The sequence below is a fragment of the Anastrepha obliqua genome, chromosome 1 (genome assembly GCF_027943255.1).
Source record: "Anastrepha obliqua isolate idAnaObli1 chromosome 1, idAnaObli1_1.0, whole genome shotgun sequence".
Taxonomy (NCBI): Eukaryota; Metazoa; Arthropoda; class Insecta; order Diptera; family Tephritidae; genus Anastrepha; species Anastrepha obliqua.
In genome coordinates this window covers 147,200,877-147,345,055 of record NC_072892.1, presented here as the reverse complement: position 1 = coordinate 147,345,055, position 144,179 = coordinate 147,200,877, and the positions used below count along the sequence as shown (strand labels likewise).

Here is a 144,179-nt window from a genome sequence, read left to right as displayed (position 1 = left end):
AATTTGCTATTTTCGTTTCTTTCATTTTATTTTATACATTTATGCCCTTAAAATCAATTATTATTGCAAATAAAGTTTTCAGCAAATTCCTATTCGTTTCCGGTCCGCTCTTTGTGCCTTCTTTTATGGAAATAATTATATAGTATTAACCAGTTGCTACTTATTGCCTTTAGACCATCACTTCACTGATTCACACCAGCTGCGGGGCTTAAAATTCTATACCCAATTATCGATCAAGCAATACCTTCCGCTACATATGTACCTCCTCTCTAGCTTTTTCCATTCTACGTTGACTCTCCACAAGACTTTTTGCGGTATTTAGTACTCGTACGCAATTTGGTTTCTTAGCCGCAGGCAAAATTATTTACACTGCTCTGAATAGGATTTGTTGATTCCTTTTAGCGCCGCAAAAGTGCTCGCATTGAACGCCGCCGCTACCAGATCAGCTGTAACCATTCATTGTTGGCCTCGTTAGAAAAACATATTTATTTACATTTGAATGACTCTCAATAATACTTGAGTAATTAGCAATAAATGACACAACAACCCTGCCGCTATTCCAACTGGTCGACTGGTCACAAATGATTGCGCTATTATTGATGCCATGTTGTTCGTACAAGGTACACGTGTACGTGTGTATGTGCACTTGTATGTGTGGTCGTAAAAAGTTGAATGTGTCAGGGGTGCTGAGGTGTTACATATGTACATGCGAATAAACCACAACAATGGCCTGCCACGTGACCAAATAAAGTCTCAGCATGCGAAAGACTTTTTCCCTTTCAGAAGCATTGAATTACATGGCGTGCGATTATTTTAATAACTTTTGTACCTATTTGGGTATTTTTTGTTTAAGTGTTGAGATTAGAAATCGAAGCTTGGGACGAAATGGACCTTGCCCTAAACAGCGATGTGCTCATATGTACATATGTATATGCATTTTATGTGGGCTTATTGCGTTATTCAATATCTCTTCATGTCCTTTAAAATACTATCAAGATATGATGAATCGCTTATTTCAATTAAAATATTGGATGCAAGGCGACTATACTTGTATGTATACTTATATGTAAATGTGTTCGATTTTTACAAACTAATGCCCGTCTAGGAAATAAGAAGCCGGAAAGTGTTGATTTTTTTTATGCGGTCGCCATCGTAACCAAATGAAAGTTCTGGTAATGAAATGAAAGAGATTTTTTTTCTAGATTTCAGTTTTCACACTGGCAATCCTCTGATTGAACTACTGGAATGAAGAAATGTTTAACAAAAGAAATTTGGCGTTTAGAGAACAAAAAAATTGTTGGGTACCATATTTGTGTGACAATATTTAGAATATTATTCGTTTGCCCCAAGACTACCATATTAAAAAAATTCTTTTAAATATCAAACCTAATAAAAGTATCTTACTAGCCGAAAATGTGATGAAGGCCTTATAAAGTGTTGGTTTTGTGAGACGAGAGAGAACTTTACTATTCAACTGCTTACTTAGTCCAAAGTAATACTTAATAAGAGAGATTCACCGTTCGATTTCAAGGCTGACATTGTTATCGGTGTTAATGCTGGTTCTTAGATAAATGAGGTCTATTACAGTCTCGAAATCATAACGGTCAACAGTGACGTGGGTGCCGATACGCGAGTGCGCCAACTGTTTGTTTGATGGCAGGAGGTACTTCGTTTTGCACCCATTCACCACCCGGCCCATTCGCTTTGCCTCTTTATCCAGTTTGGAAAAGGCAGAATTGACAGCGCGGTTGTTAAGACATACGCGGACACTTGTACGCTTTTATAAAAAACTGTGCCTGAGCGATTAGATTGTGCGGCTTGCACCATCTTTTCCAGTATCAGGTTAAAGAAGTCACACGACAGCGAATCACCCTGTCTGAAACCTCGTTTGGTATCAAATGGCTCGGAGAGGTCCTTCCCAATTCTGACGGCGCTGCTGGTATTGGGCAACGTCATCTTGCATAGCCGTATTCGTTTTGCGGGGATACCAAATTCAGACATCGCGGCAGATACTTGTAGGAAACTCCTATTCACCTACCTAACGTCTGCGGTAGTCTAGCGTAAATGCACTAGCCTGCCATCCTAAAAGTTGTGGGTTTTGGTAAATTTTCCAAATTTCTTCCTGTTTCTACAAAAAAAGAAAAAAATCCTCCAATTCCATTCCTCAACTCCAACAACCTTATCCTTCCAATCCTTATATACCTTCTACTCAAATATGACCGAGACGGTAGCAATAAAACGGTCCGCGGATGACATATGGCAAAAATAAATTTTTTATTTTTTGGTAGGACTGTTATAAGCTTACATGGCAAATTTCAGCGTGATATGTTACATAGTTTGTTTTCTATGCTACTGTAAACAAGTCAAGCTCGAGTGTGTTCTTCAAATTTAACGATGGAAATTCAAAGAATTTGTTTGAAATTTTGTTATTCCAACAAAATTTCGGCTTCAGACGTCTTAAAAATGTTGCAGACAACCTATGGGGACTCTGCTCTATCGCGTGCACGTGGTTTCCAGTGGTACAAATCGTTCAAAAAGGGCCGTACATCGGTTGAAAACTTGCCTCATGAACGTCGTCCAGCAACATCAGTAAACGATGAAAACATCGGAAAAGTAAAGGAAATTGTGCTTGAAAATCGCACAAATTGCAAAATCGGTTAACGCTGAATATTATTTAGACGTTTTAAAGCGTTTGCGCGAGAACATTCGTCTTAAAAGGAAGGAATTGTGGGACAACAAGTCATGGTTCTTGCATCACGATAATGCACCAGCTCACACATCACGTCTTGTTCGCGATTATTTGAACAAAAATAATGTTAATATCGTTCCGCAAGCACCGTATTCGCCTGATATGGCACCATGTGACTTTTTCCTGTTTCCCAAGCTCAAGTTGCCGCTCCGTGGAAAACATTTTGAGACAATTGAAGTCATAAAAGAGAATTCGAAGAACACACTCGAGCTTGGCTTGTTTACAGTAGCACAGAAAACAAATTATGTGACATATCACGCTGAAATTTGCCATGTAGGCTTATAACAGTCCTACCAAAAAATAAAAAATTTATTTTTGCCATATGTCATCCGCGGTTCGTTTTATTGATACCGTCTCGTTCATATTTGACTAGAAGGTACAAATCCTTATAGCAAATCTGAATAGAAATAAGATTAAGAATAGAAAGAAGGCGAAGGATTCCGTCCAGAGGAAATGTGGAATTTATAAAACGGTATTCCACAAATGTTATTATTAATTTCCTAATCATATAAATTTTTAGATATAATAGAAGTCAAAAATAGAGTGCCAGAATGGGCAGATCAAATATAAGTTTCGTTAAATTTCCGAAAAGTTGAGGGTTGATCCAGATATATGTAGCTAAAAATGTAGCCTTTGCAATCAAATAACTCTTGCAGAAACCAGATACACCCCAGAAACGAGATCAAATTCAGGAAACGTAATGTGGATACTCGGCCAAAATCGCGTAAGCGGTTATCCCGCCAATCAAGAAGAAGAAAAATGTGCATACAAAGTTTGGTAGGGTTACTCGGAATTTTTAAATAAGCCTATGTATGCCTTTCTTCATCTCAAACACCATCTCCAACATTGATCTCTGACGAAGTATAATATGATGAAGTAGGTTCCTGTACATCGCGAAATTCGGCAACGGAAACTCTCTGCTCTCGATTGAGATTATACTCGTAAGCACAGATCAGCTGATTTATGAATGTATCCTGAAGTGAGGTGGTGTATTAATCGCTAATTAGTATTATTGTATTTCAAGTACAACATTTCACATCAATTATCGGCTTTCACTTAGTCTAAAAATATTAAAAGTCTTTTGAAACTTATTTTTCAGTGATTTTTTTTTTAACAACAAAACCCTCCATCTGGTATCGCTAGGGACCAAAAGGTCTATGCGTGGCTTATTGCCAACCAGGCTAACCTACCCTAACAACAAAACCACATTTTTTTTTTTGTAAAATTCTTAAGTCAAAAAAATCCTTTGATAAAATATATTCATTAGTTTATTTACGCTATTTTCCCCCAGCATTAAAAATAAATTCAGCTTTTTTCTTTTTAGTATTTTACTAATTAAAGTCGCCTTTTGTGGTCAATGACTACGGGCCGATACGTTTACAATTATTTATGTTTTTCCTGCAGGGATCCAGAGTATTTGCCTGGCGTCACAAGAAACTTAAGCAAGCAGCGGCTTTAGTGGTGGTGGCAACGGTGTTTATTTTAGTAATACCTATGTATGTATGTATGTATGTATGGGTGCATTCGAATTTTACCACTTGTTTCTTGGGTGGCTATTAAGTTCACTTTAATAGTTAATCAAAGAGCACTTCAGCTAATATTTGCCAAAACATTCAATTCCAAGTGATTTTAGTATTTATCATTATTCATTTGAAATTCGATATCATCACTTAAAAAGCTTCCGGAAAGCAGCAAAGGCGGCACAATGAACAGCAACCGCTGACCAGCTGCAAATATGCAAGTAAAATAAGTCGTAAGTATTCTATATACCATATATGTATGTATATGTATGTATGTATGTATGTATGTATGTACATCCAAGGCGACGTAACTCAGAATCAAAACTATTATAATTCTTTTTATTATTTCAAATATAATATAAACAAATACAAAGCATGGCGACGTAAGGGGGGCAAGCACATATTTGAGTAAGTTTGGCTATTAATTAAATCTTTTTTATTTGTTTTTATTTTATTGTGTGATATAATGCAAGCATACATACATGAACTACTTGTGATAGAGCTGAAATAAAAACAAGTAAAGAAGAGACTAAGTTTGCTCGAAGTAGGAGTTCATATACCTGGCGTACGTTTGTTTTGACTTCAAATAAACAGTAATTATCATATTACAACATTTTTCCAAATTCTGTAACTTTCCTATCCATTTTTTGTGTTAAAATTGGTGACTTATAATACATTTTACCACTTTTTCTTAGTTACAGTTATGTACAGTAGCCCCAAGCGAAACTCGTACAGTTCAAAAAAAAAATTATTTATTTTCATACATCAAAAGTAAAACAAACGGTTCAAAAAAGTTATTGCATATTTTATTACTACAGTGGTATCAATCAAGAGCAAAATAATTAAACTCAAATTTTTAGTTCAATTACGTTTTAAGTGAGGTGAAAAAATAAAATTTATGTAATTCAATGCCCAAGTGAATCTCGTACTAATGTTCAGCACAAATAACTTTTTTATTTTTTGACATATTCATTTCAGAGTGGCAGTGGCAGAGTGTTGCAGATGATCCATATGTCTCAACTCGTCATTGCGTAGAATTTTAAAGTTGGATCTTGAGATGTACCCATACAAAATTCAAATTGTGCAAGCACTGCTACCGCAAGACCACCAACAACGACTACAATACGCTATTCGTTTTACACAATTAGCCACACAAATTGATTTTTTAAATAATGTTTTGAGACGGATGAAGCGCATTTCCCTTTAAATGGTTATGTCAACAAACAAAACGGTAGATTGTGGGGCTCTGAAAATCCAAGGGCAACTCACCAACATCAGTTGCACCCATCTAAATGTACTGTTTGGTGCGGTGTTATGACCACTAGAGTTATCGGTCCATATTTCTTGGAAAATGAGGATGAAACGCCGGAATCGATTTCAGGAGCTTCTTACAGAACATTGATTGAAAACTTTTTGCGGCCAATGGCGGAGCAGTATCCTAATTTGTGGTTTTAGCAAGATGGAGCAACTGCGAATACTGCTAGGGCAACTATGGGACCTGCTGCGTGAAATTTTTGCCGAACGTCTGATTTCCAAAAATTCAGATTTCCCTTGGTTACCTTCTTCGCCAGATTTGACAGCGCCCGACTTCTTTTTATGGGGATATTTATTATATTATATTTAAAAGACAAAGTGTATCTTAATAAATCAGAGACTATTAGACAGCTGAAGCAAAATGTTCGAGACGAAATACTGAGCCTTCAACCAGAAACATTATGTGGTGTAATGGAAAACGCGTTAAAAGGAGCCAATCTTTGTATCGAGAAAAATTGTGGACATTTGTCTGATGTAATATTTCATACGTAATTTCCATAAAATATGTTCAATGTATAAAATCAATTAACCAAAATAAATGATTATTGCAAAAGTTATTTGTGTTTAACATTAGTAGGTCTTATTTGGCCCACCCTGTATTAGGTGCACTCCTAAGTTCCCGCTGTTTGTCAATAAATGCCGCCAGCAGTGTGTGCTAGTGGATTCTAACATAACCTAAACGACATAAACCAGGCTTAGCCATTTGGCAAACAAACTGCTTCGACATATTAGTGTTTTTGTTTTGGTATAATATACTTTTGGTTTTGTGAAAATGTCTGATTTTGTGCCGAATAATCGTCATTTGCGGGTAGTGCTGATTTTCCTCTTTCATTCGCAAAAAAACGGACGTGAAGGAAGGCCAAAAACCTTAGAAGACGCTGAATTGGAGGCATTGCTCAATAAGGATCCGTGTCAAACGCAAGAAGAGCTTGCTTCAGTATTAGGAGTTGCCAGCCAATCCATTTCCAAGCGATTGGAAGCTTTGGGAATGATTCATAAACAAGAGACTTGGGTCCTTATGAGTTACAACCAGGGGATGTTGAACGTCGTTTTTTTAACCTGTGAACAACTGCTCCAACGGCAAAAAAGGAAGGGTTTTCTTCATCGCATCGTGACGGGTGATGAAAAATAGATTCATTACAAAGAAAAGAAAATCATGCGGACTGCCCGGTCGTGCTTCTACGTCGTCGCCTCGGCCGAACATTCACGCTGCGAAGGCTATGCTATGTATTTGTGGGCACAAGTTGGTGTTATTTATTATGCACCGTTAAAACCAAGCGAAACCATCACTGGGGATCGGTATCGACTTCAATTGATGCGATTGAGCCGAGCACTGCGCGAGAAGTGGCCGTAATACGCGGAGAGGCATGAAAAGTGATTCTCCAGCATGACAACCCGTTAAAACCTGACAACACTGAAATGGGAAATCCTACCCCACCCGCCATATTCTCCATATATTGCGCCGTCCGTTTATCACCTGTTCCAATTGATGCCACATGGTCTAGCTGACCAGCAGTTCCATTCATATGAAGACATCAAAAAATGGCTTGATCCGTGGATAGCTTCAAAAGATGAACAGTTTTACCGCGACGGTATACGAGATCTACCAGAAAGATAGGAAAAAGTAGTAGCCAGCGATGGGCAATACCTTCAATGATTCACTTGTGACCATTTTTTTTTTTTAGAATAAAGTTGTATTTTCATCAAAAAAAAAAACAGCGAGAACTTAGTTGGCTCCTCATCTATACTAATATTATAAAGAGGAAAACTTTGTTTGTTTGTTTGTTTGTTTGTTTGTTTGTTTGTTTGTACCGAATAGGCTCAAAAACTACTGGACCGATTTTAAAAATTCTTTCACCATTCGAAAACTACATTATCCAAGAGTAACATGGATTACATTTTATTTTGGAAAAAAAATAGGGTTCCGTTAGATATTTGGATTTTTCGGACACAAACTGAAAAAAATCTTATATATAAAATAAAGTCAACTTTTTGTGTGTGTTCGCTAACCGGCCGTGTCTGCACCGAATTAAACCAAACTTACACACATTGCTAAGAAGGTATTGAAGATAGTTTCCGTATAGTTTGGATACCTATTGGTGGATAGGGCTCGAGATATAGGTCAAAACGTGGACCCGGGTAACCTTTGGTTGTGTATGTACAATATGGATATCAAATGAAAGCTGTTGATAAGTGCTTTAATACGGGGTAATTTTCATACCTATTGATGACTAGGGTCTCGAAATATATGCCAAAACGTGGACCCGCCGTGTCTTTGAAGATGGTTTCCGTATAGTTTGGATACCTATTGGCAGATAGGGTCTCGAGATATAGGTCAAAACGTGGACTCGGGTAACCTTCGGATGTATATGTACAATATGGGTATCAAATGGAAGCTGTTGGTGAATGCTTTAGTTCAGAGTATTTTTCATGCCGCTCCGTGGCTAGGGTCTCGAGATAGAGACCAAAACATGGAGCCTAGAATGTGCTTGTACAATATGGATATCAAAATGAAGCTGTTGGTGAATGCCTTAGTACAGAGTATTTTTCATGCCGCTACGTGACTGGGGTCTCGAGATATAGGTCAAAACGTGGACCCGGGTAACCTTTGGTTGTGTATGTACAATATGAGTATCAAATGAAAGCTGTTGATAAGTGCTTTAATACGGGGTAATTTTCATACCTATTGATGACTAGGGTCTCGAAATATATGCCAAAACGTGGACCCGCCGTGTCTTTGCACCGAATTAAACCAAACTTATGCACATTGTTAAGTAAGTATTGAAAATGGGTTTCGTAAAGTTTGGTTGTAATTCGGAGCAGTGGCAACGGGTACAGCGTTCTTTTGAGCCAGCCATAATGTCGCTTACTTTTTTAACGCTTGGGGCGGAACTGAACTGTCAAATTGACAGTGTGAGTTACAATGTGTCAATATTTCTTTCTGATTTGGATGCCATAAGGAAAAAACGTAAGTGCAACATGTAAAAATTGTTTGTGAATTTTTTTGGAGTGGATTTTGGAACAGTGAATAATTTCTTACGAAATTTGAGAATTTAATGTGAAATCCGAATGAAATTATGTGTTCGTGGAAAAAACAATTTTTTTTTTTTTTTTTTTTTTGAAAAATATAAATGGATAATGGTTAAAAAAGCTCCAATGCTTAATAAAACATATAAATTGAAACGAAAAATTCATGGATGATCAGGAAAAAAGACGATTGTTTATTCATATGCGTTGATTTGAAATTTAAAAACAATCTTCTTTTTTCCTGATTTTCAATTTATATTTTATATTTACTCAAAAACAAATAGAAAAACAAAAAATATTGTTTATGCCAAAGCGCTTGAATAAAGAATAAAGAAATAAATAATATGAAAACCGTATATTTTCTGTTCTAAACCATATCTATTCTATTTTAGTGTGCCCAGCGAAGGGGGCCGGGTTTGCTAGTATAAAAATAAAGTTAATGTAAATATTAATATGTCGTATGCATGCCTTTGTTTCTGATGACCATTTGTAATCTATTTGGCATACTTTTTACAAGTTTTTCACAAACGCTGGGTTCATTTTTTTACCATTTGTCCTGACCCTCTTCATGTCATCCTGAGAACTTATGATATGCTGCCTAACTCTCCCATGGAGGTAGCTCCACAGTTCTCAATGGGGTTTAAATCTGAACTCTGGGCTGGTATATCTATGACATGTGCGCTATTATATAGAAGCCACGATCGCACATTATACGCTTTATGCTTTGCGCCATTGTCCTGATAAAAATGCAAATCTTCCCCTAGACCAAGTTTTTCTTTACAAAGAGGCAATTTTTCTTTTAAAATGTTAAGGTACACAGCCTGATTAATAATACCCTCAATAAAATACAATTCTCCCGGCCCAGATGTAGAAAATGAACGCCACACCATTACTGGCCCACGACCGTGCTTTAGTGTAGGCTTCATATTTTGGCAAGCAACGCTTCATTTGATCTTCTCCATACATAGGGTCTGCCATCTGGACCAAAAAGGTTGGACTTGCTTTCATCAGTGAATAGCACGTTCCGCCAAAATGAGAAATCTTTTGATTGATGCTTCTTGGCAAATCACAGCCTTGCTTTACGATTACGTTCGTTGATATGGGGTTTAAGCTTTACTCTTTTGCCGTTGATATCAGCCTGATTGAGTATCTATTCTAATTGTCTGTGGGCAACATAGACAACCGAGGAAATATAATTTTAATTGTGTGTGGTTTTTGGGAACTAAACGGTGATTTTTTAAGAGTTATAGAGTTATCTTATTTAAATCGATAGTACAGTCCATATAATTTAGTGTTTGAAGATTATTTCATGCAAATGTTGACCGCGACTGCGCTTCAAATGGTCCATCCGCTTAGTCCAATTGTGGCATACTCTTTCCAATGTTTCGGCCGGTATCTCACATATAAATGCTTTAATGTTGTCTTCCAATGCGTTAATTGAAGCAGGCTTGTCTGAAAAGACATGAGCTTTAATATAGCCCCACAAAAAATAATTTAAAGGCACCAAATTGAGACCTTTTCTGGATACATTGGTAGCTCTTGCCATTCTTCTGGCTGATATTCACTCCAAAATCGACATTTCTGCTTATTTACGTACCCATTGGTCCAAAAATGAGCTTCGTCGCTGAACACAATTTTTCGATAAAAAAGTGGATCTTCGGCCAACTTTCCAAGAGCCCATTCAGCAAAAATTCTGCGTTGCGGTAGGTCGTTCGGCTTCAATTCTTGCACCAGCTGTATTTTGAAAGGCTTCACCCCCAAATCCTTTCGCAAAATTTTCCACGTTGTTGAGTAACAGAGACCCAATTGCTGCGAGCGGCGACGAATCGATAATTGATGGTCATCATTAACACTGGCCAATACAGCTGCGATATTTTCTTCAGTTCGCACTCTACGTAAGCCTGTTGGTGGTTTGATGTACAATAATCTAAATTTGGTTCTAAATTTAGTCACAATAGCTCAAGTAGCCGCTTCAGTGGGTCGATTAAACTGACCATAAAATGAAATAAGCGCACGATAAACTTTCTTAACAGAACTCGCATTTTTATAATAAAATGCAATAATTTGCAAGCGTTGTTCGTTTGTAAGACGATTCATGGTTAAATTATAGACCAAACTGAAGATGTTTGACAGTGAAACAAAACACGAAACGTGCGTCAGCTGTTTAAACCAACTGTTTAAAAAGATAATGGCTAAAAAAAGCATCCTTTATTTCTCGTCAAAATCATGCTTAAAAAGGTAAAATCCAAAGTGGATACAAAGCTTAATAGAGTTTGCTAAAGAAGCTTCATAAAGACACATACATACATACAATCTTTTATGTCGGTGTGTAAACGCTGAATAACTTTCACATTTACCAATCGATCGGCCTCAACATATGTAAAGCGTTTTTCAGTAAGAGCGCTTCAACTTTTGAACTTTTTTGAATAAAATACAATCGGTTTGACTTTTTTAACTAATTTTTTTTTATTATCGAGTTTGAACATATACATTTAAGTATGAAATTCGATTTCTTTTGCATGACCACCGCGTGCACGTTTTACGAAGTCCAATCGTTGAACCCAATTTTCGACCACTCTTTTGCATAAATCGGCCGAAATTTCAGCAATTTCGCGTTCAATATTGGCTCTGAGCTCACAAATCGTCGCCGGCTTGTTACTGTAGACCAATGACTTCACATAACCCCAAAACGGGACGGCTTGTTAAATGGACCGTAAAATGGCCGTAATGCTCTTAAAGTAGCAGCAACAGAACGATTATTTTCATAAAAAATTTGCACGATTTGCAATCGTTGCTCAAGTGTGTAGCGTTCCATGATGAAATGTATACTAATGAAGTTTACAAATGACAAGCGAAAAATAAAAAATATTGCGTCGTTCGCCCTCCCTATCGGAAAAAAGTTGAAGCGGACCTATTGAACAACCCTATACATGTTTTCGATACGCCAATACAGTACAATTTCAAGCATGGATCGCTTTACACCAAAATCGAAGCTATAAAACCCAAAATGCTAGACAAGGTGATGACAAGCGCAGAAAAAAGATAATAGAAGGAAATAGTTTTAATAAATTGTTAATAACCAAACCAAATAAAAATGCCTCACTTATACAAATCATTTTTTTCTTCTAAGTTATTCAATGTTTTTATACCAACATAAAAAATGTCGCACCCTGTATGTACTTGAAAGTAGCAATGTCACGCCCATTTTTCAGAATGTTGAAATGAGCGCATATCTTTCTCTGATTTCATCTTCTACATAAAATTGGAAAATGTTTGTCCTTGATGGAATTATATTATTATCTACCAGGGTCGTTTGAAAAGTCCGTGCAAAAATAAAAAGTACTTAATTTTTTGGGAATAAACCTTTTATTTTTCGACATACTCTCCTTTTAGACTCTGTTTTTGGCACCTAAAAACGACCTGATACCCACAAACTGTGGGAAGAAAGAAGTTGGAAAGAAATTTGCTATCAAAGCCATGTCACCAATGGAGCAATCCAGAATGCATTCAAGGCGGTTTGACGGATATTTTCTTTCCCGATGGGTCCAAGAATGAAATAGGGTTTGAAGCCGGATGGTACTTAAACGATAGTAATAAGTACCGCTATGCTATGGGGAAATGGCAACTGTTTTCCAAACGGAAACTTTTGTCATCCTGAAAGTAGCCGAATGGATAATCGAGAGGAGATGGAGGGAGAAACAGATTGGAGCTTTCAGTGACACTTAGGCTGCACTGAAGACCCTGGAGAACGCGAAGCAAACATCGAAGTTTGTTCAAGAATGTAAAAAGAAGCTTAATTCTGTCGCAAGACAGAACAGGCTTGTACTTATATGGGCTCCAGGACACTCTGGTTTTCAAGGAAACGAAATTGCCGAGGAATTAGATCAGAGATTATGTATGCAATTTACATAAAGAGCGATGGTCCGGTCCGAACAGAAATGTGTCAAACTTTCTACTAAAACTTGGAAGGAAAGACGTTCGGTTGATGGTCGGTATTATTACAGGACACAACCCATGGGGTCAGCATATGACCACCATTGGAATCATTGAGGACCCGATGTGCCTGTCTTGCTTGGAGGAGACGGATAGCCATATGAGTTTTGGGTTTCGAAGTCGGGAGAATGAGTAATATTCGTTCTCTAAAACTGGAGGATATTTACAGATTTGTCAAAGAATCTGGAAAATTCTCACAGGACGAATCACCTTTTGTCTGTGTCTCTATTCTTTTCTATATCTTTCTCTCCTTGGCTCGACCTATTCAAATTTCAATTTCAATTTCTCCTTTTACACTTATACACTTTGTGCAAGTTCTAGTTTGTTGATCCCTTTCGAATAATAGGTTTTCTAGCCGTCTGAAAAATAGCCATTTCCGCAATCACCTCCTCATTTGAATAAAATATTTTTCCCGCTAGCAATTTCTTCGAATTGGGGAACAAATAGAAATCGAGGGACCCTATGGAGCCAAGCCTGGAGAATAAGGGGATGTGAAACGAGTTAGGACTTTATTTCCATTAATTTTGCGACCACAGCTGCTAAGGCGGGAGCCGGTGCGTTGTCGTTATGGAAAAGGAAAATCACACGACTCCCTCGTTTCAAACGAATGACAAGCACAAAGAAATAAACCAATCTGACTGAAACTTGGTGTGTGTTCTTCCACGAAATGTCACTAACTAAACTTGACCTCGATACGCGCCAGAAGTGCCATCTCTTTGACTTTGCACGAACTTTTCAAACAATCTTCGTATTACTAGATATTAGTCGCTATTTTTAGCTCTCAAATTTTTTTCGCTTCTCAAATCATAAAGTGCTATAAAGATATTAGTAGCGAAGTTAAAACTACATAAATTCCAAAGAGAAAAGATCTCACTGGACCAGAAGCCCCTCAAAAGTGACGAAAATATCAAGCCAGTAGTCGATTTTAGTGAAACCCCACATGGCTAGAAGGCAGTCTTTGTTCGACTCAAGGAAGCAGCGTTTGCAGCTAAACGTATTTAGGTTGTATTACTTCAAACATTTATTCATATAATTGAAAAAAAAGTATTAAAAAAATTAGGAGAAGTTAAATAAAAATTGGGAATCAAAAAGGATACCGAAAATCTGCTCTTACCGCGTCAAGGCAACCATTTCATTGATTTTAGTCTTAATCATATTTATAATAAAAAATGAGCTCAATACTGTTTTTGTGCTTTTTCGCAATCCCCGTATTCTTTCCACATCAGATTTTTCCACAGAAGTAGAAGGGGTTCCAACGCAGAGCCTGCCTAGCAACATTGTCATCACTTTTTCTTTAAATGTCCTATCCCCTGCCACTTCTTTTTTCGAATTTCAATCGCCACGTCAATACAAGAATATCAAATTAATCGAACAATTTTGTTCTTATTTGGTGAAATTTGTAATAAGCGAACGGCAGAATTACTCGTAACAAGACATGCTAAACTGGCTTCAGTTTTAAAAAGTTGCATAAATTCCTTTTAGTGTACACTCTTGGTTAATAGAGATTAATCTCTTTAATCTACCAGCAGTTAAAGATCTTATCAATTTACTTGAAACTTTATTTAAACATTCTGTCAAAAAAGGATCGGGAATTGTTCAATAAAAAGCAAAATAATTGTTTAATCATCAAAATAGGCACCATTCGAAGCAAAACTCATATGCCAACGATTAGTCTAGTCATCAAAGCACCTTTTCTTCCAGCAAGCACCTTAACTTCCAAATAATATTCTCTATTTACCGTAGAACCTTTTGGACCGAATTCCGAGTGCACAACACCCTGATAATCAAAGAAAACGAGTAGCATGACTTTTACTTTTGACCGACTTTGACGTGGTTTTTTAGGTTTCGGCTCATGTGTATAGCGCCATTCAGGCGCCTATTGACTAGTTGGCATGTCAAACTCATATACCCACGTCTCAGCAACTGTTATGATGCGCTGGATAAACGTTGGGTCCGAATTCATTTGCTCAAGCCTGTCTTCAGCCATCATCTCCGATATATTTTTTTAAAGAAATTCAACTCTCTTGGAACGTGTCGAGTAGCCATGCGTCTCATGCCCAATTGATGGTGTAAAATGTTGCGAATTGATTCGTGAGACAAGCTAATGTCACGAGCTACCTTCCTCAAACTTAAGTGTTGGTTTTCTAGCACCATTTCCTTGACTTTGTCGACGTTTTCATTTATTGAAGATGCTCATGGGCCACCAGATCGGGGCAAATCTTCCACGACTTCTCGGCCTTCTGCAAAAGCCTTATACCACTCGCAGGCCCGTGTTTTTTGTGTTTTTGATAAAGCACACTCGCCATAGACTTTCTGCACATTTTCAACGATTCGGCACACGAAATCTCGTTCAAAACAGAAAATTTAAGACAAATTCTTTGTTCGAAATTTGTATCCATAGTGCAAATCGCTGAGCACACCTGACTGATATAATTAAATACCAAAAACAAGCTAATTGACAGATCACGCTCAAACTCTGCGACACTATAGATGACAGTTGTTCCAACGTTCCAGCAAAAAAAATTTGACATATGTGTAACGCACGCTTTTTAAATAAATGATTCCCTATATTCCCGATTTCAACAGAATGTATATAATAACCTTCATTCATGGTATATAATAAGACTATGTAATGAGACTCTGAACTTCACTTATGAAAATTTTCGCCAATTAAGGTATTGGCAAGACCGTGCCTGAACCGGTCGATTGTTGACTGTAAAGATTGTACCTTTAAATAAAAAAAATAGAAATTTCAAACGTTAGAGGACCCACCCTGTATATGAGTTAATATTTTTTAATTAGGTTACTTACTGTGAGGCACTCTGTGTTCGGTTTGGGTGCGCCATCTACCGCTCAGTAGTTCATCCAAAGAAAACAGTCGTGTGTGACTTCGCTAAATGCAATGAAGTAGCGGTATTCACCATTTATTCAGAAATTAACAAAACGAGTTAATGTACAATTAAAAAAATTAATTTTTATCGAATACCGGAATTATTCATTTTCAACCGAATTCAAAAGAATTTTGTACGTAAATATAATATTAAACTAATGATTTTTCCGAAAGATTAGAACAATATTAAATCAAATTTGTGCGTTCTAATTCTGCTGTGGGACACCAAAATAATAGTAAAGTATTTTTTCTAATAGCGGTCGTCCCTCGGCAGGCTATGGCAAATTTAAAAGTGAATTTCTGCTAAAAATCCATCCTCATAAAAATCCATCTGTCATTCGGAGGCGGCATAAAACATTATGTCCCTCCATTTGTCGATAAACATCAACACCACAATTTGGAGGAGTAGCTCGGCCAAATACACAAAAAAGGATGTCAGCGCCCATATTAGGGCAAGTCACAATTCATTTCGAGTGTATGTACATACATACATACATATGGATAGTGCCAATGCCATGATCGGGTTGCTTGTACTTAATTGTTAATTGCATGAAAAATATTGTACAAATTTTTGCTTCCTTAAAGCGCACAAGCAAAAAGAAAACAAAAAAGGGAAAATGCGTTCCATAAACCTTAATTCAAGGTGAAGTCCAAAATAAAAATGTTTTTGGTGGCGCCATTTTTTTAATGAGTTAGTGCGTTGGAAGTTACATCCCTAGCTGACTTCCAGTGAAAGCTTGGTGACATTCGGTTCAGTGGAAGCGAAGTTATTGCGTCTAAAGTGTCAGTATGTTTCTGTCATCGGTACAAAAATGCGTTTCGAACAAAGAGCTAATATCAATTTTTGCTTTAAAATCGGTAAAACGTAAAACACGTAAAACAGTGCATCGAGGCCAGAGGGGACTATTTTGAATAAATAAACTCAAAGTTATCAGAACAAAGCTTCTGCCCTTTCTATTTTACCTCAGTCTTGTTTATTTTGGACTTCACCTTGTAGATATATCAAAATATTAGAAAATTACCCAAAAGTTCTAACCCTTTTCATTCAAACTCATTATGCCCTTTATTTTGCATACATATAATAAACTTTTTTATTAAATTGAGCCATGTAAAAAGTATCATTATTTCATAAGAAAGAAGTTAGACTCCAATATTTTCAGGTTCAAATTCACGTGAAAGTGTATGAAAGTGTACTGAAGAGTTTTTAAGCTCACTATTACTCACCTACAGATCTCTCACGATAAAACTGATATGGAAAAATTAAATAAAAAATAAAATTTACTTGACATGGATCATTCCTATTGGCGAGGGCTTACGTTATTGTTTGGTTGCGTAGTCACATCTATGAAGTAGCGAATAATTTGGCTTAACATAGAAAAAATGGACGTGGTTTTTGTCCGATCTCAATAACACTTATTTCGGATCTAACTGAGGCTGTGTGCAATACGTACCAATTTTGGGCGAGTTTTATTAGAATGGCGTGCCATAGCCCTTTTTTCGGGTCTACAATCTGTACCAAGTTTTAGTAATTTTGCTATATTTATTTAATCAACATATCACAATAGTTTCTTTAAAAGTTAAAAATTACCGTTAAATGCGAGGTGGGCATGGTTATTATTACCAACCCACGCTGGACAAAGGGCAAGTTTCATTGAAATAAAGGCTTAAAAAGCTAATATACTTCAGGCGATGAAAAACGTTGACGTTGCATTTGATTTTTGATGTTCGGGAACAAAAAGAAATCATTCGTTAGGTGTCAAATCAGTACTGTGAGATGGATGAACCATTAATTCGATCTTTTGAGCGCTCAAAAACTCTCTTGTGTGAGCCGACACGTGAGAGTTTGCAGTGGCTTGGCGAACGATGATTCGTCTTAGGCGGTTGGTTTTCCTTGATTCTCAGAAAACTTTTGGCAAAGGAATAGTTGTGTACCCCGCAGAATTTACTGTTAAGTTTCTTTGGTGAAACAATTGCGACATGACCAAATTTTCCGAAAAAAAAGGGCTATTTGCTTCTTCTATGAGTAACTTTTGTGGAATTAAACTCGTCTTGGAACACCTTTACTGTGTTTTACTGTTTCGTTTCCTACTCAGACGCATAGCTCAAGGTTTCGTCACCTGCTACGATGCCATAGACGTACTTAGAACCATCGAGGTTGAATTTCTTCAAAATTTCTGTACACCAATCGATACAAGTCCGTTTTTGAGCGATTGTGAAATTATGCGGTATCCAACGAGAAGAAATCTTATTGACTTTGGTCACACTAATACCCAAGGATGCCTGTATCTCGCAATATGTCACATGACGATCTTGCGTTATCAACTGACTCAATCCATCGATTGTTTCTGGCACAACAACCGTTTTTAGACCATTTTCGTAAAACTCAACTTCGATGGCCACGTTGGAACTCGTTGTACCAGGGCTTCACAGTAGCTAAGTGTGGCGCTTCTGCGCCAAAAGTCGAAGTAAGTTGATCAATGCACTCCTGTCTCAATAATCTACGTCGAAAATTGTAATAAATAATCGCACGAAAATTTTTACGAGTTAATTCCATCTTTTGGGCGAGATGAATTTTTCAACTCACTGAAAAAAGAACGAATACAACTCGTGCGTGAAAGCGCTGTATGTAAGATTATACTAAAAAATATCAAATTTTTCGATAAAAATATCGAATTATAGCTCATCTTACATAGTGTTGCGAAGGTGAAAAATATAAAAGCAAATCCTCGTATAGCTTTCTTCATAATTCAACAGAATGTGCAGAATGACGGGAGAAATCGGTTTAGCCAGGTCGAAAATTCCTGAAATTTTTTTTTTTTAATAAAAAAAATAAAAAACGATATTTAATTTTTTAGACTTTTTATTTAACTTCTTTTACATACAAAAATGGAATTTTTTTTTAATTTTAATAATTTTAAAAACGGCGCTGAAGTTGAACCTCGCGAAAAATTGGACCTGGGTGGTGTGGTCCATTTTGGCTCTTCTATTTATTGGAAACTCAAAAACCAAAAAAAATATTTATCAGTATGGATGTAGCTATGTCTCGTACTAGAATAAAAAAAAAACTTTGGCAAAATGGCGCGGTTTTGAATTTGCCACTCTAAAACTCGGGTTTTTTTCCGTTTTTTAATAAAAAGAAAACGAAATAATTGAAATAATAATATGATTCTTGTACGGGCGATAGCCATTCAAGTTGTGAACAACAACAAAATTTCAGACGATTCGGTTGAATAGTTTTTGTTTTTTTCTGACAACACCAGGCTGAAAAAAATAGTTTTGAGATAAATGAGTTTAAAGTTTTGAAAGTGGATAATGCGACCATTGATGCCGCCACGTGACGAATCTGACTCTATCTACTAAAACAGCCGTAGAATCTAAAATACTGGGAATATTCTTCCTAAAACTTAAAAATTTATTCCTAAAAGCCTATACATACTTTCGAAACATCAAAAAAAAAGAAATCGATTTTTTGAAAATTCTAGACGACCGGAACCCCTTGATTAAATATAGTGGAAATCTAAATATCTGTATGAAATACATATATGAATATCTATTTTGCGCTTGGCCCAAAATGTGTTGATATTGAAAATGAACGAAATTAGATACTGACCACATCGGCCTTAAACACAACAATAATCTGCAAAATTTTCAATAAATAGTAAAGCAAGCTTGCATATGCGAGAGATATCAGAGAATGAAATACACAAGATTGATAGGAACAAAGATTGAGCCCATCAAAGGGTGCACTACACTTGCCTAGTTGTGTAGTGTTGGCGACTCTTTGCGCTTAGCAATAAATTTAGTGATTTCCTCAAGGAAGCAAAACCAGCGGTCGGCCAAAGAACACCTAGAAAAGATTGACCCTGCATGCTGACCCGATAGCCTCTAACGGCGTACGTTGAAGAATCCTTATAGAGGCCTGCGCAAAGAAGTATGCAAGAGAAAAAAAATAACTGCTCATATGCTGAACATCCTTCTTACTACATGTGTACTGTATGCGAAAAACCAATATGCTTTGATTGCAACACGAAAATTTGCGGAGATTGCCGTTAAACTTTAAGGGAGGGGTCTAGGGTTTGAGCATTTTTTTTAATGAATTTTTGAGACTTTGCTTTAGAGATATGAATAGTGAAAATGTATTTAAACTTTTTGTACATTATAAAGCATCATTTCAACAATATTGTACTAAATTTTTGTAAGAAAATATCGGGAAATAAGCCGGTGAGGTAACTTTTCCGAAAACGCCTTTTCCAAAAGGTGATTTGCGGTGACTATCGTATCTAGTTGTAGAATCACCTGAAATAAAAAAAACAGAATTATTTGGTTAAATTATCACCAAAACCTCCCCCCACTGGCTCCGATTTTTTTTTTCATTTTTACGTTGCCAGCGCGTTTTTGAAGCAAAAAGTGCGATTTTCACTGATTTTTTCGCTGTATAAGTGGAAACCGCCCTTAATGTAAAACAAAAAAGTGAAAAATCTCCCAGTGGGGGGGAGGTATTTTATATATAGAAGTTGTATACCAAATTTGAAAAGGATCGGTTAAATATTGTTGAAGTTCTAATAGTCACGGACTTTGAAAAAGTGGTTTCGAGAAAAACGCGTAACGCTCCGCTCCAAACGCTCGCAGCTATCGCAGAGGAGTGGGGACAAAAACGTCTATAACTCCAAAAGTTTTGCTCCGATTGAGCTGAAATTTTGGGACAATATTTTTGAGATGATTTACTATAAGAAAAAGCTATTTCCAAAAATCGATTTTTTGAAAGTCAAACCCTAGACCCCTCCCTTAAATGAATGAAATAAAAAACTGATATTTGCACTCTATTTACATTTAATTACATGAATTACATAATTTATTTTATGAATTTATTGAATTTGTTTTTGGTTTGCGCAATTCTGTTTGGAAAGCAGTAAATAATCTACCAAAAGACTAGTATGAGTAACTAAAATTCCAATAAATAAAAGCCAAATGATGCCTTGTGATTTTGTGATTTTTACGAATTCGCAATGTAAAAAGTTTGTGTTACTATATATATGTATATATTATATTAGGCCGGGTCGATTTGTGGGGAGCCAAAAAAATCGCCCATTGCTCTGTGAAAATCATATTCTAGGGATCAAAATAAGAAACTTTGCCGAAGGAACCATACTTCTAAAACGAATTCTAATGTCCCCCAATTTGGGTCGAACTTTTTAGTTTCTTTTCTCATGTAAAGGCCAAAAATGGTGATATTTTGAAATGATTGTATGGGGAACCCCCCAGGGGAGTTCCAGGGGGTGTGCCACTGGCACGGGTGGATCGGCCGTCCAAAGTTAGTGGGGGTCGGTCATACATTTGGACTCGATTGGAGCACTCTATATGGGTCAAAGTGGGATTTTTCGTTCGACGAGATTCGAACCAACGTTCTCTCTGTGAATCCATGTTAGCTATAAGCAAAAAGAGTTTTAGTTAATGCACAGAATTTCAAATATAACTAGGAGTAAAAGAAACAAATATACAAGGTAAAGTCCAAAGAAAACAAGACTGAGTTAAAATAGAAACGAGTTTATTTATTAAAAATAGTCATAGCGATGTAAAAGCTTTTCGAAATAGTGTTTCAGGTCATTGACCGGAATCCGGAATGCCCTCCAGGATGTCGCCACAAGCCTTTTTAATGGCCTCTACGGACGCAAAATGTTTTCCCTTTATGGCCAAATGCAATTTCCCGAATAGGTAGAAGTCACAGGAAGCCATATCGGGCGAATACGGTTAGTGATTGATGGTTAAAATGCGATTTTTAGTCAAAAGGTTAGTCACAAGAGTGCATCGATGAGATGGTGCATTACCATGCAATAAGCGCCAACCTCCTCTTTCACGGTACTCAGGGAGTAGCCGACGAATGCGATGCACCAAACGCTTCAAAACGCCAAGCTAGAAAATTGCATTGACGGTTTGGCCCGTAGGCACGAACTCCTTGCGGCAATTCTCTAGGAATCGTAAAAACAAATGAGCATCGACTTGATTTTTGACTTCTCCTAATGCGATTATTTGGGTGGTGGCTCGCCGGCCTTCAATTCGGCACTTTAAGACTTAGTTGCAGGTTCATGTTGGAAACACCGCGTTTCATCACCTGTTACAATATTGTAAAGGAAATTCTCGTCTTTTCTCGCCCCTTTAATGAGGCCTTTCGAATGTTGAATTCTGAGCAATTTTTGGTCCTCAGTTAACTTGTGCGAAATGAAACGTGCACCGATCTTTCGTAAGCCCAAATAATCGATGTTTTGGAGATATTCAACTCCGACTCCATGAATTTCAACGATGATTTCGGTTCATTTTTGATAAATTTACGAACAATTTCGATGTAGTTTTCGGTAATTACTGATTTTGGGTGATTACTGTTCATTGCCATTTATGTCCTCACAACCATCTCTGAAAAGTGTAAACCACTCATGAACTCTGGCACGAAATAGACAATCATCGCCATAAACTTTTTACATCAATTCAAATGTTTCAGTTAACTTTTTACCGATTTTTAAACAAAATTTGATATTAGCTCTTTGTTCGAAAGGTATTTTTGTACCGATGACACAAACATACCGACACTTTAGACGCAATAACTTCGCTTCCACTGAACCGAATGCCAGCAAGCTTTCACTGGAAGTGAGCTAGGGATGCAACTTCCAACGCACTAACTCATTAAAAAGATGATGCCATGAAAACATTTTTATTACGCCAGATTTGCTTATTTTGGACTTTACCTTGTGTATCCTGAATCATATTAATGAAACTTTAAATTCTTTATTTTATATTTAAAGAACATACATATATAAAAAATTTAATTATTTAGCTTGGTCCCAGGAACCAAAGTCTCCATTAATGTAACTTTTCGGAGAAATCTCACTTAAGGGTCATATCGGTTCATTATATCGCCGTTTATAATTTTTTGTTTATGGTACCTATATTTTTACCTCTCCAGTAAGCAGAGTAAGCAGTAATTTTATTCAATTTATTTTATTCACGATGTGTATAAAAATAATATTATATAACTCCTTTTCCAGCCCCCATTGAAATGCCTCTTGATCCCTTAAACCCTTTGGGCGTCTCCGTTGATTGCTAATTAATTTGACTTTAATTGTCATCGAGTTACCACTTGAAATTCTTTAGAATCAACAAAATGTTATAGAAATAAAAATACACAAACAAACTGTCACAGATTCCCACATTAAATTGTAATAAAACTCGAATGCATATTCTTACGTCCTACAATGCAAATGTTTAAGTTCACTTGTGTATGTATGTAATATATGCGTGCGTGCGTGCGTGCTTGTGTGGGTATATGAGTGTTTCACTTATAAATTGTTTGCTTTGTTTTTATGTTTGTGGGACGTTTGAGGCGGAAACATGAGTAAAATCCACTTGACATCTTCCGATCACAAATTGGGCAACAATTTGATCTTGACGCCAGCATGTCAAACCACGCATGGAGATCCCCAAACATACATACATACACACATGTATGCATATAAGTTCAAAACCTAAAAAGCCACATTCGAAATCGAAAGCGATTTACTTATAAAAACGAACACTCGGCTTTACTCTTTTACAAGTAAAGTAAAAAAATATATAAAATTGTTTACATTTATTGTGCACTATGTGGTTGTACATGCAATCATACAAACATTTGTACTTTATACACATTCACGACACACAAATAAACGCTACTTATATTCATACATACATACATGTATATAAAGGCATATGAGCAAAAGCAATTTTCAATGAAATTGTTTGGTAATCGCTGCCTTTGACTCCTACATTAAAAGAAGCCGATTAATAAATCTTAATTTCTTATAACAAAACTTCCAATTCCATTTCCATTTGCATAAGACATTTATTATCCTTCATCGAAAGGATAATAGCGTGGGCGGAATGTTAAATGGCAATTCAACGTCGGCAATCGCAGTCTTTGATCCTTTGTCGCAGTATTTAAACTGCATCGGCAGACTGTTTCGTTCGCTTAGAAACGTCATTACATGAGCCATTAAAAGGACGCTCCTCCCCCACTCTCCGCGACTATTTGCTGACGCCACCTAACAAACATGCATATGCTATCTATGTGTGTATGTGCGTGTGTGTGTGTGACACTTGTTATCACGTCGCGTCGGCGCATAATTGAAAAATGCTTTCTCCTTGCCGATCGGGCTGATGCTGCCGATAGTGAGTTATGTTAATGACAAATTTCACCACTTGAAATATTCCTTAATGTAGTTCTTTAGATATGTACGTATGTATAATTTTTTTAAATTTATTTTAGCTGAAAATAATTGAGCATCATTTTCTGTTTACCAAAGTGAAAGCAGAAAAGATTTCATTTTTGGTGTTACGCAAACGCAACTACGTAAAATGGCAAGGCCAAAGAAGGACTACTGCTTCCAGATATGTACTAGCGCACATAAAAAAAGGAGTATACATATAAACTCTCTGCGGGAAGGCCTCGACAGCCTTACATACAGTTGCAGTCAAAATAATAGTAGTAGTGTGCCTAGAGGAAAATAAAAAAGCTGCAATATAAAAAGGCCGATTTTCTTTCGGATTTTTTTTTTAATGGTAATATAATAAAAAACTTATGATTTGAAAAGAATTTTTAGATTTCAGTCGTCTGAAAGTAAGTTAGGTAGTGCTGGTTGATCTGTAAAAAGATCCCACATAGACCCTTTGAATCCATTGTGTTGCCAGTGCTATGTATCTGGAGTCAAAGATATAATTTTATATAATTCATAATGCAAAATATGTTGATCCTAGGCACCACTTAAAACGGTACACCAATGGACATCTCGCGCAGGGCTAGGGATTAACGCGGAAAAAACGGACATGGTACTTTTTACCAGGAAGTAAAAGGTTCCAGCGTGGAACCTTCCGCAGCTAGGCAAGAACGAACAACTTCTCAAAGATCATGCGAGGTACCTCAGAGTAATACTAGACAGTAAATTGCTGTGTAAGCACAATGTTGAGGAAAGGATGAAAAAGGCCAGTAATGCGTTGTACGCATGTAAAAGAATGCTCTCTGATGCATTGGTGCTACACGGCAGTAGTTAGACCGATATTGCTGTATGGGCCCCTAGTATGGTGGACTGCGACAAGAAAACTGGCATACTTAATTCCACTAGAAAGGATTCAGCGACTCGCTACTCTGTGCATAACAGGAGCGATGAAAACCACTCCAACGGCGGCGCCGGAAATGATACTCAGCAAACCACCTATTGATCTTATGGCGGAAAACCTGGCAGCGAAATCCGCGAGGAGATTAGTGGCTGCTGAAGTATTCACCTGTGGAACCTTCGGACACAGCACAATAGGAAAGTGGAGTTCAGGTTGCATAGACTACATGACTCCATACTTTGAATTGGGAAAGAACGTTTCGTACTACAACATGAAGCCTGGCCATAGAACTTTTCACATCTATACAGACGGCTCTAAAACTTCAAATGGAGTGGAAGCGGGCATTTACTGCTCAAAACTAGGGATAAGGCAGCCTATCAAGCTGCCAGACCACAGCAGTATCTTCCAAGTGGAAGTTTTTGCTGTGGGGAAAGCGGCTGAGCTAGCCTACACACGAACAGGAAAGAACTCAACAATGAAGGCTGATTTTTTAAGAGCTATAGGAAAGTTTTTCAAAAAAACACACGTAAAATTCAGAAAAATTCAAGAAATTTTTATTTAAATCGATAGTGCAATCCATACAATTTAATGTTTGAAGATTATTTCATGCGAATGTTGACCGCGACTGCACTTCAAATGGTCCATCCGCTTAGTCCAATTTTGGCATACTCTTTCCAATGTTGGATTTTGGGTAAAAATTTTGGGCAAAAAAAAGTTGGATATCATTTCACGGTAGCGCTCACCATTCACAGTTACGGTACGATTCGCAGCATCTTTGAAGAAGTACGGCCCAATGATACCTCCAGCCCATAAACCGCACCAAACTGTGACCTTTTCTGGATACATTGGTAGCTCTTACAATTCTTCTGGCAAATCTTCACTCCAAAATCGACAATTCTGCTTATTTACGTACCTATTGGTCCAAAAATGAGCTTCGTCGCTGAACACAATTTTTCGATACAAAAGTGGATCTTCGGCCAACTTTCCAAGAGCCCATTCACCAAAAATTCTGCGTAGGTCGTTCGGCTTCAATTCTTGCACCAGCTGTATTTTGAAAGGCTTCACCCAAATCCTTTCGCAAAATTTTCCACGTTGTTGAGTAACAGAGGCCCAATTGCTGCGAACGGCGACGAATCGATAATTGATGGTCACTGGCCAATACAGCTGCGATATTTTCTTCAGTTCGCACTCTACGTAAGCGTGTTGGTGGTTTGATGTCCAATAATCTAAATTTGGTTTTAAATTTAGTCAGCCGCTTCAGTGGGTCGATTAAACTGACCATAAAATGGAATAAGCGCGCGATAAATTTCTTAACAGAACACGCATTTTTATAATAAAATTCAAGGATTTGCAAGCGTTGTTCGTTTATAGGACGATTCATGGTTAAATTATAGACCAAACTGAAAATGTTTGACAGTGAAACAAAACATGAAATGTGCGTCAGCTGTTTAAACCAACTGTTAAAAAAGATAATAGCTAAAAAATCAGACAGTCAAGCAGCAGTAAAAGCAATAACCTCATGTTGCATTAACTCCAAAAATGTTCAACGGAGCAGAGAGGTCATAGAAAGGCTAGCCGGAAACAGTAGGCTGCATATCTATTGGGTACCTGGTCACAAAGGCATTATTGGGAACGAAATACTAGATGAGATAGCAAAAAATGCTGTTAGACTACCATTTGAACAAGAGAACGACATACCAAAACCGCTAAATACAATATACAATGAAATGGACGACTACATGAAAAAGGGAGTGGAAGCTAGGTGGACTAATCTGACCACATGCAAAACAGCAAAAGTTATGTGTAGAACTAACGACAAAAAACTGAGTCAATTCGTACTTTAGAACACCTTCTGTGCGTTTGTCTGGCATTATTAAAAACGCCTTTAAAATGCATGGGAGCTCCATTGTTTGAGGGTCTGGAGGACGTCTCAAAAGCGGATCTCCCAGCTCTGCTTAGATTCGCCACAAGCGTTGACATCCTACATGATGTCTACTTTCAGTATTCATAAAGGTCGGTCTCCATCTGGCATCGCTAGGGACCAAAAGATCTATGCGTGGCTTATTGCCAACCAGGCTAACCTAACCTAACCTAGGCACATTTGTCGAGTCGTACAGAGAGCAGGACAGTGGCAAAGTAGGTATTTCAAAATACCTCTATCATGCAGCGAGCATGTGTTACAACCATCTCTCTGAACTAATCCCATTTTGGCTGCTTGATGTGAGGTGAGACAGTGTTCCGACAGTACTCCAACCAATATTTTGCAGTCTTTCCTAGTTAATGATAAAATAAAGTTGTAGTTTTCGTCTCCCTAGTCGTTAGCATAATTTTGGTTGCTTTGTTAGAGGTTGAGTGTTCCCATGTTGAATGCGTTTCCAGAGCTAGTTCCTTATTCAGCTCCGTATTAAGAAAGGAGAGTGATGGGTAAATGCATGACGTGCTCAATCTAGACAAGTGAATGCCTGCCTTAGCGAGATCATCACTCTCTCATTTCCCTCTACCCCTTTGTCTTGGTATCCAGTAAATTGTGACCTGTCCATTTCCCCAAAGTTCATCCAGTTTGGACCCGCACTGTTGGACACATTCCGAGTTAATGTAAAAAGCCATAATTGCTTTAATAGCCGCTTGACTATCAGTGAAAATGTTTGTCCGAATATTAAGAGAGGTTAATTTCAGAGCCAATTCAACTGCTTTTGTTGCGGCACAGATTGCAGCTTGAAATATACTACAGTAATTAGGGAATCCTTTCGCCTCATACATGGATTTTAGTCCTTTCTGCCATCTCAGCTAGCCTTTTTGTCAAATGTAACTCGTGGAATCACGTAGTCTGACCTTCAGTTTAATTCCAGAATGGTGCTGTGACCAAAAGCCTTGACACCTTCAGTCTTAGATCAGATCTTTTGACTGAGTTTTTTACTATGTCTGTTAAGTAAAAAAAGTAAAAAAATCTAAAAACTAAATATTTAATGCTCAAACATATAATTGTAGTAAGTTAAGGAATCCCAACTTAAATTAATATATTAATTTTAAATTTAATTTAAAATAGAATAATTGTATACATTTAAGCTCATATACAGGGTGTTCGGTGGCAGGATTAGGAATTCAAGGCTAAATTGAAAAAGAATTTCGATTGATAAAAGTTTATTTCAATAACTACTACAAAGAAGACAATTGCGGATTTTATTTTTAAAAATTATTTCCTTCAAATGTTGATCGTTACATTGGGTACACTCTTCGAATCTGGTCTTCGTACTCTGTGTCACTCGCTGGAGAAGTGGTGTCGGGATGTCATTAACCTAGCGAACGATATTTTGTTATAGTGCTGAGATAGTCACTAGATTTTACAGAAAAAAGTCCCCAGGTCTAAGATCGAACGATCATGGCTGGCCATGATATGTCACCGTTTTCTCATTAATGGCAGAAAATAGCCGTCAAGCATGCGCCTATAAGAGACACCGTCCACAAAAATTTCTTGCCCCCGATGATTTTCAAAGATATATGGTCCAATTATTCCACTGCTTGGCAATGCACACCAAACCGTCTCCTTAAAACTGTGAAGTAGCTGTTGATGCTTTAAATGCAGGTGGTTAATCACGTCAATTTTGCTTATTTTATTCAAATGAAAATAGGCTGCATCACTCCAAAAGATAGTATCTATTGTACGAGGTTGAAACCGTCAGTCATCGTCATCAATGCCATCTAACGAAGGGCTCGGGAACCGGGAGTGATGAAACTTAAACCGTACCTACCATATGCGGTGGACTGAAGAGGTGGCTAAGTGTCATGCAGGGAAACTTCACATTCCGGATATGTATGTTTGGATAAATTCTGGATATTTAGTAGGTCAACCAGAGTAGGTCGGCCAGAGTAACCCGAGTCTCACGAGGCAGCAGAATCTCTCCGCCCACAATGTATGCGGATGGGACTCCGATATTAGCATTCAGGGGGCGAGAGAAGGTAAATGCTTCTGGGTGAATGTATAACGTCCGAATCAGCGATCCCATTTCATTTTACAAGGTCTGTAATATCCAAAGTTGCATAAGATGGAACAAATAACATATTTGGGTACTTCAGGCACGGAAGTTCGATGAGACCCCGGACACCGTTTGTATTCCTGTATCCTGCCCATTAGCCCCAAAATGGCAGCCATCTTTACTTTTCTTAAAAAATATTAAATTAGATCGATTCTAGAGACTTTGTATTGTCTCCTAGCCATATTTGGCATTGTCTCGTTGCAAATGCGACCGACAAACCTCTAACGCGTTTGAGTATCTAAGTGAAAGTAGAGACCAATGAACCTGTACTCTATTACTTTACCAATGGATGGAGATACCTAGTTTTGCATTGGATGCAATGACTAAGACTTAATATTACGAAGTTTTCGACCCTCCCTAATATATGGTACAACAGTAGCCTACGCATAGACTCATGGGAGTAAATCGTAAATGTACTTTCATATGTTTTTGTCACACTTTGCTCTAAATCACCAACAAAAATTCAAATGCATGCGTGGATGCTGCCGATTCTAGATCTTTTATCCTGAATAAAGGCTCCTTGCAGCGCCAGTTTGACGAGACTAGCGGCCACCTAACGACTAACGGCATAGTGGTTGTTGGCTTCGCCGGCAAGTTCTTGCCACGAGACGAACGGAAATCTTTATTATGTATGTGTGTATGTGTGCGACTTGTAATACGAACCCACAGCGTCTGCTCTTGTGGTCAACATGTGATTGGCTTTGTTAGTATGTCATTCATTCTAACATACATACATACTCACATACATATGTACAACAATATTAAAGTTTCTTCATGTGTTTGTGTACCTGCAGCGGGCAAATATTCGTGCTGTTAAGTGCGCGTATCCTTGAAATTTATTACGAGAACATGTGGACAGTGATTATACGCCCGTTTGAAAATGTTGTATTGACATGAGACATACAACGTGGAGGCGTTTTGTTTATATTCGAGATATCCTTACACAAATATATGCACATATACTGCGTATACAAGTATCATATATAGATATTTTTCCTTATTTGTATGCATAAATCTAATTAAAAATCATATTTCTGGCTTTTGCACTGACCCATGACGTACATGGATCTGTTAAAAGGTGGCTTCCAAAGTAAACAATACCTTTTAAGGTCTAAAGTCCGGAGTGCGTATTTGTTCGGAAAATAAAGCAATCGCCTCTATATATTGCCACACTAAGCAAAAGTCGGAAAGTTGGCGGCGCCGTGGCCGAATGAGGAATTCAGAGAGAGAACGTCGGTTCGAATCTCGGTGAAATATCAAAATAAAAAAAAGTTTTTTCTAAAGGGTGGATAAGTTTCAAGGGCCGGTGTTGATTTTGAATAAAATATATTTTTTTAGGAAATTATTGTCATTTCTCTTTATTATGATAATATTGGTATGGCTTCATTATGTATGAGACAAAATATCGGCCAAACGGCCTCGGCGGCACACCTCCATCCGATGGTCCAAATTTTCGATGACGCTGAGGCATAATTGAGGTTCTATGCCGTTAATATGCCGAATTATCTCATCGTTTAGCTCTTGAATTGTTGCTGGCTTATCGACGTACACCTTTTCTTTCAAATAACCCCAAAGAAAGAAGTCCAACGGTGTCGTTGACGTTTAGGTGTGGTTCACATTCAACATCGGCCCTTTAAATTTAACCACCCTTTATAAGCAAAAGTCGGGCAATTGTTAATTGAATAAACGTCAGCTGAGTAATTTTCTCAACTTTGATTTTGTGGGGAAAATAATACTAATAAAAATGAAAAAAAGTCATGAAATACATAGTTTGTCTACTACTGTGGGCAAAAAGTAAGGGGAATTTATTTGTCAAACTTCGCATTATTTTTTTCATGAATTGGCAGCACTGTTAATAACATCTGGGCCAACTTTCATGTGAATGTCATTATCAGTAATATATTTACGCTTATGCTTACCAAACGACCAAGAGTGCATTTTTCGATTTTTACAATGTCTGATTTGATTGAGCAGAGAAGTGCCATCAAATTTTGTTTGCGGAATGAAATTTTGGCTGCGGAAACGTTTAGCATATTGCAGAAGGCATTTGGTGATTCAACCATGTCGCAGAAAAATGTTTATAAGTGGTACAAATACTTCAAAGAGGGTCGAGAACGTGTTGATGATTTGGAGCGCTCCGGACGACCTTCGACGTCAACAGATGACCAACACGTCAATAAAGTGAAGGAGTTAGTGCTCAAAATTCGTCGGTTGACTGTTAAAGACCTTACTGATATGATCGGAATCTCAGAAGGATCTGTGAAAACCACTTTAAAAGACCATTTGGGCCTACGAAAAGTCAAATCTCGTTTGGTACCGAAACTCTCAGTCGTCGCGTTGATGTGTGTGAAACAATGCTTTCAGACTACCAGGACAAGCTCAAATGCATCATTACGGAAGATGAGACTTGGATTTATGCTTACGATCCTGAAACAACCGACCGATCAAGCGAATATCGTGCTAAAGGCGAGGCCAGACCGAAAAGAGCACGTCAAAGTCGTTCAAAAATAAAGGTCATGATGACAGTTTTTTTTCGATTTTCATGGTGTGGTGCACTATGAATTCCTTCCACCTGGCCAAACTGTTAATAAGGAATATTATTTGAGCGTTATGCGTCGTTTACGTGAAGCAATTCGTCTAAAAAGACCAGAATTATGGGCCAACAATTCTTGGTTTTTGCATCACGATAATGCACCGTCTCACACTGCACTCGTTCTTCGTGACCATTTCGCCGAAAATCAATTGATTTGCGTTTCTCTTTTTCTTTTATTACGTTACCAAATCTGTGATTAACATTCGTACAAACGTTTTATTGAAACTGTTTCGGTAACGAGACTAAAGAAAGCAGCCGTTTGCGAGTGGCATGAACGCTTCAAATGAGATCGCGAGTCCATCGAGGATGGCGAACGTAGTAGCAGATCATCGACATCGCAAACGGATGAAAGCATCAATAAAGTGAAAAAAGTTGACCATCAGAGAGCTGACAGAGGAGGAACATTGATTATGGATCCACTCAGGGCATTTTAATTAGTGATTCGGGTTTGCGCTGTGTTATCCGTGAATTGTTGACCAAGAACGAAGCAAATACCACCCAAAAGCTATCGAATTCACCTGATATAGACTCCTGTGATTTTTTCTGTTTTATCGAGTTCAAAGCCCACCACGGGGTACAGGGAACGCATTTTAACTGCGGAAAGGAAGCAATGAAAAAATCGAAGACGGCTCTGCTGGCTTTACCGAAAATAGGTTTCCAGAAATGTTTCGAAAGCTGAATCAAACGCTGCCATAACTGCGTTACAGTTGATGGGGAGTACTTTTAGGGCTATAATATCACTTTGGAGAAATAACCTTGTATTGAAATTTGAATTTTTTAATATATTCTGTGAAACAGAATAATGGCCCCCAATTAGTATCCAAGCGGATCGCGCAGAAGTAGGCGACCTCGAGGCTCATGAAAACGCAGTCTTAATGATGAAATCAGCGCCACCCGACTTAATACAACGTGGTCACAAGTCAAGGCAAAGACTGAAAACCCAAGCGATTTTAAAACATTTGTGAAGGCACTAGGCGCCCACCAGATGGCCCTATAGCAACTAATTGTTATTATTATTATTATATTCGGGGAACTTTTTGATTAAAGTAGTATGAACAATTGGTTCGAAAGATGAATTAAGAGGTCTTCGATGGAACAAAGAATTATTTTCAGCTTCTTCAGAAATTGTGTTATTTGGTGGACACCAAAAAATTTAAGAAATTTAAACGTTTTCTGGCTGATTAGTGGAGCATTGAATTTCAATTTTCTTGGGCTTATTGTATTTCTATTTGCCCTTCCAACAATCTGATGGCAAAACATCGCTTTAATTGTCATTCAAATATTCCTATTAAATTAACCTTCTAGGATTAACCTGTAGGCGTTCTGATTTATATTTCCACCCCATTCACAGTTCGGAAAATTATTTATGCATGCATGTATGTGCATGTACATATATCAAACACATTGAAACTTTATACTCGGAGTCGGAGTCGGAGGGTGTCAAGCAAGTCAAACAAAATCGAAAACGATCTTTAAGTGTAATCAGCTGCTACCAACACTACCCCCATTCGGGCACAGTACAGCGCTCGCTATTTGTCTGGCAAGTGCAATCGCACTGATGACTCCCTGACATCGGCACATGGACGCGCATCCGGATGACTCTAAATGCCACAGTGTCTATTTAATTTTATACATTCACATGTATGTGTGTGTATGCATGTATGAATATGCCTAGAAGCGCAAGAGTAGATATGTATGTGGGTGCGCGTGTTTGTGAGTGGCGTATGTTTATTGAGTAATTGATACGCCACTCACGCGTATGCCGTTAAAATATACAAACCGCGCCCCTACGCCCCTTCTGGGCAATACCATTACCATTTCGTCTCCCATCTTCCTACTGTTGTCATATTGTTGCTGGTCTGTCATAAATGTCGGCTAAATTGAGTATTCACTTATTTATGAATGCCTTCTTCATACGTTTTCAAACTTCATACAGATTTCTCAGTTGCATGCCACTGCATCGAAAGGGCACAGAAACTGTTAGGGGGAAGTACTTACTTATGGTTTTAAAATGAATTTAAAAAAATGCAACTGTTGTTGTTGCAACTTTATCTTCCTTCTCGTAGGCACTGCAACGCGGCGCTGCCAACATTAGCCGCAATTCCACACATATCAGCTAAATTGTTAAATAAAAGGTTTAAATAGGAACTGTTGCATGTTCTTGCCATCACAGAGGCCATCACTGCCGATGCTGCCTATAAATTTGTTGCCTTTCATTTTTCGAAAACTGATCGTTCTTTTTGATAAAAATTAATTTATATTGTCTTACTCATATCCGCTACTGCTTCCCCGTTCTTGTAGTCTGCTCTTTGTGTGATTGCTAATGGATCGATAGGCTGGCAAACTGTTTGGAATCACATAACAGACCCCCAGTTCAATATGCCAAATCGGTTTAAATCATCCGTGTGCTGTTTTCAAACTACCAGTACATTACGAATTTATATCTTGTATATGTGCATGCATTTGCGCATACATACAAACATATATTTTCTCGTATATATGTAGAGTGTATTCATGCACATACATATATTTGCATGTATGTATGTATTTACTTTGTACTGTTACTCATTGCCGCAGATCTCGTTTCATCATCTAATTGAAGGCACCTGCGAATTTCTACATTTTTACATTTTTGATGTTGCTTATATTTATACGGGATTGAGTTATTTCATTTAACTAATAAATTATTTCTTTCAGAAAAGAAAAATATGTATGACTTGAACTTTTCATATATCGTTTTCCACGCAGGACTACCGTAAAGTGTTGCGTCTGGCGGTTGAAGATCTGTACTCAGAGCTTGAAGTTGCACCTAATTGGCACCTGTCATTTCATATCTCATATCAGTCTGTAGAGTTTAGCAGGGTTTCTAGTGGTAGAATTTAGTTTTACATTTAAAGTTTCTCCCAAACCGCCGGGCGTATGAGCGGGAGGGGACAGCGTTAGCTTTCTTATTCGTGCGAGTTATTTCAAGGCCAATGATTCGTGTGCAATTGCTTGTCATAGATTTTGTGTACGTTACTATATTCCACGTTTACGCGATGATTCAAGTGAAGATTTGATTCATTCATGGGTGTGAAGGTTCCGGGCAACAAGTTCGGTGGCAAACAGTCCACGGTCGGCGCCCAGCCGAACAGCGAGAACGAATCAAAATATTGAACTTGTAGCTACAAGTTTGCACGAAAGTTCGCGTCAGTTTGTGCGCAAGAGAGCGGCTGCGCTGGGACTTTCAAAAATTGTTGTGCATGAATTATGAAATATGAAAATTCAAATCGTGCAGGCTCTTAAGCCATAAAAATTTCTGCGAGACAATTGTGGAGCGACTTCGTACGGTAAACACCACCCAATTTCATTTAAATGGAAGTGTAAATAGGCAAAATTGCCACCAAAAAAAAGCACAGTAACAAAGTGAAAGTTTGGTGTGCATTGCCAAGCAGTGGAATAATTGGACCATATTTCTATGAAAATCATCGAGGGCAAGAAATTTCTGTGGACGATGTTTCTTATCGGTGCATGCTGAACGATTATTTTCTGCTAATAATGAGAGAACATCCTTCATTCGGCAAGATGGCGCCACACCTTACATGACCAAATAGACCATGGCGATACTGCGTGATTATTTCCTTTACAAATTGATAAGTCATTTCGGTGGTATGCCCTGGCCACCCAAGTCGCCCCTTCGCCTATGTACACTAAAAGCAAATATCGTTCACGAGGTTAATAACATCCCGACATCATTTCTCCCGCGAGTGGCACGGAGACAAGATTTCAAGAGTGTATCTGACGTAACGATCGACATTTAAATGAAATAAGAAAAAAAGATCCGAGCTTATCTTCTTTGAAACACTTATTGAAATAAACAAGCAAACTGTTGTCCAATGGATGCAGTACTGGACTTCCAGACGGCCAATCTTCTAGGGCTATGAACCCAGGAATTGTGTTTTTTAGCCACTCCAAAGAATCTTGCTGGAAGATCCATTAGGGACAGTACTGCTCTACTTCTTCACCACCCATTTCTAAGACATCCTCCTGGTACACTTTTGCCTCGTTCTTTACCCCTTTTTTCGCAGAAATGAAGCGATGTAACGCCTTTACAAGACACTGCCAGCCAAACCATTACGGAGGCTAGATGGTGCCCACGCTGAACATCTTTGCGTCTTTAGAAGTTTTAGCATCGATTTTCTAGTTTTGCTTATTAAGAAACTTCTCAGCAGTGAAAATTGTCTCATCTGTGAAAAAAATAGTTTCATAGCCGTTGACCGCGTGCCACTGATGAAGCCTTTGCATCTGTCGAGTCTAATTTTTCTTAAGCGCGTTGTCAAAAGATGACCAGTTGAGCGACGGAAGACTTTCATGTGAATATCATCTCTAATTAGTCTTGACATGGATCTGGTCGAATCATTCATTTCCCTGGACATGATTTTCTGCTTTCAAAAGGATTTCTGCGAACTCTTTCTCAAACGGACTTAATGGCTGCATTGAATCGAACCACGCAGTGACGATTACTTCTTCGTCTGTATGCCACGTCACACGTTTGAGAAAAAACGATTGATCGTACGGTTAACAAACATTCTCGAAATATTAAGTTTTTTCAGCAACTCGTAAATCTCAGTTGCACTTTTATCAAACTTTTATAATGCAATGCAGTTCGATTATTCTTAGTTTCCCACTCCATTGTTAATAAGCGAAATTTGCCAAAAAACTGAGTACAATTTATGAGTAGACAAAGCATACGAACAAAGGCAAAAGTAATGGAACTTTTTTCTGCGAATTTGTTATCGCCGTATACATTGTAGGTAAATTTGGTTACAGAATTTATGGCAATACTAAGTAGAATCGTACGCGTTCAGAAAATAATTCTTAAACTTGCACTACGTTCTCCACGTTTTGAGGCTCATATTCTATCGTTTGACTCTCGGCTTATGATAATTAATAAAGACTCTTTGGAAAAGAAAAGGATAATCCGTTCACATTCGTTCATTTTCAATGGAACCTTTGATTGTCTGATTGTAATTACTTGAGTGGATACGTTTTAATGTTGCATAAAAAAGTCTTTGCAATTTTAACCCTTTTATGGGTAATCCTTTAAAACTAAATTTGCACCTATTACTCGTGTACTTTGGGAATTTAATGCTTGATTTTGTTTTTTTTAAGATGAAAGTTTCAAAAAAGTCTAAATTGAATTGCTTAATATGTTTTTTACCGCCCAAAAAAGAGCAACAAGCTTATATATGAATGAAGATCTTAGAACCACTACCACAGAAGCACTAAACATAATTTTATACTGATTACCAATTGACTTATATCGTAAGCAAATAGCTTCCAAGTCAGCACTAAGGTTCAGGGAACTCGTCATCTAAAAACATTCAACTACTACATCCATCAACCAACCAAGGGCTTCATTTTGGTAAACGCTTTACGACAATATTCCCTTCAAAAGAGGACTGGTGGTATGGTACCCTCAAAAGTGGTACGGTAGTTGATGAAAATAGAGTCGGTATATAGACTGACGGATCTAAGCTTGATGAATAGGTAAGTGGAGGAATTTACTCTGAAAACCTAAGCATCAATGCATACTTTCGCGTGCCTAATCACTGCAATGTCCTTCATGCAGAAGTTATAGCCATAAGAGAGGACTTATTGCTCTTAAAGAAGAGTCCCCTAACTATTATTATGCGAAGGTCACTAAAATATAATATAATGCCTATAATCTTAAAAAGCAGTATATGAGAAACACGATAGGAGTGCTGAAAAGGCATTGTTTAATTGGAAGGCATGCAAATGGACTGGGCGTATCACACAACGCCTTTTGTCGAGGCAGTCAAGATATTGAAAAAGAGTAAACACCGTGGAACACCTCCTGTGTACATCCATTGCTCTATACAGGAAAAGGCACCACGCGCTCGGATTCGTCATTTTTGACAGCATTGAATAGATGTATCAAATAGGGTTGCCGAAATTAACAAAATTCATTAAATTCACAGTTTGCTTCAGAGAAGGCTCAGAAGTGTAAAGAATGAGCTTCAGTAGTATCACAATGGGACTATTCGGATAACAGTCACTCAACCTAACCTAACCTTACTGCACATACAAGTACTCGATGCCACTTTATCGACAAAAATAGTGGTAAAGTACCTGGGAGTGCAATTAGACACAAGGCTAACTTACTCCATGCTGCCACAAGAGCTGTCAAAGTAAGCGGCATGTTAAGTAAGCTCATGGCAAACCTTGGAGGTCCAACGCAGAACAAGCGAAAACTTTTAATGGACACGACGAACTCGATTCTCTTATACGGATGCGAACTATGGGCAGATTCGCTAAGGGTGCAATGCCGGCGGAAAACTCTGCAATCTGTGTTACACACCTGCGCTCTCAGTGTGGCTTCGTCATACAGTACAGTATCTGAAGCAGCGGTGTTAGTTATCAGCGGAACCATACCTATAGATATTCTAGCACAAGAGCGCAAACAGAGATGGGAGGCAAAAATCACAGGATTTCCAGTACCACGCTTCTCCGATATTAGAGTTAAAACGCACACACTTTGGCAGGCAAGATGGAACTCTGAACGGTACGGTGGATGGACAGCGAGACTAATGCCCGATCTAAAAAAGTGGGTAGAAAGAAAGCATGGTGAAATTAACTATTACCTCACACAGGTTTTTGTCCGGACATGGGTCCTTTCGCAAGTATTTGTGGCGAATAGGAAAAGTGACCCTAGCAAACTGCATATATGGAGATACTGAGTATGATGATGCGGAGCACACCTTCTTTAAATGCGAGAGGTGGAACGTAGAGAGAACAGATCTGCAACACCTGAAGAAATTATCGAGAAAATGATGATAGACGAAGAAAAATGGAATGCCGTTGCAAATTTTGTAGAGGATATTATCAGAAAAAAGAAGCGCGAAATGGAAATTATGCCGAAGAGCATTGAGCATAGGTTTCTCAAAACAGGCGAACCTGGACGCAGGGTGAGTAAGTAAGTGTCCTTCTCAGGACGCCGTCTTGGCCCTCTACCTCGACGCAATGCGGAAGCAGTCCCGGGGTGGAGGGAAAAATCCAAGAGAAGAAGAGGGATATTTTAAGTGGAATCACCACACACGTAGTAGCGACGGTGCCTGCTGCTCTGCCTCTGCTCCAGACCCCTCTGCAATGAAAATTACGCGAAAACTTTTTCCGAAATCCGCATAAGCACAAATGTAGTCAGAACGATTTATTTCTAGTGAAAATCCATTGATATAATAATAATAATTTCGACATTTTCGAGTAGCCAATTGGATTTCAATGCAGAGTCTAAATGTTTAGGTTATAGCACGTCCAACACATCAGTCTTATTTCAGATTTTTTTTTTTTTTTTGCTATTTTAAAGACGATTATAAGATTCATGGAATTTCTATATATTTTCTCGATGAAAGCGGAAGGTGTCCTCTAAATATTAAAAGTCGTAAGACCTACCGCAACGTCTATGACTTTCAGATCCATTTCAAATTCTATCCTATAGCCGTAAAACGTTCAAAAAGTTACCCATTCAACTTATTATTCATCTTTTTCTTCGACTTCTCTGATCCAAAGAAAATCTTTAATTAATCCACAAACATCTTGTCCGTTTTCCTTACTACCACATTTTCTTCTATTTTGAATGGAATTTTTCGTATTACGTTCTTCAATGGGGCGCCTATGATTTTGTATTCAAACGAAATACAAGCCCCTCAAAGTTTAATTGATTGAAGCAGCAATTTTAAGCTAATATTTTTTACTGGTTCACTATTTGTCAATTTTTACTCTATTAGAAAACTTTTTGATATTTTATGTTCCATTTCCACAGAGGATCTCGAATCCGCATACACCGAATGGCGGCCGGGCTCAAACCTACATGGCTCCAGCGGCATATCGGCCTGTGGAATATTACTTACTTACTTACTGCTGTCCTGATCTTCTCGTGGAGCATAGGGCCTGTGGAATATAACTTCACATAAATGACGGCGGCCGCATAGCCAAATGGGTTGGTGTGTGACTATTTTCGGCAGTGCCCAGCTTTGAAACCCTAGGCATGAAACACCAAATGATAGAAAAGTTTTTTTCTAATAGCAGTCGCCCCTAGCCAGGCAATAGCAAACCTCCGAGTGTATTTCTGCCATGAAAAAGCTCATCATAAACAACCATCAGCCGTTCAGAGGCGCCTTGAAACTGTAGGTCCCTCCTTTTGTGGAACAACATCAAGGCGCACACCACAAATAGGAGTAGGAGCTCGGTCAAACATCAATTAAACGACGTATGCGCCAATTAATAAAAAACTGCCTTGGCTAGCCCAGCGGTAATGCATTCCTAACAGCCAAAATTTCCTACACCCTGTTGATGATTTCTGTCTCTATCTTCTCGCAATTGGTTTGGCCCGTATTCATCTTAAGGATCATATGGATCGTTGCTATATGCATTTTATACGCTTAATAGGGATCTTTAGCAGCAATCCTACAAAGTGTTCACATCTTGAATTTTCGCCAAAAAAAATTGATAATCATTGCTTTTTAAATGAAAGGACGTAACCAGCAGCATTTTGAGAATATTAAATGATAAGACATAGTATTCATGAACGCATTACTCTAAACCAGGGCTTCTTAAACTGTGGGTCGCGACCCCCAGGGGGGGTTAAAATCTAACAACAACAACTACTCATTGGAAGAGCTGAAAATAAAAACACAAATGTTCCAATTATGCACCGCTTATTTATTTATAAAAAAAAGTACAAAAAACAAATTATTTTAATATTTTGTCCAAAGCCCTTCGATTTTTTGAATGCCTTTATACGGTTTGGCATACTTTCTGTATATTTAGCCACAGTTTGTGGCGAAATGGAGTACCACACATCCTGGACTCGCTCCCAGACCTCATTTATCCCTTTTGGCGGGTTTTTATAGTGTACGAGCTTTTGTTTTACGAGAATCCACAAATTCTCAATGGGGTTCATGTGAGGGCTTTGTGCTGGCCACTGCATAACCGAAAATTTTTGGGACTTCAGCCAGTTTATTTTTTCTATTGAATAAATATATATACAATATAGTTTTATGTTATTCTATTTATTGTGTTTTATTACGACCGATATCCCGTCAACGTTTCCAATTATATATATGTGATATATTTGATTTACATTGTAAAATAGTGCTATATTACATCTACATCTACGGTTAATATATATTTCATTATATGGAGGAGGGGGTCGTTTAAAATTTCCTAAGCTTGAAGGGGGTCGCTATATAAAAAAGTTTAAGAAGCCCTGCTCTAAACGATTAACATCAAATTATCCCTCTTTTCAGTTGCATGGGCTTCTAGGCAATCAAGCGCCGCCAAGTTGAAAAGGAGTCTCGTCTAAAACTTCTTTTCAATAACTTTGGAAATGTGTTTCCAATACTTTGAAATTTTGTTCAAGCGCAAAGTGAATTATTTCGTATCAAGGAGTTGAAGGAACTAGTCAATGGTCTACCCTTTACTAATAGACTAGCGATTGAATATGTTGTGTGCCAGTTTTTTTTTTTCGGTTAGCAGGTGCTTAACTCCCCCTTGCTGATGAAGTAAAAAGCGGTTATTTATTTATTTAATGGCACTTTATTGTTCTTTTTTCTCGACCAAAGTCAATTATTGTCATTTTATTTACAACTCACTTATTAAGCTAATTTTATTAATATATAATGTGTGAAGATGCTCCGTTTTTATCGACCTTTCGCATTATTCTATTTTGATTGTTAACATTATTTCAAAGGTACTTGGCGCAAAGCAAATTTTCTTTATATTGGCAACTTGAAAGCGAATGCCAGAACTAAATTATAAAATGCTAAATAATTAAAAAATATATGCACACAATCTTTTGCACACATACATACACACATATCTGTGGGCTTTTGGCAAACCAGCTTAATGGGTTTTAACATGTTTTGCTTTTAGATCAAAGCTTGTCTGCAGAAGAATTGAATTTTCTTATAAAAACTTTATTAACATAGTTTCAGAAGCTAAGACTGTGATCGATGAATACTTTAAATACTGCAAATCGTTTCAACTGATTTCATCAAAAGGCCAAAGATATGAAAGTACGAGTATACTCGTATATGTATTTACGTACACATGTACACTTTTGAGGGCATTTACATCTTACGGTGTGTTATGAGTGGTGCATCATTTGCGCCGTCGTCTGTTGTGGGTGTGATTGATGTTGACGATGCAATTGACCCCACATTACACCACCTGCCGCCATCACGCCCGATGTGCTGTCTGCTTTCAATTTGGCCGAGAGTGTGTCGCCGTCGATTTCTCCACGCTTCGACTTATAACGTCGATTCTGAAACCAAATCTTCACCTGAGTTGGCGATAAATTTAGCTTATGAGCGATGACTTCGCGTTCGGCGCCGGTCAGGTACTTCTGCAAACGAAACCGACACTCTAATTCCAGCACCTGAGCCTGTGAGAAAAGAACGCGTGGCTTACGTTTACAACGCGGTTTGCCATTTTTACGAAGTTCCGAACGAGACGAAGTGACATGAGAAATGTCTCCTGTATATAAGAGAAAAATAGAAAAATAGACAAAGTATAAGTTTACAATGAGAAAAGGAACGTTTAAAATTAAGTGATGCTGGGTAAATTACAAATTAACAAAATTAGTAAATCTTAAATAGGAATACTTTGTAAATATTTATGGTTAAAATTGTTTTTACCGCGGCAATTAACTCACTCACGGCCGCCGTAGCCGAATGAGTTGGTGCGTGACTACCACTCGGAATTCACAGAGAGAAGGTAGGTTCAAATCTCGGTGAAACACCAAAATTAAGAAAAACATTTTTCTAAAAGCGGTCGCCCCTCGGCAGACAATGGCAAACCTCCGAGTGTATTTCTGCCATGAAAAAGCTCCTCATAAAAATATCTGCCGTTCGAAGTCGGCTTGAAACTGTATGTCCCTCCATTTGTGGAACAACAACAAGACGCACACCACAAATAGGAGGAGGAGCTCGGCCAAACACCCAAAAAGGGTGTACGCGCCAATTATATATACAATATATATATACATAATTAACTCACTTCATCAGTAAAATAAATAATGAAAATAAGGGGTTAGGGTAGTCAGAATTGGATTTTTTTTACATTTTCTTAAAGTATAATATATTACAAATATTGAGTGAAAATTTGAAGTGAACCCGACAAATACTTTTCAAATTGTTCAACAATTAACAAAGGGCGCTCGGACAAACCGGCAATCGATAGCAAAACTTTAAAAGCGTTTTTCTCAAAACTATGTTTTTTGAATTGGTGATCACTGTAACTCAAAAACCGCTTGGTAGATTTCAATAAAATTTATACTGCTTTTGAAAAACATAAAAATCTCATGCCCGATCGAAGGATTTTTTTCAAAAATTTCGATTTTCTTTAACAATTAATTCTAAGATTTTTTATCGAATATCTGAAAAATATTTCCAGAAGCCGCCATATTGTTAATCGATCACGCACAAGATTATCTATTAATAAAACTAATTGCTCTTGTCCGATTGATTTTAGATAAATCTCCAAGGACTTGTGATGATCACCGCAAGGGACTGCTCGAGAAATGGTTATGTCCTAGTTGATTCTAACAAAACCTAAGCGTCATAAACCAAACTTAGACAGATGGTAAACAAACTGCTTCGACACATTAGTGATTTTGTTTTGGTATCATATACTTTTGGTTTTGTGAAAATGTATGATTTTGTGGCAAATAATCGTATATTAATTTTCGGGTAGTGTTAATTTTCCTCTTTCATTCGCAAAAAAAGGCGTCTGATGCGCACCAATAGTGACAAAAAGTTTATGGAGATGCTGCTTTGAGTTAAACAACTTGCCGAGATCGGTTCCGTCGCTTCAAAGACGGTGATTTCAATGTTGACGACCGTCCGCGTGAAGGAAGGCCAAAAACCTTCGAAGACGCTGAATTGGAGGCATTGCTCAATCAGGATCCATGTCAAACGCAAGAAGAGCTTGCTTCAGTATTAGGAGTTACCCGCAAATCCATTTCCAAGCGATTGCATGCTTTGGGAATGATTCAGAAACCAGAGACTTGGGCTCCTTATGAGTTAAAAGAAGGGGATGTTGAATGTTGTTTTTTCGCCTGTAAATAACTGCTCCAACGGCAAAAAAGAAACTGCTCCAGCGGAAGGAAGGTAGGTTTTGGTGACGAGAAATGGATTCATTACAGCAATCCAAAGAGAAGAAAGTCATGGGGACTGCCCGGTCATACTTCTCTACGTCGTCGCCTCGGCCGAATATTCACACCGCGAAGGTTATGCGATGTATTTTGTGGGACCAAGTTGATTTTATTTATTATGAACTGTTAAAAAACCAAGCGAAACCATCACTGGGGATCGGTATCGACTTCAATTGATGCGATTGAGCCGAGCACTGCGCGGAGAAACATGAAAAAGTGATTCTACAGAATGACAACGCTCGGCCTCACGTTGCCAAGCCCGTTAAAGCCTACCTGGAAACACTGAAATGGGAAATCCTACTCCACCCGCCATATTCCCCAGATCTCCAGATATTGCGTCGTCCAATTATCACCTGCTTCGATCGATGGCACATTGTCTGGCTGACCAGCAGTTCCATTCATATGAAACCATCAAAAAATGGCCTGATCCGTGGATAACCTCAAAAGATGAACAGTTTTACCGCGACGGTATACGAGATCTACCAGGAAGATAAGAAAAAGTAGTAGCCAGCTATGGGTAATACTTTCAATGATTCACTTGTAACCATTTTTTCAAAATAAAGTTGTATTTTTATCAAAAAAAAAACAGCGAGAACTTATTTTATTTTTTTTAACTTTGCTAAAGTTAAGTCGAAACATGGTGGGTTAATGCTATGTTTCTATTTTTGTAAAATATAGTAATAGCAAAAATAATTATTGAAAATCATAATTTTTTCGGGCCTCTGCCTACCCCTAACCCCTTAAACCTTAAAAAAATGTTGAGGCTCTTTGACAAGAGTTGTAACAACACTTTGAGAATTGAATACTTTAGAGAATTACACACCACACAATTTGACCTACGTCATCTGCGTGCAGCAAACAATTTTTTTGATAAGATTTTTCATGGCTGAATTACCGTCGGAGGTTGACTTTTGTCTTTTTGGAGTTCACTGCCGTTTCAAAAAAGTTCGTTGTCACTCTAATATTTTAGCTCTAAAGTTGGTGCTCAGCAGTTGAACTAAATTATTTAAAAATTCATTTCTAAAACTTCGTTTAAAATTAATACTTCCTTGTAAAATTTAATGGAGTATATTTTAAGAGATATTTTTAAATCATCACCTTCCACTTAAAGAGGTGGTTTTGGTACTTATTTTCTTGAAACTTCTAAATAAATTAGTATATCTATTACCCGGCAAGGTATTAGGCAAAAAATTGCATTTAAGTTTCTCGAGGAACAAATAGCGCCTATGAAATATGTAAAACGGTTATAAAACTGTAGCCACTTGGCTTGGTTTAATTTTGTCCTGTGTGATGCACAATATTATTTTTATTTTTACTTTAAATTTGTTTTAAATATTAATAAAATTTTATGTATTGTAGGTTTCGTGTTTAGAAATAAAAAATACTGCGAATATTTTACTGCAGGCCAAATTTATGGTACACTGGGCACAGCTTATTTATTATTGAACTATTGGAACTGTAACTAAATTATAGAATAATAAAAGCTGAGAAGCTATTGCATCTTCGGCCTTATGCTAGCTTATGCGGGATAAATGATAAAAGTAGAAGAGCGATTAGCTTATTGGAAAACAACTCTTTATTCATCGACATGAACTTAAGACTAGGATCAAAGATGAACAATGGCACTGAATCGAGGGTGTACTCGGGGCAATTATTCTTAAATTGTTCTTTTAGACAGATTGACATAGCGTCTTCTCAGCTGAGATAGACAAAGTAGTTAAAACGAAATTTGGTGGCTCCTAAAACTCTCACGCTAAAAAGTCTATTGTGCTCTGGAAAGAGGATAGATAGTGAAGGAGGAAAGGAGAAAAGTATCAGAGAAAGTGATAGAATAGAATAGAGACAGAGACAAAAGGTAATTACTCTTGTGAGAATTTTCCAGCTTCTTTGGCAAATCTGTAAATATCCCCCAGTTTTAGAGAACGAATATCACTCATTCCCATGATATCGGAACCCAAAACTCGTAGCATTGCTCTAGCAAAGGCAGGACACTCACAGAGAAAGCGCTCAGTGCTATCCGTCTCCTCCAAGCAAGGCAGGCACATCGGGTCCTCAATGATTCCAATGGTGGTCATATCAGCATAACCCCATGGGTTGTGTCCTGTAATATTACCGACCAGCAACCGAACGTCTGTCCTAAAAACGATAATACTGATGGACTTACCTCCAGCAAGCCATACCATTTTTGTCGATAGTCAAGCATCGATCAAGGCACTGGCCTTATTAATTAAAGATCTGTTAAAGAATGCAGGAGGTCGCTTTCGCTTATCCAACAACATCACACTTTGTTGGGTCCCCGCCCACTCTAAAGTGGAGGGAAATGAAAGAGCGGATAAGTGTGCAAGAAAAGGCTCTGAGCTTGCCCTTCAGCGAGTGGTAGAGGACATCAGCATTCTACTAAACGAACTATACACTGCGATTGTCTTGAGCGTAATTGCAGAAACCAATAGAATGTGGCCTCTGACTAAAATTTACTCTGACGCTAATCTTAAAAGCGAAAAATGTCTGGTTGGACTCAACAAATCAACTATCAGCGTCCTCACAGATGTTATAACGGATCACTGTACTATTGACACCCTAGCCAGTAGAATGGGTATGCCACACAATGACTTCTGCAGGAGTTGGGGTGATGAAGAAGAAATTGTGTCGGTATAATAATATACCTCCTCTGTGAATGTCCTGCACTTCAAATATCTTGGCGATTAATTCTTTGAAGATCTGGGAAATTTGCAAAATTTCTCACTATAAGTCTAGTTACCTTCTTAAAAATATCTAAAAGGGTTTAAGCAACTTAGTTAAGAGATGGGAAACCAATTCAGGTATTACAATAGGCCTTACGGCCACCGACTGTGTTGGCTTAGAGAAGCAATCTGGCTAAACTAAACTAACTTAAGACTAAATTCTGTACATGAAAACCTAAAAAAATATGGCATCGCACTATTTTACGGCTTGGAAATACCACGCCAGAATTTCGTATTTTAATTTTACACTGCTTCTTGATGGGGAAAAATACAATTCAAGTGAAGTAATGGCTTGAAAAGTGCTATGGGGACTCCGCTCCATCAGAAACATCAATTTAACGATGACTGACTTCAAATGTGAACGTAGAGCCACCGACGATGCACAACGCAGTGGACGTCCAAATGAGGCAGTAACACCAGGAAACAGTAAAATCGTTTTGAATGACCGAAAAGTGAAATTGCGTGAGTTAGCTGATATCGTAAAGATATCAAAAGAAAGTATTGGCTTTATATTGCATGAGCATTTGACTATGAGAAAGCTCTGTTTAAAGTGGGTGGCGCGTTTGCTCGCTGTTGACCAAAAACAAGAACGTACTGATGATTCTGAGCAGTGGCACAACTACATGAATTGAACTTCGAATTGCTCCCACATCCACCCTATTCACTAGATTTGGCTCCCAGCGACTACTGGCTGTTCGCAGACCTAAAAAATGCTTGCCAGTAAGAAATTTAGCTCAAATGAAGAGGTTATCGCTGAAACTGAGGCCTATTTTGAGACAAAAGCTAAATCGTTCTGAAAAAAAGGCATTGAAATGTTATAGCGGCGCTGGAATGATTGCGTTGTTCTTGATGGGAATTACGTTGTAGTAGTTGTAGTTTAAAAAAACTAAAATCACGCAATAAAATGCTAATCGAGCTAAAAAGTAGAAAATAAATTTTAATGACAAAGGAACCTATAATGAAGTAATAGCAAATCGAACGATCAGTCATAGTCAACTACCTCAGAACAGAATTATAACAAAAATTAAGATACAAATAGAGTAATTCAAATTAGAGTTCAAAAGCGTGGGATGTTTGATATAGTAAATATTACAATCATTCTATTGGCAACTACCTACATATGTACAGAGGGTTATGAAAGTGAAGCGAAATGCATCCCACGCTTTTAACTCTAATTTGAATTACTCTATTTGTATCTTAATTTTTGTTATAATTCTGTTCTGAGGTAGTTGATTATGACTGATCGTTCGATTTGCTATTACTTCATTATAGGTCTCTTTGTCAATAAAATGTATTTTCTACTTTTTAGTTCGATTAGCAATAAAAGCGTGTTTTTTAGTTTTTTTATACTATTTTTTATTTTCTACTTTTTAGTTTGATTAGCAATAAAAGCGTGTTTCTTAGGTTTTTCTTTAACTATTTTTTATTATGAATGAAAATTATTATTATCATTGCAGTCAGTGAATAAATGATTCGATATATTCGTGATATATTTAATTTCTTTCTTATCGACTGTGAGTCTAAAGCTATGCAGTTATCGGCCGTGATAAAGAAGTAATCGGGATGAAGAACTTATTTCGTGGAGGGAGCCTGAGAAACTGATTTACAAGAATAAATAAAGATTTTTCATTTTACAACCAAATTCACCTTACTTTTTGCCCACAGGTAAAAAAAGAAAATATTAGTCCTGGCAATCCTAATAGGATAATGGAAAACTTTTATCATATTATTGCATTATCATCGGTCCTTGATAGGTGTGCAATATTCCAAGTCGATCCGATTTTTAGAAGCCAGTGAAAATTAAGCTCAAAGATTCCGTTACATACATACATACATACATACATACAACCCAAGCTAATAAAAGTGTGTTAAAAATAAATAATTGGCGTGTACACTTCAGTTAGGTGTTTGGCCAAGCTCCTCCTATTTGTGATGTGCGTCTTGAAGTTGTTCAACAAATGGAGGGACCTACAGTTTTAACCCGACGCCGAATAGCAGATATTTTTATATGAGGGGCTTTTTCATGGCAGCAATACACTCGGAAGTTTGCCGTTGCCTGCCGAGGGGCGACCGCTATTAGAAAAAACTTTTTCTATTATTGTGCTGTTTCAAGCTTGAAGATTCGAATCTATGCACTACCGAATGGTAGTCACGCACCAACACCATTCGGCTACGTTGGCCGCCAAGAGATGCTACCAACTAAACATAACTTCATACGCACCAGTAGTGCCATCTCTCTGACTTTGCGCGAACTTTTCAAAGGACCCTCGTATACAAACGGAAAAGAAATGGAGCGCGAAGGTCAAAATAAAGATTTTAGTCACTCAAAATATATTTTTTTTATTAGCAAAAAAGTTATTTAAAAAAAAATGGATGATTAATTTTGCGCCGCCTGGTATAGATTCAATGTGATATACATAAGATTCATGCACTCTTGACTTGACTTATTATAATAATTGGCTCGAAATGTTTCCTTCTACTTAAATGATTGCCTAAAGTTTATTACTCCGTGACTTAAAAGTTCTTTATTTTATAATAAAAGTGAGATTTTACGGATATCGATACATTCGCACCTATCCCTTTACTCGTAGTTAATGCTTCTAGTTGAGAGGCATATGCACAAATATTTAGTCACTGACAAATCGAATTGTACTTACTGCGTTTAGGAATTCCACAGTCCCCGCTGCCGCCAGCACTCACAGCAGCATTCTCGCTTGATCTCTGCACATTGTCCGCCACACTCTTTGACCCACACAAACTTCCGTTAACCGTATTCATACCGCTGGCAACGCTATTGGATATTTGCTGCATTGATGCGCTATTGTTGGTGGTCTCCAGCAGATTATGCAAAGATTGTTGCGACACACCTCCCGTTTTGCAGCTACCGCTGCCTTTCGGCGGCAAAGACGTCAATTTCGCTGTCAGCCCAGATGCCGCATGTGGATCGCCCACTTCTGTTGAACTATTCAGATCCAAGGTGGGCGATGGCGTCACATATGGCGTGGAATTGTATTCGCTTCTACTGCTGGTGTTTTCTATGCTGCCAACGCCATTTACGCCATTCATGTAAGCATCACTTGGGTGTTGATAATTGTAGTTGTATGCTGCTGGATGGGCTATCGTCACGCCGTAAGCGGACGCATTTGGCGAGACACTACTACCAGGTGCACACATGGCATTGCTGTTGGTTACTGCAGGTGGCGACATGTACCATTGCACCGCACCGTAATGTTGGTAGGAAGGTACGTGCTGTGTATGTGTGTGGGGATTCGGATGTGGCGGCGGAGGCGGGTGGTTATGTGGATGTGGGTGTGGGTGTGTATGTGGATGCGAATGAAGATGTGATGGATACGCTGCGGCGACCGCATGGGCATGTGGGGCAGAGGGATAATCGCCGAAAGCTGCATGAGCATGAGGATGATGATGGGGATAGTGGTAGGCGGAAGTTGATGCACCGACCGCCGCCATCGACGCCGCCGCGGTCATTGATGGCACTTGAAGCTGTGGCATAACTGGCGTTGAACTGAGTGTCGTCTCCTGGTAACTTTGTGTATCGTAATCGTTGACGCAAGATGCAGGCGTCGGAACACTATGCATCGAACTGTAATTGGAGTAAGAAAGAGAGAGAGAGAGAGAGAAAGAAAAAGGAAAAGATCAAAAAGCGGAAATAAGCATTTAGTAGGGATTATATTAAAGGACAAATTACAGGACCCTTTTTATCATCACCCCCCGTTGGCATAATTAATGCGACACATGTGTCGACATCATCCATGCATGTGTATGTGTATGTGGGTGCATATGTGGGCACAGCAAGACACCGACATACGGGGAACAGCGCAAAGGCAAGAAATTTTGAAAATTTGCAAAGTCCCGCTGACCACTTGGTGGCATCGCTTGCCGCCGCACTCCTTCCAACCGAGATCGAATGCAAAGCAGCCCTACTAAAATAGAACGTCTTGGCACAGTCGGTAGTCTAATTCGATGCCATACAATGCGCACATGTGCCAGACTAAACAACACGAGCTAAGTGGACAAGCTTGCTTGGACATTCAGAAATTAAAAATACGTACATACACATGTATGTATGTGTGTATGTAACATATAAAAAAAACACGTGAACAGTTACCTACATCTGAGCTGCATTCTTCTACAATGGACCGAACGGACAAAAACGGTCATCATCTTCTACGCAGGCGCCCGCGACCCAACTTTCTATCACTCCATAGCTGTAAAAATATGTCAGCAACATACCTTCATACATACATACATACATACATATATACGCACATATATAATATTATTATTATTAAAGTTAACCACGCATATACGAGTATGAACGTATTTGCATTTGAGCGCATATGCCTCGTCTGGTATGTATGTCTATATGTATGTACGTATAGGTATGTATGTATGTGTATAGGCACATATATGGCTGCGTATATAACGTGCGCAGACGTAAAGGTTGGTTAAAAAAACAATGGCGATGATTTGACAAAATTTGCTGAGTCCAAGAAAAAAAAAAGAAAAATTTCATGAATATGAAAAAATAACAAATTTTCTTCTCCGACGTCTGCAACAGCATAGTGATGAGCAGAACTTCATAAAGACAAACACACATATTTACGTAGGATGTTTTCCTTACCGCTCATCTTTAGCAGGCCTTTCTTCTCGTACATATTTTTGATTTTCGTCTGATGTATCTTTGTGGGCATCGCATCCGTTTTGCCTATGAAAACACAGACTATGGCGGTATGTGTTTTCACTGGAAATCGGTCAGAGTTGTTTTTTATAAGGCGTTATTAAATGTAAATAAATAGAAGAAAACGGCCGAGTTGGATGATTGGTTTTTTCTTTCGTTACCTGACAGTGTTAAATATTTGAAATGTATTATTGTGTGCTGGTGAATGTGGCTCAAAGTTAGGAGAAAGAATAACAATAATAATACACTTTTTTACTTAAATACTTTTTTTACTTATGTAAATACATAACAAACATATGTATTCGCATTAGGAGCGTTCTTATTTGCGATGCATTTTTTCTAATATCTTAAAATATGAAATTTTGAGGTCATTTGGAAAAGGTTCCCATTACCCAGTTCGTTTAATAATGGCAACGATAGTAACTCAAACCTTATAGAATTTCCTTTGATAGCTTTCACAGTTAATCAGTTATGCTTCTGCGTTGCTTATGCTTCTAAAACCTGTGGGATACGTAAGGCGGATGAAGAAAAAATTAACATATTTGAGTAAAAAATCCTACGCCACATCCTTGGACCGGTGCGGATAGATCACGGCAACTATATAAAGGGTTTTCCAATAACAGGCGTTACTTTCAATAGCCCACTATTTCGGTAGATGTCACTTTTGAAGCTGTAAGTTTTTGATATTTGACAAGTAGGAACTACGCCATTAATAAAAATGGAACGATACACGCTGAAACAACGCATTGAAATTATTAAAATTCTCTATAAAAATGGTGAAAATTTGGCACAGCCGGTTCGTAAAACTCGAACATTTTTGGGTCATCGTGAAGCACCTTGTCGGACCGCAATACAGTAATTGCTGAAAAAACTCGAGCTGTTGGGACAAGTTAGTGATGTGAAGAATAAAACCCGTGCACGTCGCTCAAGAACAGCCGAAAATATTGTTGTTGTAACCAAAAATGTTGAACAAAACCCAGATTTGTCCATTCCTAGTCGTTCTTTGCAATTAGGCATTCCACAAACGTCATTACACCGTTTTTTGCATAAAGACTTGGGCTTTAAGGCTTATAAAGTCCAGTTAACTCAAGAACAACGTCGAGTCTTTGCTGATTGAGTCGTTGAAATGCATGAAAATGATCCGGAATTGCATCGAAAAATCATCCTGAGTTATGACGCCCATTTCCACCTCGGTGGCTTCGTCAACAAGCAAAATTGTCGGATCTGGGGCTCAGAAAATCCAAGAGTTATTGTTGAAAAGCCTCTCTATCCTCAACGTGTGACTGTTTGTTGCGGTTTATAGTCCGGCGGAGTCATTGGACCTTACTTTTACAAAAATAAAGCTGGAGCAACAGTTACGGTGAATGGATTGCGCTATCGAGAGATGATTAACGTCTTTTTATTGCCGGAATTGGATGGTATTGATCTGAACTACGTTTATTTTCAACAAGACGGCGTTACGTACCACCAAAGCAACGAAACCATTGATCTTTTACGGGAATAACACCTGTTATTGGAAAACCCTTCATATAATTGGCGCTTATAGCCTTTTTAGGTGTTTGGCCGAGCTCCTCGTACTATTTGTGGTGTGTGTCTTGATATTGTTCCACAAACAGTTTCAAGCCGATTCCGAACGGTAAATATTTCTTATGAGGAGCTTTTTCATGGCAGAAATGCAATCGGAGGTTTGCCATTGCCCGCCGAGGGGCGACCGCTATTAGATAAAAACTTTTTCTTAATTTTGATGTTTCACCGAGATTCGAAGCTACGTTCTCTCTGTGGTTAGTGGTAGTTACGCACAAACCCACTCGGCTGCGGCGGCCGCAAATATCGCCCTTCTTTTTGGTGGCTGAGATAGGGTTCAAAATGCCTTCGTACTTACAGCGACTATCGTTTACTGCGTTCTCTTCCCGAAACTACTTTCCACATTACTTCAGGAAGGCTCAGAACGGCGTCCATGAAGTGGACCATTTCTGTTCACCTACGTCTGCGTCCATCATATTTGTAGCTATTGGCCTGTCTTTTTAGGTTTCTATCTGTACCGCGTTTGTATATACTGACCACAATTGGTTCCTGCATCCAGGATTATCTCCTTTAACATATGGAGATTTTATGTCATTGATAGCCCCCATTGTTCCGCTTTTTGGAGGAAATGGAAATCGGAACAAAGCGGTACCAAATTTATTAATATCGACTTGTTTCCGTCAGATATTGTCGTGACCGTTACAGGTATTCGTGACATGAAGCATTATCGATTGAAAATAACTCTGACCATATTCCCGACGTAGAAAATAAAAACTTTTCACTAAAAAATGTGGAGAAATTTTTAAATCTGGGGAAGGACTTGGAAGAATATGTTTTAGAAAACGATCCTTTAAGGGATAGAGCAGAAATGTTTAAAAGAAATCTAGAACATAATTTTTCTGCCAACCAGGAAATCTATAAAATTAGTGCAAACAGACTTCAATAAAAGCCAGTAATCGCCGAAAAGGATCAATCTGATAGTGGATCAAGCTCTGACTTTGAAATAGGACGACCACGTGCAAAACGTTTCAAACACACTCAAATTATAATAAGTGATCCCAAGGAGAATGGTTCCATATGTAGAAGTCCACGCAAGTGGGAAAAGTTATTGATCGCTATTCACTTGGGAGTGGCCAGAACGATTCTTCTACATATGGCTCAAGCAGCTCTCAAAATTCCGGGGGAGACTTCGTCGCCAAGTACTGTAGTTCACTCCGGTGGACAAGCGTTTCGCAATAATCCGCATCAAAGCCAGATTTTTAACATCTCGCTCATTTACGCCTACGCCCCGACGGAAGAGAAGGACGATGCGACCAAAGATTTCTTCCATGAGCGCCTGGGAACGTTCCTATGAGCGCTGTCCTCGCCACGACATAAAAATCGTGCTCGGCGACTTCAACGCCAGGGTGGGCAAGGAAGGAATTTTTGGTCCCACAGTCGGAAATTTCAGCCTACACAACGAAACATCCGGTAACGAACAGAGGCTGATCGACTTCGCCAGGGCCCAAAATATTGTAGTTTGCAGCACCAGATTCCAGCATAAGAAGATACACCAAGCTACCTGGCTGTCTTCTGATCGAAGAACGCGAAACTAGATCGATCCTGTTATGATAGGAACCTATAATATAGGAACCTAACCCTGATTTTTGTATGGAGTAAAAGTCTCCTACAACATGGATTTTTTCAGGAACCAATTGACCGCGTAATATTGTGTTTCCTAGTAAATAGAACCAATTCAGTTTTATTTGGCATTGAATTTAACCAGTTTGCTTTCGCCATTTTCCAACCGAATTGTATAATTTCACGTATCAGCGTATTGGGAAATTTTCCTCTTACTGCAATAGCAACATCATCCATAGGCTACGATGTGGGCTCCAGTCCCTTTAGCAAAACGAGGGTTGCAGTAACAAATCTGTTCATTAGTGTGTCTTTGATAAAATAAACCAGAGCTTCGAAAAATCCCCAAATCAGTCAGTGCTTGTAATATGGTTTCCGGTAGGACGTTAAAACTGTTGGTGCCGCCATTTATGCAACAGCATCAAAACACACGCCACAAATAGGAGGAAGAGCTCGGCCAAATACCAAACAAAGGGTGTAAGCGTCAATTATATAGAAAGTGTATGAACACGGGTATACTTATATTATATATAAAGCCCGACTTCCTTACCGTCATCTAATGAGTAAAAATTATTAATGTTTACTCTAAAGTGCAGCGATAATAGAGGTTGGGCCTGAAGTGTGAACATTTTTCATTAAGACCAGAAGAAAAATTGGGTCCCTGCTTTCACTAAGTCTAAGAGCTATGGTAAGTGCGAAAAATTCTACTAAAACTAATATAAAATTTTACAAGAACAGCGGACCTCAAGACAAATGAAGAAAAACCTGAGCACATGACAGGATCCTTTTAAGATAGTCGCATATGAATCGGAAGATATAATTTTGAGGTCATACAGGAATAAATAATGATTCGTCCTCATAGCTACAAGATCGCATTCAGACAGCTAACAGAGCATATTTTGGGCATATCAAACTTATAGAACTCTTGAGATGTACAAGACTATCATAAGACGAGTTCAAACCTACGATTGTGAATTATGGATTCTCAAAACTAATTACGTAAATTTACTGATGCGATTTGGAAGAAAAATGCTTAAGAAAACATTCAGCTCTACACGATTAGGAGACGGTACTTGCTGTATACGGTATAACCACGAACTCAGTGTTTTAATGCGAGCGAAATGTATGGCGGCTCATAAAATCGCAAAGATTACTTAACCAGAAAGGGCGAGAAAGAGAGTCCGACCGTGGCGAAGATGGTCACAAGACGTAGAAGATGATGTACAACAGATGATAGTGCCTCAACATAGAGCGACAGCCAAGTGTAGAGAAAAGTGTAGGCGCATTATAGAAGAGACGGCGGGCCACCCCGGTCTGCAAGGCCAATATGAAGTAAAGAAAATAATAAATATCCATCAAGTATTTTCTTTCAATATCTTCTGATTATCTTACAGTTATTTGGATATTTGATTTTGACTGTTTACTGCTTCGAATTTTTCTTTTTTTAAGGCGCTGGATTACCTAGTCAAAAGGAGTCCACATACAATTAAATTTTTTGCCGAAAAAATAAATGTCACATTTCAACCGTTATTATTTGAGTAAAAAAATAAACGTGAACTTTTAACAGTATTTTTTTTTCAAATAAAATAAAAGAAAAAAAAAGTTTTTCTAGAAACTAGAAAATCGTAGCCAGTTGGGTCACCGTTTTCTGCCTTTCTTTCCTTTTCCTTGACCAGCAAACACTGCTACAAGTTAAGAAACTGAATGGCGAGGAGTTCAAAGGACTTTCTGAGTCCTTCGTATATCGTATGGGGTCAAAGGGTTTTCGAAAAAACACATGAAGAAATGGCATCTTTTCAGCGCTTTTCTGAGAAATAATTTGTGCAGTTCCCCTTTAGCAACTGTCAGGGAGATACCGATGACCGGGAAGGAGGTCTCTGAGGCCTATTCAATCCCCTTCCTAGCAAGCTCACCAGCAATCTCATTTCCCTCTATGTTCCTATGTCCTAGAACCCAGATCAGAGAAATGCTACCTGCACACCCAAGAGATTTGATCTACTTCTTACAGGAGTTTACCAATTTCGTTCTGCATCACGGCGTCGCCAGAGCCTTGATCGCGGCTTGACTACCGAAGAAAATGTTAATATCTCCCTCGTTCCCGCGTTCCCCAAGCATTTTGCATGCCTGTAGGATCGCAAAGACTTCTGCTTGAAAAACACTAGTAGTATTCGACAGTTTGAAGGAAAAAGATAAATTGGCTGATTTAGAGAAAACCCGATTCCATCTTCGAACCGTGACTGAAGACAGAGGTGCAAGCTTCGATGCAGAGTTCCTCTCGTTGCAATCCTGCCCTAGCACGACCCTCAAACTTTAGTTTGCGGATAGAGAGATCTGTATGAAGTTCGGAGAAATACGGTGTTAACTGCCCGAAAATGCTACCATGTTCCTTGAGAGATTGCCGCCAGAGGTCAATACCCTTTAACCTTTCACTTTGATCTGCGATGGAAATGACGGAAAAGTTGATAGGTAGTAAGTGCAAAAGGACATTTAGGACAGCACTGGGGCAAGTTTTGCATGCTTCGGTGATGCCAATGCATGCAGTCCTTTGCACCCTCCCCAGTTTAGTGATATTATAACCCTTCCGAAGAGCTTCCCACCAAAACAGGCATCCATACGTTAAAATTGGCAAAACCACTGTTTTGTACATCCTCAGCACGACCTGTGGTTTGAGAGCCAATTTTTTACCACACATAGATTTGCAGGAGTAAACGGCTATACTGGCCTTTTTTATCCGATTTTCAATGTGTAGCTTCCAATGGAGTTTGGAGTCAAGCATCACTCCAAGACACCTAACTTGCGATGAAAACGGGCGAACGGGGAGGTTCATATTTTCTGGTAAATAGCAGCAGAGTTGAGTCGGAGGCCGCAAGTGGTAGTCCAGCGACTACAGCCTTTCCAAAATCTCAGCCATGACTAAGGGAAACGGTACCGATCCATTAGGACCAAGTCATCGGCGTATGCTACTACCTTAACCCCACCCTTATTTAGCATTATCAGAACTTCGTCAATAGCAACTAGCCACCAGTAGGAGCGAAAGGACACCACCCTGCGGCGTCCCCCTGTGAACGGTAGTTAAACTCAGACTGAAAAACTGGATTATAGATTAAATATGTTGTAAAAATATTTAAAAAACCACACAGAATTTTGAAACGTATTTTAAGAAAGTTTACTTTTTTAGGAAATACATAAATATTTCTTCACGATTGTTATATTTATGCATTATTTTTATTTATGAGATGCATGTCTTAGGCCTTATGTGGCTTGATATCAGGAATTGCATAAGCAACTTGAGAAGCCATAAAACAGTCGCTAATGAGAGACTTTGTAACAACGAAAAATGAACAGAAGAAATGTATAATGAACGAAATTCTTCATTTGAATCAAACTCCACAGATGGGCTGGACATACATATGTACAATTGTATAAGTATGTATGTGACTAGTATCTGGCATATCTACGAATGACAGCAATTTTAATCCATTGCGCAAAAAAGTGCACGCTTGTCATCAGCCGCTCATAGCGATGAATAGTGTGAAACATATTTTTTATTTATTTTTATTCCAAATTTAAATTTAAACATTTATACAGACATATCTCGATATAGTAAACCGTCGATATAGTGAACACAATTCTCCCCTCTTTATAGTGAACACTGTGGTGAATTTTTATGTGGATTACTCCAAATAGTGAACAAAATTTCCAAAACGACTGCAAGCAGAGAACAACAAAAACAAAAATCCACGGAAAAAGAGATTTCTGTATGCTAATAAACTCATAGAGCCATCATGGTGACTTCCAAGAAATTCCGAACGTTAAAGAAAAAATGGGAAATCTATTGAAAGAATCGGAAAAGGCGTTAAGCTAAACCGTCGATATAGTGAACACAATTCTTACCTCTTTATAGTGAACACTGTGGTGAATTTTTATGTGGATTACTCCAAATAGTGAACAAAATTTCCAAAACGACTGCAAGCAGGGAACAACAAAAACAAAAATCCACGGAAAAAGAGATTTCTGTATGCTAATAAACTCATAGAGCCATCATGGTGACTTCCAAGAAATTCCGAACGTTAAAGAAAAAATGTGAAATCTATTGAAAGAATCGGAAAAGGCGTTAAGCTAGAACTCTTTCAGGCTTTCAGGCGTTATTCAGCTATAATATTTGTCAGCTGAATAAAGCGCTGAAAGCTATAACGCCTGGAAGGCTTCGTATGAAGTTCTACCTTTAGTGTTTCATGCTTGGAAAAAATATTTGAAGTAGCTAAATCAACAATTTCGGAAATAAACAAGAAAATACGTAATATTTATTAACTCTGAACGGGCAATTTTAGCATCCAAGAGGAAGACTCTTAGAAACAACGTGAAATCATTCTAGTAAGCTCTTCCATTCACATACACGCATGTTTGTTTTTGGCAAATAAAGCAAGTTTTTGAACCAAAAATGTTAACAGGCCTTGCAATTATTAGTTCACTATATCCAGACACGATTGTACGTCATTTGTATTTATGATTCGAGCTTTAACTTTACTTTAAAACTATATTTGTAATACTATTCAATTATTTTCGGATGGAACTATTACTTTTTTCGCGTATTTTTAAGAAAAAACTCAAAATTATTTCATATTACGCGATTTTTTAAAGTTGCAGAACATTTCCCTGAATTTAGCACATCTCGCATGCATTTTTTACACGGTTTTCCAAGGAGCTAAAAAGAGTTGGGTGTGTATGTCATTCGCATGCATCAATGCGATCATCACCCGGCGCTGTATGTAGACAAAAACAAAAAAAATTCAAAATTCACATCTCATCTTAAACTAACCTCTCTAATGTGCCGAAAACCTCATAATTCTCATTTTGATTGACCAAATTCAGAATATCCTTAACGGAAAATGGTGTTGTATTCAGAGAATCAGAATTATTGAAATTTGTTGGACTGGACTGGTTGTAGTCATAGTATCCTTGTGACACCTGAGATTGTTGCTGGTGTTGTAACATATTGTTGTTGGTAATTGGCGACGGCACTGTTCATTCGATTGACACTTTTCACTATCCACTTATGAGTGTCATACACGCATGTAAGTATGTCTGTATTTAAACAGGAATACTTGTTATTATTATTTTTTTACTTTTGTTTTTTAATTGCACACCTGTTTTGACTAGTTAATCACCACTCTCGAAATTGCTTCATCGTAAGTTAGCGCTATTGTTGTGCATGTGAGCATGTGTTAGTACAGTACTTAATTCATTGCAAATTGTTTTAGCACAAACGCGGAATAAACTGGCTGCGGACTGGCCGTTCGACTGGTTCCGATTGACTGCCTTCTTCTTTTAATTAACTGTAAACCAAAACACTCAACACACATCGACGAATCGATGTGTCATTTCGTTGGTGTGCAGAAAATCATACATACACAACTGTGCGTACAACAAATAATATGTTTCGTGCCTATTCGAGGCCACCCTCTTGTTTCTCGTTCCGTTTTTCAGCGGTGTCATGATTTGTGTGTGCGGAGTTGGTGTGTTTTGAAAATGGCTGCTCAACAACCAATCACAGTGCAGCAGAGTGTTTCATTTCGTTAATCATAAGTGTTCCATTGCCATCTTGTTGGCATATATTAACAGCCATTGGTACACATATGTACATATTTCTAGTTACATTTTTTTTTCTCTCCTTCCCATATTTTGATGTTTTGTAGGCTTTCTCGTCTCTTACGCGTTGAAGTTGCTTTGCATCTCTCAGCACATTCACTTGCAATAATTTTCATACAAATTTACACATTAAGCATTGGTATGCTTGATGAGGATGATCATATGTAAATAGGTAAGGAGATTATTCGAGTCTATATCCATGCATACGTAGTTGAAGATATAGGTTAGGTTAGGTTAGGTTAGGTTAGGTTAGGTTAGGTTAGGTTAAATGGCTGCCCTAACTAAAAGGCTCACTTGGACAAATGTTAAGAAATTCGCCCGTTCACCAAATTTATGATATTTACACCGGCTATATCCGCAGGCGTAGCGAAAAAGTGAGAGCCCAGATTTCTAAGTATTTGCCAGACGAGAGCAGGGCAGCTGAGAAGAAGGCGTTGAGATGATTCCACCTCGTCCTCCAGACAGTTTCTGCAGAATGAACTTGAAGCAATCCCAAGTCTTACGGCGTGAACACCTAACGGACAATGTCCGGTAAGGAAGTTGAAGATATATCTTTAGAGAAAACTAGATGGCCTTTAATGAAACAACTTAAACTGAGATCTGAACTATGAAAATCGCAATTATATAATATGTATCTGATGCTTTTTAAGAGTTTGAGAACTTAAAATGATTAATCTTTGGAAACAGAAATTCAGTCTCTCATTTCCTCATTTCGAAAGAAATAACGAGCGATAATGCGGCCAGTGATATATGAACAGATTTTTTTTTTTTTTTTTCAAAGTAAAGTTCCACAGTTTGCCATGCTCAGCTGTCAAACCATAGTTATCGATAGCTCTCGTGCAGCTAAAAAATACATCCTATATATAGAATTGGCGCTTGCACCCCCCTTTTGGGTATTTGGCTGAGCTTCTCTCCTATTTGTGATGTGCGTTTAGATGCTTTCCACAAATCGTAATTACGCTCACAATAATTTCTTGTTGTGATGTCTTGTAATGATGTCTGTAATTCATTCGTGTATATGGCTGATTTTCCAGAAAATTTAGAGAAATGTGAATTTGTTTCGGAATGCTTAAAATACTAATCAATGGAATTATCTAATCTTCTTTATTGGCAAAATAAAGCCAAAGGCAAAGAAAAATTTATTCTTAGAATACTGTTGTCAAGTAAAATTGATTTTTAGAAATTTTTAATATCCATGTCTTTTGTCAATACTAAATTTTAATTGCAATGCAATACATTAAAATGTTAGTTTGTAATGTCAAAATCACATTAGACATTTTCGAGATGAGTTTCACATTTAAATTTCTAAGTTGAGAATAAAGAATAAAATACTAACCTTAAAAACAGGTTGTGAAGCATCGCAACAAAGACCACACTTCGCACCGCAGCTTCGGCCATCTTCAGCCACAAAAGTTCAGTTTGGCAAAAAAGCCGAATTTCGGCCAAACCATAAAGCGTGACCAACTCGTCTGAAGCCCTCTTCTGCTTCTGGAAAATAAGAAATATTTGAAGCTTTTTTGTCAACGCTCTCCGAAAATTAACCCACTCAAAGTCTCAAAATTTTCAAAAGCCAGTTTGTTGAAAAATAAAGGCCAAAACGATTATAAAAAAAATATTCACTCGTTTTTTCAGCGTATAAAAGTGCGTGCTTTATTTGTGAGTATAAAAAACGTTTGATTTCATTTGGAATAAAAATGTAAACAAACTTTTTGAGAGCAAGTTTTTTTTTTATTTGTCGAAATAAGGTACGCTGGTATCTGGTACACTTTATTAATACACTTTGGGCCGAACGTATCTTTAAATTTTGGTTGTGCAAACAAAGAAAATTATCAATTGTGAGTATTAAATAATTTGTTGCTACTTTTTTTTTTTGTTGCTATTTTTTCAAACATACGTACATACAGTAGTGGTCACGAATTTAGCACTCTTTGTCAAGGCAACATGCGCTCTAAAGTTTTTCTTCTTAGCAAACTAAATGATTGTTAGTAATCTCATTTCTAATTCTCCTTCGAATGTTCTTTATGAAGTAAGGAATTTATACCGCTATAATTGGAATTTGAAATATTCCTCCCCTCCTCATAAAACTCATTTACTCGCAAGTAGTAGAGTAAAGTTGGGTATTGTGGGCACCATTTTACCTTGTGTTTAATTTCTGCCAAAATAATCGTAATGGAAAAGCGATATTTTTTTCTTTCTAACAGATATTGAATTATCTTTACATTTTATTGCAAAATATACCCTAAAAACTGAAACCACCTTCAAAGTTGATGAAAAGAAAAGTGGTAGGTAAATATGCCCAGGGTATTCGGGTAAAGTGGGTCACTAGATAAAATCACCAAAAAAACAATTGTAAGAGTTAGTAATAAGTCAATGAATTTATTCATATACTTTTTTAATTTTAATTAATGCCCTTCTTGGTTGGTTAGGTTAGGTTAGGTTGGTATGGTTGCCCAGGGAGTAAGCACACTTGGACGAATAAGGATTCGCCCTTTGTGATACCATTGTGAAGGAAGTGAGGTGAAGGGAAGGACCGATGAGGTGCAGGGAGAGGGCGGTGACAGGTGGTGATGGAATGGTTAGGAGCGTGCGGATTATGAACGATGACTATGTTTGCGTCAACCGCTTTGTGCTGCTGATGAAACTCATCAGGTTTTTAATGTCAGCGCCAGCTATATCAGCAGGCGTGGCAAAGAAGTAAGAGCCAAGATGCCTGATGCCATAAAGCAGGGCAGCTAAGGAGAAGGTGCTGAGATGATTCCACCTCATCCTCCATACATCCCGCACAAAAAGGACTCGAGGTGATTCCAAGTCTCACAGCATGCATTCCTCGCGCATTGTGTCCTGTGAGAGAACCCACTAGATTGGAGACCTGATATTTTGTCAGCCTCAGAAGCTCGCCCGAGCGCCTTCGGTCCACACGTGGCCAGAAGGATTTCGCGACTTTACACGTTTGTGTATTTGCCCAGCGCTCGCTGAGTTGGCGCGATGCCCATCTTTCCAGGAGCAGACCGCAGGTAGTCGGGGGGATCCCAATTTTCACCCTCCGCGGGGAAATCATCTCACATGTCCCTTGTCTGGCCAGCTAATCCGCCTCGCAGTTTCCCGCAGTCGAAAGTGAGGTCAAGCATTCCTTAACCAATTCCGAATGCACCGTTATAGACCCGAGGGCCCTTATTGCCGCTTGGCTGTCGGAGTAAATATTTACTTTCTTGACTGTTAGTACGCATTTGAGCAGCCAATCAGCTGCCTCCTTTATTGCGGCTACCTCTGCCTGGAACACACTGCAGTAGTCCGGTAACCTGAATTTTAGTCTGATGGGGAGCCCTTCGCACAAGACTCCTCCGCCAACCTTTCCTTCCAACTTCGATCCATCCGTGAACAAGTTCACCAGGCCCAGCCCCCAAGTGTAGCCCTCCGTCCACTCTTCCCTTGGCGGAATATAAGTGGAGAATGTTCCGGTTGGACTAAACAAGGATATACACTGGTATGTTGACAGAGGGATGAACTCAAAGTTTCTAAGAATACTTGAGTGCCCATAAGTGAGGTTGAGATTATAGCTCCAGGCCCTCAGTCTGATTGCGGTACGTGTAGCGGCAATTCTGCCTGCGATATCTACGGGTACCACATTTAACATTGCGTTGAGCGCCAGGGTAGGAGTCGTTCGAAGCGCCCCACTGATTCCAATGAGTGCCGACCTCTGAACTCTCTCCAGCTTCTTCACCAATGTCGTCTTCTCTAGTGAGTTCCACCAGACTATGACTCCATATAACAAGATAGGCTTTACAATAGTATTATATTCCCAGAAAACAACTCTAGGCGAGAGGCCCCATCTTTTACCAATTGCGCCCTTGCACCCATACAAGGCGGTTTTTGCCTTCCTCGCCTTTTCCTCAATATTGGGCTTCCACGTAAGCTTGCTGTCAAGGATAATACCTAGGTACTTCACCTTATCAGAAAGGATCAGAGGAGCGCCCCCTAGTGAGGGAAGTTGAGCTCTGGGTATTTTATATTTCCTCGTAAATAGGACGAGCTCCGTCTTAAAAGGATTCACCGACAGGCCACAATCCGTTGCCCATCTAACAACTGCATTCAGATATCCCTGCATCAAGTTGTACAGAGTGTCCAAAAATGTTCCTCTAACAATTAGTGTCACGTCATCCGCGTAGGCAATTACCCTGCAACCCCCCTTCACCAGCTCCTCCAACATATCATTTAGAACAACAACCCAGAGGAATGGTGAGAGAACCCCACCTTGCGGAGTGCCTCTACTCACCTGCCGGTGGATGGAGATACCGCCCCCCTCTGCCGTGACAGTTCTGTCGCTAAGCATTTTGTGGATAAATCTTACAAGGTCGGTACCGACCCCTAGTTTACCTAGAGACCTGGCAATTGCCTCCGGGAGGACGTTGTTAAAAGCCCCCTGAATGTCGAGGAAGGCGCCTACCGCAAACTCCTTCTGAAAAAGAGACTCTTCAATATCTTCCACGATTGTATGTAGGGCAAATTCCACCGATCTACCCTTGCAATAAGCATGTTGAGTATGCGACAGCCGACCACGAGGAATTTCGCTTCTTATGATCAGGTCAATCAGTCTCTCAAGGGTTTTCAGTAAGAAAGATGAGAGACTAATTGGCCTGAAGTCCTTAGGGGAGACGTGCGACCTCTTGCCTGCCTTGGGTATAAAGGCAACCCTCACGGCCCTGCATGATCTTGGTATATAGCCCCTGGCTACGCAGCTCGCATAGATGGGACTCAACCAACGGCATGATACCTCCACAGATTTCTGCAGTTGGGCAGGAATGATGCCGTCAGGACCAGGAGACTTGAAGGGCCTAAAGGAGTCAATGGCCCAAGCCAGGCGACGCTTATCCAGCAACCAGCCCCGGTCCGGAATGCAAGTTCAAATGCTATCCAGGCCGGTACTGCTAGGTGCTGGGCTCATCGGAAAATGGGCGTCGAGAAGTAACTTCAGTGACTCCTCGCCGCTCATCGCTCATCGCCCAACGCCCCAATTCGTCTCTTAAGTACCCCAAGGGAGCGGAACTCTTCATGAGTCTAAACCTGGAGGACTCATGGCAGGCCTCTACGCTCTAGCAGAAGCTTCTCCAAGAGCCCTTCTTAGCCTTTCTAATTTCGGACTTGTATATTCCTAGCCCTGCTTTATACAGTTCCCATCCCGACGGAGACCTAATTCTTTTAGCCGTGTTAAAAAGGCGTCTGCATGAGGCCCTAAGCTCAGATAGCTCCGTTCTCCACCAGGGCGGAGTTGGTTGACTATTTGAAAGAAAAAAATTATTAAACTTAGGTAAATATATGTAAATCCATATTCTGTATAGCAGATGGTGGAAATTTGTGTTTCTCATACTCTTGCTCAAGTAAATCGAAAAACATCTTCACATTTTCTTTTGTGAACCCATTGTTCTATTAAAAGACGTTCCCGTTGGAGAGCGAAAACTAATCTCATTTTTTGTGCCTGCACAGGAATCCATGCAGCCAACGTTTCCCTGCAAATTGCTTAAGGACCGAAAAATTGTTTAGCACTTTGGCAATTCCGTCAATTGAAACGCCTGGGAACGAATATCGTGTCTTGTGAGGCCGCAAAGTATTGATTCCATTTCTAATGTAAATTTTACAAGGTATTTTTCTGTGGCTTCTTCCAGTATGGGCTTACGTCCAAGTGGGGTTTTTAAAAGCAGGCTACGGGATGCATTACTCCTTGCCATTCTTTGCAATGTAAAACGCGGCACATCAAAAGTCTGTGATGCAAAAAGTGTGCCCATCTCCTCATTCCTAACACCTTCAATGGATTTTTTCATCATACCGGGGTCCCATTTCTTTATTTCTCTATTTTTGGCATGTCTAAATATGTATAGTTGGGAAATACAAAGCAGGAAAATTAACAAGAATTTGGAAAATTCTAAGGGAGTAATGTGGACTACTATTTCACAATACCCGACGCCGACTAGCCCACATTAGCCAATGCACCGCTTACAAGAAAGAAGTATTACAAACTTCTGTTTAAATAATTTAAAAAGATTTTCTTACCGCATTAAAAAATGTAGAATAATTTAATAATTCTATCTGAACATTCACACTCTAAAAATAATCACTTGCTAAACAGCACCATTAATATTACACGCCACTGAAAAACAAATCGAATGCACTTCACAAAATATTTTGATCAACTGCTTATCAGTAAAGAGTCCAATTTAAAAGTCGAGTAGCATAAAACATCGGTTATACGAATTTTGAAGTTCATAACCCAGTGGCGTAACTACAACACCTGGGGCCCGTGGCAAATTCTTATGATGGGGACCTATCAATAAAAATCGTCACGTTGTACTCAGTTTGATTAAAAGAAACAAATTTTATTTTAACAGATGATTTTAATCAACAAAACAACAATTTAATTTCAATAAGTTATTTATTAAGAAAAAAATTTTTTTTCGAGATTTCTGTTCCGCAAAAGTGTCTATAACATCATCGATGTTTAGAAATCGGGCCATAGAATTTTTAAATAGACAAAATAGCCTAGTTACATAACCTGTCTTGTCTCATAGAGTTTCTTAAATAAGTCTTTATCAATTTTAGTTTTGAAAATGATCGTTCAGCACTAGCTGTAGTCACAGGAATTGTGAGAAATAACATTAATAACGGGTGATCAATCATGAGGTGCTTTTTTCAATAGTTAAAAAAAAAAAACAAAAATGTAAATTATGTTCAAAACCTTTATTTATCATTTGAAAGGACATTCTTTGACATTTACTTTTTGAATATGACTTCATTCAAATGTTGGCCGCAACTACGCTTAAGGTGGTCCATTCTGAAGGTCCAATTTTCAATCACTCGTTCGAGCATTTCGACTGGTATGTCGTGAATAACACGCGTAATGTTGGCTTCCAGAGCTTCAATCGTAGCTGGTTTATCAGCATAGACCTTGGACTTCACGAATTCCCAAAGAAAACAGTTTCAAAGGTGTGATATCACAAGATCTTGGTGGCCAACTCACTGGTCCTAAACGTGAAATCAGCTGCTCTCCGAAATGACTTCTCAATAAAGTCATTGTTTCACGAGCTGTATGGCACAGAACGCTGATTTTCATAATACAGTTGAACAATTTGTAGACGTTGTTGCGGTGTGAGTCTTTCCATGATGAAATGCCAAATGCTGTTCAACAAATCCACGATGACAGTTTGCCATAACTCGCGCGCGATCTGTAAAAAAAACGCAAATGAAAAAACTCCTCTTAATTTATCACCCGTTACAATGTATTTTTGTTATTAATAAATCAGCAAGGTCTCTAATACACGACAATTTTTCTATTTCGTCTCTGAAGGTGGATCGAAAACTTAGAATTTCTCTGCGAAATTATTCAGGTATGTCTTTTTTATAAATCTAAACAAATTCTAGAGCATTTTTTAATAGATCAGTGTCATATAAAACTTTTAACGTGGAAGGCTGTAAAACATTGAAGTTTGAAACGCGATTTCAGTTGGTTTATAATGATGTCCAATACTCGATAAAATATATTCACTCTGAACAAACTTCCCTGATCTTGAAGGCGCTCATCTACGCAGAGGTCGTCATAATGGCGTTTTACCTTCCTCTGACAAGTACAGGGTGGCTTATGAAAGCCGCTACCAAAAAAAAATTGAATAACTTTTTTTCTTTTTAAGTTATCTGTTCCATTTTTGTTTTAATTTGCAGATTGATCTTTAAAATTTATTAAAATGGATAACTGGGACACGCAAACAAGAATTTGGATAGTCCGCCGCTATCACGCACTGGAGTCCGTAGTTTTGGTACAGAGAGAGTACAGGCGGATGTTTGGCGGCGATCCCCCGAGCAGATGGACCATAATGAGACTGGTGAATAATTTTGCTGAGCAAGGAACAGTCGCAAGAAGGCCTTATCATCGAAACCCACCAGTTCGGACGGAGGAAACGATCGCTGCTGTAGCTGCAGCTATACAAAGCAATCCAAGGGTTTCAACAAGAAGCTTATCTGCTCAACTTGGTGTCAGCCGACAGTCTTTGCAAACAATAATGCACAAAGATTTAGACTTATTTCCCTACAAAATTCAAATGGTTAACAAACTGAATGCAGCAGACTTGCCGATTCGCTTGGAATTTTGCCAGAAGATCCTGCAAATGGTGGAAGAAGACCAAAACATGTTAAACTGCCTTTTCATGTCTGATGAGGCCCATTTCGATTTAAACGGCAATGTGAACAAACAAAATTGTCGAATATGAAGTACTTCTAACCCACAGATACTCCACGAGACGGAATTGCATCCTCTTCCCGTGACAGTGTGGTGTGCGGTTTCTTCACGCTGTATTGTCGGTTACTGGAGACCGTTATTTGAAAATGCTGAAAGAATTTTTCTATCCAGAACTACGCCGAAAGAGAATTCCTTTCAACTCTGTGTGGTTTCAACAAGATGTGGCAACGTCTCACATAGCCCAGACTGTTATGACAGAGTTGCGACGAAAATTTCCCAATAAACTGATTTCAAGAAACTCCGAATTTCGTTGGCCCCCCAGGTCGCCTGACCTTACTGCACCTGACTTTTTCTTGTGGGGTTTATGTAAACAAGAAGTTTATAAAACAAAGGCAACAAATTTGGATGAACTAAAACAATCCATTCGGGCAACAATTGCGGCTATTCCTGTCGCAACTCTCAAAGCAGCAAAGAGCAACTTTTTACTAAGATGCCGCACTTGTGTCAACGAGCATGGGGGGCATTTAAATTCAATTATTTTTAAAACTAGTTAAGCTACATTTAATAAAATTTAATGACCTTCAACTTGAAAAAAATAAATGAATTCCATACACTAAAAAAAAAGTTATTTGAGTTTCTTAATGTAGCAAAATTCATCAGCCACCCTGTATTAGAAAATTCAGGGGTGATGGACCATTTTTCAGCTTCACTATTTGCTTCCATCTACAAATTTTCAAGTTCATGTCGATACCTTTCCAATACTTCTAGGCAGATTTTCAAACGTTTTACGGCATTTGAAATATTGGTGGCTTTAGACTGAAGTGCTTTAGCGGCTGCATCGATAGTAAGTAGGATCTTACAATGGAAAACCAGTAACATAACAAAATTGTAGTTTTCGATCTTCTTTTTGAGTCAAACAGCTTCATTTCTTTCATCTGATTTGCAATTTTTGCAGGATTGTTTTCGTTAGCGCTTTTTGCACTTCAACAAACCGAACTTTTAAAGCGAAAACGGCATCACGTCTGCCCATGTAGTAGGGTTTAATGTTTTCAATGTTATTGAATTTGAAGACTCACTTTCTTCATTAGACATCAAACTTGATCAAATATTCCAACTTTTGATACTATGCCCAAAAAAATTATAAATTTGTTGAATTGTTTCATAAAAATTGTGCATATCAATAACCTCTCACTGCATCATTGAGTACTAGATTTAATTTATGAGCAGCACAGTGAACATATACGGCATTTGGTCGTGAGTTTTTGAACTCCACCATAAGTCCCTTTCATTGTGTTAGCACCATCATATCTTTGTCCTCGAGACTTATTTAGAGGAATGTTTTTGTCATTTATGGATTTAATAATTTGCTTGGGCATTGCTAAGGCAGTTTCATCCTTAACTTTATGAAATCCCAAAAATGTTTATTTAATGACAAGTGCCTTAGGGATCCCATTACAATCTTTTTCGATCATACAATAACGGTAAAGTTCACACATTTGATCAATTTTTGAAATATCTTGCGTTGTATCGAATATGATATAGCAGAATGGTGCTTCATTTATTTCATTTATAAGTGCATTTTCTACTTTTAAAACCCCAGGACAGAAATTAGTTCATTTTGTATTTTCGGACTTAAGTATTTTATTTGGCCCTTTGGTTTATTTAACAACTCTTGCAAAATCGGATCGTATTTTCCTAATAACTCAACAATAATCAAAAAGTTTCCTTTGGAGCTTGGATCACTGCTATCTGCGTTTTTTCTATGGCCACGAAAGGCAAAAATTCATGTTGAAGGTGTCAGAGTAACATCAAGAACCAATGGATGCATTTTAAAATGAATAAGAAACTGCAATTATCGGTATTTTGATTGACGGGTTTTTGACGGTTTTTGATTGGATTTTAAGCAGAACTTATAAAAATATACTTTTCACACAAAATAAATTACTCATGTACAATATAAAAACAATTCTTGAGCTCGCGGCCTGTTGGCCCGGGGCCCTCTTGGGTCGGGGGCCCACGTAGCGCCGTCTTATTGAAAATAAACGTTGTACAGATCAATACCATCCAATTCCGGCCATAAAAAATCGTTAATAACACAGGCCTGCGAAATTTAACTTTTTTCAGTTTCTAGAATGGCTGTACTTGTTTCTTGTAGTTTTTTATGCGCTGAAAACGAATCTGACCTTCAAAATGCTCCATCACGTCAGGATTTTTGGTAAATGAAGCCTAAAAGGTCAAAAAATGGCCATTTTAGCCATTTTTGATAATTTTTTTTGGGATAGAAAAATTTTTTTTTCAATTTTCGACGAAAAGGTCGCATAGTACAACTCTTTAGCTTTAAAACCCATTTTTTTAAATTATTGTACGATTGTTTAAAAAAATGTTATGACATTTTGAAATTAACAGTTTCAGTTACGCCAATAGACGTTATACCCAACGTATACGTAACTGAAACCGTTAATTTATTTTTCTGTGATTTTATCGATATTTCCCACATTATCGACATTACTTTAACATCAAAAATGCCTGGACGAAATCGACGAAATTTTAAAATGTACCGAATTTTCTCTTTGTTCACTTCCATTGTAACCTCCACCCTGTAACTCACAACTGAACGGAAAAAACAAAAAACAGCAAAGAATTTTTTTTTGTGTGAAATGTCAACTTGACAACGAGCATAAACTTGAAATTGTTTGATCGATACTTTACGAGATATCGATCACTTCAGCCATCTACGGACAAAAAATAATGGATTTCTTTTTCCCCAAACTAATATTAACTCCGTCACGCTATACCCTGTGATCAAAAAGTACCGGGAATATTTAATTCAAACGAACCACGCAAGTGGAAACAGGTCCATATTTTTTTCTTATGTTGGTAGGACTGTAAGTCAAACATCTGTCACTTTTTAGCGCCATCGGTTCATTAGTGTCTGCCTGGCGTTTGTTTACATCAGTCAACTTTTTTCAATTTGTCGCATTTTACTATGGACAATTTTGTTGAACAAAGAGTTTGTTTGAAATTTTGTGTTGCGAACGAAATTTCGTGTTCCGATGCACTGAAAATGTTGCAAAAAGCATTTGACGAATCTGCGCTATCAAGAACAAGAACATACGAGTGGTATAAAGACTTTAAACGTGGTCGTACAGTGGTGGAAGATTTGCCTCGTTCCGGACACCCATCGACATCGAACAGCGGTGAAAACGTGAAGAAAGTGAAAGAAATCGTGCTTGAAAGTCATCATACCAGCTTAAGGGGGTGGTAGGGTTTAGCGCTAAAAAAAAACACTTTTTTTTTAATTTTTTACAGAAATATGGCTTAAGATACTTTAATAAAATCAGTTGCATGTTATTGTACATCTTTTCAATAAGTTTTTAAAAAATATTAATAATAAAATATTGACAAATAAGCCCATGACAGAGTTTTTTTGGAGATATGTTTTTCGAGAGGTGCTCTGCGGTGCCAATCGGCATTCGTCGTAGAATCATCTGAAACCAAAAAAGTCGAATTTTTCAGTTAAAGTATGACGTAATGTTCCCCCCCCACATGAATAAAATTTTTTTTTTTTCATTTTTGTAGTTTTGGTGGCAAAAAAACGTAAAACGAGCATTTTTGGCGAAAAATTTCGCCATATTTGTAAGTGAAAAACAACCTTAAAAAAAAAAAATAAAAAAAAACAGTGTGGGGGGGAGGTATTTTTGATTTAGAAAACGTGTGCCAAATTTGAAAAGAATCGGTTGAATAGTTTCGGAGTTGTGATTGGCACCGACTTTTAAGAAGTCGTTTCGGGAAAAACGCGTTTGAAAAAATGACTCTGAAAAATTATCTATGCTCCGCATTCGAGGTAGAGTGCCTACAAAGGCTATAACTTTGAGAGTTCTGCTCCGATCCACTTAAAATTTTGACACAACATTCTTGAAATGATTTACTATAAGATGAGTGAAGAAAAAATTTCGATTTTGTGACCCAACACCAAGTAAATACCATCGTGCAAGCACCGTATTCACCTGATATGGCCCCGTGCGACTCCTTTTTGTTTCCCAAGTTGAAGTTACTACTTCGTGGAAAGAGATTTTAGTCGATAGAGGAGATCAAAGAGAATGCGACGAAAGAGCTGAAGGCCATCCCTGCGTCGGCCTACAAGGGATGCATGGAGGACTGAGTTAAACGTTGGCACAAATGTGTTGCTTCAGACGGGTCATATTTTGAAGCAGATAAAAGAAATTTGACTGAAATTTAACTCTGTTTTGTTTTATTTCAACATTTCCGGCACTTTCAGATCATAAGGCAGCTACAGTCATACTGGTTAAGAATTTTTTTAGTTTAGGTGTTTCAGATAAATAGAAGATCCAAAATGGACAACACCGTCCGAGTCAAATTTTTCGGCGGGTCAACTTCAACGCCATTTTTAAATTTATTAAAATTTAAAAACAATTTTTTGTATGTAAAAGAAGTCAAATAAAAAGCCTAAAAAAACAAATCATTTTTCTTTTTTTATTGCAAACAAAATTCCTGAAAATATCCTAAATTTTCGAGCTCTTGACCACCGAGACGCCTAATCATCCCTCAAAATATTTTTCTAAAAACTCATCGGCTTTGATAAGTGCCTTAGGCGAAGAAGAGTCTGGATTTTTCATTATTTTGCGTAATGAAGGGCTGGCGTTGCGCTTTGCTCCCAAAAACATTTTTTTTTATTCAAACGTCTACTAATTGTTTTGAATCATAGGTATTTTGATATATCAACTCATCTTCTCTAGAAGTGGTTTTGCGCGCTCTGGGTCGTTGTTCCATTTTCAGCTTTACCATAGGTATTTCTGAATATGGTTAAGTGCATTATAAACATATTTTTTAGAATATCGATATTTCCCGAATATCGATGCTTCCACTCAGGCTATGCTTCATAGCATCAAAGTCCTTTCGCCATGATTTATAACTAAATAATTTTGTGTTTTATTTCCGCTCCGGCCGCCAAACACGAATGAGTTGATGCATGACTACCATTCGGAGTTCAGAGAGAACGTAGGTTCGAATCTCGGTGAAAGACCAAAATGAAGAAAACGTTTTTTCAAATAGCGGTCGCCCCTCGGCAGTCAATGGTAAACCTCCGACTATAATTTTGCCATGAAAAAGCTCCTCATAAAAATAAAAAAAAATATCTGCCGCATGTAAATAGGTTTTATGAGGAAGGGAGTAGTATATCAATCAATGAAGGGCCTTGTGAAGGAACTTAACGTTTCTGAGCGCCTTATCCATCGACTTGTCCATGAACATCTCCAGTATAAATCCTGCTGTTTGCGAAGAAGACCGTTTATGTTGGAGCAAACACGACAACAGCGAGTTATCTGAACAAAATTAAACACCCTGAAGCTCCAAACCCCTGTACAAGTTATTGCTCGTAAGCATAACCTTTTGAAAACGAAATGTTTTTCCGAAAAATTGTATTTTTCCTCCTTTTTAGCCAACACTTCTGGAGTTAGCAAGTCAGTTTTTTGCTAAGGGAACCGATTTGTCAAGAGGGCACGATAAAGTGGTTTCCTGAGCAAACCTTTTATTATTGAATACAGATTAAGGCCCTTCGGTGTTGGGCCGTCGTTCCCCAATAGACATAATTTCTTCTTTTTCTTCTTCTTAATTGGCGCGATAACCGCTTAAGCGATTTTGGCTGAGTTTAACAAAGCGCGCCAATCATTTTTTTCTCGTGCTAACCGGCTCCAGATGGACACACCAAGTGAAGCCAAGTCCTTCTCCACCTGATCTTTCCAGCACAGAGGAGGCCTACCTCTTCCTCTGCTACCACAAGCTGGTACCTCATCGAATACTTTCAGCGCCGGAGTGTTTGCATCCATTCGGACAACATGAGAGAGCCAGCGTAGCCGCTAGATCTTTATTCGCTGCGCTATGTCTATATCGTCGTAAAGCTCATACAGCTCATCGTTCCATCGCCTGCGATATTCGCCGTAGCCAACGTGCAAAGGTCTAAAACTCTTGCGCCGAATCTTTCTCACAAACACTCCAAGCGACGCTACATCGGATGTTGTCCTCGTTAGGGCGCTTCTGTGCCATATGTTAGGACGAGCATGATGAGAGCCTTGTAGAGGGTTAGTTTTGTGCGTCAAGAGAGGACTTTACTACTCAGTTGCCTACTTAGTCCAAAGTAGCACTTGTTGGCAACAGACACTCTACGTTGGGTTTCCAGGCTGACATTGTTATAGGTGTTAATACTGGTTCCTTAGAACCTCGAAATCATAACTGTCAACTGTGACGTGGGTGCCGTTACGCGAGTGCGCCTACTGTTTGTTTGAAGACAGGAGGTATTTCGTTTGTCCTCGTTCACCACCAGACCCATTCGCTTTGCCTCTTTATCCAGTTTGGAGAAGGCAGAACCAACAGCGCGGTTATTAAGGCCGATGATGTCGATATCATCGGCATACGCCAGCAATTGTACGCTCTTATAAAGTATTGTGCCTGAGCGATTAAAGAAGTCACACGACAGCGAGTCACCCTGTCTGAAACCTCGTTTGGCTCGGAGAGGTCCGTCCCAATTCTGATAGCGCTGCTGGTGTTGAGCAACGTCATCTTGCATAGCCGTATTAGTTTTGCGGGGATACCAAATTCAGGGGGGCATAAAGGTAACTCCTTTTCGTACTGTCGAATGCAGCTGTGAAGTCGACGATTCTCCTTTCATGGGTTTTTTCCAAGACTTGGCGTATTGTGAGTCTCTGGTCGATTGTAGTCAAATTGATGAGGTCCAATCAGTTGGTTGATGGTGGGCTTCAACCTTTCACACAATACGCTCGCTAGAACCTTATAGGCGATATTTAGAAGACTAATCCCCCGGTAATTGGGACAGATTGCAGAATCACCCTTCTTATGGATTGGGCAGAGCACACTTAAATTCCAATCGGCAGGCATGCTTTCATCCGACCATATTTTGCATAGGAGCTGATGCATGCACCTTACCAGCTCCTCGCCGCCATGTTTGAATAGCTCAGCCGGCAGTACGTCGGCGCCCGCGGCTTTGTTGTTCTTTAGCCGCGTTATCGCTATTCTCACCTCGTCATGATCGGGTAGCGGAACGACAATTCCGTCGTCGTCGATTGGGGTATCCGGATCAGTCACCAGATCGCCGTATTTGTTCTTACAGGAAAACACCGCGGTCTTAAAACCTTCTGTAAGCCGCCGAACTTTCTGGTAGCATGCCATGCCAGCTGGCATGCGGAATAACTGGCGCTGAGCCAGGGTATCTCGTAAATACATCCTTATAGACTTTACAGAGATCCATTAGTAACCGGTTTCAGTTATCCAGATATATGTTTTCGTAAGGGGCTCCTTTCGATTATTTGGAGGACTGTGAGTGAGGCGTAAGATCGCCTTCCGATGATTAACAGTAAAAGGGGCGCTGACTGAAGTCGTAACTCTGACAAAGTCGACACCTGTACTCCTCTGAGGCTGTCATTCGCGCATTAAGAACTCATGTCCTGCAACTTCAGCAGGCTTATTTAAATCGCCCTAGTTGGGTCTAAGGAGACCTTTCGGTGCCCGAAGTAATGCAAAAGAAAAGGGAAATAGTCGACTACGGGCTTAACTAACCACTAGCACAGCTTTTCATATAACAGACTGGGCAAAATATTGAGTTAAATTAACTAAACCAGGCCTATACTAACCGAGCTCGTAACGAATTTACGTATGCCTTTTTCATTTTTTAGTTGTAATTCGTTTCTCCTGCAGTGAAAGTTAGCTGCATATGTACATACTGAGTTTATATTTAAATTCTATAAGGATTCTCCAAGTTCTGCAAAAAAGAGGTTGTCTGTAAAGTCGGTTTACTGACGATAGTTTAACGTGATAACGTCATAAGAAAATACTGATTGAATGGTTGCATTTTTCAAAAGAAAATTTTATTTGTTTGATAGATATTTTGTATGGATATAGAGAATGACTTAACATTAACATAACATAATATACTTTAACATAACATAACATAACATAACATAACATAACATAACATAACATAACATAACATAACATAACATAACATAACATAACATAACATAACATAACATAACATAACATAACATAACATAACATAACATAACATAACATAACATAACATAACATAACATAACATAACATAACATAACATAACATAACATAACATAACATAACATAACATAACATAACATAACATAACATAACATAACATAACATAACATAACATAACATAACATAACATAACATAACATAACATAACATAACATAACATAACATAACATAACATAACATAACATTACATTACATAACATAACATTAATATAACATAATATACTTTAACATAACATAACATAACATAACATAACATAACATAACATAACATAACATAACATAACATAACATAACATAACATAACATAACATAACATAACATAACATAACATAACATAACATAACATAACATAACATAACATAACATATTATAACATAACATAACATGCTGTTCAAGCAAGGTAACGACGCATGAGCAAGATAACGACGCATTTTTTGGTGCGTGCAGCCGGCTACATAGAATTATTAGACGTTATCACGTCAAAAAATAATAATAACATTAAAACAACAGGTATTATTAACAAACTTGGTTTTATTTTAAATTCTTCAAGTAAATCAAATTAATAATAATCAATAAGAAGGCATATGCAAATACAAATACGTGAATTTATATATGTAAATATGCGCATATACATACATATATACGCTCACTTAAGTAGGAGAGAGCAAGATGTCGAACGTTGCCGTTCGTTTGCTTTGTTCGTTCCGCGCTTTCGCTTGCAGTTCATTCAAGGTAACGGCAATGAGCAAGGTAACGGCAATGAGCAAGGTAACGACAAATGAGCACGGTAACACTAATGAGCAAGGTAACGACACATTTTTTCGTGCGTGCAGCCGGCTAAATCGAATTATAAGACGTTATCACGTCAAAAAAGGGTCTTTCAAAAGTAACGCCTAGATGTCAGTAGTGAATAAGTCGTTGACGGTACCTTATTCATGCCATCTTTAACAATTATCAAGTAGACAGATATACAATTTTACACGATAGAACAACGTGTTAAAATTGTATATATATATAATTGGCGCGTACACCCTTTTTGGGTGTTTGGCCGAGCTCCTCCTCCTATTTGTGGTGTGCGTCTTGATGTTGTTCCACAAATGGAGGGACCTACAGTTTTAGGCCGACTCCGAACGGCAGATATTTTTATGAGGAACTTTTTCATGGCAGAAATACACTCGGAGGTTTGTCATTGCCTGCCGAGGGGCGACCGCTATTAGAAAAACGTTTTTCTTAATTTTGGTGTTTCACCGAGATTCGAACCGACGTTCTCTCTGTGAATTGCGAATGGTAGTCACGCACCAACCCATTCGGCTACGGCGGCCGGCTGTTAAAATTATTCAAACTTATTATGAAAATTGTCGACCTTTATCGACATATGGCAAAATTCGTGATTTTTGACGTGATAACGTCTTATAATTCGATTTAACAGGCTGCACGCACGAAAAAATGTGTCGTTACCTTGCTCATATGCAGTTACCTTGCTCATTAGTGTTACCTTGCTCATTAGTGTTACCTTGCTTATTAGTGTTACCTTGCTCATATGTAGTTACCTTGCTCATTGCCGTTACCTTGCTCATATTAGTGTTACCTTGCTCATTGCCGTTACCTTGCTCATTGCATTGAATGAACTGCAAGCGAAAGCACGGAACGAACGACAAAGCAAACAAAGCAAACGAACGGCAACGTTCGACATCTTGCTCTCTCCCACTTAAGTGAGCGTATATATGTATGTATATTAGGCTGGTCCTTAAATGTACTGCATGAAATATTTTGGTGACTTTTCAATGCAGGAACCTCTCAATATAATATTTTTGATAAAAAAAAATTATTCCCAAAGTTTCATACCGATAAATTACCGTTATCACGTGCCGCAATGCCACTGAAGTTACGTTGTCAAGGCAATAGTGACGAAATTGTCATACACTGCTGTGTTGCTTTTTTGCTATCTTCTGGTTTTCGTTTTACCGTTATCATATTTAGCGTAAAATAAGCAAGCAATAAAGGGCATATTGACTGCTTTAAATAACACATATGTGTTGTAATTATTTTACGAATAGTTCCGTTATTCTGTTAGCGTTGTAGTTGCATTAAAAATTTTTTAAGCTCCACGCAATTTGTGTGATCATTATAAGTGAAGTGAAGTGAAGTAAAAATTAAGAGGCATAAATTTGTCATTTAAGAAAAACTTTAAAATGCCGCGACAAGGAATTTATTTAGTAGGTGCAATGAAAAATCAAATTCTTGGCAGCAAGCTGCCTTCTAATCAAGATTGCTTATCTGTTTTATTTAATAATACGCGAAATGTGCGCTTGAATTTGTCAGAAGCGGCAAATTTAGTGATCGACGAGTGTGAAATATTTTGGCGAAAGGCAAGAATTCCGACCAAAGACAAGAGTGATAGTGTGAAAAAGTTAAAAAAATTGTATGAAGAATGGCGAAATTTAGAAAAAAGCTGTAAACGAAGAACAGATAACCAATGAATTGAATGAAAATGCTGCTGAATGGCATCTTAACGCGAAATATATTGAAGGGAAAAAAATCTTGGACAACATTAATGTAGTCAACGGCACAGCTGAAAGGGGGGTGAAGTTGATGGAAGAATTCAACAATTCTTTCACTAAAAATGAAAACCAAAAGCAGTTCGTTCTTCAAGTAAGTAAAACACGTCATACAAAATTTTGTTACTTATTAAAAATTAACGATTTTCATTTATATTATAATTATAGGTTGTGGAGAAATATAGAAAAACTTACCCTAAACACACCAGAGAGGCTATGAGTGTCGACTTCAGTAACAAAAATAACAAGTGAACTAAGTTTTTATTCAAAAATTATTTGAATTTCTTTTTATTTATGTTTTTTTTTTAATGAGAATTTGCATAAAATAAAAAAGCAAAACAAAACATATCGTCAATCTTATATATAAAATAAAGTCAACTTTTTGTGTGTGTTCGCTAACCGGCCGTGTCTTTGCACCGAATTAAACCAAACTTACACACATTGTTAAGTAGGTATTGAAGATGGTTTACGTATAGTTTGGATGCCTATTGGTGGATAGGGCTCGAGATATAGGTCAAAACGTGGACCCGGGTAACCTTCGGATGTGTATGTACAATATGGGTATCAAACGGAAGCTGTTGGTGAATGCTTTAGTTCAGAGTATTTTTCATGCCGCTCCCTGACTAGGATCTCGAGATAGAGACCAACACGTGGACCCTAGAATGTGTTTGTACAATATGGATATCAATTGGAAGCTGTTGGTGAATGCTTCAGTACAGAGTATTTTTCATGCCGCTCCGTGACTGGGGTCTCGAGATATAGGTCAAAACGTGGACCCGGGTAACCTTTGGTTGTGGATGTACAATATGGGCATCAAATGAAAGCTGTCGATAAGTGCTTTAATACGGGGTAATTTTCATACCTATTGATGACTAGGGTCTCGAAATATATGCCAAAACGTGGACTCGCCGTGTCTTTGCGCCGAATTAAACCAAACTTACACACATTGTTAACAGAAGATTTTTTTTAAATTTCAAATCAATGCAAATGAATAACTAAGAAACAATCGTCAAAAAGAAAAAAGAAATTTATTATTTTTTCAATTAACAATCGCTCACGTGCTTATATTTTTCTTATACATTTAGGAATTTTCACGTGGTAAATTGGAATTAATTAATGTAAGTTTTCATCAAATTTAGTGGATTTATTTTTTCGGTTCATATGCGATACACTACGATGCATCGCGAGTGAATCAAATGATAAAAAAAATGAAAAAACAAAAAATATAATCCACAAAATTTCAAAATACCATAATTACAATAATGTTTATTACAGTACAAATGCCAAGACAATCGCGTATTCATATTGGTCGTTCGACAAATAATAATAGGCGCATGAGAAATGCTCGGAATAACGCGACATCAAAAGAACGTCAAGAAGAAAATGAAGCAAATCGGCAACGAATGGCACGGTCCAGATCAAATCGACCAAGAGACATCAATTTGAATAAAGCTGCTTTTGCATACGATCATACAGTTAACTACAGTGACCATAAATTTGTACACATTATTTGCAATTAAAAGTTGGTGCAACCATTATTATGCTTCGGAATATTAATCATCCAAAATTATGTAACGGAACTAGACTTGTAGTCAAACGATTGATGAATAATGTTATCGAAGCAACTATTTTAATTGGCAAATTCAAGAATGAAGACGTTCTAATACCGAGAATTCTAATGATTCCACCTGAATTGCCATTTGAATTCAAGCGTTTGCAACTGCCCATTCGTTTAGCATTTGCAATAACTATCAATAGGTAAATCACAAGGGCAAACTTTAGAAATAAGCGGGATGAATTTAGAAGAACAAGTATTCACCCATGGTCAACTATACGTTGGTTGTTCACGTGTTGGGAAGCCAACAGCATTATATATTTACTCAAAAACAAATAGAAAAACAAAAAATATTGTTTATGCCAAAGGGCTTGAATAAAGAATAAAGAAATAAATAATATGAAAACCATATCTTTTCTGTTCTAAACCATATCTATTCTATTTTAGTATGCCCAGCGAAGCGGGCGGGGTTTGCTAGTTTTTCATATATCTTTTCTAAGTATGATTTCAATGGCATTGCGACACGTGATAACGGTAATTTATCGGTATGAAACTTTAGGAAATATTTTTTTTTATCAAAAACAACATAATGAGAGATTCCTGCATTGAAAATTTTGATTTCGAAAAATAAGGACCACCCTAATGTATGTATATGCGCATATGTACATATATAAATTCACGTATTTGTATTTGCATATGCCTTCTTATTGATTATTATTAATTTGATTCACTTGAAGAATTTAAAATAAAACCAAGTTTGTTAATAATACCTGTTGTTTTAATGTTATTATTATTAATTTTTTTATTATATATGAAGGAAAAAATGTATGGTAATATTTACCATATACCTTATAAGATATGTTCTTTATACTAATATTATAAAGAGGAAAACTTTGTTTGTTTGTAATGAAGAGGCTCAAAAACTACTGGACCGATTTTAAAAATTCTTTCACCATTCGAAAGCTACATCCTCCACGAGTAATATGGATTATATTTTATTTTGGAAATAGGGCTCGAGATATAGGTCAAAACGTGGACCCGGGTAACCTTCGGATGTGTATGTACAATATGGGTATCAAATGGAAGCTGTTGGTGAATGCTTTAGTCCAGAGTATTTTTCATGCCGCTCCGTGACTAGGGTCTCGAGATAGAGACCAAAACGTGGACCCTAGAATGTGTTTGTACAATATGGATATCAAATTGAAGCTGTTGGTGAATGCTTTAGTACAGAGTATTTTTCATGCCGCTCCGTGACTGGGGTCTCGAGATATAGGTCAAAACGTGGACCCGGGTAACCTTTGGCTGTGTATGTACAATATAGGTATCAAATGAAAGCTGTTGATAAGTGCTTTAATACGGGGTAATTTTCATACCTATTGATGACTAGGGTCTGGAAATATATGCCAAAACGTGGACCCGCCGTGTCTTTGCACCGAATTAAACCAAACTTACACACATTGTTAAGTAGGTATTGAAGATGATTTCCGTATAGTTTGAATACCTATTGGTAGATAAGGTCTCAAGATATAGGTCAAAACGTGGACCCGGGTAACCTTCGGACGTGTATGTACAATATGTGTATCAAATGAAAGCTGTTGGTGAATGCTTTAGTACAGAGTATTTTTCATGCCGCTCCGTGACTGGGGTCTCGAGATATAGGTCAAAACGTGGACCCGGGTAACCTTTGGTTGTGGATGTACAATATGGGCATCAAATGAAAGCTGTGGATAAGTGCTTTAATACGGGGTAATTTCTTATGTTATGTTATGTTATGTTATGTTATGTTATGTTATGTTATGTTATGTTATGTTATGTTATGTTATGTTATGTTATGTTATGTTATGTTATGTTATGTTATGTTATGTTATGTTATGTTATATTATGTTATGTTATGTTATGTTATGTTATGTTATGTTATGTTATGTTATGTTATGTTATGTTATGTTATGTTATGTTATGTTATGTTATGTTATGTTATGTTATGTTATGTTATGTTATGTTATGTTATGTTATGTTATGTTATGTTATGTTATGTTATGTTATGTTATGTTATGTTATGTTATGTTATGTTATGTTATGTTATGTTATGTTATGTTATGTTATGTTATGTTATGTTATGTTATGTTATGTTATGTTATGTTATGTTATGTTATGTTATGTTATGTTATGTTATGTTATGTTATGTTATGTTATGTTATGTTATGTTATGTTATGTTATGTTATGTTATGTTATGTTATGTTATGTTATGTTATGTTATGTTATGTTATGTTATGTTATGTTATGTTATGTTATGTTATGTTATGTTATGTTATGTTATGTTATGTTGTGTTGTGTTGTGTTGTGTTGTGTTATGTTATGTTGTGTTATGTTATGTTATGTTATGTTGTGTTATGTTATGTTATGTTATGTTATGTTATGTTATGTTATGTTATGTTATGTTATGTTATGTTATGTTATGTTATGTTATGTTATGTTATGTTATGTTATGTTATGTTATGTTATGTTATGTTATGTTATGTTATGTTATGTTATGTTATGTTATGTTATGTTATGTTATGTTATGTTATGTTATGTTATGTTATGTTATGTTATGTTATGTTATGTTATGTTATGTTATGTTATGTTATGTTATGTTATGTTATGTTATGTTATGTTATGTTATGTTATGTTATGTTATGTTATGTTATGTTATGTTATGTTATGTTATGTTATGTTGTGTTGTGTTGTGTTATGTTATGTTATGTTATGTTATGTTAAAGTATATTATGTTATGTTAATGTTAACTCATTCTCTATATCCATACAAAATATCTATCAAACAAATAAAATTAAAATTTTCTTTTTTTTTTTGGGTGGAAATAATCGACTGAATGATTCGACTATTCAAAGATTGGGGAACAAATTTCAAGATATTGGTTCTGTCGACGATAGAATAAGGCAGATAAAGTGGCAGACCACAAACTGGACGTTCTGTTGTGATTATTGCTGCTGTAGCGCAAAGTATTACTGAACAACCTTCAACATCGATAGCTCGACGTTCTCAACAATTAAGACTTTGCCCGTAGACGTGCTCTTGGTGGACATTTGAATTATATAATTTTTCACTTATAATTGTTCACAACCTGCACATTGAATAAAAATAGTGAATCCTAAAATATTCTAAACTTTTACATGTTTTATCTTAAAACGATAAATAGGTCCGTCTTTTGAAAGACCCTTGTAATACCTACAAAATACCTTGCTATATATAACACTAAAAATGAAAATTAAACAATTAACACTGTGCGACATTGATTTTATACTTTTATGGAGACCTAGTACAACTTGTAGGTATACTAAAACTAATATCGTAAAAATTATGTCAAAGTTGAAAAAATTCCAAATACTTCCGTCTACAGTCTCGTCAGTTGTCATTTCGGAAAAATTGTCAACACACTGTCAGAAAGGCTTGTTTTTGTTCTTTCGAACACATTCGAAACAAATTCGAAATCGGATGGAAATTGGCGAAGTTAGGAGTGATTCTTCACATCAACCTACTGAAAAACGGTTTTATGGCCATAAAATGAGATTTTGGGGGTGTATTGGAAATTTCTCCTATACCATTTTGTTTAGTTTTTCTATAGCCATAAGTTGTGCTAGGTCTCCATAAAAGTATATTTAATTTTTTTTTTTTTGTCACACAGTGTAATTGGCGCATACACTTCTGTTAGGTGTTTGGGCGAGCTCCTCCTCCTATTTATGATGTGCGTCTTGATGTTGTTTCATAACAGCAAACCGTTTTTATGAGGAGCTCTTTTTTTTTGTCATTGCCAACATTTGCAAAACAGTGGAAAGAATTTTGCGTTTCTCCTCATTGCGAATTTCTGGTTTGTCCCAAATATCCCATTAAGCATATTCTCAAGAAACGTGAGGACGCCGTGTTATGTTTTCACAATTTATATTACTAGTGATAATAATGTAAGTCTGGCAGCACTAATAGCACTAAAGCAAGCAGAGAAAAACAAATTCTTCTAGGCTTTGTTATGTTCAACAAACATTTTTCTTGTTAAAATAGTTAGAGAAGATTCTGTTACCAAGGAATATTTAGATACTATGGGTTCACATTTGGATCCTCAGCTTGAGGACAGAATTCTGCATGAGGTGAAATCGCAAGGCGTTTTCGATGAATTTCGCAAAGATTCAATGGCGGACGTAGACACCAAGCCCGCTTATCAAAATCTACGACAACGTGTAGAGAATACAGTGAAAAAGTTCTTATCTGAGCAACACTGGACGCCAGATATGAATAAAAACCAACTGCGCGAGAAATTGCGGAGGCACATAACCGAGTAAGTTCCACAGTTGCTTATAGAAGTGGCCATTGAAGGAGTGGCGTTAAGGGTAACGCAAAAAATTATCAATGTTTTGGTTTTTCTACTCATGTAGGTCTGGTTTTTTGGATGTTGGTGTGGAACGGATTGTGGATCAAGTGGTGAACCCCAAAATTGGTACAGTTTTCCAACCGCGTATTGAAGAAATTACTTACAAATATTTAGGACTACCTCCGCCACCAGTCAAACACGAACCTCCACCACCGATAATGCACCCCTTACCGCCCTTGCCTTTGACGGGACCGCCGCCTTTGAAAATAGAAACTAGCAGTCTTTTACCAACTGGACTCGAGCAAGTAAGCCCCGATTCCGATAAAGCGACAGTAAAGTCAGAATCTCGAGAGGATGACAAATCAATAATCGATATGGATATTGATATGGATGACAAAATGGTAGAGGAGGATGATGAGTCCCCTCCATTCGAGCCATTAGTGAAATGTGTGGAGGAAAAACATGTAATAAAAACTGAGACAATGATAAAGAAAGAGAGTGAAGTTGATGAGAAACTAGAGGTTGCCACGAGTAAAATCGAACCAATGTCAACCGGAAAGGCGTTAAAGTCAGATTTTGGTAAACAAGAAGAAATAAGAGATTCTGAAACGCAGGACACTTCCGGTTCAACAAATCCAACAAATCCTGAACCTGCGAAAAATTTGAGTTTATCATTTGAAGCAGATGCTGCTTTATCGCAAGATTCGCAGTTATCTCAGGTGTCGAGTGACAGTCACATCTCCGATGTTACTGCAAATGCGTCGCATAGCTTTATGGATAACTCGAGTGCTCACAACACATCGCAAGCGCAAGACGAAGCAGTATTGGAACTGGCTTCGGCGAATATATCGGAAGAAGCACAAATGCCTAAATTCAACGAAAACTCATGCGAAATGAGTGGTCCAAAGTCAAATCTATCCGAGCTACACTTTGATATAAAGAAAGATGAGATTAAATTCGAAGGTACGTTGGATGTAAGCAGTTTTTTTTTTTAAAGATACAAACCTTTTTGTTTTCAGGTACTGAACGAAAGATAAATTTGATGGAACAAGAAGGCGAATGCAATTCAGTAATTGGGGATATTTCTCCGAGACAAAGGGGTACATTGGGTGGTAATTTAGAAAATAAAGAACAACCGCATCACTTCGGAAATTTAATAATTGATACAAATGTAGAGCCTAACGACCAAAAATCAGCACCGAAAACGCCTGCAGCAACTCCGACCCAAACTCCTCATGACAGTAGTTTCGGCTCTTCACTTGAAGATATAAGTTATCAGCATTATGCAGATAATTGTGAAGATGGATTAAAAAATGAGTCTGTGACTGCAGCAATATCAGTGTCCTTGCCAGAACAAAGCGAGAAAAAAGAAGCAAGTTCCTCGCAAAATCGAGGATCCTCGTCGTCATCTCGACATAAAAAGCATTCGAAAGATAAGCGGCACTCGCACGGCTCAAAGGAAAAGTATAAGGACAGAGACCGAAGTAAAAATAGAGACAGAAGTAAGGATAAGGATAAGGGTAGTGATAAGGATAGAAGTAGCGATAAAAGTAGGCATAGAGACAAGGAGAGCAGTAGGGATAAAGATAAGGAACGAAGGGAAAAGGAGAGAAGAAAGGATAGGTCTAAGGAAAAAGAAAAGTCCCATAGGCGCGATAAGCACACGAAGACTAAAAGCGATAGCATGGAGCGTAGCGGCAGCTCAAAGCGCTCGAGCTCATCCGCAGGACGGTCTCATGATACAAGTTCCAGTAAAAATGATAAAGGCGGAACAACGAAAAGTGCGAGCACTTTCATATCATCGTCAAGCTCTTCCAGTCGTTCTGAGAGCCATGATGCAAGACGCGAAAAACGTGAATATGAAAGGAAGAAACTTCTAAACTCATCAAATAATGAAAATAGTTCAAAGAAAGATGACAGCAAATCCGTCATTGATGATCATAGCATTGAGAAGTTGAAAGTTCAGAGGCGCAAGTCAACAGATTCAAATGATGAAGGTAAAGGTGGTAGTGGTGGTGGTGGTGGTGGTGCTGGCAGGCAGAATGGTGGAAGCGAGCATGTAAGAGGCAGCGTAAACTCGTCAGGAACCAGCTATGACAAGCAGCAAAGTCAACAGAAAGACTCCAAGAACACATCACCAAGTTCACAAAGCCCAAAGAGCAAACCCAAAGATGGTGTGGAGGAGTCTGGTAAATATGATGGAATGATTTAAGGTGTCCGTTGATCCATTTTTTTTTTTTGTTTTCTGATCTAACCACAGGTTATGAAGATAAACTCACTGGCGCCGCCTTGAATATTACTAATGAAATGTGTGAAACTGAGAGCACAAAAGCTGCGATGGCACAAGCGCACCGAAATAAAGTTGTTATTTTGAACGATATGCTGGAGAATCCCAATGTAAATTTCATAGATTTGGGACCAACAATGACAACATATTCAATCGCTAAAGGTGCAGCTGCAGGTGCAGCTGCAATATGCAATACTCCGCCCAAAATAGATATTTCGCCGCCCGATATAGACGTCACATTGCCTGAAACTACTTCTAAGCCGCCTGTAACGCACATTTCATCGACAAACTCGCTTGGAGCGGAAGAAGAGCAGCTATTATTTTTCGATGAAATGAGTGCGCCATTTTCAGATCGCTTGCGTTTGCTCGATAACGCAATGGATCGCTGCCGGCGTGTGGTTAATAATTTGCGCTTCGATTGTGCCAACGAATTATACAACTCGTTTGAAGCTTACGAAGAGCAACAAAGTAAAAACGAATTGGATACGAATGTAACGACGCAATCTCGTGCTACTCTTTCAGTCGATTGTGTGCCTGTATACAGTGTGGAAAACTGTTTTATGAGCAATGAACGATGTGCAGCTAGTCCGGTTGAGAATGCATTCGATAATGATTACGAGCCGAATGCGAAACGTAGACGAAATAACATCGGGCAATCACTGCAAAGTAAACCATCACCCACACCTTCAGATGCTAGTGTCAATTCCAAGGAGAATATGGCACTGGACAAAAATGCTGGTAAGTAAAAGATTCTCCTTGGTGCATCCGTTATTCGTTCGAACATTTTCACTACTTTGTTTATTTGTATTTTGGTGTATTTGTATTATTGGTTAAATGCGCATACACACGTACGTATTTTTGTTTACATAGTTGTTGGTAGTATACTATTTTGTAAAAACCGTAGACGTTGCTTTTTTCATTGTTGGTGTGGGGCTTAAATAAAATAAAAATAAACAGCTTTGTCATACACAGCTTGGTCACTGTAGCATACAGAGTACATACATCTGGATATGTTTTTATTCCAAAAATTTCGATACATCGCCATTTATTAGACGTTTGTTTTGAATTTTTTCAAAACATTTATTGCATGTGAGGTAATATTTAAACAAGTTACATTTATTGTATTTGGTATAAAAACCAATATATTATATTAATTTTAGGCGTGGATATGGTCCATTTTAAATATTGTATTATCTAAAGAGCCGATATGCGGTCAGAACCTCAGCTATCTTTTGTAAAATATATTTTTTCAAAGCGTTCTATTTAAGGTTGCCAGATGCGATGTATATTACAAATGATAGCTGAATTTCTGACCGTACATCGGCTCTTTAGACAATTCAATATTTAAAATGGACCATAACCAGAATATATTATTTTATATTATATTCGCTTGTTCTGTTAGCCACTTCTCTGCTCGCTAGCTCTCTGCTCGGCTAACTTGACGAAAAATTTGTATGCGAAAGTAACAACAACAAAATTATCGAGCAAGATTCGCCACTAGGTAAGGTGCCACTATACCTCATAAAAGTAAAGGGTGTTTTTTTAGAGGTTAGGTTTTCAAGTTGGCACTACTTTTTTCGTAGATGGTCTTTTTGACAGCTGTCACTTGATTTATGCTCAGTTTGCCATTTCATAATGAATAGACTTACACCTGAACAACGTTTGCAAATCGTGCAAATTTATTACGAAAATAATGGTTCGGTTCGCGCGACGCATCGAAGAAAATTTTGTTCAGCGATGAAGCTCACTTTTGGTTGAATGGGTATGTCAATAAGCAAAATTGTCGCATTTGGAGTGAACATAATCCACAAGCCATTGCTGAGACGACGTTACATCCTCAAAAAGTCACTGTTTGGTGTGCTCTATGGGCAGAGGGAATCATTGGTCCATATTTCTTTAAAAATGAAGCCGGCCATAATGTTACAGTCAATGGAGAGCGCTATAGAGCCATGATTAATGACTTTTTCGTGCCTGAATTGGACGATGTTGATGTGGACGACCTTTGGTTCCAACAAGACGGCGCTACATGCCATACAGCTAACGCAACAATCGATTTATTGAAGGAAACTTTTGGTGAGCGCATTATCTCGCGCCGTGGACCTGTGGCGTGGCCTCCAAGATCGTGCGATATAACACCGCTGGACTATTTCTTGTGGGGCTATGTGAAGTCGCTTGTCTACGCAGTTAAGCCCGAGACGATTGACGTCTTGGAAGAGAATATTCGGCGCGTTATTGCTGACATACGGCCCCAATTGCTGCAAAAAGTGGTCGAAAATTGGGCCTCTCGGCTGGAATTTATTCGAGCCAGCCGCGGCGGCCACTTGCCCGAAATCATTTTTCAAACATAATGGCAAACCATTATCTTTATAATAAAGCTAAATTCTTGGCCATAACATTAAATTATATACGTTTTATTTCATCTTGAAAACCTAACCTCTAAAAAAAAACCCTTTAGTACAACTCACAATTTTTAATGCTGCCAACTTCATTGCCAGAGAGTTTCATTAGTCCAGGTTCATACAGGGAATCTTTTGTTACTTCAACTTTGCGAATTCTCTTTTGATGTTGCCCGTCGTGTTCATACACCTTGCACTCGTTAGTTTTTAGTCTACAGTCGAAAACAATATTGAGAAAAACGGGAATAAGAAGGGTATTGAAAGAGCACGAGCATCACAAGTAACTCAATGAAGCAACAACAGTTGCCCTTACCAACTCAGTCTTTCTAATACTCATTAAGTGCTTCCAAATAAAATGTCAAATCTTTTACAGCGCTTGCAACGTATGTTGATTTATGCCAGTTGCTTCACCTATTCCCCACTCGCTAACGGGTAGCACATCGAAACTTGCTTGTACTTCATAGAATAACTAACTCACTATTTTCAAGGCTGCCAAATCCTCTTCTGATATTATATAAGTTTCATTAAAGTATGTTCACTTATGCAGAAATTAGCAATAAATCCACAAAATTAATCCATCCGTTCACATATGGCAGATTTCCTGCAAAATTGACAATCAGCTGTCAATACTGCTTTGAGAGGTTTTTCTTCATAGAAATTATTTTGGTGGAATATTTCGGTGTTTTTGATTTGTTTAATTATTATTAACGATATGAAGAAAGACAAGGAGAAAAAATAACTAATTTAATTACGCAGTTGGCTGCTCGTAATAAACAGTTTGAAGAAATCCGTAAACGACGTTTACTAAGGTGTCAAAAAATGGCAGCAATATGCATGCGAAATTCGATATTACATTTTATAATAAGTAAAAAGAGGCCAAAGCGTCTATGGACACCCGCTTTTTTCTGTAATATGAATGCATAATTAATAATATCTAACAAAAAATGTTATTAAAATTATGTCTACAAACCTGTTTTCTTTGTTTTATTTAGTTTTTACTTTGACGTTTCTCTTTACTCTCGTAAAAATAATTATCAATAACAGAGGAAACACAGGGCTGTATGTAAAAAATAATGGTAATAAGCTAGGATTATTTTATAGTTTCAGATTTCGGGAGAGAGATTTTGTATGGATAATCTCGCTTTTTAATTACGGATTAGGAGTTAAGCACGAAGAAGTAGATAATCTATATGTGAACGTATTGTTAGATCGCGTTCATACAAAGCGTAGTTTGCTGCTTCATCTCTGCGAATTGTTTTTGTTGTTGCCCACCTGGCAACTCCGTTGCTTGCAAATTTTTAGTTTATGGTCTATAGCTATAGAGTGTATAATGCTTTTTTTTAATTTATTGTTTTAATTTTATATTTTAGCCATCATAAATAAATTCGCCATAGAAAATTTTTAGAGCGAATTGCCTCATTTACAAATAATTCTGCGGATTTCGAACACGCTGTCGTCCCTAAAATTTATAGGAAATTTATCGAAATTAGCTATCAAAGTAAAATGAAAGGGTAAATCTAAACAAAATGAACAAACGTTGAATTATAACCAGAAAAAGTTGAATTTTAATAATAGAGTTAAAAAAAATGATATTGTGCAAACATTATTATATCGTGTAGGTTGTTGAACAACTCAAGAATTTTGTAGGAGATCAAATTGTCTTCTGAAAACTGTTTCATCTCCACGAAGAACAGTTTTAACTATTGAAGCAACCGCTATATCTTATAACTTGTGAAGTTATCATTAACCTGTGAAAGTTTAACCGGAAAGAAAGTTAGACCTTTGAAAAATTTGTATGAACTTGTCAATATTTTTATAAAATATCTTATTAGAAATATTTTAGGATCGAACTCAATCCAGCGTGATGACGAACTTGTCTTTAAAAATAATTTTCGGATGAGCCGAAATTTTTTTTATTAATTGTGCTAATTATAAAATAAAGTAATAGTTTTAACTTACTTTTTCGCTATCACAGACATTCACAGCAAATTAAAGTAATACTAAAATTCAAAAGACAACAACAAGAATTAGAACTGCCAAATTGAATTTCGAATGCGCCGTGAAAACGGGGTAATTCGCGAATTACGTAACGTGGGAACATATCATATCCCGGATCATTCGATCCGATTTTAAAAGTGAGGCTTCCTTCGATATTAAATTCGATTCCGCTGAATTAGCGGAGTAGATATTTACCGTCTGAATTTTTCAAAAATTGTACATATCGCACCCTAAATACAAAAGGGTCACAACTCAACATTTTCCACACTCGAGCTTGACTTGTTTACAGTAGCACAGAAAACAAACTATGTGCCATATCACGCTGAAATTTGCCATGTAGGCTTATAACAGTCCTACCAAAAAACAAAAAATTTATTTTTGCCATATGTCATCCGCGGACCGTTTTATTGATAACGTCTCGTTCATATTTGAGCGAAGGTACATTTTGAGTTGTGACCCTTTTGTATTTAGGGTGCGATATGTACATATGTAGAATACTGCGATAATATTTTTGAAGTGAAACTTCTTAGGCGAGAATGGAGAGTAAAATTTCAAGGCCATGCAACGTTTTGGGCATTTTCGTTCCGCGAGAGAGAAAAAAGATATAACGTAGAGGACAAGGAGAGAGAGAGAGCTATACCTTATATATATCTTAGATACACTTTAGGCTAATTTTCCTGAATTTTTCCTTGTGGTTGCTAATTTGTAGTGAGAAATAACACTGCCTACTTTTTGGCGCTTGTTTGTTGGTGCAAACTTGTAGGAAATATATTTTTTGGTGCCTACTTTTTGGCATTATATTTCCTTCGAGCCTACTGTTTGGGGCGTTTTTTTGGTCCCTTTTGTTTTTTTTTTTTTGGTGCCTACTTTTTGCCGCTTATTTCCGTTTCCTGGCTAGTGCTTGTGCGCACTATAAAGTGCTATCCATTCCGGCGTCGGATTTATTGGTATTGCCTTGCGGTAATTTGTGCCGTTGCTGCGGTCCTGGAATCACAGCGCTTGTGCCTGTGATAAACGCTCAGAGTAGTGCGCGTTGTTGCCACCGTTTGTGTCCGGCGGTTACCTACACCGGTCGACCCTTCTCCGTTTTTTGTAAATTTTGCCTATTTGTATTCTCTGCAAATGTTGTGGATTTATTTAGATATATATATTCTCTCTCTCTCTCTCTCTCTCTCTCGGGTCTCTCCCTCTTTCTTTGTCTGCCTTGAAAGTTTCACTTCTGCTATGTATAGTATACTACGCTACACGCACTTTTTTGTACATACATGCTTATGTGCTTTTTTGGAGCATAAAAAAACTGCATACATACATACATAGCAGATGTGTAAAATATAGCACACAAGTGTTTATCATAAAATTTCGTCATGTACATAATTTCTGTATGTATTTCTGTGCACACCAATGGGGCATATACAGATTAGATTTCAGGTTTAATTTCGTAAATATTCGCAGTTAGTGAAAACCTGCCTACTACTTCTACTTTTATAACATAATATAATATACTGATACTTTTATAATCAGAAATACGTGAAATCGTGCATTTTCAAAACTACTTACACTGGACTTATATTTAGAAATCGGTCATGTATGTATGTATGTACTAGTAGATAATAATAATAAAGTTCAAGTAAGTAGATTTACTTTGTATGTGCACCTGTTCAATAAAGCTATAAAGGCACTACCTTACAACTGACTTATGTTGGGTATGGCTCGATAAATACCTCGAATTAAATGAAGTTTTGTTAATTTTTTTTTTTTAATACAAACATAGATACAATATAAAATACATAGCATTGTTGACACTGGAACTAGTTACACATAAACTAACGAGCAGTACAATTTTAGTAACATAAAGAGAATTTTGCGAAGAGATTTTCATAGTCCCTTCCTTAAGTTAACAGCCATCATGACTGATGTTGTTGTTGTTGTTGTAGCAGCATAAGCATTCCCCATACTTACATACAGGTACGAGGAATGCTGCTGGAGTGACAGTCCTTGGCCGGATATAAATCCGGGTTGTTTCGGTAACATAGAACCGACTGTCGTGGAAACTCATGACTGATCATGTGGTTTGATTAAATGGAGTCTTCGAGTTAGACCTGAGGTGTTGAGGAGTTTGTTAGCTTCCTCATTCACGTGCCTTTGAAGCCTGAGGGAGTGGGCTTCTGCTTGTTGTTTTTCTTCTTCAGCGACTGTAGGGATCTTGAGGACACGATGAATATCTTTATTGCGAACGAACCAAGGTGAGTTGAGAATATCGCCAAGGATTTTATTCTGGAGTCGTTGAAGTATATTTATATTACTTTGACTGGCGTAACCCCATATTTACGCGCCATAGGACCACACACGCTTTATAATTTATTTATATATAGAAATTTTGATATGTATATATGTATTAGGCCGGGTCGATTTGTGGGGAGGCAAAAAAATCGCCCATTGCTCTGCGAAAATAATATTCTAGGGATCAAAATAAAAAACTTTGCCGAAGGAATCATACCTCTAAAACGAATTCTGATGTCCCCCAATTTGGGTCGAACTTTAATGTCTTTTGTGGGGAGGCAAAAAAATCGCCCATTGCTCTGTGAAAATCATATTCTAGGGATCAAAATAAGAAACTTTGCCGAAGGAACCATACCTCTAAAACGAATTCTGATGTCCCCCAATTTGGGTCGAACTTTTTAGTTTCTTTTCTATAGCTCACTTAAATTATTTTTTTCATTTACATACTATGTTCTGACTAAATAAATTTCTTAAGAGTAAAAATAGATATTATTAAAAATAAATAATAAATATTATTATAAATAAATAAAAACAAAGAAAAAACATAGCCATTTAGCTGATTTTTTCATGTAAAGGCCAAAAATGGTGATATTTTTAAATTGGGGGACATCAGAATTCGTTTTAGAGGTATGGTTCCTTCGGCAAAGTTTCTTATTTTGATCCCTAGAATATGATTTTCACAGAGCAATGAGCGATTTTTAAATCGACCCGCCCTAGTATATATGGATAGCTTTGATATTCGTCCAATTAGCCATATCATTTGTATTATCTTCAGATGGATTTCATGCCGTTTAAGTTTTATACATATGCTCCTTCCATCGAAGCTTAGCATCGAGTGTTATGCCAAGGTATTTTGCAGTGCTTGCATGTGGAATTGCGGCACCTAGCAGTATTATTGGATACTGATTCACTTTTTTGTTGGTGAAGTTTACATGAACTAACTTGGCATTGTTCAGTTTTATGCGCCAAGTCTTCGTCCATTCTTCAGTAGCGTTTGTTGCAATTTGAAGTTTGGCTGCAGCTTCTACAGCACTTTTTCCAATTGCTAGGATGGCAATTCGGGGGTATCGGCAAGTCTCAAGAGCGGACCAAAATTGCTTCCTTGCGGCACACCAGCATTTATTTCTTCAAACTTAGAGTATTCGTTTCCTTGTTTAACGCGAAAGTAGCGTTCGCTCAAATATGACTTTAGGAGGGCGCAAAAATCATTTAGAAGGCAGGTATTTAGTTTGCTATTTAAACCGACATGCCAAACCTTGTCGTCCAGCAATACTGTTAAGCACACGTTATTCTGTTCAAAAGAGTTTTCGATTTCAGCTGTGATTCTGTGCACCTGATCGATGGTTGAGTGCTTACTGCGAAAGCCAAATTGATGTGAAGGTAACAAGTTGTTAGAGTCGATAATTGGCGTCAATCGATTGAGGATGAGCTTTTCAAATAGGTTACCAATTTGAGGCAGCAATAAGATTGGTCGGTAAGATGTAAATCTTTTTCCAGTTTTGGAATCATTAACATTTCTGCAACTTTCCACAAGGTTGGAACATAATGTAGATGAATTGAATGATTAAACAACTTTACTAATTTAACCAAACTTATATAGGGTAACTTTTTTAACACCTCAGCTGTAATTAAATCGAATCCGGGCGCTTTTTTATCTTTTAGTTGTTTTATTTATCTTCTTAAGTTCTGTTAAATGCCGCAGTTTATTTCATATTTTTATTTATACAATAGATATTAGATTTGATTTCATAGGGAATATATTTTTAATTAACACTTAAGTTACTTCTGGGGCTATCTAATTCCTTTTATGTTGAAAAAAAAAGAAAATTGGTGTAGTTGGTATTCGATATTATTTTTATTTATTTAATTGAATTAATTTACCGATTTCGAACGAAATTCAAATGGTTTCATATAGTTGTCCCGCTAAAAATGAATTAGCAAAATACTAAAATATTTCCACAAAATTACTGGTAAAATGATTTGAATCAAATTGCAAATTGTACACAGCCGTTAAGTTTTGATTAGGGTTAGTGGTAAAAACAATTACGTCGTTTTAGTAGTCATTATTAACCCTTTGGGTACACATCTTTTTTCTATTTTTCATGATATTACTCCTAGTTTATATTTAGGTAATTTAAGGCAAGTAATATTACAAAAAAAATTTAAACAAATAAATTGAATTTATAACAAAATTATTAATAATTTTGAAGCGAAAAGATTACTAAAAAGTTATTCATTTCATTAGTCAAAGTCACTACTTTCTTCAAAACTGTCGCTTTCACTCTGGTAAAATATACATATTTTCTCTATTTCTGTCATTAGGGCGCTGGTATCCCAAATATTAGTATAAATAGTATTCCCCACAATACTGAAATTATTTGTTCTGCTGCAACTGAAAAATAAATAAATAATTGGCGCGTACACTTCTGTTAGGTGTTTAGCCGAGCTCCTCATCCTATTTGTGGCGTGCGTCTTGATGTTGTTTCACAAATGGAGGCCTCACATTTATGCCGCCTCTACACGGCAGATGGTTTTTTATGAGGAGCTTTTTCATGGCAGAAATACACTCGTAGATTTGCCATTGCCTGCCAAAGGATGATCGGTAATCCAAAAAAAAAGTTTTCTTCATTTTGGTCTACGTCTTCCGATCGTGTGGGTATCGTGGGTAACGAGACCTCTGATTCTTTAGCTAGGATGGGACTGAGGCCAACGTCTTCGGCCCGGAGTCCGTTCTGCCACTCCTTTCTGCTGCCATCAAAGCCACGATTAGCAAACGGATTACTTCAACCCACAAGCGAGCTTTGCGGGCTGAGAGAAGCTGCAGATGGACAAAAATGATGTTACCTGTCCTGTTCGATCGACTGTCGCAGATCCTTCTTCTCAAATATTGCACTCTCCCCAGCATGTGGAGAAGAGGATGAGACGACGTATCACTGTCTGGCTCCTTGGCACCACAAGAAGTCGGGTGGATTTAAAGAAAACTATAAAAAAACGTCTTCCAACCCCCAATGCCACGCAACTACCCATTCTGCTACGGCGACCAATTAGAATTAGAAATAATCCAAGAATTATCCTGTTATGAAAACAAAAACAACATCAAAAGTAATCCCATTATATAGGGTCAACCAAACAGAGGTGTTATTTTGATATTCAAAGAAAAATGCTATTTTTAATATAAATGATCAGATGTTTATTTCATTATAAAGAAGAAGGTATGCGGTTAATTGTGGAAAATAACATCAGGCAAATGACCACCACGACCACGCTTACAGAATAATATCCGTTTCATGAAATTATCCATAACCGAATTGCAAAGTGGCTGCTCTATGTCTTCGATAGCCTCACGAATTCCATCTTTGAGGTCTTGAATCGATCCTGGGCTGTTGGCGGAGACCTTCTCTTACACGTAGCCCCAAAGAAAAAAGTCACAAGGTGTTAAATCACAAGATCTCGGTGGCCAATCATGATCGTGATCGATCACCTCTTCGAGAGATAACACCGTCCGGAAACTTTCAATGGTTTCGTTGCTTGTGTGGCATGTAGCGCCGTCTTGTTGAAAATGAACGTTATACAAATCAATACCATCCAATTCCGGCCATAAAAAATCGTTAATCATCTCTCGATAGCGCAATCCATTCACCAATAACACCTGTTATTGGAAAACCCTATATATTTCTGGTTTACCGAAACGACCCGGATTTATATCCGGCCAAGGACTGTCACTCCAGCAGAATTCCCCGTATGTAAATATGTAAATATGGGGAATATTTATGCTGCTATGATGATGCTTTTGTACTTCTAGTCGTACACGGTTAATAATCATATATAGGGGGGGCCATGTAAAATTTGCTTTTTGAATCGGCTATAAAAAACAAAACTAGTCAGTATTTTTTCAAACTTTTTTTTTATTTTTAAGATTGAACATTGTCATTTATGAATGAAAAATAATATCGTTCAAATGACTGCCACGACTGGCTTTACAGTAGGCCATTCGATCAACCCAATTTTTAAGCACATTTTCGATTGTTTGGGCTCCAATTTCATGAATGGCAACTTCGATTTCGTGGCTTAAAGCATCAATCGTCTCTGGACGGTTCGCATAGCATTTGTCCTTAACGGCCCACAAAAAATAGTCCAACGGGCTTAAATCACAGCTCCGAGGCGGCCAATTGATATCGGAATTTCGGCTGATTATTCGGTTTTCAAAAACGGAAGCCAAAAGTTCGAGTGTAACTTTGGCAGTGTGACAAGTTGCACCGTTCTGTTGAAACCAAATGTCGTCCATGTCATCCTCTTCAATTTTTGGAAACAACTCGTTGAGCATATCACGGTAACGCTCGCCATTTACTGTAACCGCGGCTCCTCGCTCATTTTCGAAAAAAAATGGTCCGATGATGCCGCCAGACCAAAAACCGCACCAAATAGTGACTCGTTGTGGATGCATTTGCTTCTCTACAGTAACGTGTGGATTTTCTGAGCCCCAAATCCGACAATTTTGCTTATTGACATAGCCACCGATGTGAAAATCAGAAAAGAAGAAGAAGACTCACCACTTTGGAAATACGTTTTCAATATTTCCCAATTTTGTTCAAGCGTATAGCGTCCCATTTCGTAAATGTCAAACCTTTAAGTAAATTATGAACACATTTGACATGTCATTTGTGTTACCATTCTCAAAAAAATAGGTGGTTCAAAAAGCAAACGCTATATGGCCCACCCATTATCTATATATATATATATATAGATATATTATATATTTATTTGGCGCGTACACCCTTTGTTTTGGGTGTTTGGCCGAGCTCCTCCTCCTATTTGATGTTGTTCCACAAATGAAGGGACCTACAATTTCAAGCCGACTCCGAACGGGAGTTTTTTTTGGTTTTTTTTTTTTTTTTATGAGGAGCTTTTTCATGGCAGAAATACTTAATAATAATCATGGGAAAGTGTAAATAATGTTAATCATTACACGGATTCTTAAAAAAACTTGCAATCATTACAATTAATAATCATTATTTAGTAGGTCTGATCAGTCCCAATAATAACCGTTATCCGAAAGTAAATTACTTGTTCCGCAAAATGTAAAAGAGCAGGCTAGCTCTATTTAGCTTTCCCACATCCTATACGTATGCATGTGTACCCTCCAAATCTCTTAAAAATATAGATTTTTGTACTAATTCTATAATCACAAACAGACATTGCACTTTAATTGAGAAATACTTAGTCATAAAAATCCTATACCTATCCTACTAATACTAGTTTTTTAAAACACTAAAAAATGTATTATGTGTAAATATTATATTTCACAAATTATGCCTTGATTTCTCCTTAGAAAACAAAAACTATTTCCGTAGCCCTACTTGAACGCAGATTTTTTTGATAAAGTTTGCATTGATAATTATTTCATTAATTGTAATCATGTTGTTTTTTTACTTTTCGCTCTGCTCTTCATTGATTTTTAGATATGCATACAAATTAAATCAAAGAATAAAGAACCCAGTATGAAGCGAATAATAAGTACTGGTAAATTTGTAGAGCCTTCGCGTATCGCATGACATAAAATAACCTATTCATAGAAGCCTACATTTAAAATAGATTGAAATTTGAAAAAAAAATTGAATTATCCTTCAAACCATGCTGGGTAAGCAATTGTTAAATAATTTTAAAGTGTTTTTAATTAAATAAATTTCTTTGTGTTCAAATTTCATGTGTGTTATATTTCATGTCTAATCTGTCCATATTCGAATTCGAATAGTGCGCACGCTGCACTTAAAAGCTTATTACTTTCATTTCCAATTTATGTGCTATGTCATTTGCAGATATGGTGAAGTGTATTCGTCGCATTGCCTCTGTAAATAAATTGAACCAACAGCAGCGTTATAGCAGCGAGGATCTTTACAAGCCACGACCAGTGCTAAGTCAACGCTCCCGTCGTCGAGGCATGGATACGATAATCTAGATGATGTTTTAAATCGTAGAAGTTGAAAAATCTGCTGTTGTAAATTTACTATTTATATACGATATTTGAATAAAAACGAATTATATAATACATACATACACATACATGGAAATGACTTAAATTTTTTATGTGCCGCATTGTGTTAAGATTGTGAAAATATTTGGAATGAAAGTTTAGCACTGAATTTGTAAGGGATTTGCAAGGAGGCGCAAAACTATTGGGTTGTTCGCAAAGTTATTCCGTTTTTTTCCTGGTAGAGAATTTAATTGTATTTTTTCACAACTAACTTCACACTTAGTCACATTGTCAGTATATATTTTTACAGCTGATATAGCTGAGCTCAATTGATTTTACGCAGTAGTTTTTGGTCGGTGCCCTTTTAAATATGGAGATCAATAAGCAGCATTTTCGTCACATTATATTAATATTACTACAGGGTAAACGCTATGTAGTGTTACCAAATTCACACTGCTTGTATCTGTAAAACAGCTCATGACATCAACGTCAAAATTGTTATAAAGACAGTTCAATATATTGTTTATAAGCCATCAAAAGCATTTGCGTCTCAGATTTGCTGAATTTTTTTTTCTGTGATGGAATTCAAACGTAATAGTGTGATTGCGTTATATTTGGCTGGAAAATCACAACCAACCATTGTTCGTGAGCTCAGTCACCTCTAAGTGAATAAATTGTTTGTGTGTCGCACTATAAAACGTTCCAATGATACTGGTAGCATTGCAAAACGCTATGGAGGTGGACCAAAGAAAACTGCAACAACGCCAGAAATGGTTCGGAAAGTGAAGGCTCGACTTGAACGAAATCCACGTCGAAGTGGAAGAAAAATGGCCAAAGAACGGAAAATATCGCAAGACAGCATTCGACGCATATTGAAAAATGAGCTCAAGGTCAAGGCTTACAAGTCCCAAAAAGTACACGATCTTTCACCCCAGCAAAAAAAAGTTCGGTGCGAAAGAGCAAAGGAGTTGTTGCGCTTGCACGAACGTGGCGAATTTCCTTCTGATGAAAAAAATTTCCTCATTGAGCAGTTCATAAACACTCAAAACGATCGTGTTTACTTGACCGAATGCTCATACGAGAATTTGAGCCTACGTATGGCCACTCGAAACAATTTCCCATGGCAAGTAATGTTTTGGGCCGCGGTGACCGCTGATGGGCGCTCTCCAATCGTTTTTATCGAGCCTGAAGTCAAAGTGAATGCGACTTATTATCGGGAAAATGTTTTAGCTAGCCAACATTTCGGTCGTAGACCATGAACGTTTCAATAGGACTCGGCACCGTCTCATAAAGCTCGTGTGAACCAAGACTGATTAAAAAATCATGTTCCACACTTCATTTCGTCCACACAATGGCCGTCAAATTCGCCAGACGCAAATCCGATGGACTATTCCATCGGGTCCACTTTGGAGAGCAAGGTGAGGACTAAAAAATATGCCAGTATGGATGCGCTGAAAGCCCTTATACGAGAATGGTTAAAAATACCTTAAGATCACATTCGTGCAGCATGCAACTCATTTTTTGACCGTTTGCAGGCTATAGTCAAGACCAAAAGTGGTCATATCGAGCTAAAGTGAATATATGTTAAAATTGTAATCATTTTTGACCAATTTTGTCTTAGAAATCAATAAAAACTAATTTCACACTAAAAAGTTATGGTGTTTTGAATAGGTAACACTTCATAGCGTTCACCCTGTATAGAAAAGGTAAAAATGCTGCTCAAGCCAGAAAGAAATTAACCAAAATGTAAGGAGAAGACGTGTTGACAATACGCCATGACCAGAACTGGTTTGCAAAATTTCGATTTGGCAATTTTGATGTCGAAGATGGATCACGTTCTAGAAAGACCGGTTGAAGCTGATAAAGGTGCGATAAAGGCATTAATTGATGCAAACCGGCGAATAACAACACATGAGATCGGTGAGAGGTTAAATTTTGCGAATTCAACTGTTTATGACCACCTGAAAGGCCTGGGTTTAAGATCGTCTTTCAATTTCACCACAAAAAAAAAACGAAATTACTTTCCGAACAACCCAATACTAGAAAGATTTATAAATTTGGCAAATGAAGTCATACGTAGAGGTTAAAATAACGTTTACCATGACTCAAAATCTTTTAATTTTTTATTTAGTAAAAAAGTTGTTCAAAAACAAAATTAGATTATTAATTTTGAGCCACCTTTTGCAATATATTGTATTTTGTACGAGATTTTATGATTTCACTCATATTTACTAACTACAACTCTTCAGATGGAGTTTCTATTGTTCGAAACAGTGGTGGTAGTATTCTTACTCCTTTGCGTGCTGCTTCTCTTTCAGACATTGAAGCGTTGTACTTTTTAAGAGTTTTCAAAGACTTTAAAGTTTTAAAAAATATGTTTTTCTTAAGAGGTTATGTAAAGTTAGAATTTCGATTTTTTGTTTTTATTTTTTTTTTTTCGTAATGTATGTACATATATTTAAGAGTACACACAGAAAATTTAATATCGTTCCGCTGAATATTTTCGAAGTTGCACGCAAATTTGAAAAGGAATTTCAGAGTGATTGAAAGTCAAAGGCAAAAATTAAACGCGTTTTTCTCAAAATGGAGTTCACAAAGACGGTGACCAACATTACTCGAAAACGGCTAAACCGATTAATAATTAATAATTTTAACACGAGCTTCAAAATATATTTTTTAGTAATTAATCAATGATATTTTCTCACCGGTAAATATTTTTTTCATAAAAATTTAAGACCAAATTTTGGTCAAAAATAATTTTTTTTTTTTTGAGAAACCGCCATTTTGTCAAAAAAATTTATTTTGCATATTCCTTCGATTAATTACTAGATTTAACATTACTTTAACGCAATCTTTTTGGCTTTTTAATTTCAGAGGATCCAGTTCAGAGATATAGTAGTCACCGCAAAACGCCTTTTTTGAGAGGAACTCCCAGAGATCAGCTGAACTTCCTTTCCAAACAAATATTTGTACTAATACTAAGTCTTAAAATACAGTTAAAAGAAAACATAATAAAGGGTTTTCGTATAAAAAGTGCTACAGGTGAATGGATTGCGCTATCGAGGGATGATTGACGATTTTTTATGGCCGGAATTGGATGGTATTCATCTGGACGACGTTTATTTTCAACAAGACGGCGCTACGTGCCACACAAGCAACGAAACCATTGATCCAAAGTTTCCGGACCGTGTTATCTCTGGAAGAGGTGATCAGAATTGGCCACCGAAATCTTGTGATTTAACACTTTGGGACTTTTTTCTTTGGGGCCACATGAAAGAGAAGGTCTATGCCAACAGCCCAGGGTCGATTCAAGACTTCAAAGATGGAATTCATGAGGCTATCTAAGACATAGGGGAGATAGTTTGCAATTCGGTTAAGGAAAATTTCATGGAAAGATTTTTGTCCTGTAAGCGTGGTTGTGGTGGTCATTTGCCTGATGTTATTTTCCTCTATTAACGGCATTCCTTCCTCTTTAAATAAACATCCGATCATTTATATTAAAAAATAGCATTTTTCTTTGAATATCAAAATAACATCTCTTATTGGAAAACACTTTCTGTGTGCAAATTTTAGGATCAATAAGCTTAAAAGTTTGCTCAGAAAAAATTCGCTTTTTTCGGCCTACTAACTGTATATGACCTCTTAATATGCTCAATATTCTACAATTAGAAAAAAGTGTTAGAAATAGAAAATTGGGAAATTTAGGTCAGGCCGGCCATGTGCGTTTTTCTTAAAACTCTATTTTGAAGTCGGTTGACTTGATTTCTCAAAAAATAATCAACCAATCATATTGAAATTTTGGACAATTCAAGATAAGGTTGAATCGTGCTTAAAAAGACATCTTAGCGTGAACGAAGGATTTAAGTTTTTTTGTTGTTTTTTTACAAAAATTTAAACTTTTTGCGCCAAAATTAAATTAATTTTCCTAAAGAAACCATTGCAGTAAGAACCGAGATTCTATAGAGCTCTCAAAAGAAGAAATATTAATATAATATAATATATAAAGTCATAGTCGAATTTCCTTGCGATTTTCTTGAAACCTACGGTTCACAGGACGCAGATAGTATTAGGGAGTCCACGCTATTCAATTTCCAACTGGTAGCTATGCTAATTGGTCATTGCACGATTGGTTCTCAGGCAGAAAAGCTATTTAATCCCCATTGCAGAAGGTGTGGGGGCCTTTCAGAGGAGGAGAAGGTAGAGCACTTTCTCAGTAAATGTCCGGGTGTGGCTGCCACTGTGTGCTCCTTTCTTCAACAGCCTGGGGCAATGCGACAACCTAAATCCCACCAACTTTCTCCGTTACATAAACGGCTCTGTTTGGGTGTCGATATCTGCCCGTTAGAGATCTCATAATGTTATCAAGACTAATTTCACTTACCTGCCTTCGGTAATAAAGCAAAATAAAAATCATTTTAGTAGTCCTGGGTTGTCAATTATTGTAAGAATATTCAGCTTTCGTCCCTGGTAGAGCCAAAAAATATAAAAAATATTCCCTACATCTTGGATGCCAAAGCGTATAACAGCAATAAATTGGTAGTTTTAACTCATTTTGAAATATATTTATTGAACTCTTCTTTCAAGCCAATCGAATGATTAAGTTTTTAGTGCATTGCCAAGAAATTTTTCATGGGCGACGGACGGTTTAAAAGCTCTTAAACTAATGTACGAATATTAAGGAGAAAGATAACTGTAAAATTTCGAAAAACAAAATTTCTTTTTTCATAAAATGTTAATAACGGGTGATCAATCATGAGGTGCTTTTTTCAATAGTTAAAAAAAAACAAAAATGTAAATTATGTTCAAAACCTTTATTTATCATTTGAAAGGACATTCTTTGACATTTACTTTTTGAATATGACTTCATTCAAATGTTGGCCGCAACTACGCTTAAGGTGGTCCATTCTGAAGGTCCAATTTTCAATCACTCGTTCGAGCGTTTCGACTGGTATGTCGTGAATAACACGCGTAATGTTGGCTGCCAGAGCTTCAATCGTAGCTGGTTTATCAGCATAGACCTTGGACTTCACGAATCCCCAAAGAAAAAAGTCCAAAGGTGTGATATCACAAGATCTTGGTGGCCAACTCACAGGTCCTAAACGTGAAATCAGCTGCTCTCCGAAATGACTTCTCAATAAAGTCATTGTTTCACGAGCTGTATGGCAAGTGGCTCCGTCTTGTTGAAACCAAATGTCGTAGAGATCATTAGATTCAATTTCAGGTAGCAAAAAGTCCGATATCATGGTACGGTAGCGAGCACCATTCACAGTTACGTTGCGGCCATCATCATTTTTGAAAAAATATGGACCGATGATTCCACCAGCCCATAAACCACACCAGACCGTTGTTTTCTCTGGGTGTAAAGGTAGCTCTTGAACCTGTTCTGGTTGCTCTTCATCCCAAATACGGCAATTTTGCTTATTGACGTAACCATTGAGCCAGAAATGCGCCTCATCGCTGAACAAAATTTTGCTCGAAAACAGCGGATCTTCTTCAATCTTTTCAAGAGCCCAATCAGCAAAACAGTGACGTGCAGGAAGGTCATTTGGCTTTAGTTCTTGTACGAGCTGTATTTTGTATGCTTTTAAATGAAGATCCTTCCGTAAAATTGACCAAGTTGTTCCATACGACAGTCCAAGTTGCTGAGAACGGTGCCGACCATAACACGGTCTAAGCGCACGAAAAACATTTGTCACAGAACGCTGATTTTCATAATACAGTTGAACAATTTGTAGACGTTGTTGCGGTGTGAGTCTTTCCATGATGAAATGCCAAACGCTGTTCAACAAATCCACGATGACAGTTTGCCACAACTCGCGCGCGATCTGTAAAAAAATCGCAAATGAAAAAAACTGCTCTTAATTGATCACCCATTATAATCCTTTAAGAATGTGTTAAAAAATTTTAGAACGTCTATTTAAGTATTTTTTATATTATAGATGGTCAACCGTGACGACTCTTTTCTTTGCGTTCGAGCGCTGGGAGAGGAATTTTCATGTATTCAAACTTTAGACGCGTTTTTCTCAAAACTATATTTTTCGAATTGGTGTACACGATAACTCGAAAAGTTATTGACCGATATCCCTGAAATTTTGCACGCATATTTTTTATGATATTACTTTCTATGTGAATTTACAAGTTTTCGAAAATTTTTGGAAAAATAATTTTTTCGAAGCAAAAATAGTAGGAAAATTCGACAGAAAATTTTTTCCATTTTTTTTTTAGTTCATATATAGAAATTATGACATTAATAAACAAAAAAAAATTTGTTTTTTGTATTCAGGTCACTGACGCCGCTGCTACAATGTCCGCCGATTGAGAAGCCCCGCTGCGACCTTCCTGGAAGAATTGAGTGTACATCCGCCATTTTAAATGATTAAAGTAAAAAAAAAAATTTATTTTATTTTAATGTATAAATAAACTGTATTCCAATTTTGAAAAATATATGTTGACTTCTTCATTTTAAATAATTTTAATGAAAATCAGAGAAAATATGGCCCTTAAAGTCAAATATGTGTATGTATTTTTGCGTATATATGTATGTAATTACGTAGTACCCAAGTGGAATGTATTTTGAACAACGTTTATATAGAGTATTAATATGTAACCGGTTTATAAAATACTTTCCGACCTTGCCCTTAAAATGGTCGTTAATGTCCGTCATCTGTTCTTCATCCTCATATCTTTACCTTCTCAAGCCTTTTTCTCAAATTGCTAAAGAGGTAGTAGGAGGCGGGAGCCAGGTTTTTATAACAATTGGTGGATAATTTCTTCGCAGCCTGTCCCGAATTTCGTGCTGTGTACATGCACTATTTTCGAGAAAAAAATTCATTTGCCAATTTGTCTCTTTTATCTACCAAAAAAATGGCCGAGTTTCATTTCCTCATTTTATTTCATCACTCATTACTCATTTTATTATTCGACATTTATTGTACTATTTTTCCGAACGCACTCAATAAGTAAAATTTTCCTTCCAATTTAGACTTCTTTTCCCTTATTTCCATTGGATGGGGCCTTGATTTGATGCAGGATCACAATATCCACGTTTCATCTGTGGCCACAACACGAGTACAAATTTCTTCAACGTTGCTCATAAAAAAGTGTAAGTGTGTTGGCGGGAAAAATCACAAAAATTACAATTTTTTCAGTTATACTACTTTAAATGAAAAGAAACATAAAGCAAATAAGATGCAAAATAACGAGCTTAGCATCACTTGATTTTATTTTGTCCACAATTATTTGTGCCATTTCACCATCGCCATTACATCCATTGAAAACAACCGTTTGGTGCGGCCTATGGGCTGGAGGAATCATCGGTCCATATTTCTTCAAAGACGAAGCCGGCGCCAATGTAATAGTGAATGGCGAACGCTATCGCGCCATGATAAACGATTTTTGATGCCGTGATGCAGGCCATTGAAGTTCGTGATCTCCAGAACATTTGGTTCCAACAAGACGACGCTACTTGCCATACAGCCGCTACTTACCGTGAAACAATAGATTTACTGCGTCGTCGTTTCGGTGAGTAATTTATCTCTCGTCTCGAACCAGTGGGTTGGCCACTAAGATCGTGTGATATCACACCTTTGGACATTTATTTGTAGGAGTATGTAAAGGCGGGCGCCGTAGCCGAATGGATGGTGCGTGACTAGCATTCGGAGATCAGAGAGAACGTAGGTTCGAATCTCGGTGAAAGACCATAATGAAGAAGAAGTTTTTTCTAATAGCGATCGCCCCTCGGCAGGCAACGGCAAACTCCTGAGTGTATTTCTGTCATGAAAAAGCTCCTCATAAAAATAAAAAAATATATCTGCCATTCGGAGTCGGCTTGAAACTGTAGGCTCCATTTGTGGAAGACGTACACCACAAATAGGAGAAGAAGCTCGACCAAACACCCAAAAAGGGTGTACGCGCCAATTATATATACATACATATGTAAAGTCTAAATGCTTTGTGAATTAACAAGCTTCGATTGAGGTATTGGAAGCCAACATTACTAAAGTTATTCACGAGATACCGACCGAGGTCCTCCAGCGACTCATTCAAAATTGGTGTTTACGGACGGTTGAATTACAGCGAATAAATGTCATGAATGTTTTTACACAAAAATAATAGCGATTGCCCAATCAATTTGAATTTTCGTTGTTTTATTTCAATTTAAAATCTGATACCTCTACATTGATCACCCTTTATATGTAACTACCAGTTAACTGTGGCGCTCCCATTTAAAAGTGCGCACAATTTTGTGCCGCCAGAATTAAGCTATGACGAATATATTCGTCAATCACAGAGTAAGTTGCGCTGGTAAGATATTGGATAAAAAAAATGGGTTAGTTTTATAAAATTAAAAATTTTATTTTCTTTGCTTCTTTGGTTAACATAAACATATATTACATACATATTAAACTAAAAACGCAATAAATTCAATTAAATATTATATATACATACATATAAAAGTAAGAATTCAAATTTTTGCTGTGGAGTGATATTCAGCGAATCAACTTTTTTTTTGAATAAAACACAAACGGTTTGACTTTTTTAACTAATCTTTTTTTTTTGTTATCGAGTTTGAACATATACATTTAAGTATGAAATTCGATTTCTTTTGCATGACCACCGCGTGCACGTTTTACAAAGTCCAATCGTTGAACCCAATTTTCGACCACTCTTTTGCATAAATCGGCCGAAATTCCAGCGGTTTCGCGTTCAATATTGGCTCTGAGCTCACAAATCGTCGCCGGCTTGTTACTGTAGACCAATGACTTCACATAACCCCAAAGAAAATAGTCTAGAGGCGTCAAATCACACGAGCGCGGCGGCCATTCGACCGGTCCATTTCTGGAAATAATGTGCTCATCGAACTTACTCTTGAACAAATCAATTGTAGCGTGTGCTGTGTCGCTTGTGGCCCCGTCCTGTTAAAACCACATGTCGTCTAAGTCCATACCATTCAATTGCGGCCAAAAATAATCGTTTATCATGTCGCGGTATCGATTTCCATTCACAGTAACGTGGCGATCGTTCTCGTCAACGAAAAAATATGGGCCAATTACGCCGCCAGCATGTAAACCGCACCAAACAGTGATTTTTTCGGGATGCAACGGTGCCTCATGAATCACGTGTGGATTGCTTTCTGCCCAGTAACGCATATTTTGCTTGTTGACAAAGCCATTGAGCCAAAAGTGAGCTTCATCACTGAAGATGATTTTTTGGAAAATTTATAAATTTTCATAAAAAATTTGCACGATTATTTTCATAAAAAATTTGCACGATTTGCAATCGTTGCACAAGTGTGTAGCGTTCCATGATGAAATGTATACTAATGAAGTTTACAAATGACAAGCGAAAAATAAAAATTATTGCGTCGTTCGCCCTCTCTATCGGAAAAAAGTTGAAGCGCACCTATTGAAAAACGCTTTACATAATGGGACTTTGCAAATCGAACACCAGTAACGGGATTCCTTCCTGATCTTAAGTTTGTAGTAATGTGAACACCTTCGCGTAGGGTTGTTTTTTTTCGATGTACCGGGTATATATTCGGGAACATGATTCCCGCCTAATTGACTTATATTAGCTCTAAATGGCCGAGTTTGTGTCGATTTATTTCTTTCAATTGGATACATCGCAAAAGTGTCTTCAATAGATTTGAGCAAAAAGTTGATACGCGATAATGTTCCATTATTTTTTTTATATAATGTGAATGCATTCAGGCACATAATGTCTAATAAATGGAGAAATATCTTTTTGTAGTACTTTTTGAGGCGTTTTCTTGCTGTGGAGTACGCTATGATAATTCCGTCACTTATATCCACTCCACCCATTTTTTTATTATAATCAATCACTAGCTCCGGTTTCTTTGTTTCCTATTTGTTTGTTTTATTCCGGCATAGCCTCAAAATATTCTAAACATCTTGAAATTTGAGAATATGTGTTGTTTTTCTCAAAAATTGTAATTTAAATAGCCAATGGTCAATAATTTATACGCATGACGAGTACTCGTCAATACACAAAATTTTGCCACTTCTCCATGACGAGTATACTCGTCAATCACAGTTAACTGGTCAATAACCAAGAAGTACAAGTATAAAACACAAAAGATATCTTCTATGCTTCTGATTTCTATTTCGGAAACTGCAGCAACGGTGACTGAAGGCTGTGGCTCAGAAGTACATAACTTTAAATCATCGGCCGATTCCTATTTAATATTATATATGACTTCAATAAACTTTAAAATGTTTATCTAAAATATATATTTCTTTACTTTCCCCATTTTAATCACCATTTTTATTTAAATTTAGTAATTTGACTCAATTACAAATTTTTTTTGTTTTTCTCACTTCCAAATTCTTACCAGTGAAAGTTTATACAGTAAAAACTTGCAACTTCTCATCAAAATGAAATGTCATTTGGCTCTCTTCTTTTCCCCTTGGAAGGCTCCACCACAAGGCTGTTACAAAGGAGAGAGTAGATGTAAAGCTCGACAACCAGATGACCCTTATGTCTGCGGCGAGCAGGGAAAAGTACACGCCCTGGGGTACGGTACACTAGACAGTGCTAGTTTACTGAGGCGGCAGCCCTTGGTCGGGAAAAACCCGAGTCATTCCGGTAACCTAGAACCTTCTGCCATGGGAATGCCCTGCTTTCTGCCCGCTTCTGTGTATCCAATCGATAAGACTGAGCCTGATTCGTTTCCACGACAGTCGGTTCTACGTTACCGAAACGACCTGGATTTATATCCGGCCAAGGACTGTCACTCCAGCAGCATTCACCGTATGTAAGTATGGGGATTGTTTATGTTGCTACAACAAAAACTGAGCCTGAATAGCGTTCGCTTACCTAGCATTCTGTCAGATGGCCTGCAAACTTCTTTTTCCACGACAGTCGGTTCTACATTACCGGAACGACCCGGATTTATATACGGCCAAAGGGTGTCACTCCAGCACCACTCCCGGTAATTGTATGGGCAATATTTATGCTGCTACGACAACGACAGCAGGGCAATGAACTCATTTTTACGCTTCTTGTGGAGGTAATGAGAGATAGTTTAGCACCCGCATTTACTCCAAAGGTAGGAGTAAGTATATCCAAGCAGGAATTGAAGCTGAATATTGAGCGAGAATTGCAATCCACTTCCACTACTTATGAACGTTTTTCAAAAGTTCTGTGCGCCACTGGTGGCGAGTTATAATCATCACGGACGTTCAATTTCCACCCACAAACTATAAAATTATATTTCCCATTGTAAAAAATTAAATGGTTTTAATATAATAGTTTTTATTTACTTTCATTTTTCAAAAGTGTATTCCTTTTTGGGACAAATCTTCAGCTCTTGTTTGTAAATTACAAGGTTGTGTAATTTAATAACAATAAAATTTTAAGTTAGTTAGTATATATTAAGAGTTTACATTTAATATAATTTAAAATAATATTAACAATTTTCAAATTTCTTGCAGTCACCACGCTAAAGCCACAATCTAAGTATGCGGAGCAAAATCAAATAAATTAAAAAATACATGGCTTTTTAATAGCAAATTGAGCATCCTAATCTTGAACATCCAAGGCGTGTCTGGTATATATAATCACAGTAAAAATTATGTCGAATCGTAAGTAAGTTGTGTTTTGGACTGTGCCGCTCAGATTCCATGGCATAGCGTGGCAATGGCATACTTGTTTCTCAACTTTAATTTTGTGTCTGTACGATGCCGTGACACATCCATGCTAGACTGCACAACGCACAACGGGAGTTGAGTCTACAACTAAGCATGTCTTCTACATTTTTTTGTGTGTGATTTTTTTTATAAACTAAGTTTATTTATAGTGTATTGTAATTAGATTACAAGTTGACGCTCTTTTGCAAAGATTTTATTGTGTACAGTATTTTAAACATTTAGTAATTTTTCGAATTGGTCTCACTTTCCGAATCGATAATTCTTCTTTTTACAAACATGAATTTTCACTCCGCTGTGGATGTGCGGCGGGGAGAGAGGGGGAAGGCGTGCCATAAGTAAATGATGTTGAGGAGAGGTAAAGATAAAGACATGCTTATTTATATACATAATACTAGAAGAAGTGCCGTTTGAACAGAGATGGCAAAATATTTGTTGGCAATTTCACAATTAAAGCCAACGTCTTTAGCACTGGCACACTCTCGGTATATTCGTATGAAATATTTTTTACTCTTCCTAGCGCGCTAATTTTGTTATATACTTTTCGTGAGCGTTTGTCACTCGAATAATGTCTACAGGCAACTGATGGGTATCTAATTACCACAAAAAATACTTGTATCACATTCATCACAAGCACAAACAAATATTCGCCATTTAGTTCCTTCTTAAGCACGCTTAGTCTTCACGGAAGGGAGGATTTTGGGGCGACCCGCAGTGTGACGGTCCACGTCGACGCTGTTATATACAATACACGCCCACCTACCCTGACCACGCCTCACTTGAAAACACGCTCAAACTTCCATCAAAATACACACCAGCGTGGCCAAACGTCGTAATAATGATGATGTTCCGTATTAACGGGCACTGCTGGCCTATTATACATAGCTCTTTTACTATAGATTTTAGTTTGGTTTTGTACAATACAATATTTTTCTTTTCGTGTGCTCCCCTCTCTCCAACTCTTGCTTTGTATCTTCGCTATTACTTTTAGAATTACGGACTCGAGTATCCCCTTTCGAATGGCCGCGCACTTTTCACATCTGTATGTCTGGTATGCAGATTTAAGGCTGACGTAGTCACATTACTCGGCAGTTCACATACGCTTTTGATCGCATTGGCACCACCTGGCGTTGGGCCAGCTGTCGCGCCACCTGTACCGCTGCTCGGTGTGGGCGTTGTTGTTGCGCATTTATTCGTTACCTCTTCTGTGTTTGTCGTTGTCACTGGCAGTACGTATGCGTTTTTTTCGCCAAGCTCAGGAGTTTCTTCTCTTCGCTGGAGCGCATTTTTGCCTGTTATCGATGACTTGTACGTACTGTGGTTGGAGCCAGCCAAATAGAATTTGAAGAATTCATATGTTGACCAACAAATAGCTGTAGCCGGCATGGAGTATAAAATGCGTGCCAACATGCCGCGGAAAAAGCCCTTTACTCCCGCCAAACTGTAAATCTGCAAATAAGAAAAAAAAAAGTTCATCACTGTTATGTGGGTGCTAAGTGAGTGTATCGATAAACATAAAACTGGTAGCAGAATTTTTTCGTAATACTGATCAACTACATATTTCTACCGCGAAAAAGCTTCTAAGAAAAACAATTTGCCATTCAGGCCTTCTATTTGCAGGATCACTCGAGACGCAGAAATGCTTTATGTTGATACAATAATACAGGTGCCAAATTGGAGGGGAAGCTGATTCTAATTGTTTAACTTTTTGCTATTGTTGTTGTTGCTGATGTAGCAGCTTACTAAACCCTGTCAGTGCGGTGTAGTCACCGGTCGTCGTCGTTTAACTCTTCTAACGGTAGACCCAGAAAACGTGCAGTTTCGAAAGGTTAGGTCCAGAGGGAGAGGGGTGTTAGGTGAGTAGGTTTGATAGGGCATGTGAATACGTTGTTAGTGTCGTCTGGTGTGCCTTCACATGTTGGACAATAATTGGGTATGTCGGAATCAATTCTGGATAGGTGGGAGTTTGTGCCAAAGTTTCGCGGATCTCGCTGGGCAGTTGAAGCAATAGATAGTAGCCGATAACGGCACTCAGTGATCGGGAGTTTAGGAAGGTGATTAGGATCTCCCGATGAATGTCGTTTAATGACTGTCTATGTACTGTCCGGTCCAGTAGTTGTGATTGTATTCTGTCCTGGATCTCGTCAGTGTAGTTGAAAAGATGCTTCCTTGACTCGCTTAGGTTAGGTGGCTCAGGCTCTAGCAAATGTTGTTGTTGTTGTTGTTGTAGCAGCATAAGCATTCCCCGTGCACATACGAGGAATGCTGTTGAAGTGACAGTCCTTGGTCGGTTACGTAGAACCGACTGTCGTGGGAATGTCTAGCAAATGTCTGCAGGGGTAATACCTTTGATAACGCCCCAGAAGAAATTGCATGTTGAGCATTTTGTTGTGCTCCTTATCTGGGAGCATTGATGCCTCATGGTTGAAATGTGCAAAGGCAACATAAGGAAGCATTCCGTAGCTGTCCTGATTGAAGTATTCTGACATCTCTGGAGCTTTATCTACTGTGAATAATTGGTGCCAAGAACCGACCGGATAATTGCTTCAAATCTCGCCAGCAACATTTCTTTGTCTTTGCCCCATGATTTGCGGCAATCGAGGTGACGCCCAAAAATTTTGTCTTGTTTACTGTCGGTATTGGTATGTCAGGGACTTCTATTTTTACTTTTTTTGGTAATGCTGTTAAAGTGACAGTCATTGCCCGGATATATCCAAATGCGCGTTGTTCCAGTAATGTAAATTCGATTGCCTTGGGAACAGGGTTTAAACTTGGAAGTCTTTTGCACAAACTCGAAAGATTCATTTTGCTTTTGTAAGATGGTTGTCGTTAAGCTCATACAGCTCATTGTCTTAGAAACAATATTCAGTTAGTCCTACAGAGAAAAACTTTTTCAAAAGACCTCAAAACTGCTTGAAAAACTTTAAACACGTTTTTCCATAAACAACATTAAAGTTTATTGAAGCACGAGCACGCAGCCGTTTTATTACTGAATGTAAACTTTATTTTTTTTTTACAAAAAAATCTTGTACGGACTGTCAAAGGCAATCTTCTATACTATAAAGGTGAATGTCTGTACGTTGTCCGCGCATCATTACGAAACGACAAAACCAAATGACATAAAAATTTTTTTACATTCATATTTTCACCCAATGAAGGTTATAGGCATGTTTTTATGATGGAACCCCCTTCCCACAACCCCCAGGCCGCGCCACCACTCACATTCGTCACTAATAATCGAATATTTGCTTAAATTTAATTTAAAAAATCTTAGTTTTTCCTATTTCCCACTATTTATAGCACACTCTAGACTTCATAATCCGCATAAGCTGTTAAACTATGACCCAAATGCAAAGTTCAAAAACGGTTTGAGATAGAAAACTAATAAAAATAATTTTGCTTGATATTTTTCTGATTGGTTGTTTTGATTTTATTCAACGAGGCAGAGCAACGGATGCGGGCATTGTAATATTATGGTTATTAATAAAAAATTATTTTCTATGAAATTATTGTTTGTAATTCTTTTATATACATATCCTAAATCCCTCAAAACTACTCCTACGCGAGCGGGGCCGCGGGTCAAAGCTAGTTGTATATAAATTATACGCATTTCAGGCCTTGTAAAAGATTAAAAAAGGGTGGTTCAAGTAAAAAATCAATTTAATTTGGGCCTGACGTAACTGAGGTAGTCTGACGTTATTCCACGTTCCCACGACAGTCGATTCTACGTAACCGGCCAAGGACTGTCACTTCAGCAGCATTCCCCGTATATGTATGGGGAATGTCTATGCTGCTATAACAACCATACTAAGTTAAGGTTAGGTTGGACTTGGTTGATTCTGTAGATCGCACACAGACCAGAAATTGATCCATAGTGACACCAAGTGTTCGTAGGGAGAGCTTAAGAACTTTATATTTTGTCTTTAAGACACAGTTCAGATAATTTAAGTAGGCCGCTAATTTTTTGCTCTGATTTTTTGATTTCTAAGGTTGAAAATTATTCAGAACCTAAGCAGTTTATTCGTGTTTTGCTAAGTGCAAGGCAGTGGCAGAGTAGGTGTTCCAGAGTTCCTTTCGCTTTGACTTCGCATGTATCGTTCTGCACTAGCTTCAGTTTGGTATTCCAGACTAAACTAATTATGCATTTCCTTACCTGCCGAATCGCTTCGACCATGTCTTTTGTGTGGCCGTTCTCCTGTGTGTTTAGCAACGTTTTCACAACATCCAGTGGCGTTGTGAAGGCCGCAGCAGTAGCTCCAGCTGCACCACCGGCCACCATATGCACCACGGGACTATATTTCCGTTCATGATTCAACTAGAAAACCGATTCAAAGAAATTAGAAATAAATTTTTGCATATTTTATGCGATTAGCACTAAGAGTATTTGCCATACCATATTTTGAAAAAATTCGTAAGTTGCAAAATGTATTGTCTGATATGGTATGTTCATCACTAGCTGTGTGGAGTAAGATCGGTAGAAAGCTGTAATTCCCTCATTGCGATACACATCCTTCATGCAGCCAATCACTGATTTATACTTTGAGTTGTACATTTGCATGCGTTGTTTTATCACATCTGTTGGATTCGATACGGCATCGTGTATTAATGTCGCCACAGCACCAGAGGCCACTGCAAAATTAAAAATTAAACAAAAACAAAAAAATTATTATTTAGGTTAATTAGAATGGGGCATAGAAAAGGGAATTTAAGAAAATTTAACACTAACTATAATTGACATGATTGTTGGTGGTGACCTTAGTCAGGAGCTCTTTCGTCATCTCATAGGAACCAAAATACAGCGCATGTGCGGGTCCGGCGCCAGCAACAACAGCCGAGACACCACGAATAGGTCTGCAGCAGGGCACCAATAAATAGATAGAAATAAAAATATGTTATGCAAAAATTGTATCTACATTTAAATGTAATTGAGCTACTATTAACTCACCTCATAATACCCTCTTTTTTGATCATGTTTTTGAAGGTAGTGCTGATGTCATAATTGGAAGTGACTGGTGATAAACTTTGCATTCTTGTCTAAAACAAAAACAAAAACAGAACAAAGTATTGAATGATAACGATTATGAATCAAAAAGGCTTTATCGAAATTAAGCATAAATACAAATAGCGCATTAGGGAATGAGTTTTGGTTTTTGCTAAAAGTTATACAAATATGAAAATATGGAACTCTGTCTAAAAAGTTGTTAGTACCCATGTAAATGTGCATTTGTATGTATGGGTATTTTTAATTTTAAGAAACTGAAGAGCGCAGTTAGCATGTATGTATGTACACACATACAAATATATGGACACATATTGATTGTTCAAAGCTCTGTTTTTTCGGAAAGAAACAGATGGAAAAAGATATAAAAGAAAAGCTTTAGAATTTGATAAATGAAAATTCATCGTGAATTCTATGTTTTCTAAAAGAAAAAAAAAACAGGTCCATATGAATTGAAAAAATTATTATTTTATAAGTAGCACTTCAAGCACTTTTGTAATTTAATAATCCATAATACAAAAAAGCTCTTTACATGAAGTTGATCCACTTCATCTCCGCTTGCCGCGGAAGCAAATCATCGAGTGTAGCGTACATATTGATGTATACATACAGACACATGTACGTAAGCGCATATATGTATTTAAATGCAAAAACTAAAGTTAAAATAGTCGAGTGCTCGAAAAAGCAATTGATCAAAGCACACAACGCCCAGTTATCATTCTGGGAATACCTTATTTTCTATTTATCGCGCAATTGTTATGACAATAGAAATTACATATCACAAGAGGCTGTCAGTAGCGACGTGCGTTTAAATTTATTTCTCATTGAAATTTTAAACGACACTTGCGGGGTTTCCGAGAATAGTGTTATATGCACGTCTCCACATATAAAATTTTCAAATACGTATGTATATATCGAATAGGTTTGATTGCAATCTAAAAATACATTATTTTGGTTTAGTTTTCAGATGAAAACATTTGACCGAAGAACCATTTGATATTAAGATACGAAGACGTTGAATTCGAGGGAGGCAAGCTGACGTATGTACGTGCATAACACATGGGCTGAAAAGTCCCGGGCCTAACACACAGATGGCACTAGTTCTATTGCATTTACCTCTTGTTTCAGTTAGCGCTAACCTTAAAAAGACAGCTGTTAAAATTTCATGATATTCTATTCATTAGTTCGTGAGTTATTGTGCTAAGAGTGACGCTACTTTTGTTATTTTCAAAACAATGGATCGAAAGAGTTTCGTGTTTTAATTTTGCACTGCTTCTTTGCGGGGAAAAATACCATTCCAGCGAAGAAATGGCTTGAAAAGCGGTAATGGGAACTCCGCTCCATCAGAAACATCAATAAAACGATGGTTTGCTGACTTCAAACGTGATCGTAGAGACGCCGACGATGCACAACGCAGTGAAAAAATCCACCAAATCCTTTTAAATGATCGAAAAGTGAAATTGTGTGAGTTACCTGATATCGTAAAGATATCAAAAGAAAGTGTTGGCCTTATATTGCATGAGCATTTGACTATGAGAAAGCTCTGTGCAAGCAAAGTGGATGCCGCGTTTGCTCACTGTTGGCCAAAAACAAGAACGTTTTGATGATTCTGAGCAGTGGAATTTTTCCATCGATATGTGACATAGATGAAACTTGGATCCATCACTTCACTCCGGAATCAAAACGATCACCATCTGAGTGGACAGCAACTGGTAAACCTCATCCAAAGCGCCCGAAAGCACAACTATGGGCCTCGGTATTTTAATTTTTTTTTTTTTCGTTACCACGACAGTCGGTTCTACGTTACCGGAACGACCCGGATTTATATCCGGTTAAGGACTGTCTTCAGCAGTATTCCCCATATATGTATGGGGAATGTTTATGCTGCTACAACAACAACAACTGCGGTATTTTGGGATGTGCGTGCTGTAATATTCACCGACTATCTTAAAAAGGGAAAAACCATTAACAGTGAATATTATATAGCGTTATTGGAGCGTTTGAAGGCCGAAATGGCAAAGATACGTCCGCATAAGGCAATGAAAAAAAATGTTGCTTCATCAAGACGATGCACCGTGTCACAAGTCAATCAAAACAATGGCGAAACTACAAGAATTGAATTTCGAATTGCTCCCACATCAATCGTATCCGCCAGATTTGGGTCCCGCGACTACTGGCTGTTCGCAGACCAAAAAAAAATGATCGCCAATAAGAAATTCCGCTCGAACTAAGAGGTTATCGCTGAAACTAAGGCCTATTTCGAGACAACGGCTAAACCGTTCTACAAAAATGGTATTGAAATGTTAGAACGGCGCTGGAACGATTGCGTTGTTCTTGATGGAAATTACGTTGATGAAAAAAGCTAATTGTGAACAAAAAAAAATGGGTTTTCCTTGTTGGACCCGGGACTTTTCAGCCCATGTGTTATGTATATAAATTTAGATTGACTCATAACACAAATACCTAATGCGATTATAATTTTTTAAATTTTTTTCTCGAAGCTTAGATACCTATATAAACCGACATGATAATACTAAGCAATGGTGGAATTATTTCTCTAAATCGTATTGCACATTTTAGCTCGATTGGCAATGAGGTTTTCATGAAAATCCCTTTTTTATGGTGGAACTAAACTCGTAATCAAATAAAGAAAAAAGTGTATGCGGTTTTGATATATTCTGCACACAAATGGGCTATACATACATATATATGGAAGATATGCCAGAACACGAAGCGTAAGCATACAAACCTAAAAAATCGAAATCAATGGCCCCGAGGAATATACATATACATCCACATATACATATTTCGATAAATACACACAATGCGTGCAAATTTTCGCACCCGGCATGGTTGGTGTCACAGCTTACGAAACCCTTATGAACAAAAGTACATAATTTCCAACTGAACTTCGCCTTATGATTGAAAATATTTGAGGATGCAAATTTTTTTGAAATATTCTACATTTGAACGAACCAGGCAAAGTAAAAAGTAAAGCGAACCTAAAAACACCGCAGTCACAGCAACGTACATCGTGTACGCAAATTTTGTATATACAAAGGTATGTGCATACCTACAGAAGTTGTCGATGTATTTGTTATAAAACGAATCAGAAGAGATGGCAGACGCATCGGCAAATGGGGAACCCGGCACGCTATAAAAACCGCAACAAAAAAATTTACTCGCTAAAAATATAAGAAAAACAATAACAGCAGCAAAATATAGCACGTACAGAAATTTAGCTACTTTTTTCTATAGTATTTGTGGTGATGATGTAATGAAGTAGTTATGTGCATACATACATATATCCTAGACCTATTGCAAAAAAAGCAAAACAAAAAAAAAAAAACTAAAACTAAAAAAAAAACAGGTTCTCCTGCTGGGTCTAAACCTCTTAGGCATCTTAGCAAAATATTCCTTATTATTTTCCTAGCTTGGCAGTATTACGGAATTCGCGATATGGCACACCTCTTTAGTTTTCACGCATACCTATATATATTAAATGTTTATAATACACAATCCCATATACTTACATATGTGAGATGTACGCAGTATGGATAGGGGTAAAATTTTCATAAATTTACTATATTTCCATTCCAATGATTCAACATACATATGTACATGCATACATACATCCATATGTATCTATTAATGCAAAAACATACATACAAGCAAAAGTAAAAAATTAAAAGATAATTACTAGGAATCAAGACATGCCAGTCGAAGCATACAATACAAAAAATAATATTGTTGCGCGCTTGTTTACCTCAGAATATATAATAAAAAAGCAGAATCGTGCACTCATTCAATTACAATCTCGGAAAGGCACGGAAGTAGTGCATACATACATACATACGTACATACTTTATTGCGCTTTTACGTATTGGAGCAGAAGCAACGATAAATTGCGATTAAACAAACACTTCACAATTGTCTCTCATTTGCGAAAAATTGTAGCGCAATATGTGGTTTGCTTGGTTTTTTGCTTTTTTTTCGTTTCGGTCCAGCTTGAAGTGAAGGCGGAATAGCTAATGATGCCGTCCAGTTGTACGAATCATTAAAAAAAAAGTACCGCATATACTATATATTATGTACATATCTAGTATCATATACACACATACATGCATGCACACACACAGCCATCGTCATATAAATAGCACATTTAGACTTTGAAAGCAAAGAGTTGAATATGTTATGTTTTTAAATAATTATTTTTTATTGGGTAAAAGCAACAAACACTTTAAAACAAAAAAAATGTTCAAAAAGAATTTCATTTCTGATTTAATTTACGAGAACGTTGATAACTCACGAAACCTCCTGGACACATAAATAGCAAATCCTAAAAAATTCCAAATAAAAGCAAAAATAGTAAACAAATGAGATAGTTAAAAAATAATATTGTTTTACTAGATTGGTATTTTGTACTATTTCCACCGTTGATTCATTCTTCAAGCTGTCGCTCTATGCTTTCTACAAAAGCGTGTGGTATCTTTCCTTTGGAATCAAGTACCAAGCCTCCTCAACTGCGGCCCACAAATCATCGAAATTTAAAAAAAAATTTTAATTTTTGTTAGCGATTTAACCTTAATGTCATTCCACAAATTTTCTATTGGATTGAAATCAGGGCTCTGCGCCGGCCAATCCAGTACATTAATTTTTTCTCTTCTGAGACATTGCTTCACCGTCTTTGCAGTATGCTTTGGATTATTGTCCTGCATAAATGTCCAATTTAATGGCATAAACTCAAACACAAATGGCTCCATTTTATTCAGGAGTGTATCCAGATACTGAAATCTATCCATTTTAACAACCACGCGAAAAATTGGCCCAACACCATGCCAGGAAAAAGCTGCCCAAACCATGTTGCTTCCGCCGCCGGGTCTAATCGTCTTTTTTGTGAACCTAGGATTTAGCGCTTGATTTTTTGGACGATGTACAATGGTTTTCTCATTTGGTCCCATCCGTTTTATTTTGGTTTCGTCGGTCCAAAGTACGTTTTTCCGAAACTGAATAGATTTGTCTCTGTGGGCTTTTGCAAAGGCAAGTCGGTGTTTGCTATGCCTTTTTGAGAGGAGTGGGTTTTTTCTGCTTATGCGGCCAAACACCTGGGCTTCGTTAAGTCGCCTTCCTACAAGCTTTCTGAACACCTGTCGACCAGATTCTTGGTTTACTTCAAGCATTATTTGCCGTGCTGACTTAAAAGGATCTGTTTTGTTCTTGCGTATTATAGCTCTATTCACATTAACATCAGTTATTCGCGGCTTTGGTTTTCTTTCCGTTTTTTCGCGTAGATAGGATGAATCTTTCTTAACTAAATTAAGAGCATTATAAACCATTTTCCGAGAACACGTCATCATTTCAGCTATTTTTGCATGGCTTTTTCCGTTTTGACTCATACGGTATATAAGAGCTCTTTTCTCTGACGCGCAATGTTTTCCACGTCCAATTTTTAGTAATTACTTTAAAATTTTATTTAAGAAACAAAAAATTATACTAAAAAGCGCTGAAACAATATTAAAGTTTTACACTCCGCTGCACAAATTAAAATGTGCTATTTTTGTGTCGAACAAAAAATTATACTAAAAATCGCTGAAGCAATATTAAAGTTTTACTCTCCGCTGCACAAGTTAAAATGTGCTATTTTTGTGTCCACTTCAAACAGCAATTATCATAAATAAAATAGAACGCCAAAAATTCCATCGAAAAAAAACGGTAATTTCCTCGCAAAAATGTAAGCTTAATAACGGTAATAAAGGTAAACAAACAAATTTATTTGATCATAGCAGAGTTCGTACTAAATACTTAGCTTAACATATATGGTTCACATTTGTGCTATTTATCTGTCCATGGCTGTAGGTATGCAGATATTAGTGGAAAGTTTTTACTTTAAAAATATCTTGGGATTCCCCTTGCGACATCAATTAATATATTTACATAAAAAAATTAAAAACGTGAGTCAGCAATTCATATATCACAAATAAAAAGGCACTTTTGAAAGTAATAATAAAAAAATGATTAAACAAAACTATACAAAAACAAAAACTCTTAAACAAACTGAAGTAATCGTCTAGTGAAGTCATATGCAAAAACAAAAAACAATATTAATTATTATTATTGCATTTAATATGGACCAATAGCAGTTAAATTAAAATATATAAGTATTGGTTTAGGGAAAAAGAAGTCCCTTGTTTTTGCGTAAAACTTTTGTTTTGCGGTCGATCTTTAGCTCCTGGGCGACGCTACGACTACTACCATGTCAGTCAACTGTGATTTCTATGATTTTATCAACATTTTCTTTACATCAAAAATGCCTAAATGGAATCGACGAAACCAAAATTGCCCGTGATTAGCTGTTACAGTATCGGCAACATGACCACCATTCACAATTTCACATTTCGCCTGTAGCAATGAAACATTGTAAAATGTAACGAATTTTTTCTTTGTTCACTTCCATTGTAACCCCCACCCTGTAACTCACAACTGAACGGAACAAACAAAGAACAGCAAAGAATTTTTTTTAGTGTGAAATGTCAACTTGACAACGAGCATAAATTTTAAATTGTATGATCGATATTTTACGAGATATCGATCACTACAGTCATCTAGGAGAAAATAATGCATTACTTTTTCCTTTTATTGTAATCAAATTTTGTAATAAGCAAGTTTTTTATTTCTTTCATTACGATATTCCCAGTTTTTCGCCATCCTTCGATTTATACAAGCTAGTCTCGGGATTTCTGAGACCTTGGGATACCGGAATCCCGGAACCCGGGATTGGCATGCCTAGTACATATATACGCACATTATCCTATATACGCACATATACTATAAAACTCACATTTCTCATAATAGTTCTTTCTACGCCTCTGTTCCTACAGATAATTCCAATGGGTCAACAAGTACACATAGTTACTAAATTATACATACGGGAGCGTAAGTCCTATTTTTTGGTAAGAAATCAAACATGATATATAAATGTTAAACTTAAAAGCATTTTATTTCATATATTAATAAAAACAAAATAAACAAAAATGTAAATTTCACTTAAATATGCTTAAATATTGTAATTTTGTTAAATTACACTTATTCGCTATGTGACTAAAGTATACATACGGCTGTTTAATAATTAAAAAAATATATATTTTAGTATCTCGTATGGCTTCCTTTGGCATCTACTACAGCAGATAATCTAGCTGGCATGGACAGTGCCAATTTTCTTGTTGTTTCTGCCGATATTAAATCCCATTCTTGAATTAAAGCCTCTTTTAATGATGGAATGGACGTTATGTTTCATTTTTTAAGGCTCTTTTCAGATGATCCAATAAATGTTCAATTGCATTTAAATCTGGTGATTGGGGTGGATGTTCCAGTTTATTTTTTACGTTATATAGCAGCCACTCTTTCACCAGATTCGAGGAATGCTTGGGATCGTTGTCGTGCATGAATATAGCATTTTCTGCGAGACCAAGTTTTTGCGTGCTGGAAATGTAACTGTCTTTTAAAATTTCAATGTACATGGTCTTATTCATAGTACTTTCTATAAACCTTAAATTTCCAACACCATTTGCTGCCATACATCCCCATACCATAAGAGATCCTCCACCATGTTTCACAGTTGCATTAACGTTTTGTGGCAAAAACTCCGTGTTTGGTTTTCTCCAAACTTTAGCGCGCCCGTCTCCTCCAAATACCATAAACTTGCATTCGTCCGTAAATATAACTCGTTCCCAAAATGTTGCATCGCTAACATGGACATTTTTATACTTTTCAGCATATTCCAACCGTTTAACAACATTTACGGCTCTCAGTAGGGGCTTTTTTCGGGCAACTCTGCTTAAAAACCTAGTCCTCTTAATGCAACGACGTACCGTTTGGCTACAAACCTCAATATCGTGATTCAACCTTATTTCATTGTTAATTGCAACCGCACTTTTTTTTGGATTATCCTTCACTGTTCGAATAATAGTCCGCTCCAGTCTTTCAGTAAGCTTACGTGGGCGACCTGATCGATGTTTGTTCGCACAATTTCCATTATTTTCGAAATTTTTTATTATTGTCTGTACAGTAGGTTTTGTTAAATTTAAAATTTCACCAATTCCTTGTAAAGATTTTCCTTCGCCCCTTAGTTTTACAACCATTTTACGAATATCCTCGGAGATTTCTTTAGTTTTAGGCATTTTTTACGTTTTTTTATCTTAAATAACAATTAAGTCTGGAAAAACTGATATCAGTCGTAACACTGATCTTCTATTAATGAGCAAAACGCATTTTCATAAAATTTCTATCGGTATTATTAGCGGCGTATAAAAAAAACTACTCGTGTATGTATACTTATGTAACATTACTGGGATGCATTATTAGTGTTTTTAGTACATATTTTATCAACGCTGACAAAAAAAATATACACGGTGTTGTTAAAATAATAAGACTAATTTAATTTATTAGTGTAGGATACAAAAAATAAGAAAAACAATTTTAATCTAAGAAAATAAGAAATATTTTATCGTATGTATACTTTAGTAACTATGTGTAACTTAAATGGGAAAATTAAAAGTTGCTCCATACATTCATACATATGCATATACACATACATGTATGCATACATAGTATATAGCATTATCATATATTATAAAACTCACATTTCTTTGCTACTTTAAACGCATAACATCTTTCCTTATACTCTCGTTCACACATACATACATATAATTTCAAAGGGGTAACACTTCTACATATATTCATATGCAAATGCTTGCCATATAGACATACATACCTTATACTCAAATATGAACGACACTTTATCAATAAAACGGTCCACGGATGACATATGGCAAACATAATTTTTTTGTTTTTTGGTAGGACTGTTATAAGCTTACATGGCAAATTTCAGCGTGATATGTCACATAGTTTGTTTTCTGTGCTACTGTAAACAAGTCAAGCTCGAGTGAGTTCTTCGAATTCTCTTTTATGACTTCAATTGTCTCAAAATGTTTTCCACGGAGCGGCAACTTGAGCTTGGGAAACAGGAAAAAGTCACATGGAGCCATATCAGGCGAATATGGTGCTTGCGGAACGATATTAACGTTATTTTTGTTCAAATAATCGCGAACAAGACGTGATGTGTGAGCTGGTGCATTATCGTGATGCAAGAACCATGACTTGTTGTCCCACAATTCCTTCCTTTTAACACGAATGTTCTCGCGCAAACGCTTTAAAACGTCTAAATAATATTCAGCGTTCGCCGATCGGCCTTGCGGAAGGAACTCCGAGTGCACCACACCTTCGTAATCGAAAAAAACAGTCAGCATAACCTTAATTTTTGAGCGACTTTGGCGGGGTTTTTTGGGTTGATGTACGGCCCTCTTTGAATGATTTGTACCACTGGAAAACACGTGCACGCGATAGAGCAGAGTCCCCATAGGTTGTCTGCAACATTTTTAAGGCGTCTGAAGCCGAAATTTTGTTGGAATAACAAAATTTCAAACAAATTCTTTGTTCAACTTGAATTTCCATCGTTAAATTCGAAGAACACACTCGAGCTTGACTTGTTTACAGTAGCACAGAAAACAAACTATGTGACATATCACGCTGAAATTTGCCATGTAAGCTTATAACAGTCCTACCAAAAAACAAAAAATTTATTTTTGCCATATGTCATCCGCGAACCGTTTTATTGATAAAGTCTCGTTCATATTTGAGTATAAGGTATATGCCCACATGCGAACGCATAAATTTCAGAGCACTTATACTACATTTAATTAACTGTTTACAATTAAATTAAAAAAGCGTTATAATAAAATATATTGGCGCATACTGACTTGGTATTATATGCTAATTTAGCTTATACTTATCTATATACATATACATACATAAGTACATACATGAACTAAGTATATCAAACACGTGTACCTACAGACTGTAATTTATCTTAACGAAACGGTATACAATCTCGTATGTAGATTTTTGTGATTATTTGTTATTGTTATAATAGTTGAAGTCATTCCACGTACAATCTTGAGGAATGTTGTGTGAGTGACAATCTTTAGACGAATATACATAAATCCGCCCATGCCTCTACAGTAGACCAGACTTTCGTGGAAACACTTATTAAGCTTTGCTATCTTCTTGTGCATGCAATACCTTCTTTTTTTATTTTAAACGAATTTTAGGTACATGAATACATATGCACACGCGTGCATACTTACATATTGTACTTATACAAGTATTTTCGTAGTAATCTTAAATTATATTATTATACTTCAAGATAATAATTTCGATGCGTATTATCTGATACAAGGGTTGCTATTTATATTTCTTGCCTTAAAATGGAAAAATCAACATTGGTGGTTGAAAGGGATTTTATTGTTTTGTTCTCGAATTCTCCAAACCCTTTTTCCAATCAGTTTACTGGGCGTATTGTAAATTGTGTGGAATTCAACACGAACACACAAAACCTTTTCATGAGGCCCTATGCTCCAACTAGGAACCACGGGGGAAAACAATATATATATATACCCTATGGTCAAAAAGTAACGGGAATGTTTAATTTAAACGAACTGCACACGTGGGAACCGGTGCATATTTTTTCTTATGTTGGTAAAACACACATCTGTCACGTTTTAGCGCTATCGGATGGTTTGAGAGATGCTGTACGTCGCAAACGGCCAGAAATGTGGGCAAACAATTCTTGGATTTTTCATGATGATAACGCACCATCGCACCGAGCCCAAATTATGCTGGATTATTTGACCGAACACCAAGTAAATACCATCGTGCAAGCACCGTATTCACCTGATATGGCCCGGTGCGACTTCTTTTTGTTTCCCAAGTTGAAGTTACCTCTTCGGTAGAAGGAGATTTCAGGCGATAGAGGAGATCAAAGAGAAGTCGGTTCTACGCGTTCCCACGACAGTCGGTTCTACGTAACCGGAACGACCCGGATTTATATCCGGCCAAGGACTGTCACTTCAACAGCATTCCTCGCATATGCACAGGGAATGTTATGCTGCTACAACAACAATATCAAAGAGAATGCGTCGAAGGAGCTGAAAGCCATCCCTTCGTCGGCCTACCAGGGGTGCATGGAGGTCTGGGTTAAACGTTGGCGCATTTGTGTTCCTTCAGACAGGTTATATTTTGAAGGAGATAAAATAAATTTGCCTGAAATTTAACTCTGTTTTGTTTTATGTAAACATTCCCGGTACTTTCAGATCATAGGGTATATAAGTTCCTGCAAATTCTTACTGATGCTCCTCATACGAAATCCCAAGTATGCCTAACTTTTCGGTACATGAAACGCCGATCTTGCTGAATTATTTCGCGCCCAACAGCGATATTTTCGGGCACAACTTATTTTAAACGGCCTCGTCGGACGGAGCGCGTCGCTTAGTGAATATAAGAACATTCATTATATGAGTTTTTTACGGAGCTAAATGATGATGATTCTTCGCCATAATCTATAATGATCTAGCTTTCTCTTCTTCTTGATTGGCGCGATAACCTCTTACGCTTTTCGTGCTAACCGGCGTCAATTGCACACATCAAGTGCAGCTAAATTCTTTCTCTATCTGATCTTTCCAACGCAGAGGAGTCCTTCCTCTTCCTCTGCTACCACCAGCAGGTACCTCGATCGAATACTTTTAGAGCCGGAGCGTTGTTATCTATTCGAACGACATGGTCCTGCCAACGAAGCCGCTGGATCTTTATTCTCTGCACTATGTCTATGTCGTCGTAAAGCTCATGCAGCTCATAGTTTCATCGCCTGTGATACTCGCCGTCTCCAACGCGCAAAGGTTCAAAAATCTTCCGCAGAATCTTTCTCTCAAACACCCCAAGTAGAACGGGCATGATGAGAGCTTTGTGGAGTGTTGTTTGTCGTTGATTTTAGCTCACCGATGTACTCGTATTCTTGTCTTGATTGAAAATTGTGAATAAATTTTCACAGTTTAATTCCAATTTTTTGCCGAGATGAATTTTTAAAGCCACTGCAAACAACACTAATATGTCTCACACATCAAAACGTTCTGAGTGCATTTATGGTAAACCATGTCAAACTCTTCAATGAAAACGCCAGATATAACCTGAAAACACTGGAAGGTCAGAAATATAAATAGTAACTCTCGTAATAGGATTCGAAATCATTATTTCCCATTCGAACGCGGCCAAACACCTAATAGCAGTGAATAATTTCAGCCGGGAGGCTTTGAAAGCAACAAAATTGTTATATAACATTTGGGGGAATATTTGGTGATGAGCAGGATACTTGTCTTTCTTGTGTATTAAGATGTAATTTCATTCTGCAATTAGTGTAAAAAGCGTCAAATAAAGCTTATTTACAGTAAAGTAATATTTGTCTATAATTCTCTATTTTAATTTTAATTGAGGAAACAAAAATCTCGATTTGCGAATTAACGAATTTTTCTATATTACAGAATTGCTTTCAGCATTTAGATTTTTAAGGCAAAAAATATTTAGCATTTAGTTACATTTTGTATGAATAAATGTACCTTTAGAGTTGCATTAAAAGTTAAATCCACGTTTAGGTTTCAGCGTGAACGGCCCATTCTGTAGAAAAATTGTCGTCAACAGTATGAACACTTCTACTTAATATTTTTAAAATTCATCGATCTACCACATCTAACGCATAAGGCTACAAGTCTTTCGCATTTTAATGTACTTTTGTTTAAAGTACTGCATTTTGTAGCAGCATTTGAAAATAAAATGCTTCCAAACAGCTCTGGATACTTCATGTCTAGCAATGAGAATATTTTTAATGAGTTATGTAATTAGTAACTTATAGACATTCAGAATGAGTCCGTTGCAGCCCTGCATTTGACTGATTGCCGAATTGATTATCTGTATTTATATAGAGAGTGCCACAATCGTGCTGCAAGTCTTGTCGGAACGGGAAAAAGTTGGCCACTCTTTACTTTTGCCGTATGCCAAGTCCGGCACAACAATGTTGTAGGTAATATACAATACGGAACGGCATATTTGTGTGGCAATACGCCAGTACTTTCATTGTGGCATTCCTCTGCGTTTTATAATGACATGTGGGTCGAACTCGCATTCAACGCAACATAATGATTCTGGCAGGCCTATTAGGTCGATATACTATATGTGTAAGCTGACTATTTTGCCGCATAGCAGAGGGATCGCAGAGCCCTTATTTTCTATTAGGAAAACCACAAAAACCGAAACCGGTTAAAAATTGAATCCATAATCGATCTTATAACTGCTAAGGAATTCTGTATTGGTGATGATTTATGTATATCTAAACTTTAATTTCTTAATTACCCATGGTAGAAAAAGTCTGCGTTCACCCACTGTTATAAAGTATTAAAATAATTTAACGTGTTTATCTTAAAACTCTCAGTTATTTCTTTTCACTTATTTCAAAGAAAATTATTCGTAGAGGGTATGAACAAAATTTTTTGGAGTTTGAGCTGCGTCGTGTTCAGATAACGGGATTGTAGTACAGTTACTTAAATAGGCTGAGCAGAAAAAGTGTGCGTTCATTTCGAATAGTGACGATTATTTGCATGGCAGTTACGTTAAATTTAATTTTAAATCATTCATGTAGTTGACGCGGTTAAGAACAAATCTAAAGAGGGAAAAATTGATATTAGAAATACATTTTTTGTTACTATGGACCAAAGGCGAAAAGAAATAGATATTGGTGAAAGGAAAATCATTGTAAGTTTGTGGCAAAATAGTAAGAGCTATCGGGAAATCGGGAAAATTGTTGGGAGGCAATACTCCTCTATCCAAAGAGTGATAAACAACTTCAAGCAAACGAATTGTTTGGAGTCTAAGCATCGTTCTGGGCGTCCAAAAAAACTGACGGAAAGAGAAGAACGCAACATAACTATTCTTGTGAAGTCTAATCCACGACTAACAGCAAGCCAAATTTCAAAAGACATAGAAGTAAAATACCAAAAGAAAGTACATCCAGATGCAGTAAGAGAAATTCTAAAAAGAATCGGATTTCACGGCAGGGTGGCCCGAAAAAAGCCCTTCATATCGCGAGTAAATCGACCTAAGCGGATGGCTTTCGCCAAGGAATACGTAAACAAGCCACCTGAGTTTTTAAATAGTGTGATTTTTTCAGATGAGAGAAAGTTTTGCATTTTCGGGATAAAAGGTCGTAAAATTATTTGGAGGAAAAACGGAATGGCACTTGGAAAGCAAAATCTGGTACCTACGGTAAAGCATGGGGGAGGAGGTGCCATGATATGGGGGTGTATGGCTAGTGCGGGCGTTGGAAATATACAGTTTATTGAGTCGATAATGAACAGACATGATTATCTCGATATTTTAAAAACGAATTTGAGAGAAAGCAATCAAACTGGGACTCGGTGAAAGACTTATTTTCCAACAGGACAACGATCCGAAACACACAGCAGAGATTGTTAGGTTGTGGTTGTTGTATAATGTTCCAAAACAACTTCGCACACCCCCACAATCACCTCACCTTAACCCCATTGAGCACTTATGGGACGTTCTAGAAAAAAAAATACGAGAGCGTACAATAACTAGCAAGGAAATGCTTAAGAACGCGCTTAAAGACGAATGGGAAGCCATAAGTCCAGAAATAACAGCCAAACTAGTTGGATCAATGAAAAGACGCCGTTCTAGAAGTCATAAAAAGGCGTGGATATCCAACTAGCTATTAATTTTAAAATATTTCTATGATCTTAAGCCTTTTATTTTATTATTACTGAAGTGAACGCAAACTTTTTCCGTTTAGTTTGAATGGCCTTTTTAATTTTATGTGATCTCATTTTAAATTTGATTTTGTTATTGGTAGCGAAATATGTGTGATAGTTACGTTTAAGTGAACTAAATAAAACTCATTAAAAAAAATTTCTGAAATATTTATTGTTTTGAACTTTTTCTAATGCAAAGAATATTTGCATAGGTGAACGCAGACTTTTTCTTTTTGAAATTTTCGTTTCATCAAATAAATGTAAAACGCTTTCTAGTTAACGAAAATCTTCCTTTTTTGTAACATATTGTTGAATAAATAAAAATCCAGCTCGTTCTTTTCTCAACACTGCCGCATAAAAAAAAGTTTGCGCACGGGAATATGTGTCCACTGCAATTTCGCAAAAGCGAACGAACTGGGTTTGTTTCCTTTTTCGCATTCACGAACGTGAACGACACAGAAAATTTTGAAATACACAGGTTCACGTATAAACTCATAAATATATGATGGTGAACATTCTTAAATTAATCTTAACCAATCCTGTCTTATAAAGCTGTTCGCAATCAGAGGCAAATACATCAGTTAGCGATAACACTTGAGAAAAAAAAAAGATAAAGTAACCATCGAAAAAATGGCTTTATCTACGCAAACAGAAAATAAATAAGTTCACAAAAAAAAAAAAAAAAAACACACACACAGGCTACAACTACTTAACAATTTTCGGGCAAATATTATGTTTAGTGAATCTATTAATTGATTATGTCTACTTTATCATAACCAGTTTATACCATTTCTTTATAATACAAAGAACTTCTCTATGAAATAACAACACACAATACGAGTATTAACAATAAACTGATATCTGCAAAAATATTCGTTTATCATTCTTAAATTTTTACACTTTTATGCAGATTCATAATGACTAGTTGTAAATCATTTTCATGTGGGGTTTAATCATAGAAAAGTGGCATCAAGTATGTAAGTGGATTCAAGGCTACATTTGGGGAAGAGGTGGTTGAAGTCTAGCCTTTAAAAGTCAAGTACGCAAAAATAAGCTAATTTGGCTACGTATTTTCTAAATACATTTGATTAGGTTTCACTTGCAATTTTGTTGGGGTTTACCGCTCTTGGCCGTGAAAAACCACCTCCCAGTCATTCCGCTGATTTGATTTATTTTCGCAGCGGAAATAAACAATTGAATTTAAAATTCTGTTACAAAGGCATTTCAAAGGAATTCAACAAACGCTAGCAGAATTTTCAACTATTCACCGCTACTAGTAAAACAGTTTCTTTCGTAGAAATACATAAATTCGTATACGCATCCATTATTAATTAATATGTATACTCGTGCATGCTTTGGCATGCCATGCCGAAATCGAGTACCACTCGAAATAAAAAAATACGTATGTATATGGGGGAAAACAACAATAAAGCAGCCAACAAAGAGGAAAGAATTACATCACGACGCCAAAATGTGAGGTTAGAAATAAAGCTGCTAACAGCTGAGCAGCCAACCAGCTATAGACCGCTGGCAGCTACAAACCCAAGTAAAATCGATTCTTTCTGCAGTGACCAAATTATCAATTTAGACAGTTTGTAACTATGATGCACTTGACAAAAACTCACCTTAACCGAATCCAATGGATACATAACACAATGTTCCAGCACGCCTGCAATTGCTCCGGCCGTCATATTGATGCCCACATTAGTAGTGGGTAATGATTCGTAATCGTCCATGTTCATATTAGCTGTGCCAACGGTAGTAGTAAATTAAAAGAAAACTATTAATCTAACTACAGCACACGATCTGCAGTAAACTTTTAGTAATAGTTTCTCTCTGATGTTGGTTTTTAATCGCCTGTAAACAAACTGTCCACAACAAAAATAAGACAAAATTTGACTCCGCTGAATGATAGTTATACTGATTCCAAACGCAGCCTTCCGATTTCTGCGCGAAACTAACAATTCGCAATGTGTTTTTTACTCTTTACCGACTGAATGCCGATGCTACTAGCAAGCACACCGCCACTTTTTCCTCTCTTCCTATTGTCAACGAAGTGTACTTGTCACTTGCTTTTGGCTATTGCTTTTTTTGGCGTATTCCTTGATGTTCGTTCGGCTAGTGCTATTGTTTCTTTTGCTTTGGTGGTTAGTTTCCTCCACGTTTTCCACTTTCTTGCTTTCCACGCAATAGGCTGCTTACTTTTCTGTAATTGATAACAGCTTTATTCAAATGAAAACAGTATACTAATTTTGCCACTGATTAATTTTTTCAATCCATTTTTAGCTCGATCAAGTTCACTATGAAGTGTGTACCTTCGTATGACCTGAATTCCACAAATTTTCCAATTGTTAAGTCAACGTTTCGTTAGCAAATACGAAAAATTGATAGTCAAAAATTTTTAATTTGTCCGAATAGCACCACTCTTGTTCTTGTACAAAACGTTTTTGTTTTTTAATAATACTTCGTACGGCAATTGGATTATAAGTACCGTTCTATACATACGAGTATATCTTATCAAACGCATGCAAGCAAGACCAAATTAATTTTGCTCTTGCAAAGGCGACATACCTTGCTTTTCTTTCAATTTTGTATTCCTCTTCACCACAGTTTTGCGGATTTTTATCAACTGTCAAAACATTCAAATAAGCACTCATGCTAACAGTATTGCCAGATAACTAATGAAATAATCTGTTAAGTGAAGATAAAATCATCAAGGTCAGCTAAACACAAGGTGTCCTTTTTGTTGTGAAATTCTATCATTCCCACGATGCTTCCTCTACAAGGTAAGCCGACCGTATACCTTAAAATTAAGTTCGCTAAAGAAGCAACAACATTGTATTTTGTTTTGGCAATTTGGTTGCTCCAATGCTAAAATTTAAATGAAAATATAAATTGAGGTATAAGACAATAACAAATATGCAGGGCAGATTGACATTGCAATCAGCAAACCGCAAGCAGCCGCAAGAAGATAAACAAATCAGCTGCTATAACGATGCCACCTCGTGCGATTCACCTATCATTCTCATCTTTCCACTTGCCTTCGGTTATTCTTCCCCTTTTTTTGAAAAATTTATTTTCTGTACTGATTATTATCATTTCCCAATAATTGGCAACATTTTGCTGTTGTTTCGTAAAGGAAAATCAAATATAACTACACAAGACTGCAACTTAGGTTTTTCCGGTGTACAAAATTATAACTTCATAATTCGTTGTGAATTATATTATACAGTGGCTCACAGCTTATTTCGTGTGCCCGTTTATCAAAATAAAAAAGTTTCATATTTTTGTATTAACTTTATTTAGAAAAAAAACTTAAACGTACATTCAAAGATAGATTATTTCTTGTTACAAACATACATAAATAAACTTAAATTATTTCTTCTTAAATAATATATTTACAGCAAAATCAAAATTATAAGTAAATCCACGTCACACCTTATTTCGTGTGCTTAACCAAACTAGAAAAAACATGTTTTTTTTTTAATTTATTAAGTTTTTACTAATCTAATATTTTGTAGGGTAGCCTTTTTGTTTTAATACAGCTTTTAACCGGGATTGCATGGAGCTAACAAGTTTTCCAGTGTATTCAGGAGATATTTTCTCCCACTCCACTTGCAATGCTGTTTTTAGATCTTGTTTGTTGCTTATGTTATGTTTTCTAATTTTTTTATCCAGAATATTCCATAAATTCTCAATTATATTGAGATCAGGTGATTGTGCTGGCGTTTTTACCACATGATGGCAATTCCATATAAGCCACCGTTGCACTAATTCCGACTTATGCTTCGGATCATTGTCCTGATAGAACCTGAACCTGTCCCGAATGCCTAATTTTTCAGCACTTTGTAGTAAATTATTTTTTAATAAATTCAAATAAACTGTTTTATCCATAATTTCGTCGATAAAAACCAAGTTTCCGACACCAGCTGTTGACATGCAGCGCCAAACCATTACATGGCCCCCACCGTGTTTTACTGTACCATGCAGATTCTTCGGGTCCAGCTCCGCGTTGGGCTTACGCCAAACGAAAGACTTTCCATCGGAACCAAAGAGGTTGAATTTGCTTTCGTCGGCGAAAATAACGTCAATCCAAAATGTTTGGTCTTTATTAACATGGTTTTCGCCAAACTCCACCCTTAATCTTCTGTTACGCTCATTAACAAACGGTTTGTTTCGAGCTGTACGACCATGGAAATCAGCTTTGCGCAGAATTCTTCTTATTGTTTCAGGATTACATGACTTACCAAGTACTTTTTCAACCTCTTTTGTTAAAGCTGTCGCACTAATTCGTGGGTCTTTTTTAATTTTTCTTAACATCCACCTTTCATCAGCTTCTGTAAAAATTTTGTTTGGAGCTTGGCGGCCTTTGACAACCACTCTTTTTTCACGAGAAAAGCGTTGAATAATGTACTGTACTGTGGAAGTACTTAAATTTACAATTTCAGCAATTTTTTTCTGCGACTTTCCATTTTTGTAAAGCGTAATCACTAATTCGCGCCTTTCAATCGACGTACGATGACCCATCACGGTATTTTTAAATTAAGCTGGACAACCGACTACTTTCAATGTGTAAACTAAATAAGGATATAATCTAATATACTATGCAAAACAAATTTCCTATAATTGTTAACTGGTTTACTGGCGCCGATAACGGTAAAAGTGAACACACGAAATAAGCTGTGACGTCAATTTACCTAGTATTCTGTTTTTGTTGTAAATATTCTACTAAAGCAGAAAAAATTTGAATGCATTTATACATGTTTGTAATTAGAAATAATTTATCTTTGATTGTGCATTTAACTTTTTTAAAGTAAATCAAATAAAAATAATTTTACAATTCTTTAGTTTAACATACAGCCACACGAAATAAGCTGTGAGCCACTGTATATATCTAAAGGGTTTTCCAATAAGAGATGTTATTTTGATATTCAACGAATGGTTTCGTTGCTTGTGTGGCACGTAGCGCCGTCTTGTTGAAAATAAACGTTGTCCAGATTAATACCATCCAATTCCGGCCATAAAAAATCGTTAATCATCTCTCGGTAGCTAATCCATTCACCGTACGTGTTGCTCCAGCTTCATTTTCGAAAAAGTAAGGCCCAATGACTCAGTCGGACCATAAACCGCACCAAACAGTCACACGTAGAGGATAGAGAGGCTTTTCAACAAAAACTCTTGAATTTTCTGAGCCCCAGATCCGACAATTTTGCTTGTTGACGAAGCCACCGAGGTGGAAATGGGCCTCATCACTTAAAATGATTTTTCGATGGAATTCCGGATCATTTTCATGCATTTCAACGACCCAATCAGCAAAGACACGACCTTGTTCTTGTGTTAACTGGACTTTATAAGCCTTAAGACCCAAATCTTTATGCAAAATACGGTGTAATGACGTTTTTGGAATGCCTAATTCCAAAGAACGACGAGGAATGGACAAACCTGGGTTTTCACCAACACTTTCGGCCACAACAGCAATATCGGTTGTTCGGCTGTTTTTGAGCGACGTGCGCGGGTTTTACGAGTATTCTTCACATCGCTAACTTGTCCCAACAGCTCGAGTTTTTTCACAAATTTCTATATTGCTGGTCCGACAAGGTGCTTCACGATGACCCAAAAATGTTCGATTTTACGAACCGTCTCTTGCAAATGTGCACCATTTTTATAGTGAAAATTAATAATTTCTATGCGTTGTTTCAGCATGTATAGTTCCATTTTTATTAATGGCGTAGTTTCTACTTATCAAAAAATGACAGCTTCAAAAGTGACAACTACCGAAATAGTGGGCTATTCAAAATAACACCTGTTGTTGGAAAACCCTATATAATTGGCTCGTTAATCCTTTTAGGGTTTTTGGCCGAACTCCTCCTCTTATTTGTGGCGTGCGTCTTAATATTGTTCCACAAATGGAGGGGCCTACAGTCTCAAGCCTATTCCGAACGGCAAATGTTTTTTATGAGGAGCTTCTTCATACCAGAAATACACTCAGGGGTTTGTCATAGCCTGTCGCGGGGCGATCGTTATTAGAAAACACTTTTTCTTTATTTTAGTCTTTCACCGAGATTCGAGCCTACGTTCTCTCTGAATTCCGAATGGTAGTCATACACCAACCTATTCGACTACGGAGGCTTTCACCAAATAAAATATAGGCTCTACAAACAAACCTCTATCACTGTAAATACATTTTTGGGAAATTTTTAATAAAAAGTCTTTATTTATATCTTTTACAAAAATACTTATTTTGTTTCATACGAAGGAAATAAAAAATGTAGGTATTATACTGTATGTATTTATGGTATTCTACAAATACAAAGATTAAAATAGTTGCAAAGAGCTTCAAATTTTAAATATGTTACTTTTTTATTTAAAAAATTAAACATAACATTGATTATAACATTTAATTGACAATATAAGAAATTTTTTTTAATAATATTTTCCAATATTTGCATAAATTTTGACCATTAATTACGATGGTTACTATACTTAACCTATTATGATTTTTATAACTTCATGAAATACTTTATGATTTTTCTTTGATTTATTTGGAGAGTAATTAATCAAATACTCGTAAGGTTAGTTTCAAAAACAAAAAAAAAAAAAAAAAAAAAAAAAATTTCAAAATTAAATGTAACAACAGGGATACAATTTCTAAAATATTAAAAAAGTACTTAGTGTCATTCAATGAAATAGTTTCGTCTCGGTTTTCGGTCCCTGCCAAGATACTCCGAATGTAAATGTCCATTTGCAAATATGTTTTGTGAGAACGTTCAGTGATTATACCTATTTCACAGAGGTTTTTCAAGTCCTTGTATTTTATATCTGTAATTTGTAGTTTACCTTTGTAAGGTTGAAGTGACCCTTTTTCCACAAAAAATGGGATTGACAGTACCTCCAACAACTCAAACGAGTTCCTGGCACAATCTTATAAAATGTGAAAGCTTCCAAGCTACAATAGCGCGTGTACACCAGTCGTTTTGCTAAAAGATAAACATCAGATAAGAGAGATTTTCCATCAGGTGAAGACGGCCAGTTAGAAATTCGTCTACCCACTATGCAATATCTTCTATTTGATTGAATGTGAAATTTTGTGTTTCTTTTTAAATATTTATTTTGCCATTTTCCTGATAATAAAGGAAATCTTAATTTCGACATTAAATCTTTATTTCTGGCAACACTAAATGCCGGTTGATGTCTATAGTTTCGTATGATTCACATGCAGATGGCGCTGAAAATATGTCGCCAGACAAAAATGGTAACGTTATGGCACACATTAGCGGTTAAGTTTCTCGGTCAAAACTCTTTGAATTTTGACTAACGAGTTGTAGCGAACAAACTATGAGTAGTGTATGAGAGCGAATACAGGGTGCGAAATTCAACAAAAAAACATGGTGAAGAAAAAGATTAAGTGTGGGTTATTAATTATCGTGTTAGCTAATAAGAGAAATAAGTGCAAGAAAAGCTCAAAATTATCTTTCTTGCTCATGCAAACGTTCATTTTCGTCAGTTAACAAAAATAACATTGTACAAAAATGCAAAAAACACTCTTCTTCCTCCTATTTTCTGACAGGCAACTTTGGTGTGACTGTGACAGGCATTCAAGTGTGGGATGGTGTGAGTGCTTGGCCTTTTTGCTTGAGCCAAGACGCATTTATTAAAGGTGGTGGCAACAGACGCACAACAATGTTTTGTACTTTTGATTGTCACGGCAAAGTATTGTAAAAGTAGAAAACAAAAAATTAATTTGCCTCGTTTCATTCTATGCTGACAGCCACAAGGACACAGCGAAAGAAAAAAAAAATCTGCTGATTTACCAACATCACCTTTAATAGATTCGCCTTGGGTGGAGCGTATTGGCGGGGTTGCTATGCCAAATTAGTATTTTTATGGTAACATTAAAAACAATAGAATATAGGCAAAAAAAAAAAAATTGAAAATAAATAAAAATTTTGTTAAATCTATTTATTTAGTAACATTAATTAGTTATTAATTAATATATAAATATTAAATAAATTGAAACTAAACTAAATGTTTTGTAAATTCTTAATTATTAATAAAAATAAGTTAAAAAAAAATGTAGTTAAATCTATTATAAAATAATAATTAATTAGTATTTCCTCCTTAATAGTAAAAAGACCCCTAATCAAATTTACTGTTTTTCATTAAAAAAATTCAATGAAAACAACCTATTTCATTTCAAATATTTTCATTGAATTTAACTGTTTATATAAAATTAACACAATAAATATAAATTGTTAATTAATTAACTTAATAATAATTAAAATTAATTAAAAATTTAGTTAAATCTATTTATTTAGTAAATCAAAAATAACAACTATTTGTATAAAATAATTATAATTAAATTTTAAATTTAATAAAGTATTTTAGTATTTCCTCCTTAAAAGTAAAAAGACCCCTAATCAAATTTACTGTAAAAAAATTCAATGAAAACAGCCTATTTCATTTCAAATAAGTTCATTGAATTTAATAAATTAATAAAACTTAAATAATATAAATAAATTTATAGAACTAATAAGTACAAAATAATTATATTTAATTTAAATTATTTATCATAAAAAATTTAGTTAAAATAACAAAATAAAATGAAATTAATAATTAAGAATTTACTAAATAAATAGATTTAACTAAATTTTTTTTTTTTTATTTATTAAATTTTAATATTTATTGATAAATAATCCTCTTATTTTTTAATTAAACATTTTTTTTTTTTTAAATAATATATTTTATAATAATAAGATGTATACTAAGTTAAATCAATAAATATCTATATGTAATACCAAATATTTTGCTATATTTCCTAGCTATAATAATAGTTTTTATTGAGAAATCTCTGAATTTCAACGTCATTTTTTAGACTTTTTGAGAAATTTTGCTGGATATGCATCCCACACCATGACGAAAAATTTGTCATACTTTACTGTCGTTATAGTATTCCGCCTTTCTAGAGCTCTTAATGGTTGCCTCCACACTCAATTGGGCCCTTCGTTGTGATATACTTAGCTTGATTTTAGTCCCATCGCAGAATAAGACATCATCCCAGTAGCTATCTGCTTGAGCTAGGCATGTTCTAGCGAAAGATGACCACTTTTTAATACGCTGTGCAGAGAGTGGAGGCTTCTTTCGAGCAACTCGTTAATTTTAATTGTGCCTTTGCGAAACTTGGCGGACTTTTGCATGAGAAACTTCGACCCCGCACTCATCTCCAAGCGCTCTAGCAAGATTTCTTGTCGAAATCTGCAGGTTTTCGGCTACTTTTCTCAACAAAATACGTAAGGCGCGGTCAGATATTTTCCGTGGTCTTCCACTTGCAGATTTTGACTCCAGCCTATTTTCATTTTTTGCACCATTTATTATTTTTATAGTTATGTTATAGCTTGTCGTGCTAAATAAAACGTTTCTGATAACAGTTGCACACTTTTACCTATTTTATTTTTTAATGGATCGACTGAATCACCACAAACGATGAACATTTTCCTCGTTCTCCCGACAGTGGGTTCTGCATTAACGTAATGACCCGGATTTACTATGTAGCCGACCAAGGACACCAGCAGTACTCCCCGGACATGTATGGGGAATACTTTTGCTGCTACAACAACAACAACATACCCGTTTTCCAGGCATTTCAGCGTTCTTTTTTAATAAACGTAAAAACACTTCTTGGACAGTTGAGAGAATAATTTGTTTTGTTTTTGTATTTTTTTTCTGGATTGCTTTGATGATTGTAATCTATACTAATATTATAAAGAGGAAAACTTTGTTTGTTTATTTGGTTGTAATGAATAGGCTCAAAAACTACTGGACCGATTTTAAAAATGTTTTCACCATTCGAAAGCTACATTATCCACGAGTAACATAGATTATATTTTATTTTGGAAAAAAATAGGGTTCCGTAAGATATTTGGATTTTTCGGACACAAACTGAAAAAAATCTTATATCTATATATATATAAAGAAGTTACATTTCCTTGGTAATCTTATAACTGAAGAACCGCCAAACCGATTGACACAAAAATTTTAGAGTTCTTTTCTATCTTTGAGGAGGTGGTTTGTGTGAAGTTTGATTGAAATCGGTGCAGCTGTTCCTGAGTTATGACATTTTATGTGAGTAATGGTTTCCTCTCATACGAAATGCCTGTATGGGAAAAACAACAACAAATACACAGCCGCTTATGAGCCCTTCTGTTGTACTAATGTGGTTGTAAGTGTATTATGTTAATATTAATTTTGGACGAAAATATAATAAAAACTGGAGCATTCAAGGAACTGGAAAAACATTTTTAACTTTATTTATTTTAGCTAATTTATTTAGCGTAAAAAATTGAAATGGAAATTAAAGAATCAAAGTTTAATTATAAGTTTTTATCGGCTCTTTCACCTTACCTGTATATAGGTGACCACCACAATCAAATTTTAAAAAAGTACAGAAAAGGCTATTGTGACATCTTTAGAAAGTATGTTGAAAAAAATCAACTAATTCAACTGTTTAAATATTTTACGAGTTCTATAAAGAAAACTTAATATGAAAAATTTCTTGCGATATAAAAAAAACATTTTATGTATGGTGGTGCGAAGCCCACTGGGAAATGCTAGTTATTTATAAAATAAAGTCAACTTTTTGTGTGTGTTCGCTAACCGGCCGTGTCTTTGCACCGAATTAAACCAAACTTACACACATTGTTAAGAAGGTATTGAAGATGGTTTCCGTATAGTTTGGATACCTATTGGTGGATAGGGTTCGAGATATAGGTCAAAACGTGGACCCGGGTAACCTTCGGACGTGTATGTACAATATGGGTATCAAATGGAAGCTGTTGGTGAATGCTTTAGTTCAGAGTATTTTTCATGCCGCTCCGTGACTAGGGTCTCGAGGTAGAGACCAAAACGTGGACCCTAGAATGTGTTTGTACAATATGGATATCAAATTGAAGCTGTTGGTGAATGCTTTAGTACAGAGTATTTTTCATGCCGCTCCGTGACTGGGGTCTCGAGATATAGGTCAAAACGTGGACCCGGGTAACCTTTGGTTGTGTATGTACAATATGGGTATCAAATCAAAGCTGTTGATAAGTGCTTTAATACGGGTTAATTTTCATACCTATTGATGACTAGGGTCTCGAAATATATGCCAAAACGTGGACCCGCCGTGTCTTTGCACCGAATTAAACCAAACTTACACACATTGTTAAGTAGGTATTGAAGATGGTTTCCGTATAGTTTGAATACCTATTGGTAGATAGGGTCTCGAGATATAGGTCAAAACGTGGACCCGGGTAACCTTCGAACGTGTATGTACAATATGGGTATCAAATGGAAGCTGTTGGTGAGTGCTTTAGTTCAGAGTATTTTTCATGCCACTCCGTGACTGGGGTCTCGAGATAGAGACCAAAACGTGGAGCCTAGAATGTGTTTGTACAATATGGATATCAAATTGAAGCTGTTGGTGAATGCCTTAGTACAGAGTATTTTTCATGCCGCTACTGGGGTCTCGAGATATAGGTCAAAACGTGGACCCGGGTAACCTTTGGTTGTGTATGTACAATATGGGTATCAAATGAAAGCTGTTGATAAGTGCTTTAATACGGGGTAATTTTCATACCTATTGATGACTAGGGTCTCGAAATATATGCCAAAACGTGGATCCGCCGTGTCTTTGCACCGAATTAAACCAAACTTACAACAAACAATGTGTCAATATTTCTTTCTGATTTGGATGCCATAAGGAAAAAACGTAAGTGCAACATGTAAAAATTGTTTGTGAATTTTTTTGGAGTGGATTTTGGAACAGTGAATAATTTCTTACGAAATTTGAGAATTTAATGTGAAATCCGAATGAAATTATGTGTTCGTGGAAAAAAAATTTTTTTTCGTTTTTTTTTTTTTTTGAAAAATATAAATGGATAATGGTTAAAAAAGCTCCAATGCTTAATAAAACATATAAATTGAAACGAATTTTCATGGATGATCAGGAAAAAAGATGATTGTTTCTTAGTTATTCATATGCGTTGATTTGAAATTTAAAAGCAATCTTCTTTTTTCCTGATTTTCAATTTATATTTTATATTTACTCAAAAACAAATAGAAAAACAAAAAATATTGTTTATGCCAAAGCGCTTGAATAAAAAATAAAGAAATAAGTAATATGAAAACCATATACATATTTTCTGTTCTAAACCATATCTATTCTATTTTAGTGTGCCCAGCGAAGGGGGCCGGGTTTGCTAGTTGTAAATAATTTGGAAATTTACTACGAATTCAAAGAGAAGCGATGGTTTTAGTTAAAGAAGTACAAATAACTTGAATATTTTAGTATGTCAAAACACTTTCTTGATAAACTGTAAATTCATAACTGAATTTGGTTAGGTTAACATGGTTGGCATTAAGCCACGCATAGACTTTTTGGTCCCTAGCGATACCACATGGAGGCCGACCTTTATGAATACTGAAAGTAGACTTCATGCAGGATGTCAACGCTTGTGGCGAATCTAAGCAGAGCTGGGAGATCCGCTTTTGAGACATCTTCCAGACCCTCAAACAATGGAACTCCGAGGCATTTTAAACGCGTTTTTAATAATGCCGGACAAACGCACAGAAGGTGTTCTAAAGTTTCCTCAACAATTCTCTCTGTATTTCCTGCATTTGTCCGTGTTAGCTATCCCTATCTTCTACACATCTGTAGCCAATAGATTATGACCTGTCAGCATACCTGCAGAACTATAGTCCTTTCGCGAGAGCGTAAGTACGAATTTAGTCATTTTTTTGTCGTTTACACGTAACTTTTGCTGTTTTGCATGTGGTCAGATTAGTCCACCTAGCTTCCACTCCCTTTTTCATGTAGTCGTCCATTTCGTTGTATATTGCATTTAGCGGTTTTGGTATGTCGTTCTCTTGTTCAAATGATAGTCTAACAGCACTTTTTGCTATCTGATCTACTATTTCGTTTCCCATAATGCCTTTGTCACCAGGTACCCAATATATATACAGTCTTCTGTTTGCGACTAGCCTTTCTATGGCCTCCCTGCTCCGTTGATCATTTTTGCACTTAATACAATATGAGCTTATTGCTTTTATTGCTGCTTGACTGTCCACGTATATATAAATTATTGAGTTCTTTCTTGTTCTTGTGTATGCTAGCTTTCCTTCTTTCCCCACAGCAAAAACTTCCGCTTGGAAAATACTGCTCTAGTCTGACAGATTGATACGCTGCCTAATCTCTAGTTTTGAGCAGTAAATGCCCGCTCCAACTCCGCCTAAAGTTTTAGAGCCATCTGCGTAGATGTGGAAAGTCCTATGGCCAGGCTTCTTGCCTTTGTGCCATCCCTCCTCTTCGATTGTAGTACGAAACCTTCTTTCCCAATTAAA

The 144,179-nt window shown here is 37.1% G+C and overlaps 3 protein-coding genes across 6 annotated transcripts; 1 reads left to right on the top strand and 2 right to left on the bottom strand.

The window, feature by feature from the left end:
• Positions 1 to 40,900: 40,900 nt before the first annotated feature.
• Positions 40,901 to 59,048, bottom strand: LOC129235342 (muscle-specific homeobox protein tinman). Its single transcript, XM_054869137.1, has 4 exons — positions 58,873 to 59,048; positions 48,871 to 49,814; positions 41,393 to 41,794; positions 40,901 to 41,066 (listed from the first exon to the last, which is right to left on the bottom strand). The coding sequence occupies exons 1-3, from the start codon at positions 59,046 to 59,048 to the stop codon at positions 41,406 to 41,408; spliced, it is 1,509 nt and encodes a 502-aa protein (XP_054725112.1). The 3' UTR covers positions 40,901 to 41,066; positions 41,393 to 41,405.
• Positions 59,049 to 84,133: 25,085 nt separating this feature from the next.
• On the top strand, positions 84,134 to 99,498 carry LOC129236434 (biorientation of chromosomes in cell division protein 1-like 1). Of its 2 annotated transcripts, XR_008581668.1 has the most exons (6): positions 84,134 to 84,467; positions 84,565 to 85,463; positions 85,520 to 86,689; positions 86,761 to 87,525; positions 98,921 to 99,099; positions 99,278 to 99,393. XR_008581668.1 is itself a non-coding variant. In XM_054870827.1 (5 exons), exons 1-5 carry the CDS (start codon positions 84,232 to 84,234, stop codon positions 99,415 to 99,417), a joined length of 3,210 nt encoding a protein of 1,069 aa, XP_054726802.1. In that variant the 5' UTR covers positions 84,134 to 84,231; the 3' UTR covers positions 99,418 to 99,498. The 2 variants fall into 2 exon arrangements, 1 of the variants encoding a protein (XP_054726802.1); XM_054870827.1 differs by lacking the exon at positions 98,921 to 99,099 and having other exon boundaries at positions 99,278 to 99,498.
• Positions 99,499 to 110,686: 11,188 nt separating this feature from the next.
• On the bottom strand, positions 110,687 to 133,418 carry LOC129236430 (mitoferrin). 3 transcript variants are annotated; one of them, XM_054870820.1, is made up of 7 exons: positions 133,118 to 133,418; positions 132,428 to 133,024; positions 116,044 to 116,132; positions 115,825 to 115,949; positions 115,492 to 115,727; positions 115,252 to 115,413; positions 110,687 to 112,547 (listed from the first exon to the last, which is right to left on the bottom strand). In XM_054870820.1, the coding sequence occupies exons 2-7, from the start codon at positions 132,542 to 132,544 to the stop codon at positions 112,092 to 112,094; spliced, it is 1,185 nt and encodes a 394-aa protein (XP_054726795.1). In that variant the 5' UTR covers positions 132,545 to 133,024; positions 133,118 to 133,418; the 3' UTR covers positions 110,687 to 112,091. The 3 variants fall into 3 exon arrangements, with proteins under 3 accessions (XP_054726795.1, XP_054726794.1, XP_054726796.1); XM_054870819.1 differs by having other exon boundaries at positions 132,428 to 133,008; XM_054870821.1 differs by having other exon boundaries at positions 132,428 to 133,008; positions 133,374 to 133,388.
• Positions 133,419 to 144,179: the final 10,761 nt, after the last annotated feature.

What these genes read in the sequence shown, in the direction of transcription:
- LOC129235342 (XM_054869137.1), bottom strand. Translation starts at nt 59,048, where the DNA reads ATGTTACAACACCAGCAACAATCTCAGGTGTCACAAGGATACTATGAC. An exon ending in GTTTTCGGCACATTAGAGAG is followed by an intron (nt 49,815 to 58,872) that starts GTTAGTTTAAGA and finishes CTCCAATTACAG; the next exon opens with TTCGATGCATAGTGTTCCGA. An exon ending in CTGTGGAATTCCTAAACGCA is followed by an intron (nt 41,795 to 48,870) that starts GTAAGTACAATT and finishes TCTTATATACAG; the next exon opens with GAGACATTTCTCATGTCACT.
- LOC129236434 (XM_054870827.1), top strand. Translation starts at nt 84,232, where the DNA reads ATGGGTTCACATTTGGATCCTCAGCTTGAGGACAGAATTCTGCATGAG. An exon ending in TTGCGGAGGCACATAACCGA is followed by an intron (nt 84,468 to 84,564) that starts GTAAGTTCCACA and finishes CTACTCATGTAG; the next exon opens with GTCTGGTTTTTTGGATGTTG. An exon ending in GGCACTGGACAAAAATGCTG is followed by an intron (nt 87,526 to 99,277) that starts GTAAGTAAAAGA and finishes TGTCATTTGCAG; the next exon opens with ATATGGTGAAGTGTATTCGT.
- LOC129236430 (XM_054870820.1), bottom strand. Translation starts at nt 132,544, where the DNA reads ATGAACATGGACGATTACGAATCATTACCCACTACTAATGTGGGCATC. An exon ending in CAACAATCATGTCAATTATA is followed by an intron (nt 115,728 to 115,824) that starts GTTAGTGTTAAA and finishes TTAATTTTGCAG; the next exon opens with TGGCCTCTGGTGCTGTGGCG. An exon ending in ACGAATTTTTTCAAAATATG is followed by an intron (nt 115,414 to 115,491) that starts GTATGGCAAATA and finishes TCGGTTTTCTAG; the next exon opens with TTGAATCATGAACGGAAATA.